The sequence below is a fragment of the Gymnoscopelus braueri genome (genome assembly GCF_963280865.1).
Source record: "Gymnoscopelus braueri genome assembly, chromosome: 19".
Lineage (NCBI taxonomy): Eukaryota > Metazoa > Chordata > Actinopteri > Myctophiformes > Myctophidae > Gymnoscopelus > Gymnoscopelus braueri.
This window is the reverse complement of record NC_137621.1, coordinates 10,034,201-10,178,379: the sequence shown is the minus strand read 5'-3', so window position 1 is coordinate 10,178,379 and position 144,179 is coordinate 10,034,201. Positions and strand designations below refer to the sequence as shown.

Sequence of the window (144,179 nt, the reverse complement as noted above, 5' to 3'; positions counted from 1 at the left end):
GCTCATTCTTTCATTCAGTTTGGGGCCAGGCACGTTGGCTGTTATGCTGTTGTAGCTCAGTCTGTGTCTAACTAACTATAAGCTAGTTAGTATGATATACCGTAACCTCACATGCAGCAACTTATTTTCGGTAGAGCAATGCCAATGTTAGATGCACGTGCACCTTTATTTTATTTCACCCGCTTGAACCAGCGCACATTTTCCCACATACACAATGAGGAAAGTCTCACACAGGCAGACACCAGAGAACGCACACTGCCTGCCCTGTCAACAGAGCGGCACCCCCAGGGTCCTAGCGCCCTTCGGATACAGCACACAAACACATAGGCAGGCAGACGCACAGATTTTTTTTATTATTATATGCATCTTCCCTTTACCGGGACAAGTGAAGTCCAAAACACAGGACATTTGAAGGATTTTATAAACCCCCCCCGGACAGGCCGGACAGCACCCCAAAAGAGGACATGTCCGGGTAAAAGAGGACGTATGGTCACCCTAGCATTAATGCGATCCTGGCGGCCAGGCGCGCTGTTTATTAGATCGCATTAATGCGATAATGGCGGCCAATGAGTTAATTTAATTTATTTATACGATGTAGCCTAAGGCAGAAATACAGTTATGATGGTCTACAAACCCAACCCGAAATGAAAGGATGCACAGAATGAATGTTTATCACATTCATTTAGGCTCCTTTGCGTCTTATAGCGCAGCTCAACTGCGGTAAGCTCAGGCTCACACACAGCCTGACCAAGGCTACAGCTGCTAGTTAGTCTACATATGTTTTATTAAGGAAGATTGACATGTCAACGTGTTTGGGTATAGTCTACATCTAGTGCGCACTGCTGTGCTGTCTCTTGAACGTAACGAGAACGCTCCTACAGCCATGGACATCCTCCTCCGACCCCCCGGCCGGGCGGTGGTACACAGTCACATACAGTAGACATATCGCTATAAATTGGCCAGTTTCAGGAAAGGCACTATGTACTCACGTTGGCTGTTATTGTTAACGTTCCATTTCCACCATTCTAATGGATTCCAGGGGTGTGTAAACATCTCTGAAGTACTGTAGCTCCATTTAGTTTCCTCGCAGTTATGTCCAAGTATCGTCCCCGTTTCGCAAAGTGCAACTTTTTCATCATCCACCTTTGTGCAATAATCCCGAACAGAGCTACAATATTGTGACAACTGACGGCTATAATCTAGTAGGCTACTGTAAGTTTATATCAATCATAGCCTCTCAAACCCAGATACATTGCTACGACGCGTAATGTGCGTCGCCTACCTACCCAAAATAACAGACATACAAGCTATCAACGCACCGTGTCATGGTGTGTCGACAGCTTACAGATCTGTTCTTTTGGGCAGCATAAACAATGAAGCGCGACGGAGTATACAACACGCATTTTGGAAACCAAATAAACCTGTAAGGTCTGTAACATTACATTATACGTGGTCAACAACATAGACATAACTTCCTTGTAGGCAGTGCTTCTCAACCTGAGGGTCGGGACCACAACGGAGCTCACAACGCCTCGCAACGCTTGCAGATCTGCTATTTTCACAATATTTATCTGTGGAACCGAGTCAAACTAAATGGGGGTCCCCAGTTCAAATATGGTTATTTTGGGGGGTCACGGCCTGAAAAGGTTGAGAACCATTGCTTGAACATGAACGTAGCGTTTACTTTACCGTGTTGAATATTCACCCAGCTGGGTTTAAGGAGAAGGCAGCGCAACATGAAAATCCGACCTTTCAAAAACGTGCTATCACAGATGATCCGATCATCTTATGAACGATTTAAGCATATGCCAAGATAACTGAAGTTATATAGCTGATGCTGAGCTAAACATATTTGTTTAATTTCGATGTTTTTGTATTTAAACTTTATGCCTCGCCTGCTGTTGTTGTGTTGTGCTGTTGTGCCTCGCCACGTTTGCACTGTAGAGAGCGCGCACCATTCCGTTGCGCAAGAGAAGGAAAGGACAACACGTTCAAGGTTCAGGGTTCAAGGTTGTACTTTATTGTTACATCTTGTGTACAGGTACATAAGAGTAAAACTTATTTTGGTTCGGCTTCCTTCAGACAATGCAGCAGCATAAGTAATAACAATAGAATAAAGAAAACGTAAAAAGATTTAAAGAAAGAGTGCAAAAAGAGAATGAAAAGAGCATCATCAAATCAATACAAATGTACATGTGCATAGAAATTAAGAAGAAAAAAAACTTGGTATGTTGTATACACCACCAGCATTTTTCTTCAGTAGCTGTCACCTAACTTTGTGTAAACAGCTTCACAGTATATTCTATATACCGTACATGTAGATAAATACAGTAGGTGCAGTTCAGGCATAGTGGTGCAAAAAAGGGATGGATGGTTGGGCGAGGGGGGGGGGCAGCTTAGCACTTCCCTTTGCCTTGGTTCGTTCTGGTTCTTGTCAGATCGTCCATGTACCTGATTGTACGTGGAAAGAAGCTTTTTTGCAGTCTATTGCTAGTAGCTTTGAGACTGCGTAGGCGTTTTCCATGCGGCAACATCTCGAACAGTCAGTGGTTGGGATGGCTTCGATCTTTGATGGGCATGTCATTCATTAATGCGTCCGGAAAAAAAAAACATAAAATAAAGATTGCCCACGAGTCTTTGAGCTCAAGTCCGAGTCAAGTCTCAAGTCTTTGAGGGGCGAGTCCGAGTCGAGTCTAGAGTCTCATTTGACTCGAGTACCCATCTCTGCCTTGTCCCTCCCTGCAGCTTCATAGACATCAGAGACTTCAGTCACATTCACTCAATTAATCACACTGCACTTTCATCCACTGCTGGCGCACACACGCGTGCGTCCGGACACACACACGCACACCCCCCCCCCCCCCACACACACACACACGCACACACACACACTGCCTCTTGTCTCGATCCAAATCTAGAGAGAGAACGTTAATCCATTTTAGTGATTCTAATTCCCCTGGATTGGAGCAAATTAAACTGCTCAGGATGCCGAATAAACGAGCCAGTGTTGTTGTTGTCAATGTTAAACACAACACTCACACTATCCATGAATTAGGTCAGTAGCAGCATGGAGTAGGGGTGTGTGTGTGTGTGCGTGTGCGTGTGCGTGTGCGTGCGTAATTCAGACCACTGACTTTTGTCTGCGACGTCCCAATGCTTAATTTATGTCGGTACAACAGTGTTGCATGTGGAAAATAGCAGATCTACAAGCAGATCAATGCATCACGGACGTGACTCGTTGTGAGCTTGTAGATCTTCTATTCTCGGTTGAAAAGCTTGAAAATATGAGCTGAAGATGTTGCTCGCCATGCAGTGGGTTGCGTTGCGTTAGTGAACTCACATCAGGTCAACATGCACCACGGCACTCTTATAAACTGTTTTATTTTAAAAAAAATTATCTCGTCTCTACAAAATTGGCCGACATGAATAATTCTTGTCTGTGGTTGCTATGGGAACTGTATGTGTTCTTTTTTTTGCAAGAATGTCACGTTAGGACCCCCACCGCTCGCACACACACACACACACACACACACACACACACACACACACACACACACACACACACACACGCACGCTACCCGTAATACGAAGGCCCCATGCTGTGGAGAATATCCAGGCTTATCGATGTGTTCTACAAAATGTCTAAATGTTGCTATAATATAAGAACCCAAAAATGATACATTCACGTGTGCCTGCTCTGTGGTGGGCAGTCGTCTTTGGAACAAAACGTTTTGAGATGGGGGTCTGCGGCCAAATACATTTTGGGGGTCCTTGACATGACAAGTTTTGATCATTTTTTCAGAAAACTGTTAGAATCACTTAATGGGTTAATCCCATAGCTCTGCGTTAACAAAGATGAGCCGACTATGATACTGGCAGAAATATTGCTGACATAACATCTGTGTAAAGGTGGTGGATCGGACAAGGTTCCCGCGGCGGTGCAGTGCAATAAACCTGGGTCAAATTTGTCTTTTGAAACGACCTGGAGAAAGGCCAAGCTCATAAAAGCCCCAATAAACCAGAAGGACCCGATACTTGAACTTGATGTAGAGCAGCTGATAGGAGTGGGAATAAAACTGTGCTTTTTACAATCCATGTCAGTCCAGCTTGTGTTTACATTGAGGGGAGATGTGGGCTGAACAGTTAAAGACGTGTGTTTAGAGTGTCCTAGACCACCAATTACAGATGTTTTAAACAATATTTTGTCAAAAAGTGCAACATTTTCTAATCAATTTGAAAAACTTTCAAATTTTCTATTTGAAAACATTCAACTTATACGTGTGTGTGTGTGTGTGTGTGTGTGTGTGTGTGTGTGTGTGTGTGTGTGTGTGTGTGTGTGTGTGTGTGTGCGCGCGCGTGTGCGCAAGAAGTTTCCCATCACCTTGTCTGACCATGTTTTGGATCTGAGCAGTGGTGTAAAGTACATTTACTCAAGTACTGTACTTACAAGTACAATTTTGAGATATTTTTACTTTACTGGAGTATTTCCAATTCTCAGTCCTTTTACTTCTACTACACTACAATTATTTGTAATTTTAGATTATTATAAATCTGGATCTGCGTGGTGGTGGGGGCGGGGTGCATTTGCCTGGGTGCCACTGTCATCATTTTATCCCAGAGTCAGTGCTAGAGCTCCAGTAACCTGCTTTCATCCTGCAGCAGATCATTAATGCATGGGACTCATTGTGCTGAAGGCAAACAGCATTAGGCTAATCTCCCTGTTTGCTGATGCACGGTATTGATGTCTCCTAACCCACTTACCGTGCTGACGGCTGAGTTCTATTCCAAACAGCAACGCAAATCAATTTAGGCTGAGGGACGGTGACTTAACCCATTGATACCTGGAACGCATCTGTGTCACTTTAGATTTCTTTAGGCTATTCAAAAATAGCAGATATACAAGCCGCGCTACGAGCTTGTAGATCTGCTATTTTTGAAAAATCGTGAAAAATATTTATTTTAATATTTTTTCCCGATTTTTTTTTGGGGGATTTTGAAAATGTTTAGAAGCGGCCTCAGGTCTTAATGGGTTAATGTGCCTCGTGTTTGCAACTCTGTCTATTGTTTTGAAATGTGGGGGGGGGATGTTTCTCTGCATTCTAATCAGGTTACTAACATCTGTTTTCTCGCGTTTGTCTCTTTTTATTCTCTAATCGTTCTCTTCTGCCTGTTGTCTTATCCCCATTTTAAAAAATGTTCCTGTTTGGTTTCTTTCCTTTGCGCTGTACTGGCTTCATTCTTTTCCATTTTGTTTACCTTTTCTCTATCTCTTCTCCCTTTCTTTTCTCCTTCCTTTCTTGTTTGTTTGGTTCTTCTCTCTCTCTCTCCTCAGTGTGATCAGGACCAGTGCATTCAGAGCACCAAATTCGTGATGCAGGCGGCCGCCACCCCGCTCCTCCAGCAGCAGAGCAGCGAGCCGGTCATCCTGACGACGACGACGCCCGACGACGACAACGCCGGCGGCGGCAGCGTCCTCCCCGGCCGTGCCTCCTCCCTGGTCCTGGGCGGACCCTGCGGCGCCCAGCTGCCCCTGGACGACGGCCAGCCCACGCCGCCCACCTCCACCACCAACCTGAGCGTCTGCCACGAGGCCGACGAAATGCCGCCCTGCGGCGTCATCCATGGCGTCCACCCCCTGCACGGCCACGCCCACCCCCTCCAGGAGCCTCCTCCTCCTCCTCCTCCGGGGGTCCTGCATCACTTCCTCACCCCGGAGGAGGCTCCGTCGCCTCCGGGCATGCTGCCCTGCGGCAGCCCCATGGGACACAGCAGCCACGCTGCCATGCAGGCGGGCTTCTACAGCCCGGCCAGTCAGGACTCACTACACGAAGACTCTGTGAGAGGACTGGTTAAACTCAGCTCCGTCTGACACCCCCCCCTCCCCCCCTCCTCCCCCCCTCAGTGAACACATCCGTCCTTCAGCCAAAAAGCTCCTGCACTCCCTATCGTCCTGCCCGTCGTCCCCTCAGGTGGGACATTGCCAGCCATCCTGGGTGGGACATTGCCTGTCCCCTCAGGTGGGACATTGCCGTCCCTCAACAAAGAGTTCAATTTTTCTCCGCCAAACGCATCACAGGACCTGACAGTTTAACCACACGAACCCCTAGCGTCCCTTATTCTGGGGGGAGGCGCAAAATTCAGCGAAAATAGACAACCTACAAGCTCACAACGCGATGCGTTGTGAGCTTGTAGGTCGTCTATTTTCACCGTAGACAGACATTTGGTGTCGAAATAAAAGGAGGGTGCCTTGGGGGGCTCATTTACGGTATATAGGGTTTAAGTGGTGAAAAAAATAAAAAATGAGGCCGTGTTTGTGAATCAGCTGCTATAAAGACGTTGGACTGAACGGAACACGACAGATGAAAGACGATGTTCGTTCGGTGTCTCCTGCCAAACCTTAAACCTTCCCAGTGGAACCAGGCTGGCCCGCTGCTCACTGAAGCACAACGCACTGCCTGGAAGCCATGATGATTGACCACACAGGAACACAGTCATCCTGGACCCGCCGTGATCTTTGTCTGCAAGGGTGACTGTTGTTGTTGTTCTTGTTTTACAAGGCGCTCAGCGGATACAAGAAGAGTGGGCACGACGGAAGAATGGGCGCCTTGATCTAAAATTGGCTATTTTGTCCAAAATGTTCAAAAGAACTCTAAAGTCATGTAAAGCATACATGATTTGAACATGCGTGGTACATCATTATCAGACCTCAATTGATCCTTCAACTTCTTGTCTATATGCCCAAAATGATTGGATAAATTTGGATATTTGTAGCAATTGTACTAAATATTAGGCCGTAATTAGCGAATGTTCAAGCATGTTCTAATCGTGTATACTTTACATGATTAGAACTTTTTTTATTTTCGGAACAATACAGGTTTTACATCAAGGTGCCCACGTTTCCTTCGTGCCCACTCGTCCTGTTACCCCCTCGGCCATGTACCACGAAAACATAACGACAAAGGAAATGTTTTGAAAGTAAATCCATGACTTTTTTTTTTTTTTTTTTTTCTCCGTTTATTCGTTTCCAGAAATCAGCTTTATTTTGTCATGAATCACAGGTCTGGCATGTATTATTTTTCTTATCAAGCTTTAGCCCAGCAACAACAACGGACTGTCTTATTTGCCTTATATGGACGTCGTCGATCGGCGGTCAAGCGGTACATTTTGTAACATTTTGGTTGGATGTTATGTCACACATATCGTCACTCTTTGTTCTTTTTTTCTAAGAGACTGTATTGTGCTTTATCATGACGTGGCCATTTTTGGGGGGGGGTTTCTCTGCCAAACTATTATGTTTCCTGTGGATATATTAATAAAATCACAACTTTTTATTGGGTACAGTTGAATCATTTTTTTTGCAGGTCAGGACGAGGCATGTAGGTCTGTCACAATTATTACATAATCGCTATTATTTGAGAAAATTGCAATTATTTTTTGCATAATCGTCATCATTGTTTCCATGTTGAGCAGGGATCATACATTTTGAAACATTTTCAAAAATAGTGGAAATAGCAGATCTACAAGCTCAACGCGACACGTTGCGAGCTTGTAAATTGGCTATTTCCACTATTTTGTAACAGATTTTGAGTATAAAATAATAAACATGTTAAATACATTATTGATTTTGATTATGTCAGTCATTTCTTTGTGGATTTAATGGATTTAATGTGGATTTGTCATATCTACCCCCGTGCAACTTTTGAAATGGGAAATGGGGGTTAAAAGGGGGGCGGGTGAACATGTGGACACCTCTGCTATACAATTACAATACCAGGGGTTCTCAAACTGCGTTTAATTTCAAGGTCCACTATAACTCTGAGTGTACAACCGGAACCAAATGGACCCTTGAGGGTGATACTTACATGATATTGACCATGATTCTGCTATGATATTGAAATGATACTTTTGTCACGGGCTATTCCTACCGGCTCGTTAAACACCATAGATAGGAGCTACCCTGACCTGAAATGTGTGTATGTGCGTGTGAGCCTGTGTGTAGATGGCAAACGAAAACAATATGGCACTGTTCCCCCCACGTCAACAACCCCTCAGATCCACTCACCTACTGGCTACGGCCAGCTCTGGTGTTGGCCCACACAGCCGGAGCGAGATGCTGGATCTTTCACTGTTCAGGTGCGGGGACAATAACCCGCGTTCTTTTTATGGTATTTTTCTGTTTTCTTCCTTTTTATCCCGTAGGGTTTTTGTGCTATTTATACTGTATTAGTCTCTGTACATCACCGACACGGGACATCACTACGGTGGGACCGTCAGTAACTTCTTCTCGTACGCGAAGCTCCACTCTTCTCAACTCATCCAGAAACTACAAGGCACAGTAGGACAGCGCTATCCATCCGTCGCTTATCTTCTAAATCCTTAGTTAAGATGTGGCCTCCGAGTGTACTGTGTACAGAATATTACTGACTCCCAAACCGCAACTCGTAGCAACCGAGCCGCCACGCTCTTCAAACACTTCCTCCTCCTGTCCCTGCGTGATGACGTTCACTTTTATAGCCGTACCTCCAGTGGCCGGCCGCCGCCGTTGTGACGTACAGAAACGGTGCCAAAACAATAAATGAAAATAAACAAAACATGTGTGCAGAATGTGAAAAGATATGTATGTATATGTGCCTACATTGCCTACTGCACAGTATCCTAACACTGACCATGATATTGAAATGATACTGACATGATACTGACCGTGACTAACGATGATACTGAGTCTGACCTTGTTGCAGCGAACACTGCTGGAGGGTTAAGGTTGTCTGTGGGTTTTATGAAGACCAAAGAAAAGTATTAAGAGTACTAACAATAGCAATGCGTTGTGAGCTTGTAGATCTGCCATTTTTGACAAGCACTGCGTCACCAAGACAAATTATAAATCAGGCTGCAGCAGTGGTGGACAGTAACAAAGTACATTTATTTCAAATATAGTGAAAATTGCAGATCTACAAGTTCACAAGACACAATGTGACAACGTGAGCTTGTAGATCTGCTATTTTCACTATTATTCATATTGGTTGAAAATGTTTTTTGGAAATATCTACATTTAAATACAGCAATGCATTGATATTACGAAGAAAATGCATTTTGTAATTACTTTTTACTTTTCAATACTTGAAATAGGGCATACGTAAGTGATCAATTCATAATATAATTGTTCCCTTCCTAGAAATGTAGTGGAGTCAAAAGTACAATATTTGTCTTGAAGTGTATGTCACCGTAGTGAAGTGGAAGTCATAAGTAAGTGAACCTTGCCGAGCCCTGAGGGCAATTCAATCTTTAAAGGTTCTATGACATTCATTTTCACTTTTTACATTTTTTATGTTTTTTGGGGGGTTTTGTGACCTCAATTACACCCCAAAAACCTGAACTTTGAACATTCAGTGGATTTTCTGTGGTCTGTTTTTTTTTAAATAATCAACAGCGACACCCGCAGGCAAAAAGTTACTTTTGACATTGCAGTTGAAAAGGCTTTAGAAATGTGAGAAAAACACCTGCAATGGCTCACTGGAGTGGATTTTTTAATACACGTTTGAAGGACCATGACAAAGACTTTAATGTGTTGTAAAACTGAATGTCATGAAACTTTTGATGCTGAATGCCAGATAGAGAGTCATTGGGTTTGATTTTTACAGCTGTTGGTATGACCCAACTGGGAATTGAACCTCAATCTTCAAGTCTCAGGGTAGACACTCTAACCTCTAGGCCACTGGTCTGTTTAATTAATAGACATGAGCTTCCAAAATGTACTAAAGTACAGTACTTATATACAGTATTATGTACAGTATTTAAAACTTAAAAATAATATTTATATATATTTATTCCAAATGTGTTAAAATTTCACACAATGTCAGGGTTAAGAATCGAACACATAACCTTCTGTTTGTCAGGCAGGCTCTTAATCCAGTGAACCACTGTGCCATGCCAAGGCGTAAAGGCCTAATAGAACATGACAGAAAAGCCAAAGGCTTGTTTCCATTGGGGTTCATTAACATTCAAACATCTAGACAAGCTACAAGCACAACAAACCATAGACAAAAGAATATGCTGTTATTGTCTCCGCCAGGCCGAAAGGCATGGCGAGAGAGTATGTTTTACTCCCTGTCCATCCGTCCGTCCGTGTGTGTGTGTCCGTCCTTCTGTCTGCGACCAGCTAATCTCCGCCACCGTTGGCCCGGTCGCTGTGAAACTGTGCACACACACTCCCTGGATACCACAGCAGAACATTTTTCAGATCAGCCCGTCATAGCGCCACCATGAGGCCGACTTTTGCAAAACACATTTTTTGTTATTACTCCTACAGATTTTGTCGAAAAAACATGCAAATCGGTACACAGTATCTCCATAGCCATGTGATCAACACGGATCTGTCCGATTTCCCATGTTCCATCCTCATTGGCTAAGGTTGGCTTCCAAAGTTTGCAGGATTGGTCCGTTTTGAACAAAATGCCTCAAATTATGAACGCAGCGTGCGATTTCCGTGAAAGTTTGCACGCACATTCCCACTAGGCCGTGGAAGAAATGCCCCCCTTTTCACATTGCCCTGTTATAGCGCCACCAGCAGGTCTACTTTAGCAAAACACATTTTTGCAACAAAATGCCTCAAATCATGAATGCATGCACATTCCCACTAGGCCGAGGAAGAAATGGCACCCTTTTCACATTGGCCTATTATAGCTCCACCAGGAGGCCACAATAACGTATACCTGACCTGGCGGAGACCTGTGCTCCGAGGAGCACTTTTTCTAGTTTTTTTTTTTTGTTGTTGTGTTGTTCGTCAAGAACGGTGGAGGACTGAAGACCTTGTCATAGTGAGGCAGCCGGTAGCTCAGTGAGTAGAGAAATTGTCTAAAGATCCAGAGGTTGTATGTGCAAACCCCGCCCAGAAGAACTAAACCGCCCGGAAAACAGTGAAGATTTGCCGGTTTCAGTGGTGCGGCGGTCTAGTCACAGGGCTAGAGGCAGGATACCTGGAAAGTTGATGCTTCGGCATCAGCACCTGGTTGAAATCCGGTATCAGGTACTGAAAAACAAATCCCATCGATGCGCAAGCAGTGGGCATGGGGGGGGCCGTGGTAACCAGACAATAAAGCGGAGGGGCTATAGAAAAAATATGTATGGGCAGCTGAAATATTACATAAAGATTGAGAGAGAGGGAAGAAGGGGGTGGGGACAGAGAAAGGAAAAGGTAAGGTTAGAGAATTTAGACGGAGAGTGATTTTTTTCCCTCTGGAGTTTTGGTCCTTAAACTTTCTGTTTATAAACCCTTGATTCATCATTTGAGCCATGGTTTGTACTCCTGACTCACATGCCATGCTAGCATGGAAGATGGAATTGAGAATGTAATAATTAACTAAGAATGTGATACTTAACCCACCTTTTAGAATTTAGATGGAGAGTGAAAAGGTTTTTTAGGAGTTTTGAACCTTTAACCAACGGTTCATAAATCACTGATTTATCTCACATTCTAGCTGGCATGGAAGATGCAGTAGAGAATGTATTACTTCACGCACCTTTGACAATTTAGACGGAGGGTGAATATTTTTCTTCTGGAGTTTTGGCCCTTAAACTTTCTGTTTATAAACCACTGATTTAACGTTTGAGCCACACTGGCATTGAAGATGCAACCGAGAATGTAATATTTAACCCGGGCCCCTTTTAGAATTTAGATAGAGTGATGATAATGTTCTTCATGAGGTTTGATCCCTGAACCTTTTATTTATAAAACCCTGAATAATACCTCGAGCCACACGAACATGGAAAACTCACGTAAGAATGCAATACTTAACCAACCTCTTCGATTTTAGATTGAGAGTGAAAAATTATATTAAGGAGTTTCAAACTCTAAACCTTCAGCTTATAAATCCCTGGTATATCTCCTGAACCACACTGATGGAAGATGCAACTCTATTTAATGACTATAAGAGATATGACAATAACGGATTTGTATTTTGATGACATTAAACATCCCTCTGTTTGCTCTCAATGAAAGAGTAAATCTGGGTGCAGAGAAAAATGTTCCAACAGATGTTTTTTAACAATAACTGTTGTGTTTTCTTGTTGTGTTCCTTGTTTTTTAGTTATACTTGGGGTTTTACAATACAGTTGTGTTTCTTTACATATTTTAGAAATCTATCTTCTTAGTTCTAGTTTTAATTTACACTTGTGTACCTTTTGTTTTGTAGTGATGTCTGAGTGTTTCCTGTTTGCTGCTACCTGTCTTGTCTCACCATGTCATTTGCAAATGTTGTTCACCTGTGTCTTGTTTAGCCCTAGCCAATCGTGTGTTGATTGTCCATAGATAAGCACCTGTGTCTCCAATGTGTTTCTGTTTGACCTTCACTGCCAGTCTGTTTGTTGTATGTAGTTGTCTGTGAGTATCTTAGTGTTTGATCTAGCCTCCTTTATTCGGTGTATGTACTGTAGGCTTTCTTCTTGTGCTTTTACAAGTGAAACTTGCAAGTGCCCTCCTAGTCCTTCTCGTGCTCCTTGTGTTCCCTGGTTTTTGTCATAATAAAAACAAGAAAACTCCTTGTATCTGAACTAGTCTGCCTTGGTCTTTCTGTCCTGCACTCCCTCCTGACTCGCATAGCGACAGCAGTCTTCATTACTTTTGGAGTCTCTCATTCTCCCCTCTCACATTTTGGCTTGTTTGTCTTTTGGTTTGCATCCATCATCCAACTCCTTACTTCTAAGACATTTTAATTTCAATGACCCCCATATCTCTGAGAGTGTGCAAATGGACCATTAGGGGTCCATTTGGTTCCATTTTGTACACTCTCGGGAGTTACAGAAATGTAAGGGGACATTCAGCATTCAGAACCCCCTCAAGAAACCATGAGGGTCCCCTGGACCCCACTTTGAAAACCACTGCTTTACACACATCCACTACAGATTCTGCAGACTAACTCACTCATAAACAATTAGTTAATTAGCCTTTGTCTTTATATTCATAATCAATTCTGTGTTTAAGTGTATTGCTCTTTTATTTTGTTTGAACTCTGAGCCAGGTTCACACTCTTGATTAAAACAGCTAGTTTTGGTCTTCTGAAATTGATAAATGACAATAACGAATATGTGTTTTGATAACATTAAACATCCCTCTGTTTGCTCTCCAACCATCTGTTGCATGTTTTTTTTTCCAACAGATGTTTTTTAACAATAACCTAAAACTCAAAAAAGTTGTGTCATAATGAACCCTGATCATCAGTGAATCTAGTAGATTCAGTCATTCTGTCAGGGGGAGAGGTGTTTGCTGTAGACTTTCAACTTTTGACCTGCCACCTCTCCCTTAAACTTCAAATATTACCTCGAGTTTCTAATTAGTGTGAAAAGCCTGGTGGCGCAAGAGAAAAGGAGAGGCCTCACAGGCGGAAGGTTGGGGGTTTGAATCTTGGTCCTGGTAAATCTCTATCTTTGCTCTTTTTAAGGCGAAAAGCGTGGAATCAGCCCGCCTCCCTCCTCACGCCCTCTTTTAGCTCTGGTAGGAGGGGGAGGAGCATGGGTAAAGCCCACCTCCAGTGGGAGGAGCTTATACATTTACATACTAAGCAAAACTATTTGTGTTGTATGACATTGACATTATTAGTATTATGGCTGACTTATTTGTTATTTTTTTGACCACTGTTTTATGTTTTTTTATTGAGGCACTTTGAAGTTTTGTATTGATTGTTGTTTTGGTTGTTTGAGATATTTTGTATTAGTTGTTGGAGTGGTCTTTTGTATTAGCGGAGCTTTGAACCCTGAACCTTTGGTTTATAAACCTCTGATTCATCTATTGAGCCACGCTGGCATAGAAGATGCAATTGGGAATGTAATACTTAACTCACCTTTTACAATTTAGATGGAAAGTGAAAAATGCTCTTTGGGAGTTTTGAACCCAGAACCTTTGGATTATAAACACCTGATTCATCTATTGAGCCACGCTGGCATAGGAGATGTAATCGGGAATGTAATAGTTAACTCACCTTTCACAATTTAGATGGAAAGTGAAAAATGCTCTTTGGGAGCTTTGTACCCAGAACCCTCAGGTTCGAAACCCCTGATTTATCATTTGAGCCATGCTAGCATGGAAAAAGCAATCGGAAATGTAATAGTTAACACACCTTTCACAATTTAGATGGAAAGTGAAAAATGCTCTTTGTAAGTTTTGAACCCAGATCCTTTGGATTATGAACCCCTGATTCATCTATTGAGCCACACTGACATAGGAGATGTGAACGGGAATGTAATACTTACCTCACTTTTCACAATTTAGATGGAAAGTGAAAAATGTTCTTCAGGAGTTTTGAACCCAGAATATTCAGATTATGAACCCCTGATTTATCATTTGAGCCATGGTTTGTACTCCAGACGCATGTGCCATGCTAGCATGCAACATGCAATTGAGAATGTAATGATTAACTGAGAATGTAATACTTCACCCACCTTTTAGAATTTAGATGGAGAGTGAAAAGTTTTTTTAGGAGTTTTGAACCTTTAACCAACGGTTCATAAATCACTGATTTATCTCACATCGTAGCTGGCATGGAAGATGCAGTAGAGAATGTATTACTTCACCCACCTTTGAGAATTTAGACGGAGGGTGAATATTTTTCTTCTGGAGTTTTGGCCCTTAAACTTTCTGTTTATAAACCACTGATTTAACGTTTGAGCCACACTGGCATTGAAGATGCAACCGAGAATGTAATATTTAACCCGGGCCCCTTTTAGAATTTAGATAGAGTGATGATAATGTTCTTCATGAGGTTTGATCCCTGAACCTTTTATTTATAAAACCCTGAATAATACCTCGAGCCACACGAACATGGAAAACTCACGTAAGAATGCAATACTTAACCAACCTCTTCGATTTTAGATTGAGAGTGAAAAATTATATTAAGGAGTTTCAAACTCTAAACCTTCAGCTTATAAATCCCTGGTATATCTCCTGAACCACACTGATGGAAGATGCAACTCTATTTAATGACTATAAGAGATATGACAATAACGGATTTGTATTTTGATGACATTAAACATCCCTCTGTTTGCTCTCAATGAAAGAGTAAATCTGGGTGCAGAGAAAAATGTTCCAACAGATGTTTTTTAACAATAACTGTTGTGTTTTCTTGTTGTGTTCCTTGTTTTTTAGTTATACTTGGGGTTTTACAATACAGTTGTGTTTCTTTACATATTTTAGAAATATATCTTCCTAGTTCTAGTTTTAATTTACACTTGTGTACCTTTTGTTTTGTAGTGATGTCTGAGTGTTTCCGGTTTGCTGCTACCTGTCTTGTCTCACCATGTCATTTGCAAATGTTGTTCACCTGTGTCTTGTTTAGCCCTAGCCAATCGTGTGTTGATTGTCCATAGATAAGCACCTGTGTCTCCAATGTGTTTCTGTTTGCCCTTCACTGCCAGTCTGTTTGTTGTATGTAGTTGTCTGTGAGTATAGCTTAGTGTTTGATCTAGTCTCCTTGATTCGGTGTATGTAGGCTTTCTTCTTGTGCTTTTACAAGTGAAACTTGCAAGTGCCCTCCTAGTCCTTCTCATGCTCCTTGTGTTCCCTGGTTTTTGTCATAATAAAAACAAGAAAACTCCTTGTATCTGAACTAGTCTGCCTTGGTCTTTCTGTCCTGCACTCCCTCCTGACTCGCATAGCGACAGCAGTCTTCATTACTTTTGGAGTCTCTCATTCTCCCCTCTCACATTTTGGCTTGTTTGTCTTTTGGTTTGCATCCATCATCCAACTCCTTACTTCTAAGACATTTTAATTTCAATGACCCCCATATCTCTGAGAGTGTGCAAATGGACCATTAGGGGTCCATTTGGTTCCATTTTGTACACTCTCGGGAGTTACAGAAATGTAAGGGGACATTCAGCATTCAGAACCCCCTCAAGAAACCATGAGGGTCCCCTGGACCCCACTTTGAAAACCACTGCTTTACACACATCCACTACAGATTCTGCAGACTAACTCACTCATAAACAATTAGTTAATTAGCCTTTGTCTTTATATTCATAATCAATTCTGTGTTTAAGTGTATTGCTCTTTTATTTTGTTTGAACTCTGAGCCAGGTTCACACTCTTGATTAAAACAGCTAGTTTTGGTCTTCTGAAATTGATAAATGACAATAACGAATATGTGTTTTGATAACATTAAACATCCCTCTGTTTGCTCTCCAACCATCTGTTGCATGTTTTTTTTTCCAACAGATGTTTTTTAACAATAACCTAAAACTCAAAAAAGTTGTGTCATAATGAACCCTGATCATCAGTGAATCTAGTAGATTCAGTCATTCTGTCAGGGGGAGAGGTGTTTGCTGTAGACTTTCAACTTTTGACCTGCCACCTCTCCCTTAAACTTCAAATATTACCTCGAGTTTCTAATTAGTGTGAAAAGCCTGGTGGCGCAAGAGAAAAGGAGAGGCCTCACAGGCGGAAGGTTGGGGGTTTGAATCTTGGTCCTGGTAAATCTCTATCTTTGCTCTTTTTAAGGCGAAAAGCGTGGAATCAGCCCGCCTCCCTCCTCACGCCCTCTTTTAGCTCCGGTAGGAGGGGGAGGAGCATGGGTAAAGCCCACCTCCAGTGGGAGGAGCTTATACATTTACATACTAAGCAAAACTATTTGTGTTGTATGACATTGACATTATTAGTATTATGGCTGACTTATTTGTTATTTTTTTGACCACTGTTTTATGTTTTTTTATTGAGGCACTTTGAAGTTTTGTATTGATTGTTGTTTTGGTTGTTTGAGATATTTTGTATTAGTTGTTGGAGTGGTCTTTTGTATTAGCGGAGCTTTGAACCCTGAACCTTTGGTTTATAAACCTCTGATTCATCTATTGAGCCACGCTGGCATAGAAGATGCAATTGGGAATGTAATACTTAACTCACCTTTTACAATTTAGATGGAAAGTGAAAAATGCTCTTTGGGAGTTTTGAACCCAGAACCTTTGGATTATAAACACCTGATTCATCTATTGAGCCACGCTGGCATAGGAGATGTAATCGGGAATGTAATAGTTAACTCACCTTTCACAATTTAGATGGAAAGTGAAAAATGCTCTTTGGGAGCTTTGTACCCAGAACCCTCAGGTTCGAAACCCCTGATTTATCATTTGAGCCATGCTAGCATGGAAAAAGCAATCGGAAATGTAATAGTTAACACACCTTTCACAATTTAGATGGAAAGTGAAAAATGCTCTTTGTAAGTTTTGAACCCAGATCCTTTGGATTATGAACCCCTGATTCATCTATTGAGCCACACTGACATAGGAGATGTGAACGGGAATGTAATACTTACCTCACTTTTCACAATTTAGATGGAAAGTGAAAAATGTTCTTCAGGAGTTTTGAACCCAGAATATTCAGATTATGAACCCCTGATTTATCATTTGAGCCATGGTTTGTACTCCAGACGCATGTGCCATGCTAGCATCCAACATGCAATTGAGAATGTAATGATTAACTGAGAATGTAATACTTCACCCACCTTTTAGAATTTAGATGGAGAGTGAAAAGTTTTTTTAGGAGTTTTGAACCTTTAACCAACGGTTCATAAATCACTGATTTATCTCACATCGTAGCTGGCATGGAAGATGCAGTAGAGAATGTATTACTTCACCCACCTTTGAGAATTTAGACGGAGGGTGAATATTTTTCTTCTGGAGTTTTGGCCCTTAAACTTTCTGTTTATAAACCACTGATTTAACGTTTGAGCCACACTGGCATTGAAGATGCAACCGAGAATGTAATATTTAACCCGGGCCCCTTTTAGAATTTAGATAGAGTGATGATAATGTTCTTCATGAGGTTTGATCCCTGAACCTTTTATTTATAAAACCCTGAATAATACCTCGAGCCACACGAACATGGAAAACTCACGTAAGAATGCAATACTTAACCAACCTCTTCGATTTTAGATTGAGAGTGAAAAATTATATTAAGGAGTTTCAAACTCTAAACCTTCAGCTTATAAATCCCTGGTATATCTCCTGAACCACACTGATGGAAGATGCAACTCTATTTAATGACTATAAGAGATATGACAATAACGGATTTGTATTTTGATGACATTAAACATCCCTCTGTTTGCTCTCAATGAAAGAGTAAATCTGGGTGCAGAGAAAAATGTTCCAACAGATGTTTTTTAACAATAACTGTTGTGTTTTCTTGTTGTGTTCCTTGTTTTTTAGTTATACTTGGGGTTTTACAATACAGTTGTGTTTCTTTACATATTTTAGAAATATATCTTCCTAGTTCTAGTTTTAATTTACACTTGTGTACCTTTTGTTTTGTAGTGATGTCTGAGTGTTTCCGGTTTGCTGCTACCTGTCTTGTCTCACCATGTCATTTGCAAATGTTGTTCACCTGTGTCTTGTTTAGCCCTAGCCAATCGTGTGTTGATTGTCCATAGATAAGCACCTGTGTCTCCAATGTGTTTCTGTTTGCCCTTCACTGCCAGTCTGTTTGTTGTATGTAGTTGTCTGTGAGTATAGCTTAGTGTTTGATCTAGTCTCCTTGATTCGGTGTATGTAGGCTTTCTTCTTGTGCTTTTACAAGTGAAACTTGCAAGTGCCCTCCTAGTCCTTCTCATGCTCCTTGTGTTCCCTGGTTTTTGTCATAATAAAAACAAGAAAACTCCTTGTATCTGAACTAGTCTGCCTTGGTCTTTCTGTCCTGCACTCCCTCCTGACTCGCATAGCGACAGCAGTCTTCATTACTTTTGGAGTCTCTCATTCTCCCCTCTCACATTTTGGCTTGTTTGTCTTTTGGTTTGCATCCATCATCCAACTCCTTACTTCTAAGACATTTTAATTTCAATGACCCCCATATCTCTGAGAGTGTGCAAATGGACCATTAGGGGTCCATTTGGTTCCATTTTGTACACTCTCGGGAGTTACAGAAATGTAAGGGGACATTCAGCATTCAGAACCCCCTCAAGAAACCATGAGGGTCCCCTGGACCCCACTTTGAAAACCACTGCTTTACACACATCCACTACAGATTCTGCAGACTAACTCACTCATAAACAATTAGTTAATTAGCCTTTGTCTTTATATTCATAATCAATTCTGTGTTTAAGTGTATTGCTCTTTTATTTTGTTTGAACTCTGAGCCAGGTTCACACTCTTGATTAAAACAGCTAGTTTTGGTCTTCTGAAATTGATAAATGACAATAACGAATATGTGTTTTGATAACATTAAACATCCCTCTGTTTGCTCTCCAACCATCTGTTGCATGTTTTTTTTTCCAACAGATGTTTTTTAACAATAACCTAAAACTCAAAAAAGTTGTGTCATAATGAACCCTGATCATCAGTGAATCTAGTAGATTCAGTCATTCTGTCAGGGGGAGAGGTGTTTGCTGTAGACTTTCAACTTTTGACCTGCCACCTCTCCCTTAAACTTCAAATATTACCTCGAGTTTCTAATTAGTGTGAAAAGCCTGGTGGCGCAAGAGAAAAGGAGAGGCCTCACAGGCGGAAGGTTGGGGGTTTGAATCTTGGTCCTGGTAAATCTCTATCTTTGCTCTTTTTAAGGCGAAAAGCGTGGAATCAGCCCGCCTCCCTCCTCACGCCCTCTTTTAGCTCTGGTAGGAGGGGGAGGAGCATGGGTAAAGCCCACCTCCAGTGGGAGGAGCTTATACATTTACATACTAAGCAAAACTATTTGTGTTGTATGACATTGACATTATTAGTATTATGGCTGACTTATTTGTTATTTTTTTGACCACTGTTTTATGTTTTTTTATTGAGGCACTTTGAAGTTTTGTATTGATTGTTGTTTTGGTTGTTTGAGATATTTTGTATTAGTTGTTGGAGTGGTCTTTTGTATTAGCGGAGCTTTGAACCCTGAACCTTTGGTTTATAAACCTCTGATTCATCTATTGAGCCACGCTGGCATAGAAGATGCAATTGGGAATGTAATACTTAACTCACCTTTTACAATTTAGATGGAAAGTGAAAAATGCTCTTTGGGAGTTTTGAACCCAGAACCTTTGGATTATAAACACCTGATTCATCTATTGAGCCACGCTGGCATAGGAGATGTAATCGGGAATGTAATAGTTAACTCACCTTTCACAATTTAGATGGAAAGTGAAAAATGCTCTTTGGGAGCTTTGTACCCAGAACCCTCAGGTTCGAAACCCCTGATTTATCATTTGAGCCATGCTAGCATGGAAAAAGCAATCGGAAATGTAATAGTTAACACACCTTTCACAATTTAGATGGAAAGTGAAAAATGCTCTTTGTAAGTTTTGAACCCAGATCCTTTGGATTATGAACCCCTGATTCATCTATTGAGCCACACTGACATAGGAGATGTGAACGGGAATGTAATACTTACCTCACTTTTCACAATTTAGATGGAAAGTGAAAAATGTTCTTCAGGAGTTTTGAACCCAGAATATTCAGATTATGAACCCCTGATTTATCATTTGAGCCATGGTTTGTACTCCAGACGCATGTGCCATGCTAGCATGCAACATGCAATTGAGAATGTAATGATTAACTGAGAATGTAATACTTCACCCACCTTTTAGAATTTAGATGGAGAGTGAAAAGTTTTTTTAGGAGTTTTGAACCTTTAACCAACGGTTCATAAATCACTGATTTATCTCACATCGTAGCTGGCATGGAAGATGCAGTAGAGAATGTATTACTTCACCCACCTTTGAGAATTTAGACGGAGGGTGAATATTTTTCTTCTGGAGTTTTGGCCCTTAAACTTTCTGTTTATAAACCACTGATTTAACGTTTGAGCCACACTGGCATTGAAGATGCAACCGAGAATGTAATATTTAACCCGGGCCCCTTTTAGAATTTAGATAGAGTGATGATAATGTTCTTCATGAGGTTTGATCCCTGAACCTTTTATTTATAAAACCCTGAATAATACCTCGAGCCACACGAACATGGAAAACTCACGTAAGAATGCAATACTTAACCAACCTCTTCGATTTTAGATTGAGAGTGAAAAATTATATTAAGGAGTTTCAAACTCTAAACCTTCAGCTTATAAATCCCTGGTATATCTCCTGAACCACACTGATGGAAGATGCAACTCTATTTAATGACTATAAGAGATATGACAATAACGGATTTGTATTTTGATGACATTAAACATCCCTCTGTTTGCTCTCAATGAAAGAGTAAATCTGGGTGCAGAGAAAAATGTTCCAACAGATGTTTTTTAACAATAACTGTTGTGTTTTCTTGTTGTGTTCCTTGTTTTTTAGTTATACTTGGGGTTTTACAATACAGTTGTGTTTCTTTACATATTTTAGAAATATATCTTCCTAGTTCTAGTTTTAATTTACACTTGTGTACCTTTTGTTTTGTAGTGATGTCTGAGTGTTTCCGGTTTGCTGCTACCTGTCTTGTCTCACCATGTCATTTGCAAATGTTGTTCACCTGTGTCTTGTTTAGCCCTAGCCAATCGTGTGTTGATTGTCCATAGATAAGCACCTGTGTCTCCAATGTGTTTCTGTTTGCCCTTCACTGCCAGTCTGTTTGTTGTATGTAGTTGTCTGTGAGTATAGCTTAGTGTTTGATCTAGTCTCCTTGATTCGGTGTATGTAGGCTTTCTTCTTGTGCTTTTACAAGTGAAACTTGCAAGTGCCCTCCTAGTCCTTCTCATGCTCCTTGTGTTCCCTGGTTTTTGTCATAATAAAAACAAGAAAACTCCTTGTATCTGAACTAGTCTGCCTTGGTCTTTCTGTCCTGCACTCCCTCCTGACTCGCATAGCGACAGCAGTCTTCATTACTTTTGGAGTCTCTCATTCTCCCCTCTCACATTTTGGCTTGTTTGTCTTTTGGTTTGCATCCATCATCCAACTCCTTACTTCTAAGACATTTTAATTTCAATGACCCCCATATCTCTGAGAGTGTGCAAATGGACCATTAGGGGTCCATTTGGTTCCATTTTGTACACTCTCGGGAGTTACAGAAATGTAAGGGGACATTCAGCATTCAGAACCCCCTCAAGAAACCATGAGGGTCCCCTGGACCCCACTTTGAAAACCACTGCTTTACACACATCCACTACAGATTCTGCAGACTAACTCACTCATAAACAATTAGTTAATTAGCCTTTGTCTTTATATTCATAATCAATTCTGTGTTTAAGTGTATTGCTCTTTTATTTTGTTTGAACTCTGAGCCAGGTTCACACTCTTGATTAAAACAGCTAGTTTTGGTCTTCTGAAATTGATAAATGACAATAACGAATATGTGTTTTGATAACATTAAACATCCCTCTGTTTGCTCTCCAACCATCTGTTGCATGTTTTTTTTTCCAACAGATGTTTTTTAACAATAACCTAAAACTCAAAAAAGTTGTGTCATAATGAACCCTGATCATCAGTGAATCTAGTAGATTCAGTCATTCTGTCAGGGGGAGAGGTGTTTGCTGTAGACTTTCAACTTTTGACCTGCCACCTCTCCCTTAAACTTCAAATATTACCTCGAGTTTCTAATTAGTGTGAAAAGCCTGGTGGCGCAAGAGAAAAGGAGAGGCCTCACAGGCGGAAGGTTGGGGGTTTGAATCTTGGTCCTGGTAAATCTCTATCTTTGCTCTTTTTAAGGCGAAAAGCGTGGAATCAGCCCGCCTCCCTCCTCACGCCCTCTTTTAGCTCCGGTAGGAGGGGGAGGAGCATGGGTAAAGCCCACCTCCAGTGGGAGGAGCTTATACATTTACATACTAAGCAAAACTATTTGTGTTGTATGACATTGACATTATTAGTATTATGGCTGACTTATTTGTTATTTTTTTGACCACTGTTTTATGTTTTTTTATTGAGGCACTTTGAAGTTTTGTATTGATTGTTGTTTTGGTTGTTTGAGATATTTTGTATTAGTTGTTGGAGTGGTCTTTTGTATTAGCGGAGCTTTGAACCCTGAACCTTTGGTTTATAAACCTCTGATTCATCTATTGAGCCACGCTGGCATAGAAGATGCAATTGGGAATGTAATACTTAACTCACCTTTTACAATTTAGATGGAAAGTGAAAAATGCTCTTTGGGAGTTTTGAACCCAGAACCTTTGGATTATAAACACCTGATTCATCTATTGAGCCACGCTGGCATAGGAGATGTAATCGGGAATGTAATAGTTAACTCACCTTTCACAATTTAGATGGAAAGTGAAAAATGCTCTTTGGGAGCTTTGTACCCAGAACCCTCAGGTTCGAAACCCCTGATTTATCATTTGAGCCATGCTAGCATGGAAAAAGCAATCGGAAATGTAATAGTTAACACACCTTTCACAATTTAGATGGAAAGTGAAAAATGCTCTTTGTAAGTTTTGAACCCAGATCCTTTGGATTATGAACCCCTGATTCATCTATTGAGCCACACTGACATAGGAGATGTGAACGGGAATGTAATACTTACCTCACTTTTCACAATTTAGATGGAAAGTGAAAAATGTTCTTCAGGAGTTTTGAACCCAGAATATTCAGATTATGAACCCCTGATTTATCATTTGAGCCATGGTTTGTACTCCAGACGCATGTGCCATGCTAGCATGCAACATGCAATTGAGAATGTAATGATTAACTGAGAATGTAATACTTCACCCACCTTTTAGAATTTAGATGGAGAGTGAAAAGTTTTTTTAGGAGTTTTGAACCTTTAACCAACGGTTCATAAATCACTGATTTATCTCACATCGTAGCTGGCATGGAAGATGCAGTAGAGAATGTATTACTTCACCCACCTTTGAGAATTTAGACGGAGGGTGAATATTTTTCTTCTGGAGTTTTGGCCCTTAAACTTTCTGTTTATAAACCACTGATTTAACGTTTGAGCCACACTGGCATTGAAGATGCAACCGAGAATGTAATATTTAACCCGGGCCCCTTTTAGAATTTAGATAGAGTGATGATAATGTTCTTCATGAGGTTTGATCCCTGAACCTTTTATTTATAAAACCCTGAATAATACCTCGAGCCACACGAACATGGAAAACTCACGTAAGAATGCAATACTTAACCAACCTCTTCGATTTTAGATTGAGAGTGAAAAATTATATTAAGGAGTTTCAAACTCTAAACCTTCAGCTTATAAATCCCTGGTATATCTCCTGAACCACACTGATGGAAGATGCAACTCTATTTAATGACTATAAGAGATATGACAATAACGGATTTGTATTTTGATGACATTAAACATCCCTCTGTTTGCTCTCAATGAAAGAGTAAATCTGGGTGCAGAGAAAAATGTTCCAACAGATGTTTTTTAACAATAACTGTTGTGTTTTCTTGTTGTGTTCCTTGTTTTTTAGTTATACTTGGGGTTTTACAATACAGTTGTGTTTCTTTACATATTTTAGAAATATATCTTCCTAGTTCTAGTTTTAATTTACACTTGTGTACCTTTTGTTTTGTAGTGATGTCTGAGTGTTTCCGGTTTGCTGCTACCTGTCTTGTCTCACCATGTCATTTGCAAATGTTGTTCACCTGTGTCTTGTTTAGCCCTAGCCAATCGTGTGTTGATTGTCCATAGATAAGCACCTGTGTCTCCAATGTGTTTCTGTTTGCCCTTCACTGCCAGTCTGTTTGTTGTATGTAGTTGTCTGTGAGTATAGCTTAGTGTTTGATCTAGTCTCCTTGATTCGGTGTATGTAGGCTTTCTTCTTGTGCTTTTACAAGTGAAACTTGCAAGTGCCCTCCTAGTCCTTCTCATGCTCCTTGTGTTCCCTGGTTTTTGTCATAATAAAAACAAGAAAACTCCTTGTATCTGAACTAGTCTGCCTTGGTCTTTCTGTCCTGCACTCCCTCCTGACTCGCATAGCGACAGCAGTCTTCATTACTTTTGGAGTCTCTCATTCTCCCCTCTCACATTTTGGCTTGTTTGTCTTTTGGTTTGCATCCATCATCCAACTCCTTACTTCTAAGACATTTTAATTTCAATGACCCCCATATCTCTGAGAGTGTGCAAATGGACCATTAGGGGTCCATTTGGTTCCATTTTGTACACTCTCGGGAGTTACAGAAATGTAAGGGGACATTCAGCATTCAGAACCCCCTCAAGAAACCATGAGGGTCCCCTGGACCCCACTTTGAAAACCACTGCTTTACACACATCCACTACAGATTCTGCAGACTAACTCACTCATAAACAATTAGTTAATTAGCCTTTGTCTTTATATTCATAATCAATTCTGTGTTTAAGTGTATTGCTCTTTTATTTTGTTTGAACTCTGAGCCAGGTTCACACTCTTGATTAAAACAGCTAGTTTTGGTCTTCTGAAATTGATAAATGACAATAACGAATATGTGTTTTGATAACATTAAACATCCCTCTGTTTGCTCTCCAACCATCTGTTGCATGTTTTTTTTTCCAACAGATGTTTTTTAACAATAACCTAAAACTCAAAAAAGTTGTGTCATAATGAACCCTGATCATCAGTGAATCTAGTAGATTCAGTCATTCTGTCAGGGGGAGAGGTGTTTGCTGTAGACTTTCAACTTTTGACCTGCCACCTCTCCCTTAAACTTCAAATATTACCTCGAGTTTCTAATTAGTGTGAAAAGCCTGGTGGCGCAAGAGAAAAGGAGAGGCCTCACAGGCGGAAGGTTGGGGGTTTGAATCTTGGTCCTGGTAAATCTCTATCTTTGCTCTTTTTAAGGCGAAAAGCGTGGAATCAGCCCGCCTCCCTCCTCACGCCCTCTTTTAGCTCCGGTAGGAGGGGGAGGAGCATGGGTAAAGCCCACCTCCAGTGGGAGGAGCTTATACATTTACATACTAAGCAAAACTATTTGTGTTGTATGACATTGACATTATTAGTATTATGGCTGACTTATTTGTTATTTTTTTGACCACTGTTTTATGTTTTTTTATTGAGGCACTTTGAAGTTTTGTATTGATTGTTGTTTTGGTTGTTTGAGATATTTTGTATTAGTTGTTGGAGTGGTCTTTTGTATTAGCGGAGCTTTGAACCCTGAACCTTTGGTTTATAAACCTCTGATTCATCTATTGAGCCACGCTGGCATAGAAGATGCAATTGGGAATGTAATACTTAACTCACCTTTTACAATTTAGATGGAAAGTGAAAAATGCTCTTTGGGAGTTTTGAACCCAGAACCTTTGGATTATAAACACCTGATTCATCTATTGAGCCACGCTGGCATAGGAGATGTAATCGGGAATGTAATAGTTAACTCACCTTTCACAATTTAGATGGAAAGTGAAAAATGCTCTTTGGGAGCTTTGTACCCAGAACCCTCAGGTTCGAAACCCCTGATTTATCATTTGAGCCATGCTAGCATGGAAAAAGCAATCGGAAATGTAATAGTTAACACACCTTTCACAATTTAGATGGAAAGTGAAAAATGCTCTTTGTAAGTTTTGAACCCAGATCCTTTGGATTATGAACCCCTGATTCATCTATTGAGCCACACTGACATAGGAGATGTGAACGGGAATGTAATACTTACCTCACTTTTCACAATTTAGATGGAAAGTGAAAAATGTTCTTCAGGAGTTTTGAACCCAGAATATTCAGATTATGAACCCCTGATTTATCATTTGAGCCATGGTTTGTACTCCAGACGCATGTGCCATGCTAGCATGCAACATGCAATTGAGAATGTAATGATTAACTGAGAATGTAATACTTCACCCACCTTTTAGAATTTAGATGGAGAGTGAAAAGTTTTTTTAGGAGTTTTGAACCTTTAACCAACGGTTCATAAATCACTGATTTATCTCACATCGTAGCTGGCATGGAAGATGCAGTAGAGAATGTATTACTTCACCCACCTTTGAGAATTTAGACGGAGGGTGAATATTTTTCTTCTGGAGTTTTGGCCCTTAAACTTTCTGTTTATAAACCACTGATTTAACGTTTGAGCCACACTGGCATTGAAGATGCAACCGAGAATGTAATATTTAACCCGGGCCCCTTTTAGAATTTAGATAGAGTGATGATAATGTTCTTCATGAGGTTTGATCCCTGAACCTTTTATTTATAAAACCCTGAATAATACCTCGAGCCACACGAACATGGAAAACTCACGTAAGAATGCAATACTTAACCAACCTCTTCGATTTTAGATTGAGAGTGAAAAATTATATTAAGGAGTTTCAAACTCTAAACCTTCAGCTTATAAATCCCTGGTATATCTCCTGAACCACACTGATGGAAGATGCAACTCTATTTAATGACTATAAGAGATATGACAATAACGGATTTGTATTTTGATGACATTAAACATCCCTCTGTTTGCTCTCAATGAAAGAGTAAATCTGGGTGCAGAGAAAAATGTTCCAACAGATGTTTTTTAACAATAACTGTTGTGTTTTCTTGTTGTGTTCCTTGTTTTTTAGTTATACTTGGGGTTTTACAATACAGTTGTGTTTCTTTACATATTTTAGAAATATATCTTCCTAGTTCTAGTTTTAATTTACACTTGTGTACCTTTTGTTTTGTAGTGATGTCTGAGTGTTTCCGGTTTGCTGCTACCTGTCTTGTCTCACCATGTCATTTGCAAATGTTGTTCACCTGTGTCTTGTTTAGCCCTAGCCAATCGTGTGTTGATTGTCCATAGATAAGCACCTGTGTCTCCAATGTGTTTCTGTTTGCCCTTCACTGCCAGTCTGTTTGTTGTATGTAGTTGTCTGTGAGTATAGCTTAGTGTTTGATCTAGTCTCCTTGATTCGGTGTATGTAGGCTTTCTTCTTGTGCTTTTACAAGTGAAACTTGCAAGTGCCCTCCTAGTCCTTCTCATGCTCCTTGTGTTCCCTGGTTTTTGTCATAATAAAAACAAGAAAACTCCTTGTATCTGAACTAGTCTGCCTTGGTCTTTCTGTCCTGCACTCCCTCCTGACTCGCATAGCGACAGCAGTCTTCATTACTTTTGGAGTCTCTCATTCTCCCCTCTCACATTTTGGCTTGTTTGTCTTTTGGTTTGCATCCATCATCCAACTCCTTACTTCTAAGACATTTTAATTTCAATGACCCCCATATCTCTGAGAGTGTGCAAATGGACCATTTGGTTCCATTTTGTACACTCTCGGGAGTTACAGAAATGTAAGGGGACATTCAGCATTCAGAACCCCCTCAAGAAACCATGAGGGTCCCCTGGACCCCACTTTGAAAACCACTGCTTTACACACATCCACTACAGATTCTGCAGACTAACTCACTCATAAACAATTAGTTAATTAGCCTTTGTCTTTATATTCATAATCAATTCTGTGTTTAAGTGTATTGCTCTTTTATTTTGTTTGAACTCTGAGCCAGGTTCACACTCTTGATTAAAACAGCTAGTTTTGGTCTTCTGAAATTGATAAATGACAATAACGAATATGTGTTTTGATAACATTAAACATCCCTCTGTTTGCTCTCCAACCATCTGTTGCATGTTTTTTTTTCCAACAGATGTTTTTTAACAATAACCTAAAACTCAAAAAAGTTGTGTCATAATGAACCCTGATCATCAGTGAATCTAGTAGATTCAGTCATTCTGTCAGGGGGAGAGGTGTTTGCTGTAGACTTTCAACTTTTGACCTGCCACCTCTCCCTTAAACTTCAAATATTACCTCGAGTTTCTAATTAGTGTGAAAAGCCTGGTGGCGCAAGAGAAAAGGAGAGGCCTCACAGGCGGAAGGTTGGGGGTTTGAATCTTGGTCCTGGTAAATCTCTATCTTTGCTCTTTTTAAGGCGAAAAGCGTGGAATCAGCCCGCCTCCCTCCTCACGCCCTCTTTTAGCTCCGGTAGGAGGGGGAGGAGCATGGGTAAAGCCCACCTCCAGTGGGAGGAGCTTATACATTTACATACTAAGCAAAACTATTTGTGTTGTATGACATTGACATTATTAGTATTATGGCTGACTTATTTGTTATTTTTTTGACCACTGTTTTATGTTTTTTTATTGAGGCACTTTGAAGTTTTGTATTGATTGTTGTTTTGGTTGTTTGAGATATTTTGTATTAGTTGTTGGAGTGGTCTTTTGTATTAGCGGAGCTTTGAACCCTGAACCTTTGGTTTATAAACCTCTGATTCATCTATTGAGCCACGCTGGCATAGAAGATGCAATTGGGAATGTAATACTTAACTCACCTTTTACAATTTAGATGGAAAGTAAAAAATGCTCTTTGGAAGTTTTGAACCCAGAACCTTTGGATTATAAACACCTGATTCATCTATTGAGCCACGCTGGCATAGGAGATGTAATCGGGAATGTAATAGTTAACTCACCTTTCACAATTTAGATGGAAAGTGAAAAATGCTCTTTGGGAGCTTTGTACCCAGAACCCTCAGGTTTGAAACCCCTGATTTATCATTTGAGCCATGCTAGCATAGAAAAAGCAATCGGAAATGTAATAGTTAACACACCTTTCACAATTTAGATGGAAAGTGAAAAATGCTCTTTGTAAGTTTTGAACCCAGATCCTTTGGATTATGAACCCCTGATTCATCTATTGAGCCACACTGACATAGGAGATGTGAACGGGAATGTAATACTTACCTCACTTTTCACAATTTAGATGGAAAGTGAAAAATGTTCTTCAGGAGTTTTGAACCCAGAATATTCAGATTATGAACCCCTGATTTATCATTTGAGCCATGGTTTGTACTCCTGACGCATGTGCCATGCTAGCATGCAACATGCAATTGAGAATGTAATGATTAACTGAGAATGTAATACTTCACCCACCTTTTAGAATTTAGATGGAGAGTGAAAAGTTTTTTTAGGAGTTTTGAACCTTTAACCAACAGTTCATAAATCACTGATTTATCTCACATCGTAGCTGGCATGGAAGATGCAGTAGAGAATGTATTACTTCACCCACCTTTGAGAATTTAGACGGAGGGTGAATATTTTTCTTCTGGAGTTTTGGCCCTTAAACTTTCTGTTTATAAACCACTGATTTAACGTTTGAGCCACACTGGCATTGAAGATGCAACCGAGAATGTAATATTTAACCCGGGCCCCTTTTAGAATTTAGATAGAGTGATGATAATGTTCTTCATGAGGTTTGATCCCTGAACCTTTTATTTATAAAACCCTGAATAATACCTCGAGCCACACGAACATGGAAAACTCACGTAAGAATGCAATACTTAACCAACCTCTTCGATTTTAGATTGAGAGTGAAAAATTATATTAAGGAGTTTCAAACTCTAAACCTTCAGCTTATAAATCCCTGGTATATCTCCTGAACCACACTGATGGAAGATGCAACTCTATTTAATGACTATAAGAGATATGACAATAACGGATTTGTATTTTGATGACATTAAACATCCCTCTGTTTGCTCTCAATGAAAGAGTAAATCTGGGTGCAGAGAAAAATGTTCCAACAGATGTTTTTTAACAATAACTGTTGTGTTTTCTTGTTGTGTTCCTTGTTTTTTAGTTATACTTGGGGTTTTACAATACAGTTGTGTTTCTTTACATATTTTAGAAATATATCTTCCTAGTTCTAGTTTTAATTTACACTTGTGTACCTTTTGTTTTGTAGTGATGTCTGAGTGTTTCCGGTTTGCTGCTACCTGTCTTGTCTCACCATGTCATTTGCAAATGTTGTTCACCTGTGTCTTGTTTAGCCCTAGCCAATCGTGTGTTGATTGTCCATAGATAAGCACCTGTGTCTCCAATGTGTTTCTGTTTGCCCTTCACTGCCAGTCTGTTTGTTGTATGTAGTTGTCTGTGAGTATAGCTTAGTGTTTGATCTAGTCTCCTTGATTCGGTGTATGTAGGCTTTCTTCTTGTGCTTTTACAAGTGAAACTTGCAAGTGCCCTCCTAGTCCTTCTCATGCTCCTTGTGTTCCCTGGTTTTTGTCATAATAAAAACAAGAAAACTCCTTGTATCTGAACTAGTCTGCCTTGGTCTTTCTGTCCTGCACTCCCTCCTGACTCGCATAGCGACAGCAGTCTTCATTACTTTTGGAGTCTCTCATTCTCCCCTCTCACATTTTGGCTTGTTTGTCTTTTGGTTTGCATCCATCATCCAACTCCTTACTTCTAAGACATTTTAATTTCAATGACCCCCATATCTCTGAGAGTGTGCAAATGGACCATTTGGTTCCATTTTGTACACTCTCGGGAGTTACAGAAATGTAAGGGGACATTCAGCATTCAGAACCCCCTCAAGAAACCATGAGGGTCCCCTGGACCCCACTTTGAAAACCACTGCTTTACACACATCCACTACAGATTCTGCAGACTAACTCACTCATAAACAATTAGTTAATTAGCCTTTGTCTTTATATTCATAATCAATTCTGTGTTTAAGTGTATTGCTCTTTTATTTTGTTTGAACTCTGAGCCAGGTTCACACTCTTGATTAAAACAGCTAGTTTTGGTCTTCTGAAATTGATAAATGACAATAACGAATATGTGTTTTGATAACATTAAACATCCCTCTGTTTGCTCTCCAACCATCTGTTGCATGTTTTTTTTTCCAACAGATGTTTTTTAACAATAACCTAAAACTCAAAAAAGTTGTGTCATAATGAACCCTGATCATCAGTGAATCTAGTAGATTCAGTCATTCTGTCAGGGGGAGAGGTGTTTGCTGTAGACTTTCAACTTTTGACCTGCCACCTCTCCCTTAAACTTCAAATATTACCTCGAGTTTCTAATTAGTGTGAAAAGCCTGGTGGCGCAAGAGAAAAGGAGAGGCCTCACAGGCGGAAGGTTGGGGGTTTGAATCTTGGTCCTGGTAAATCTCTATCTTTGCTCTTTTTAAGGCGAAAAGCGTGGAATCAGCCCGCCTCCCTCCTCACGCCCTCTTTTAGCTCCGGTAGGAGGGGGAGGAGCATGGGTAAAGCCCACCTCCAGTGGGAGGAGCTTATACATTTACATACTAAGCAAAACTATTTGTGTTGTATGACATTGACATTATTAGTATTATGGCTGACTTATTTGTTATTTTTTTTACCACTGTTTTATGTTTTTTTATTGAGGCACTTTGAAGTTTTGTATTGATTGTTGTTTTGGTTGTTTGAGATATTTTGTATTAGTTGTTGGAGTGGTCTTTTGTATTAGCGGAGCTTTGAACCCTGAACCTTTGGTTTATAAACCTCTGATTCATCTATTGAGCCACGCTGGCATAGAAGATGCAATTGGGAATGTAATACTTAACTCACCTTTTACAATTTAGATGGAAAGTGAAAAATGCTCTTTGGGAGTTTTGAACCCAGAACCTTTGGATTATAAACACCTGATTCATCTATTGAGCCACGCTGGCATAGGAGATGTAATCGGGAATGTAATAGTTAACTCACCTTTCACAATTTAGATGGAAAGTGAAAAATGCTCTTTGGGAGCTTTGTACCCAGAACCCTCAGGTTCGAAACCCCTGATTTATCATTTGAGCCATGCTAGCATGGAAAAAGCAATCGGAAATGTAATAGTTAACACACCTTTCACAATTTAGATGGAAAGTGAAAAATGCTCTTTGTAAGTTTTGAACCCAGATCCTTTGGATTATGAACCCCTGATTCATCTATTGAGCCACACTGACATAGGAGATGTGAACGGGAATGTAATACTTACCTCACTTTTCACAATTTAGATGGAAAGTGAAAAATGTTCTTCAGGAGTTTTGAACCCAGAATATTCAGATTATGAACCCCTGATTTATCATTTGAGCCATGGTTTGTACTCCAGACGCATGTGCCATGCTAGCATGCAACATGCAATTGAGAATGTAATGATTAACTGAGAATGTAATACTTCACCCACCTTTTAGAATTTAGATGGAGAGTGAAAAGTTTTTTTAGGAGTTTTGAACCTTTAACCAACGGTTCATAAATCACTGATTTATCTCACATCGTAGCTGGCATGGAAGATGCAGTAGAGAATGTATTACTTCACCCACCTTTGAGAATTTAGACGGAGGGTGAATATTTTTCTTCTGGAGTTTTGGCCCTTAAACTTTCTGTTTATAAACCACTGATTTAACGTTTGAGCCACACTGGCATTGAAGATGCAACCGAGAATGTAATATTTAACCCGGGCCCCTTTTAGAATTTAGATAGAGTGATGATAATGTTCTTCATGAGGTTTGATCCCTGAACCTTTTATTTATAAAACCCTGAATAATACCTCGAGCCACACGAACATGGAAAACTCACGTAAGAATGCAATACTTAACCAACCTCTTCGATTTTAGATTGAGAGTGAAAAATTATATTAAGGAGTTTCAAACTCTAAACCTTCAGCTTATAAATCCCTGGTATATCTCCTGAACCACACTGATGGAAGATGCAACTCTATTTAATGACTATAAGAGATATGACAATAACGGATTTGTATTTTGATGACATTAAACATCCCTCTGTTTGCTCTCAATGAAAGAGTAAATCTGGGTGCAGAGAAAAATGTTCCAACAGATGTTTTTTAACAATAACTGTTGTGTTTTCTTGTTGTGTTCCTTGTTTTTTAGTTATACTTGGGGTTTTACAATACAGTTGTGTTTCTTTACATATTTTAGAAATATATCTTCCTAGTTCTAGTTTTAATTTACACTTGTGTACCTTTTGTTTTGTAGTGATGTCTGAGTGTTTCCGGTTTGCTGCTACCTGTCTTGTCTCACCATGTCATTTGCAAATGTTGTTCACCTGTGTCTTGTTTAGCCCTAGCCAATCGTGTGTTGATTGTCCATAGATAAGCACCTGTGTCTCCAATGTGTTTCTGTTTGCCCTTCACTGCCAGTCTGTTTGTTGTATGTAGTTGTCTGTGAGTATAGCTTAGTGTTTGATCTAGTCTCCTTGATTCGGTGTATGTAGGCTTTCTTCTTGTGCTTTTACAAGTGAAACTTGCAAGTGCCCTCCTAGTCCTTCTCATGCTCCTTGTGTTCCCTGGTTTTTGTCATAATAAAAACAAGAAAACTCCTTGTATCTGAACTAGTCTGCCTTGGTCTTTCTGTCCTGCACTCCCTCCTGACTCGCATAGCGACAGCAGTCTTCATTACTTTTGGAGTCTCTCATTCTCCCCTCTCACATTTTGGCTTGTTTGTCTTTTGGTTTGCATCCATCATCCAACTCCTTACTTCTAAGACATTTTAATTTCAATGACCCCCATATCTCTGAGAGTGTGCAAATGGACCATTTGGTTCCATTTTGTACACTCTCGGGAGTTACAGAAATGTAAGGGGACATTCAGCATTCAGAACCCCCTCAAGAAACCATGAGGGTCCCCTGGACCCCACTTTGAAAACCACTGCTTTACACACATCCACTACAGATTCTGCAGACTAACTCACTCATAAACAATTAGTTAATTAGCCTTTGTCTTTATATTCATAATCAATTCTGTGTTTAAGTGTATTGCTCTTTTATTTTGTTTGAACTCTGAGCCAGGTTCACACTCTTGATTAAAACAGCTAGTTTTGGTCTTCTGAAATTGATAAATGACAATAACGAATATGTGTTTTGATAACATTAAACATCCCTCTGTTTGCTCTCCAACCATCTGTTGCATGTTTTTTTTTCCAACAGATGTTTTTTAACAATAACCTAAAACTCAAAAAAGTTGTGTCATAATGAACCCTGATCATCAGTGAATCTAGTAGATTCAGTCATTCTGTCAGGGGGAGAGGTGTTTGCTGTAGACTTTCAACTTTTGACCTGCCACCTCTCCCTTAAACTTCAAATATTACCTCGAGTTTCTAATTAGTGTGAAAAGCCTGGTGGCGCAAGAGAAAAGGAGAGGCCTCACAGGCGGAAGGTTGGGGGTTTGAATCTTGGTCCTGGTAAATCTCTATCTTTGCTCTTTTTAAGGCGAAAAGCGTGGAATCAGCCCGCCTCCCTCCTCACGCCCTCTTTTAGCTCCGGTAGGAGGGGGAGGAGCATGGGTAAAGCCCACCTCCAGTGGGAGGAGCTTATACATTTACATACTAAGCAAAACTATTTGTGTTGTATGACATTGACATTATTAGTATTATGGCTGACTTATTTGTTATTTTTTTGACCACTGTTTTATGTTTTTTTATTGAGGCACTTTGAAGTTTTGTATTGATTGTTGTTTTGGTTGTTTGAGATATTTTGTATTAGTTGTTGGAGTGGTCTTTTGTATTAGCGGAGCTTTGAACCCTGAACCTTTGGTTTATAAACCTCTGATTCATCTATTGAGCCACGCTGGCATAGAAGATGCAATTGGGAATGTAATACTTAACTCACCTTTTACAATTTAGATGGAAAGTGAAAAATGCTCTTTGGGAGTTTTGAACCCAGAACCTTTGGATTATAAACACCTGATTCATCTATTGAGCCACGCTGGCATAGGAGATGTAATCGGGAATGTAATAGTTAACTCACCTTTCACAATTTAGATGGAAAGTGAAAAATGCTCTTTGGGAGCTTTGTACCCAGAACCCTCAGGTTCGAAACCCCTGATTTATCATTTGAGCCATGCTAGCATGGAAAAAGCAATCGGAAATGTAATAGTTAACACACCTTTCACAATTTAGATGGAAAGTGAAAAATGCTCTTTGTAAGTTTTGAACCCAGATCCTTTGGATTATGAACCCCTGATTCATCTATTGAGCCACACTGACATAGGAGATGTGAACGGGAATGTAATACTTACCTCACTTTTCACAATTTAGATGGAAAGTGAAAAATGTTCTTCAGGAGTTTTGAACCCAGAATATTCAGATTATGAACCCCTGATTTATCATTTGAGCCATGGTTTGTACTCCAGACGCATGTGCCATGCTAGCATGCAACATGCAATTGAGAATGTAATGATTAACTGAGAATGTAATACTTCACCCACCTTTTAGAATTTAGATGGAGAGTGAAAAGTTTTTTTAGGAGTTTTGAACCTTTAACCAACGGTTCATAAATCACTGATTTATCTCACATCGTAGCTGGCATGGAAGATGCAGTAGAGAATGTATTACTTCACCCACCTTTGAGAATTTAGACGGAGGGTGAATATTTTTCTTCTGGAGTTTTGGCCCTTAAACTTTCTGTTTATAAACCACTGATTTAACGTTTGAGCCACACTGGCATTGAAGATGCAACCGAGAATGTAATATTTAACCCGGGCCCCTTTTAGAATTTAGATAGAGTGATGATAATGTTCTTCATGAGGTTTGATCCCTGAACCTTTTATTTATAAAACCCTGAATAATACCTCGAGCCACACGAACATGGAAAACTCACGTAAGAATGCAATACTTAACCAACCTCTTCGATTTTAGATTGAGAGTGAAAAATTATATTAAGGAGTTTCAAACTCTAAACCTTCAGCTTATAAATCCCTGGTATATCTCCTGAACCACACTGATGGAAGATGCAACTCTATTTAATGACTATAAGAGATATGACAATAACGGATTTGTATTTTGATGACATTAAACATCCCTCTGTTTGCTCTCAATGAAAGAGTAAATCTGGGTGCAGAGAAAAATGTTCCAACAGATGTTTTTTAACAATAACTGTTGTGTTTTCTTGTTGTGTTCCTTGTTTTTTAGTTATACTTGGGGTTTTACAATACAGTTGTGTTTCTTTACATATTTTAGAAATATATCTTCCTAGTTCTAGTTTTAATTTACACTTGTGTACCTTTTGTTTTGTAGTGATGTCTGAGTGTTTCCGGTTTGCTGCTACCTGTCTTGTCTCACCATGTCATTTGCAAATGTTGTTCACCTGTGTCTTGTTTAGCCCTAGCCAATCGTGTGTTGATTGTCCATAGATAAGCACCTGTGTCTCCAATGTGTTTCTGTTTGCCCTTCACTGCCAGTCTGTTTGTTGTATGTAGTTGTCTGTGAGTATAGCTTAGTGTTTGATCTAGTCTCCTTGATTCGGTGTATGTAGGCTTTCTTCTTGTGCTTTTACAAGTGAAACTTGCAAGTGCCCTCCTAGTCCTTCTCATGCTCCTTGTGTTCCCTGGTTTTTGTCATAATAAAAACAAGAAAACTCCTTGTATCTGAACTAGTCTGCCTTGGTCTTTCTGTCCTGCACTCCCTCCTGACTCGCATAGCGACAGCAGTCTTCATTACTTTTGGAGTCTCTCATTCTCCCCTCTCACATTTTGGCTTGTTTGTCTTTTGGTTTGCATCCATCATCCAACTCCTTACTTCTAAGACATTTTAATTTCAATGACCCCCATATCTCTGAGAGTGTGCAAATGGACCATTAGGGGTCCATTTGGTTCCATTTTGTACACTCTCGGGAGTTACAGAAATGTAAGGGGACATTCAGCATTCAGAACCCCCTCAAGAAACCATGAGGGTCCCCTGGACCCCACTTTGAAAACCACTGCTTTACACACATCCACTACAGATTCTGCAGACTAACTCACTCATAAACAATTAGTTAATTAGCCTTTGTCTTTATATTCATAATCAATTCTGTGTTTAAGTGTATTGCTCTTTTATTTTGTTTGAACTCTGAGCCAGGTTCACACTCTTGATTAAAACAGCTAGTTTTGGTCTTCTGAAATTGATAAATGACAATAACGAATATGTGTTTTGATAACATTAAACATCCCTCTGTTTGCTCTCCAACCATCTGTTGCATGTTTTTTTTTCCAACAGATGTTTTTTAACAATAACCTAAAACTCAAAAAAGTTGTGTCATAATGAACCCTGATCATCAGTGAATCTAGTAGATTCAGTCATTCTGTCAGGGGGAGAGGTGTTTGCTGTAGACTTTCAACTTTTGACCTGCCACCTCTCCCTTAAACTTCAAATATTACCTCGAGTTTCTAATTAGTGTGAAAAGCCTGGTGGCGCAAGAGAAAAGGAGAGGCCTCACAGGCGGAAGGTTGGGGGTTTGAATCTTGGTCCTGGTAAATCTCTATCTTTGCTCTTTTTAAGGCGAAAAGCGTGGAATCAGCCCGCCTCCCTCCTCACGCCCTCTTTTAGCTCCGGTAGGAGGGGGAGGAGCATGGGTAAAGCCCACCTCCAGTGGGAGGAGCTTATACATTTACATACTAAGCAAAACTATTTGTGTTGTATGACATTGACATTATTAGTATTATGGCTGACTTATTTGTTATTTTTTTTACCACTGTTTTATGTTTTTTTATTGAGGCACTTTGAAGTTTTGTATTGATTGTTGTTTTGGTTGTTTGAGATATTTTGTATTAGTTGTTGGAGTGGTCTTTTGTATTAGCGGAGCTTTGAACCCTGAACCTTTGGTTTATAAACCTCTGATTCATCTATTGAGCCACGCTGGCATAGAAGATGCAATTGGGAATGTAATACTTAACTCACCTTTTACAATTTAGATGGAAAGTGAAAAATGCTCTTTGGGAGTTTTGAACCCAGAACCTTTGGATTATAAACACCTGATTCATCTATTGAGCCACGCTGGCATAGGAGATGTAATCGGGAATGTAATAGTTAACTCACCTTTCACAATTTAGATGGAAAGTGAAAAATGCTCTTTGGGAGCTTTGTACCCAGAACCCTCAGGTTCGAAACCCCTGATTTATCATTTGAGCCATGCTAGCATGGAAAAAGCAATCGGAAATGTAATAGTTAACACACCTTTCACAATTTAGATGGAAAGTGAAAAATGCTCTTTGTAAGTTTTGAACCCAGATCCTTTGGATTATGAACCCCTGATTCATCTATTGAGCCACACTGACATAGGAGATGTGAACGGGAATGTAATACTTACCTCACTTTTCACAATTTAGATGGAAAGTGAAAAATGTTCTTCAGGAGTTTTGAACCCAGAATATTCAGATTATGAACCCCTGATTTATCATTTGAGCCATGGTTTGTACTCCAGACGCATGTGCCATGCTAGCATGCAACATGCAATTGAGAATGTAATGATTAACTGAGAATGTAATACTTCACCCACCTTTTAGAATTTAGATGGAGAGTGAAAAGTTTTTTTAGGAGTTTTGAACCTTTAACCAACGGTTCATAAATCACTGATTTATCTCACATCGTAGCTGGCATGGAAGATGCAGTAGAGAATGTATTACTTCACCCACCTTTGAGAATTTAGACGGAGGGTGAATATTTTTCTTCTGGAGTTTTGGCCCTTAAACTTTCTGTTTATAAACCACTGATTTAACGTTTGAGCCACACTGGCATTGAAGATGCAACCGAGAATGTAATATTTAACCCGGGCCCCTTTTAGAATTTAGATAGAGTGATGATAATGTTCTTCATGAGGTTTGATCCCTGAACCTTTTATTTATAAAACCCTGAATAATACCTCGAGCCACACGAACATGGAAAACTCACGTAAGAATGCAATACTTAACCAACCTCTTCGATTTTAGATTGAGAGTGAAAAATTATATTAAGGAGTTTCAAACTCTAAACCTTCAGCTTATAAATCCCTGGTATATCTCCTGAACCACACTGATGGAAGATGCAACTCTATTTAATGACTATAAGAGATATGACAATAACGGATTTGTATTTTGATGACATTAAACATCCCTCTGTTTGCTCTCAATGAAAGAGTAAATCTGGGTGCAGAGAAAAATGTTCCAACAGATGTTTTTTAACAATAACTGTTGTGTTTTCTTGTTGTGTTCCTTGTTTTTTAGTTATACTTGGGGTTTTACAATACAGTTGTGTTTCTTTACATATTTTAGAAATATATCTTCCTAGTTCTAGTTTTAATTTACACTTGTGTACCTTTTGTTTTGTAGTGATGTCTGAGTGTTTCCGGTTTGCTGCTACCTGTCTTGTCTCACCATGTCATTTGCAAATGTTGTTCACCTGTGTCTTGTTTAGCCCTAGCCAATCGTGTGTTGATTGTCCATAGATAAGCACCTGTGTCTCCAATGTGTTTCTGTTTGCCCTTCACTGCCAGTCTGTTTGTTGTATGTAGTTGTCTGTGAGTATAGCTTAGTGTTTGATCTAGTCTCCTTGATTCGGTGTATGTAGGCTTTCTTCTTGTGCTTTTACAAGTGAAACTTGCAAGTGCCCTCCTAGTCCTTCTCATGCTCCTTGTGTTCCCTGGTTTTTGTCATAATAAAAACAAGAAAACTCCTTGTATCTGAACTAGTCTGCCTTGGTCTTTCTGTCCTGCACTCCCTCCTGACTCGCATAGCGACAGCAGTCTTCATTACTTTTGGAGTCTCTCATTCTCCCCTCTCACATTTTGGCTTGTTTGTCTTTTGGTTTGCATCCATCATCCAACTCCTTACTTCTAAGACATTTTAATTTCAATGACCCCCATATCTCTGAGAGTGTGCAAATGGACCATTTGGTTCCATTTTGTACACTCTCGGGAGTTACAGAAATGTAAGGGGACATTCAGCATTCAGAACCCCCTCAAGAAACCATGAGGGTCCCCTGGACCCCACTTTGAAAACCACTGCTTTACACACATCCACTACAGATTCTGCAGACTAACTCACTCATAAACAATTAGTTAATTAGCCTTTGTCTTTATATTCATAATCAATTCTGTGTTTAAGTGTATTGCTCTTTTATTTTGTTTGAACTCTGAGCCAGGTTCACACTCTTGATTAAAACAGCTAGTTTTGGTCTTCTGAAATTGATAAATGACAATAACGAATATGTGTTTTGATAACATTAAACATCCCTCTGTTTGCTCTCCAACCATCTGTTGCATGTTTTTTTTTCCAACAGATGTTTTTTAACAATAACCTAAAACTCAAAAAAGTTGTGTCATAATGAACCCTGATCATCAGTGAATCTAGTAGATTCAGTCATTCTGTCAGGGGGAGAGGTGTTTGCTGTAGACTTTCAACTTTTGACCTGCCACCTCTCCCTTAAACTTCAAATATTACCTCGAGTTTCTAATTAGTGTGAAAAGCCTGGTGGCGCAAGAGAAAAGGAGAGGCCTCACAGGCGGAAGGTTGGGGGTTTGAATCTTGGTCCTGGTAAATCTCTATCTTTGCTCTTTTTAAGGCGAAAAGCGTGGAATCAGCCCGCCTCCCTCCTCACGCCCTCTTTTAGCTCCGGTAGGAGGGGGAGGAGCATGGGTAAAGCCCACCTCCAGTGGGAGGAGCTTATACATTTACATACTAAGCAAAACTATTTGTGTTGTATGACATTGACATTATTAGTATTATGGCTGACTTATTTGTTATTTTTTTGACCACTGTTTTATGTTTTTTTATTGAGGCACTTTGAAGTTTTGTATTGATTGTTGTTTTGGTTGTTTGAGATATTTTGTATTAGTTGTTGGAGTGGTCTTTTGTATTAGCGGAGCTTTGAACCCTGAACCTTTGGTTTATAAACCTCTGATTCATCTATTGAGCCACGCTGGCATAGAAGATGCAATTGGGAATGTAATACTTAACTCACCTTTTACAATTTAGATGGAAAGTAAAAAATGCTCTTTGGAAGTTTTGAACCCAGAACCTTTGGATTATAAACACCTGATTCATCTATTGAGCCACGCTGGCATAGGAGATGTAATCGGGAATGTAATAGTTAACTCACCTTTCACAATTTAGATGGAAAGTGAAAAATGCTCTTTGGGAGCTTTGTACCCAGAACCCTCAGGTTTGAAACCCCTGATTTATCATTTGAGCCATGCTAGCATAGAAAAAGCAATCGGAAATGTAATAGTTAACACACCTTTCACAATTTAGATGGAAAGTGAAAAATGCTCTTTGTAAGTTTTGAACCCAGATCCTTTGGATTATGAACCCCTGATTCATCTATTGAGCCACACTGACATAGGAGATGTGAACGGGAATGTAATACTTACCTCACTTTTCACAATTTAGATGGAAAGTGAAAAATGTTCTTCAGGAGTTTTGAACCCAGAATATTCAGATTATGAACCCCTGATTTATCATTTGAGCCATGGTTTGTACTCCTGACGCATGTGCCATGCTAGCATGCAACATGCAATTGAGAATGTAATGATTAACTGAGAATGTAATACTTCACCCACCTTTTAGAATTTAGATGGAGAGTGAAAAGTTTTTTTAGGAGTTTTGAACCTTTAACCAACAGTTCATAAATCACTGATTTATCTCACATCGTAGCTGGCATGGAAGATGCAGTAGAGAATGTATTACTTCACCCACCTTTGAGAATTTAGACGGAGGGTGAATATTTTTCTTCTGGAGTTTTGGCCCTTAAACTTTCTGTTTATAAACCACTGATTTAACGTTTGAGCCACACTGGCATTGAAGATGCAACCGAGAATGTAATATTTAACCCGGGCCCCTTTTAGAATTTAGATAGAGTGATGATAATGTTCTTCATGAGGTTTGATCCCTGAACCTTTTATTTATAAAACCCTGAATAATACCTCGAGCCACACGAACATGGAAAACTCACGTAAGAATGCAATACTTAACCAACCTCTTCGATTTTAGATTGAGAGTGAAAAATTATATTAAGGAGTTTCAAACTCTAAACCTTCAGCTTATAAATCCCTGGTATATCTCCTGAACCACACTGATGGAAGATGCAACTCTATTTAATGACTATAAGAGATATGACAATAACGGATTTGTATTTTGATGACATTAAACATCCCTCTGTTTGCTCTCAATGAAAGAGTAAATCTGGGTGCAGAGAAAAATGTTCCAACAGATGTTTTTTAACAATAACTGTTGTGTTTTCTTGTTGTGTTCCTTGTTTTTTAGTTATACTTGGGGTTTTACAATACAGTTGTGTTTCTTTACATATTTTAGAAATATATCTTCCTAGTTCTAGTTTTAATTTACACTTGTGTACCTTTTGTTTTGTAGTGATGTCTGAGTGTTTCCGGTTTGCTGCTACCTGTCTTGTCTCACCATGTCATTTGCAAATGTTGTTCACCTGTGTCTTGTTTAGCCCTAGCCAATCGTGTGTTGATTGTCCATAGATAAGCACCTGTGTCTCCAATGTGTTTCTGTTTGCCCTTCACTGCCAGTCTGTTTGTTGTATGTAGTTGTCTGTGAGTATAGCTTAGTGTTTGATCTAGTCTCCTTGATTCGGTGTATGTAGGCTTTCTTCTTGTGCTTTTACAAGTGAAACTTGCAAGTGCCCTCCTAGTCCTTCTCATGCTCCTTGTGTTCCCTGGTTTTTGTCATAATAAAAACAAGAAAACTCCTTGTATCTGAACTAGTCTGCCTTGGTCTTTCTGTCCTGCACTCCCTCCTGACTCGCATAGCGACAGCAGTCTTCATTACTTTTGGAGTCTCTCATTCTCCCCTCTCACATTTTGGCTTGTTTGTCTTTTGGTTTGCATCCATCATCCAACTCCTTACTTCTAAGACATTTTAATTTCAATGACCCCCATATCTCTGAGAGTGTGCAAATGGACCATTTGGTTCCATTTTGTACACTCTCGGGAGTTACAGAAATGTAAGGGGACATTCAGCATTCAGAACCCCCTCAAGAAACCATGAGGGTCCCCTGGACCCCACTTTGAAAACCACTGCTTTACACACATCCACTACAGATTCTGCAGACTAACTCACTCATAAACAATTAGTTAATTAGCCTTTGTCTTTATATTCATAATCAATTCTGTGTTTAAGTGTATTGCTCTTTTATTTTGTTTGAACTCTGAGCCAGGTTCACACTCTTGATTAAAACAGCTAGTTTTGGTCTTCTGAAATTGATAAATGACAATAACGAATATGTGTTTTGATAACATTAAACATCCCTCTGTTTGCTCTCCAACCATCTGTTGCATGTTTTTTTTTCCAACAGATGTTTTTTAACAATAACCTAAAACTCAAAAAAGTTGTGTCATAATGAACCCTGATCATCAGTGAATCTAGTAGATTCAGTCATTCTGTCAGGGGGAGAGGTGTTTGCTGTAGACTTTCAACTTTTGACCTGCCACCTCTCCCTTAAACTTCAAATATTACCTCGAGTTTCTAATTAGTGTGAAAAGCCTGGTGGCGCAAGAGAAAAGGAGAGGCCTCACAGGCGGAAGGTTGGGGGTTTGAATCTTGGTCCTGGTAAATCTCTATCTTTGCTCTTTTTAAGGCGAAAAGCGTGGAATCAGCCCGCCTCCCTCCTCACGCCCTCTTTTAGCTCCGGTAGGAGGAGGAGCATGGGTAAAGCCCACCTCCAGTGGGAGGAGCTTATACATTTACATACTAAGCAAAACTATTTGTGTTGTATGACATTGACATTATTAGTATTATGGCTGACTTATTTGTTATTTTTTTGACCACTGTTTTATGATTGAGGCACTTTGAAGTTTTGTATTGATTGTTGTTTTGGTTGTTTGAGATATTTTGTATTAGTTGTTGGAGTGGTCTTTTGTATTAGCGGAGCTTTGAACCCTGAACCTTTGGTTTATAAACCTCTGATTCATCTATTGAGCCACGCTGGCATAGAAGATGCAATTGGGAATGTAATACTTAACTCACCTTTTACAATTTAGATGGAAAGTAAAAAATGCTCTTTGGAAGTTTTGAACCCAGAACCTTTGGATTATAAACACCTGATTCATCTATTGAGCCACGCTGGCATAGGAGATGTAATCGGGAATGTAATAGTTAACTCACCTTTCACAATTTAGATGGAAAGTGAAAAATGCTCTTTGGGAGCTTTGTACCCAGAACCCTCAGGTTTGAAACCCCTGATTTATCATTTGAGCCATGCTAGCATAGAAAAAGCAATCGGAAATGTAATAGTTAACACACCTTTCACAATTTAGATGGAAAGTGAAAAATGCTCTTTGTAAGTTTTGAACCCAGATCCTTTGGATTATGAACCCCTGATTCATCTATTGAGCCACACTGACATAGGAGATGTGAACGGGAATGTAATACTTACCTCACTTTTCACAATTTAGATGGAAAGTGAAAAATGTTCTTCAGGAGTTTTGAACCCAGAATATTCAGATTATGAACCCCTGATTTATCATTTGAGCCATGGTTTGTACTCCTGACGCATGTGCCATGCTAGCATGCAACATGCAATTGAGAATGTAATGATTAACTGAGAATGTAATACTTCACCCACCTTTTAGAATTTAGATGGAGAGTGAAAAGTTTTTTTAGGAGTTTTGAACCTTTAACCAACAGTTCATAAATCACTGATTTATCTCACATCGTAGCTGGCATGGAAGATGCAGTAGAGAATGTATTACTTCACCCACCTTTGAGAATTTAGACGGAGGGTGAATATTTTTCTTCTGGAGTTTTGGCCCTTAAACTTTCTGTTTATAAACCACTGATTTAACGTTTGAGCCACACTGGCATTGAAGATGCAACCGAGAATGTAATATTTAACCCGGGCCCCTTTTAGAATTTAGATAGAGTGATGATAATGTTCTTCATGAGGTTTGATCCCTGAACCTTTTATTTATAAAACCCTGAATAATACCTCGAGCCACACGAACATGGAAAACTCACGTAAGAATGCAATACTTAACCAACCTCTTCGATTTTAGATTGAGAGTGAAAAATTATATTAAGGAGTTTCAAACTCTAAACCTTCAGCTTATAAATCCCTGGTATATCTCCTGAACCACACTGATGGAAGATGCAACTCTATTTAATGACTATAAGAGATATGACAATAACGGATTTGTATTTTGATGACATTAAACATCCCTCTGTTTGCTCTCAATGAAAGAGTAAATCTGGGTGCAGAGAAAAATGTTCCAACAGATGTTTTTTAACAATAACTGTTGTGTTTTCTTGTTGTGTTCCTTGTTTTTTAGTTATACTTGGGGTTTTACAATACAGTTGTGTTTCTTTACATATTTTAGAAATATATCTTCCTAGTTCTAGTTTTAATTTACACTTGTGTACCTTTTGTTTTGTAGTGATGTCTGAGTGTTTCCGGTTTGCTGCTACCTGTCTTGTCTCACCATGTCATTTGCAAATGTTGTTCACCTGTGTCTTGTTTAGCCCTAGCCAATCGTGTGTTGATTGTCCATAGATAAGCACCTGTGTCTCCAATGTGTTTCTGTTTGCCCTTCACTGCCAGTCTGTTTGTTGTATGTAGTTGTCTGTGAGTATAGCTTAGTGTTTGATCTAGTCTCCTTGATTCGGTGTATGTAGGCTTTCTTCTTGTGCTTTTACAAGTGAAACTTGCAAGTGCCCTCCTAGTCCTTCTCATGCTCCTTGTGTTCCCTGGTTTTTGTCATAATAAAAACAAGAAAACTCCTTGTATCTGAACTAGTCTGCCTTGGTCTTTCTGTCCTGCACTCCCTCCTGACTCGCATAGCGACAGCAGTCTTCATTACTTTTGGAGTCTCTCATTCTCCCCTCTCACATTTTGGCTTGTTTGTCTTTTGGTTTGCATCCATCATCCAACTCCTTACTTCTAAGACATTTTAATTTCAATGACCCCCATATCTCTGAGAGTGTGCAAATGGACCATTAGGGGTCCATTTGGTTCCATTTTGTACACTCTCGGGAGTTACAGAAATGTAAGGGGACATTCAGCATTCAGAACCCCCTCAAGAAACCATGAGGGTCCCCTGGACCCCACTTTGAAAACCACTGCTTTACACACATCCACTACAGATTCTGCAGACTAACTCACTCATAAACAATTAGTTAATTAGCCTTTGTCTTTATATTCATAATCAATTCTGTGTTTAAGTGTATTGCTCTTTTATTTTGTTTGAACTCTGAGCCAGGTTCACACTCTTGATTAAAACAGCTAGTTTTGGTCTTCTGAAATTGATAAATGACAATAACGAATATGTGTTTTGATAACATTAAACATCCCTCTGTTTGCTCTCCAACCATCTGTTGCATGTTTTTTTTTCCAACAGATGTTTTTTAACAATAACCTAAAACTCAAAAAAGTTGTGTCATAATGAACCCTGATCATCAGTGAATCTAGTAGATTCAGTCATTCTGTCAGGGGGAGAGGTGTTTGCTGTAGACTTTCAACTTTTGACCTGCCACCTCTCCCTTAAACTTCAAATATTACCTCGAGTTTCTAATTAGTGTGAAAAGCCTGGTGGCGCAAGAGAAAAGGAGAGGCCTCACAGGCGGAAGGTTGGGGGTTTGAATCTTGGTCCTGGTAAATCTCTATCTTTGCTCTTTTTAAGGCGAAAAGCGTGGAATCAGCCCGCCTCCCTCCTCACGCCCTCTTTTAGCTCCGGTAGGAGGGGGAGGAGCATGGGTAAAGCCCACCTCCAGTGGGAGGAGCTTATACATTTACATACTAAGCAAAACTATTTGTGTTGTATGACATTGACATTATTAGTATTATGGCTGACTTATTTGTTATTTTTTTGACCACTGTTTTATGATTGAGGCACTTTGAAGTTTTGTATTGATTGTTGTTTTGGTTGTTTGAGATATTTTGTATTAGTTGTTGGAGTGGTCTTTTGTATTAGCGGAGCTTTGAACCCTGAACCTTTGGTTTATAAACCTCTGATTCATCTATTGAGCCACGCTGGCATAGAAGATGCAATTGGGAATGTAATACTTAACTCACCTTTTACAATTTAGATGGAAAGTAAAAAATGCTCTTTGGAAGTTTTGAACCCAGAACCTTTGGATTATAAACACCTGATTCATCTATTGAGCCACGCTGGCATAGGAGATGTAATCGGGAATGTAATAGTTAACTCACCTTTCACAATTTAGATGGAAAGTGAAAAATGCTCTTTGGGAGCTTTGTACCCAGAACCCTCAGGTTTGAAACCCCTGATTTATCATTTGAGCCATGCTAGCATAGAAAAAGCAATCGGAAATGTAATAGTTAACACACCTTTCACAATTTAGATGGAAAGTGAAAAATGCTCTTTGTAAGTTTTGAACCCAGATCCTTTGGATTATGAACCCCTGATTCATCTATTGAGCCACACTGACATAGGAGATGTGAACGGGAATGTAATACTTACCTCACTTTTCACAATTTAGATGGAAAGTGAAAAATGTTCTTCAGGAGTTTTGAACCCAGAATATTCAGATTATGAACCCCTGATTTATCATTTGAGCCATGGTTTGTACTCCTGACGCATGTGCCATGCTAGCATGCAACATGCAATTGAGAATGTAATGATTAACTGAGAATGTAATACTTCACCCACCTTTTAGAATTTAGATGGAGAGTGAAAAGTTTTTTTAGGAGTTTTGAACCTTTAACCAACAGTTCATAAATCACTGATTTATCTCACATCGTAGCTGGCATGGAAGATGCAGTAGAGAATGTATTACTTCACCCACCTTTGAGAATTTAGACGGAGGGTGAATATTTTTCTTCTGGAGTTTTGGCCCTTAAACTTTCTGTTTATAAACCACTGATTTAACGTTTGAGCCACACTGGCATTGAAGATGCAACCGAGAATGTAATATTTAACCCGGGCCCCTTTTAGAATTTAGATAGAGTGATGATAATGTTCTTCATGAGGTTTGATCCCTGAACCTTTTATTTATAAAACCCTGAATAATACCTCGAGCCACACGAACATGGAAAACTCACGTAAGAATGCAATACTTAACCAACCTCTTCGATTTTAGATTGAGAGTGAAAAATTATATTAAGGAGTTTCAAACTCTAAACCTTCAGCTTATAAATCCCTGGTATATCTCCTGAACCACACTGATGGAAGATGCAACTCTATTTAATGACTATAAGAGATATGACAATAACGGATTTGTATTTTGATGACATTAAACATCCCTCTGTTTGCTCTCAATGAAAGAGTAAATCTGGGTGCAGAGAAAAATGTTCCAACAGATGTTTTTTAACAATAACTGTTGTGTTTTCTTGTTGTGTTCCTTGTTTTTTAGTTATACTTGGGGTTTTACAATACAGTTGTGTTTCTTTACATATTTTAGAAATATATCTTCCTAGTTCTAGTTTTAATTTACACTTGTGTACCTTTTGTTTTGTAGTGATGTCTGAGTGTTTCCGGTTTGCTGCTACCTGTCTTGTCTCACCATGTCATTTGCAAATGTTGTTCACCTGTGTCTTGTTTAGCCCTAGCCAATCGTGTGTTGATTGTCCATAGATAAGCACCTGTGTCTCCAATGTGTTTCTGTTTGCCCTTCACTGCCAGTCTGTTTGTTGTATGTAGTTGTCTGTGAGTATAGCTTAGTGTTTGATCTAGTCTCCTTGATTCGGTGTATGTAGGCTTTCTTCTTGTGCTTTTACAAGTGAAACTTGCAAGTGCCCTCCTAGTCCTTCTCATGCTCCTTGTGTTCCCTGGTTTTTGTCATAATAAAAACAAGAAAACTCCTTGTATCTGAACTAGTCTGCCTTGGTCTTTCTGTCCTGCACTCCCTCCTGACTCGCATAGCGACAGCAGTCTTCATTACTTTTGGAGTCTCTCATTCTCCCCTCTCACATTTTGGCTTGTTTGTCTTTTGGTTTGCATCCATCATCCAACTCCTTACTTCTAAGACATTTTAATTTCAATGACCCCCATATCTCTGAGAGTGTGCAAATGGACCATTAGGGGTCCATTTGGTTCCATTTTGTACACTCTCGGGAGTTACAGAAATGTAAGGGGACATTCAGCATTCAGAACCCCCTCAAGAAACCATGAGGGTCCCCTGGACCCCACTTTGAAAACCACTGCTTTACACACATCCACTACAGATTCTGCAGACTAACTCACTCATAAACAATTAGTTAATTAGCCTTTGTCTTTATATTCATAATCAATTCTGTGTTTAAGTGTATTGCTCTTTTATTTTGTTTGAACTCTGAGCCAGGTTCACACTCTTGATTAAAACAGCTAGTTTTGGTCTTCTGAAATTGATAAATGACAATAACGAATATGTGTTTTGATAACATTAAACATCCCTCTGTTTGCTCTCCAACCATCTGTTGCATGTTTTTTTTTCCAACAGATGTTTTTTAACAATAACCTAAAACTCAAAAAAGTTGTGTCATAATGAACCCTGATCATCAGTGAATCTAGTAGATTCAGTCATTCTGTCAGGGGGAGAGGTGTTTGCTGTAGACTTTCAACTTTTGACCTGCCACCTCTCCCTTAAACTTCAAATATTACCTCGAGTTTCTAATTAGTGTGAAAAGCCTGGTGGCGCAAGAGAAAAGGAGAGGCCTCACAGGCGGAAGGTTGGGGGTTTGAATCTTGGTCCTGGTAAATCTCTATCTTTGCTCTTTTTAAGGCGAAAAGCGTGGAATCAGCCCGCCTCCCTCCTCACGCCCTCTTTTAGCTCCGGTAGGAGGGGGAGGAGCATGGGTAAAGCCCACCTCCAGTGGGAGGAGCTTATACATTTACATACTAAGCAAAACTATTTGTGTTGTATGACATTGACATTATTAGTATTATGGCTGACTTATTTGTTATTTTTTTGACCACTGTTTTATGATTGAGGCACTTTGAAGTTTTGTATTGATTGTTGTTTTGGTTGTTTGAGATATTTTGTATTAGTTGTTGGAGTGGTCTTTTGTATTAGCGGAGCTTTGAACCCTGAACCTTTGGTTTATAAACCTCTGATTCATCTATTGAGCCACGCTGGCATAGAAGATGCAATTGGGAATGTAATACTTAACTCACCTTTTACAATTTAGATGGAAAGTAAAAAATGCTCTTTGGAAGTTTTGAACCCAGAACCTTTGGATTATAAACACCTGATTCATCTATTGAGCCACGCTGGCATAGGAGATGTAATCGGGAATGTAATAGTTAACTCACCTTTCACAATTTAGATGGAAAGTGAAAAATGCTCTTTGGGAGCTTTGTACCCAGAACCCTCAGGTTCGAAACCCCTGATTTATCATTTGAGCCATGCTAGCATAGAAAAAGCAATCGGAAATGTAATAGTTAACACACCTTTCACAATTTAGATGGAAAGTGAAAAATGCTCTTTGTAAGTTTTGAACCCAGATCCTTTGGATTATGAACCCCTGATTCATCTATTGAGCCACACTGACATAGGAGATGTGAACGGGAATGTAATACTTACCTCACTTTTCACAATTTAGATGGAAAGTGAAAAATGTTCTTCAGGAGTTTTGAACCCAGAATATTCAGATTATGAACCCCTGATTTATCATTTGAGCCATGGTTTGTACTCCTGACGCATGTGCCATGCTAGCATGCAACATGCAATTGAGAATGTAATGATTAACTGAGAATGTAATACTTCACCCACCTTTTAGAATTTAGATGGAGAGTGAAAAGTTTTTTTAGGAGTTTTGAACCTTTAACCAACGGTTCATAAATCACTGATTTATCTCACATCGTAGCTGGCATGGAAGATGCAGTAGAGAATGTATTACTTCACCCACCTTTGAGAATTTAGACGGAGGGTGAATATTTTTCTTCTGGAGTTTTGGCCCTTAAACTTTCTGTTTATAAACCACTGATTTAACGTTTGAGCCACACTGGCATTGAAGATGCAACCGAGAATGTAATATTTAACCCGGGCCCCTTTTAGAATTTAGATAGAGTGATGATAATGTTCTTCATGAGGTTTGATCCCTGAACCTTTTATTTATAAAACCCTGAATAATACCTCGAGCCACACGAACATGGAAAACTCACGTAAGAATGCAATACTTAACCAACCTCTTCGATTTTAGATTGAGAGTGAAAAATTATATTAAGGAGTTTCAAACTCTAAACCTTCAGCTTATAAATCCCTGGTATATCTCCTGAACCACACTGATGGAAGATGCAACTCTATTTAATGACTATAAGAGATATGACAATAACGGATTTGTATTTTGATGACATTAAACATCCCTCTGTTTGCTCTCAATGAAAGAGTAAATCTGGGTGCAGAGAAAAATGTTCCAACAGATGTTTTTTAACAATAACTGTTGTGTTTTCTTGTTGTGTTCCTTGTTTTTTAGTTATACTTGGGGTTTTACAATACAGTTGTGTTTCTTTACATATTTTAGAAATATATCTTCCTAGTTCTAGTTTTAATTTACACTTGTGTACCTTTTGTTTTGTAGTGATGTCTGAGTGTTTCCGGTTTGCTGCTACCTGTCTTGTCTCACCATGTCATTTGCAAATGTTGTTCACCTGTGTCTTGTTTAGCCCTAGCCAATCGTGTGTTGATTGTCCATAGATAAGCACCTGTGTCTCCAATGTGTTTCTGTTTGCCCTTCACTGCCAGTCTGTTTGTTGTATGTAGTTGTCTGTGAGTATAGCTTAGTGTTTGATCTAGTCTCCTTGATTCGGTGTATGTAGGCTTTCTTCTTGTGCTTTTACAAGTGAAACTTGCAAGTGCCCTCCTAGTCCTTCTCATGCTCCTTGTGTTCCCTGGTTTTTGTCATAATAAAAACAAGAAAACTCCTTGTATCTGAACTAGTCTGCCTTGGTCTTTCTGTCCTGCACTCCCTCCTGACTCGCATAGCGACAGCAGTCTTCATTACTTTTGGAGTCTCTCATTCTCCCCTCTCACATTTTGGCTTGTTTGTCTTTTGGTTTGCATCCATCATCCAACTCCTTACTTCTAAGACATTTTAATTTCAATGACCCCCATATCTCTGAGAGTGTGCAAATGGACCATTAGGGGTCCATTTGGTTCCATTTTGTACACTCTCGGGAGTTACAGAAATGTAAGGGGACATTCAGCATTCAGAACCCCCTCAAGAAACCATGAGGGTCCCCTGGACCCCACTTTGAAAACCACTGCTTTACACACATCCACTACAGATTCTGCAGACTAACTCACTCATAAACAATTAGTTAATTAGCCTTTGTCTTTATATTCATAATCAATTCTGTGTTTAAGTGTATTGCTCTTTTATTTTGTTTGAACTCTGAGCCAGGTTCACACTCTTGATTAAAACAGCTAGTTTTGGTCTTCTGAAATTGATAAATGACAATAACGAATATGTGTTTTGATAACATTAAACATCCCTCTGTTTGCTCTCCAACCATCTGTTGCATGTTTTTTTTTCCAACAGATGTTTTTTAACAATAACCTAAAACTCAAAAAAGTTGTGTCATAATGAACCCTGATCATCAGTGAATCTAGTAGATTCAGTCATTCTGTCAGGGGGAGAGGTGTTTGCTGTAGACTTTCAACTTTTGACCTGCCACCTCTCCCTTAAACTTCAAATATTACCTCAAGTTTCTAATTAGTGTGAAAAGCCTGGTGGCGCAAGAGAAAAGGAGAGGCCTCACAGGCGGAAGGTTGGGGGTTTGAATCTTGGTCCTGGTAAATCTCTATCTTTGCTCTTTTTAAGGCGAAAAGCGTGGAATCAGCCCGCCTCCCTCCTCACGCCCTCTTTTAGCTCCGGTAGGAGGGGGAGGAGCATGGGTAAAGCCCACCTCCAGTGGGAGGAGCTTATACATTTACATACTAAGCAAAACTATTTGTGTTGTATGACATTGACATTATTAGTATTATGGCTGACTTATTTGTTATTTTTTTGACCACTGTTTTATGTTTTTTTATTGAGGCACTTTGAAGTTTTGTATTGATTGTTGTTTTGGTTGTTTGAGATATTTTGTATTAGTTGTTGGAGTGGTCTTTTGTATTAGCGGAGCTTTGAACCCTGAACCTTTGGTTTATAAACCTCTGATTCATCTATTGAGCCACGCTGGCATAGAAGATGCAATTGGGAATGTAATACTTAACTCACCTTTTACAATTTAGATGGAAAGTAAAAAATGCTCTTTGGAAGTTTTGAACCCAGAACCTTTGGATTATAAACACCTGACTCATCTATTGAGCCACGCTGGCATAGGAGATGTAATCGGGAATGTAATAGTTAACTCACCTTTCACAATTTAGATGGAAAGTGAAAAATGCTCTTTGGGAGCTTTGTACCCAGAACCCTCAGGTTCGAAACCCCTGATTTATCATTTGAGCCATGCTAGCATAGAAAAAGCAATCGGAAATGTAATAGTTAACACACCTTTCACAATTTAGATGGAAAGTGAAAAATGCTCTTTGTAAGTTTTGAACCCAGATCCTTTGGATTATGAACCCCTGATTCATCTATTGAGCCACACTGACATAGGAGATGTGAACGGGAATGTAATACTTACCTCACTTTTCACAATTTAGATGGAAAGTGAAAAATGTTCTTCAGGAGTTTTGAACCCAGAATATTCAGATTATGAACCCCTGATTTATCATTTGAGCCATGGTTTGTACTCCTGACGCATGTGCCATGCTAGCATGCAACATGCAATTGAGAATGTAATGATTAACTGAGAATGTAATACTTCACCCACCTTTTAGAATTTAGATGGAGAGTGAAAAGTTTTTTTAGGAGTTTTGAACCTTTAACCAACGGTTCATAAATCACTGATTTATCTCACATCGTAGCTGGCATGGAAGATGCAGTAGAGAATGTATTACTTCACCCACCTTTGAGAATTTAGACGGAGGGTGAATATTTTTCTTCTGGAGTTTTGGCCCTTAAACTTTCTGTTTATAAACCACTGATTTAACGTTTGAGCCACACTGGCATTGAAGATGCAACCGAGAATGTAATATTTAACCCGGGCCCCTTTTAGAATTTAGATAGAGTGATGATAATGTTCTTCATGAGGTTTGATCCCTGAACCTTTTATTTATAAAACCCTGAATAATACCTCGAGCCACACGAACATGGAACACTCACGTAAGAATGCAATACTTAACCAACCTCTTCGATTTTAGATTGAGAGTGAAAAATTATATTAAGGAGTTTCAAACTCTAAACCTTCAGCTTATAAATCCCTGGTATATCTCCTGAACCACACTGATGGAAGATGCAACTCTATTTAATGACTATAAGAGATATGACAATAACGGATTTGTATTTTGATGACATTAAACATCCCTCTGTTTGCTCTCAATGAAAGAGTAAATCTGGGTGCAGAGAAAAATGTTCCAACAGATGTTTTTTAACAATAACTGTTGTGTTTTCTTGTTGTGTTCCTTGTTTTTTAGTTATACTTGGGGTTTTACAATACAGTTGTGTTTCTTTACATATTTTAGAAATATATCTTCCTAGTTCTAGTTTTAATTTACACTTGTGTACCTTTTGTTTTGTAGTGATGTCTGAGTGTTTCCGGTTTGCTGCTACCTGTCTTGTCTCACCATGTCATTTGCAAATGTTGTTCACCTGTGTCTTGTTTAGCCCTAGCCAATCGTGTGTTGATTGTCCATAGATAAGCACCTGTGTCTCCAATGTGTTTCTGTTTGCCCTTCACTGCCAGTCTGTTTGTTGTATGTAGTTGTCTGTGAGTATAGCTTAGTGTTTGATCTAGTCTCCTTGATTCGGTGTATGTAGGCTTTCTTCTTGTGCTTTTACAAGTGAAACTTGCAAGTGCCCTCCTAGTCCTTCTCATGCTCCTTGTGTTCCCTGGTTTTTGTCATAATAAAAACAAGAAAACTCCTTGTATCTGAACTAGTCTGCCTTGGTCTTTCTGTCCTGCACTCCCTCCTGACTCGCATAGCGACAGCAGTCTTCATTACTTTTGGAGTCTCTCATTCTCCCCTCTCACATTTTGGCTTGTTTGTCTTTTGGTTTGCATCCATCATCCAACTCCTTACTTCTAAGACATTTTAATTTCAATGACCCCCATATCTCTGAGAGTGTGCAAATGGACCATTAGGGGTCCATTTGGTTCCATTTTGTACACTCTCGGGAGTTACAGAAATGTAAGGGGACATTCAGCATTCAGAACCCCCTCAAGAAACCATGAGGGTCCCCTGGACCCCACTTTGAAAACCACTGCTTTACACACATCCACTACAGATTCTGCAGACTAACTCACTCATAAACAATTAGTTAATTAGCCTTTGTCTTTATATTCATAATCAATTCTGTGTTTAAGTGTATTGCTCTTTTATTTTGTTTGAACTCTGAGCCAGGTTCACACTCTTGATTAAAACAGCTAGTTTTGGTCTTCTGAAATTGATAAATGACAATAACGAATATGTGTTTTGATAACATTAAACATCCCTCTGTTTGCTCTCCAACCATCTGTTGCATGTTTTTTTTTCCAACAGATGTTTTTTAACAATAACCTAAAACTCAAAAAAGTTGTGTCATAATGAACCCTGATCATCAGTGAATCTAGTAGATTCAGTCATTCTGTCAGGGGGAGAGGTGTTTGCTGTAGACTTTCAACTTTTGACCTGCCACCTCTCCCTTAAACTTCAAATATTACCTCAAGTTTCTAATTAGTGTGAAAAGCCTGGTGGCGCAAGAGAAAAGGAGAGGCCTCACAGGCGGAAGGTTGGGGGTTTGAATCTTGGTCCTGGTAAATCTCTATCTTTGCTCTTTTTAAGGCGAAAAGCGTGGAATCAGCCCGCCTCCCTCCTCACGCCCTCTTTTAGCTCCGGTAGGAGGGGGAGGAGCATGGGTAAAGCCCACCTCCAGTGGGAGGAGCTTATACATTTACATACTAAGCAAAACTATTTGTGTTGTATGACATTGACATTATTAGTATTATGGCTGACTTATTTGTTATTTTTTTGACCACTGTTTTATGTTTTTTTATTGAGGCACTTTGAAGTTTTGTATTGATTGTTGTTTTGGTTGTTTGAGATATTTTGTATTAGTTGTTGGAGTGGTCTTTTGTATTAGCGGAGCTTTGAACCCTGAACCTTTGGTTTATAAACCTCTGATTCATCTATTGAGCCACGCTGGCATAGAAGATGCAATTGGGAATGTAATACTTAACTCACCTTTTACAATTTAGATGGAAAGTAAAAAATGCTCTTTGGAAGTTTTGAACCCAGAACCTTTGGATTATAAACACCTGACTCATCTATTGAGCCACGCTGGCATAGGAGATGTAATCGGGAATGTAATAGTTAACTCACCTTTCACAATTTAGATGGAAAGTGAAAAATGCTCTTTGGGAGCTTTGTACCCAGAACCCTCAGGTTCGAAACCGCTGATTTATCATTTGAGCCATGCTAGCATAGAAAAAGCAATCGGAAATGTAATAGTTAACACACCTTTCACAATTTAGATGGAAAGTGAAAAATGCTCTTTGTAAGTTTTGAACCCAGATCCTTTGGATTATGAACCCCTGATTCATCTATTGAGCCACACTGACATAGGAGATGTGAACGGGAATGTAATACTTACCTCACTTTTCACAATTTAGATGGAAAGTGAAAAATGTTCTTCAGGAGTTTTGAACCCAGAATATTCAGATTATGAACCCCTGATTTATCATTTGAGCCATGGTTTGTACTCCTGACGCATGTGCCATGCTAGCATGCAACATGCAATTGAGAATGTAATGATTAACTGAGAATGTAATACTTCACCCACCTTTTAGAATTTAGATGGAGAGTGAAAAGTTTTTTTAGGAGTTTTGAACCTTTAACCAACAGTTCATAAATCACTGATTTATCTCACATCGTAGCTGGCATGGAAGATGCAGTAGAGAATGTATTACTTCACCCACCTTTGAGAATTTAGACGGAGGGTGAATATTTTTCTTCTGGAGTTTTGGCCCTTAAACTTTCTGTTTATAAACCACTGATTTAACGTTTGAGCCACACTGGCATTGAAGATGCAACCGAGAATGTAATATTTAACCCGGGCCCCTTTTAGAATTTAGATAGAGTGATGATAATGTTCTTCATGAGGTTTGATCCCTGAACCTTTTATTTATAAAACCCTGAATAATACCTCGAGCCACACGAACATGGAAAACTCACGTAAGAATGCAATACTTAACCAACCTCTTCGATTTTAGATTGAGAGTGAAAAATTATATTAAGGAGTTTCAAACTCTAAACCTTCAGCTTATAAATCCCTGGTATATCTCCTGAACCACACTGATGGAAGATGCAACTCTATTTAATGACTATAAGAGATATGACAATAACGGATTTGTATTTTGATGACATTAAACATCCCTCTGTTTGCTCTCAATGAAAGAGTAAATCTGGGTGCAGAGAAAAATGTTCCAACAGATGTTTTTTAACAATAACTGTTGTGTTTTCTTGTTGTGTTCCTTGTTTTTTAGTTATACTTGGGGTTTTACAATACAGTTGTGTTTCTTTACATATTTTAGAAATATATCTTCCTAGTTCTAGTTTTAATTTACACTTGTGTACCTTTTGTTTTGTAGTGATGTCTGAGTGTTTCCGGTTTGCTGCTACCTGTCTTGTCTCACCATGTCATTTGCAAATGTTGTTCACCTGTGTCTTGTTTAGCCCTAGCCAATCGTGTGTTGATTGTCCATAGATAAGCACCTGTGTCTCCAATGTGTTTCTGTTTGCCCTTCACTGCCAGTCTGTTTGTTGTATGTAGTTGTCTGTGAGTATAGCTTAGTGTTTGATCTAGTCTCCTTGATTCGGTGTATGTAGGCTTTCTTCTTGTGCTTTTACAAGTGAAACTTGCAAGTGCCCTCCTAGTCCTTCTCATGCTCCTTGTGTTCCCTGGTTTTTGTCATAATAAAAACAAGAAAACTCCTTGTATCTGAACTAGTCTGCCTTGGTCTTTCTGTCCTGCACTCCCTCCTGACTCGCATAGCGACAGCAGTCTTCATTACTTTTGGAGTCTCTCATTCTCCCCTCTCACATTTTGGCTTGTTTGTCTTTTGGTTTGCATCCATCATCCAACTCCTTACTTCTAAGACATTTTAATTTCAATGACCCCCATATCTCTGAGAGTGTGCAAATGGACCATTAGGGGTCCATTTGGTTCCATTTTGTACACTCTCGGGAGTTACAGAAATGTAAGGGGACATTCAGCATTCAGAACCCCCTCAAGAAACCATGAGGGTCCCCTGGACCCCACTTTGAAAACCACTGCTTTACACACATCCACTACAGATTCTGCAGACTAACTCACTCATAAACAATTAGTTAATTAGCCTTTGTCTTTATATTCATAATCAATTCTGTGTTTAAGTGTATTGCTCTTTTATTTTGTTTGAACTCTGAGCCAGGTTCACACTCTTGATTAAAACAGCTAGTTTTGGTCTTCTGAAATTGATAAATGACAATAACGAATATGTGTTTTGATAACATTAAACATCCCTCTGTTTGCTCTCCAACCATCTGTTGCATGTTTTTTTTTCCAACAGATGTTTTTTAACAATAACCTAAAACTCAAAAAAGTTGTGTCATAATGAACCCTGATCATCAGTGAATCTAGTAGATTCAGTCATTCTGTCAGGGGGAGAGGTGTTTGCTGTAGACTTTCAACTTTTGACCTGCCACCTCTCCCTTAAACTTCAAATATTACCTCAAGTTTCTAATTAGTGTGAAAAGCCTGGTGGCGCAAGAGAAAAGGAGAGGCCTCACAGGCGGAAGGTTGGGGGTTTGAATCTTGGTCCTGGTAAATCTCTATCTTTGCTCTTTTTAAGGCGAAAAGCGTGGAATCAGCCCGCCTCCCTCCTCACGCCCTCTTTTAGCTCCGGTAGGAGGGGGAGGAGCATGGGTAAAGCCCACCTCCAGTGGGAGGAGCTTATACATTTACATACTAAGCAAAACTATTTGTGTTGTATGACATTGACATTATTAGTATTATGGCTGACTTATTTGTTATTTTTTTGACCACTGTTTTATGTTTTTTTATTGAGGCACTTTGAAGTTTTGTATTGATTGTTGTTTTGGTTGTTTGAGATATTTTGTATTAGTTGTTGGAGTGGTCTTTTGTATTAGCGGAGCTTTGAACCCTGAACCTTTGGTTTATAAACCTCTGATTCATCTATTGAGCCACGCTGGCATAGAAGATGCAATTGGGAATGTAATACTTAACTCACCTTTTACAATTTAGATGGAAAGTAAAAAATGCTCTTTGGAAGTTTTGAACCCAGAACCTTTGGATTATAAACACCTGACTCATCTATTGAGCCACGCTGGCATAGGAGATGTAATCGGGAATGTAATAGTTAACTCACCTTTCACAATTTAGATGGAAAGTGAAAAATGCTCTTTGGGAGCTTTGTACCCAGAACCCTCAGGTTCGAAACCCCTGATTTATCATTTGAGCCATGCTAGCATAGAAAAAGCAATCGGAAATGTAATAGTTAACACACCTTTCACAATTTAGATGGAAAGTGAAAAATGCTCTTTGTAAGTTTTGAACCCAGATCCTTTGGATTATGAACCCCTGATTCATCTATTGAGCCACACTGACATAGGAGATGTGAACGGGAATGTAATACTTACCTCACTTTTCACAATTTAGATGGAAAGTGAAAAATGTTCTTCAGGAGTTTTGAACCCAGAATATTCAGATTATGAACCCCTGATTTATCATTTGAGCCATGGTTTGTACTCCTGACGCATGTGCCATGCTAGCATGCAACATGCAATTGAGAATGTAATGATTAACTGAGAATGTAATACTTCACCCACCTTTTAGAATTTAGATGGAGAGTGAAAAGTTTTTTTAGGAGTTTTGAACCTTTAACCAACGGTTCATAAATCACTGATTTATCTCACATCGTAGCTGGCATGGAAGATGCAGTAGAGAATGTATTACTTCACCCACCTTTGAGAATTTAGACGGAGGGTGAATATTTTTCTTCTGGAGTTTTGGCCCTTAAACTTTCTGTTTATAAACCACTGATTTAACGTTTGAGCCACACTGGCATTGAAGATGCAACCGAGAATGTAATATTTAACCCGGGCCCCTTTTAGAATTTAGATAGAGTGATGATAATGTTCTTCATGAGGTTTGATCCCTGAACCTTTTATTTATAAAACCCTGAATAATACCTCGAGCCACACGAACATGGAAAACTCACGTAAGAATGCAATACTTAACCAACCTCTTCGATTTTAGATTGAGAGTGAAAAATTATATTAAGGAGTTTCAAACTCTAAACCTTCAGCTTATAAATCCCTGGTATATCTCCTGAACCACACTGATGGAAGATGCAACTCTATTTAATGACTATAAGAGATATGACAATAACGGATTTGTATTTTGATGACATTAAACATCCCTCTGTTTGCTCTCAATGAAAGAGTAAATCTGGGTGCAGAGAAAAATGTTCCAACAGATGTTTTTTAACAATAACTGTTGTGTTTTCTTGTTGTGTTCCTTGTTTTTTAGTTATACTTGGGGTTTTACAATACAGTTGTGTTTCTTTACATATTTTAGAAATATATCTTCCTAGTTCTAGTTTTAATTTACACTTGTGTACCTTTTGTTTTGTAGTGATGTCTGAGTGTTTCCGGTTTGCTGCTACCTGTCTTGTCTCACCATGTCATTTGCAAATGTTGTTCACCTGTGTCTTGTTTAGCCCTAGCCAATCGTGTGTTGATTGTCCATAGATAAGCACCTGTGTCTCCAATGTGTTTCTGTTTGCCCTTCACTGCCAGTCTGTTTGTTGTATGTAGTTGTCTGTGAGTATAGCTTAGTGTTTGATCTAGTCTCCTTGATTCGGTGTATGTAGGCTTTCTTCTTGTGCTTTTACAAGTGAAACTTGCAAGTGCCCTCCTAGTCCTTCTCATGCTCCTTGTGTTCCCTGGTTTTTGTCATAATAAAAACAAGAAAACTCCTTGTATCTGAACTAGTCTGCCTTGGTCTTTCTGTCCTGCACTCCCTCCTGACTCGCATAGCGACAGCAGTCTTCATTACTTTTGGAGTCTCTCATTCTCCCCTCTCACATTTTGGCTTGTTTGTCTTTTGGTTTGCATCCATCATCCAACTCCTTACTTCTAAGACATTTTAATTTCAATGACCCCCATATCTCTGAGAGTGTGCAAATGGACCATTAGGGGTCCATTTGGTTCCATTTTGTACACTCTCGGGAGTTACAGAAATGTAAGGGGACATTCAGCATTCAGAACCCCCTCAAGAAACCATGAGGGTCCCCTGGACCCCACTTTGAAAACCACTGCTTTACACACATCCACTACAGATTCTGCAGACTAACTCACTCATAAACAATTAGTTAATTAGCCTTTGTCTTTATATTCATAATCAATTCTGTGTTTAAGTGTATTGCTCTTTTATTTTGTTTGAACTCTGAGCCAGGTTCACACTCTTGATTAAAACAGCTAGTTTTGGTCTTCTGAAATTGATAAATGACAATAACGAATATGTGTTTTGATAACATTAAACATCCCTCTGTTTGCTCTCCAACCATCTGTTGCATGTTTTTTTTTCCAACAGATGTTTTTTAACAATAACCTAAAACTCAAAAAAGTTGTGTCATAATGAACCCTGATCATCAGTGAATCTAGTAGATTCAGTCATTCTGTCAGGGGGAGAGGTGTTTGCTGTAGACTTTCAACTTTTGACCTGCCACCTCTCCCTTAAACTTCAAATATTACCTCAAGTTTCTAATTAGTGTGAAAAGCCTGGTGGCGCAAGAGAAAAGGAGAGGCCTCACAGGCGGAAGGTTGGGGGTTTGAATCTTGGTCCTGGTAAATCTCTATCTTTGCTCTTTTTAAGGCGAAAAGCGTGGAATCAGCCCGCCTCCCTCCTCACGCCCTCTTTTAGCTCCGGTAGGAGGGGGAGGAGCATGGGTAAAGCCCACCTCCAGTGGGAGGAGCTTATACATTTACATACTAAGCAAAACTATTTGTGTTGTATGACATTGACATTATTAGTATTATGGCTGACTTATTTGTTATTTTTTTGACCACTGTTTTATGTTTTTTTATTGAGGCACTTTGAAGTTTTGTATTGATTGTTGTTTTGGTTGTTTGAGATATTTTGTATTAGTTGTTGGAGTGGTCTTTTGTATTAGCGGAGCTTTGAACCCTGAACCTTTGGTTTATAAACCTCTGATTCATCTATTGAGCCACGCTGGCATAGAAGATGCAATTGGGAATGTAATACTTAACTCACCTTTTACAATTTAGATGGAAAGTAAAAAATGCTCTTTGGAAGTTTTGAACCCAGAACCTTTGGATTATAAACACCTGACTCATCTATTGAGCCACGCTGGCATAGGAGATGTAATCGGGAATGTAATAGTTAACTCACCTTTCACAATTTAGATGGAAAGTGAAAAATGCTCTTTGGGAGCTTTGTACCCAGAACCCTCAGGTTCGAAACCGCTGATTTATCATTTGAGCCATGCTAGCATAGAAAAAGCAATCGGAAATGTAATAGTTAACACACCTTTCACAATTTAGATGGAAAGTGAAAAATGCTCTTTGTAAGTTTTGAACCCAGATCCTTTGGATTATGAACCCCTGATTCATCTATTGAGCCACACTGACATAGGAGATGTGAACGGGAATGTAATACTTACCTCACTTTTCACAATTTAGATGGAAAGTGAAAAATGTTCTTCAGGAGTTTTGAACCCAGAATATTCAGATTATGAACCCCTGATTTATCATTTGAGCCATGGTTTGTACTCCTGACGCATGTGCCATGCTAGCATGCAACATGCAATTGAGAATGTAATGATTAACTGAGAATGTAATACTTCACCCACCTTTTAGAATTTAGATGGAGAGTGAAAAGTTTTTTTAGGAGTTTTGAACCTTTAACCAACAGTTCATAAATCACTGATTTATCTCACATCGTAGCTGGCATGGAAGATGCAGTAGAGAATGTATTACTTCACCCACCTTTGAGAATTTAGACGGAGGGTGAATATTTTTCTTCTGGAGTTTTGGCCCTTAAACTTTCTGTTTATAAACCACTGATTTAACGTTTGAGCCACACTGGCATTGAAGATGCAACCGAGAATGTAATATTTAACCCGGGCCCCTTTTAGAATTTAGATAGAGTGATGATAATGTTCTTCATGAGGTTTGATCCCTGAACCTTTTATTTATAAAACCCTGAATAATACCTCGAGCCACACGAACATGGAAAACTCACGTAAGAATGCAATACTTAACCAACCTCTTCGATTTTAGATTGAGAGTGAAAAATTATATTAAGGAGTTTCAAACTCTAAACCTTCAGCTTATAAATCCCTGGTATATCTCCTGAACCACACTGATGGAAGATGCAACTCTATTTAATGACTATAAGAGATATGACAATAACGGATTTGTATTTTGATGACATTAAACATCCCTCTGTTTGCTCTCAATGAAAGAGTAAATCTGGGTGCAGAGAAAAATGTTCCAACAGATGTTTTTTAACAATAACTGTTGTGTTTTCTTGTTGTGTTCCTTGTTTTTTAGTTATACTTGGGGTTTTACAATACAGTTGTGTTTCTTTACATATTTTAGAAATATATCTTCCTAGTTCTAGTTTTAATTTACACTTGTGTACCTTTTGTTTTGTAGTGATGTCTGAGTGTTTCCGGTTTGCTGCTACCTGTCTTGTCTCACCATGTCATTTGCAAATGTTGTTCACCTGTGTCTTGTTTAGCCCTAGCCAATCGTGTGTTGATTGTCCATAGATAAGCACCTGTGTCTCCAATGTGTTTCTGTTTGCCCTTCACTGCCAGTCTGTTTGTTGTATGTAGTTGTCTGTGAGTATAGCTTAGTGTTTGATCTAGTCTCCTTGATTCGGTGTATGTAGGCTTTCTTCTTGTGCTTTTACAAGTGAAACTTGCAAGTGCCCTCCTAGTCCTTCTCATGCTCCTTGTGTTCCCTGGTTTTTGTCATAATAAAAACAAGAAAACTCCTTGTATCTGAACTAGTCTGCCTTGGTCTTTCTGTCCTGCACTCCCTCCTGACTCGCATAGCGACAGCAGTCTTCATTACTTTTGGAGTCTCTCATTCTCCCCTCTCACATTTTGGCTTGTTTGTCTTTTGGTTTGCATCCATCATCCAACTCCTTACTTCTAAGACATTTTAATTTCAATGACCCCCATATCTCTGAGAGTGTGCAAATGGACCATTAGGGGTCCATTTGGTTCCATTTTGTACACTCTCGGGAGTTACAGAAATGTAAGGGGACATTCAGCATTCAGAACCCCCTCAAGAAACCATGAGGGTCCCCTGGACCCCACTTTGAAAACCACTGCTTTACACACATCCACTACAGATTCTGCAGACTAACTCACTCATAAACAATTAGTTAATTAGCCTTTGTCTTTATATTCATAATCAATTCTGTGTTTAAGTGTATTGCTCTTTTATTTTGTTTGAACTCTGAGCCAGGTTCACACTCTTGATTAAAACAGCTAGTTTTGGTCTTCTGAAATTGATAAATGACAATAACGAATATGTGTTTTGATAACATTAAACATCCCTCTGTTTGCTCTCCAACCATCTGTTGCATGTTTTTTTTTCCAACAGATGTTTTTTAACAATAACCTAAAACTCAAAAAAGTTGTGTCATAATGAACCCTGATCATCAGTGAATCTAGTAGATTCAGTCATTCTGTCAGGGGGAGAGGTGTTTGCTGTAGACTTTCAACTTTTGACCTGCCACCTCTCCCTTAAACTTCAAATATTACCTCGAGTTTCTAATTAGTGTGAAAAGCCTGGTGGCGCAAGAGAAAAGGAGAGGCCTCACAGGCGGAAGGTTGGGGGTTTGAATCTTGGTCCTGGTAAATCTCTATCTTTGCTCTTTTTAAGGCGAAAAGCGTGGAATCAGCCCGCCTCCCTCCTCACGCCCTCTTTTAGCTCCGGTAGGAGGGGGAGGAGCATGGGTAAAGCCCACCTCCAGTGGGAGGAGCTTATACATTTACATACTAAGCAAAACTATTTGTGTTGTATGACATTGACATTATTAGTATTATGGCTGACTTATTTGTTATTTTTTTGACCACTGTTTTATGTTTTTTTATTGAGGCACTTTGAAGTTTTGTATTGATTGTTGTTTTGGTTGTTTGAGATATTTTGTATTAGTTGTTGGAGTGGTCTTTTGTATTAGCGGAGCTTTGAACCCTGAACCTTTGGTTTATAAACCTCTGATTAATCTATTGAGCCACGCTGGCATAGAAGATGCAATTGGGAATGTAATACTTAACTCACCTTTTACAATTTAGATGGAAAGTAAAAAATGCTCTTTGGAAGTTTTGAACCCAGAACCTTTGGATTATAAACACCTGATTCATCTATTGAGCCACGCTGGCATAGGAGATGTAATCGGGAATGTAATAGTTAACTCACCTTTCACAATTTAGATGGAAAGTGAAAAATGCTCTTTGGGAGCTTTGTACCCAGAACCCTCAGGTTCGAAACCCCTGATTTATCATTTGAGCCATGCTAGCATAGAAAAAGCAATCGGAAATGTAATAGTTAACACACCTTTCACAATTTAGATGGAAAGTGAAAAATGCTCTTTGTAAGTTTTGAACCCAGATCCTTTGGATTATGAACCCCTGATTCATCTATTGAGCCACACTGACATACAGTAGGAGATGTGAACGGGAATGTAATACTTACCTCACTTTTCACAATTTAGATGGAAAGTGAAAAATGTTCTTCAGGAGTTTTGAACCCAGAATATTCAGATTATGAACCCCTGATTTATCATTTGAGCCATGGTTTGTACTCCTGACGCATGTGCCATGCTAGCATGCAACATGCAATTGAGAATGTAATGATTAACTGAGAATGTAATACTTCACCCACCTTTTAGAATTTAGATGGAGAGTGAAAAGTTTTTTTAGGAGTTTTGAACCTTTAACCAACGGTTCATAAATCACTGATTTATCTCACATCGTAGCTGGCATGGAAGATGCAGTAGAGAATGTATTACTTCACCCACCTTTGAGAATTTAGACGGAGGGTGAATATTTTTCTTCTGGAGTTTTGGCCCTTAAACTTTCTGTTTATAAACCACTGATTTAACGTTTGAGCCACACTGGCATTGAAGATGCAACCGAGAATGTAATATTTAACCCGGGCCCCTTTTAGAATTTAGATAGAGTGATGATAATGTTCTTCATGAGGTTTGATCCCTGAACCTTTTATTTATAAAACCCTGAATAATACCTCGAGCCACACGAACATGGAAAACTCACGTAAGAATGCAATACTTAACCAACCTCTTCGATTTTAGATTGAGAGTGAAAAATTATATTAAGGCGTTTCAAACTCTGAACCTTCAGCTTATAAATCCCTGGTATATCTCCTGAACCACACTGATGGAAGATGCAACTCTATTTAATGACTATAAGAGATATGACAATAACGGATTTGTATTTTGATGACATTAAACATCCCTCTGTTTGCTCTCAATGAAAGAGTAAATCTGGGTGCAGAGAAAAATGTTCCAACAGATGTTTTTTAACAATAACTGTTGTGTTTTCTTGTTGTGTTCCTTGTTTTTTAGTTATACTTGGGGTTTTACAATACAGTTGTGTTTCTTTACATATTTTAGAAATATATCTTCCTAGTTCTAGTTTTAATTTACACTTGTGTACCTTTTGTTTTGTAGTGATGTCTGAGTGTTTCCGGTTTGCTGCTACCTGTCTTGTCTCACCATGTCATTTGCAAATGTTGTTCACCTGTGTCTTGTTTAGCCCTAGCCAATCGTGTGTTGATTGTCCATAGATAAGCACCTGTGTCTCCAATGTGTTTCTGTTTGCCCTTCACTGCCAGTCTGTTTGTTGTATGTAGTTGTCTGTGAGTATAGCTTAGTGTTTGATCTAGTCTCCTTGATTCGGTGTATGTAGGCTTTCTTCTTGTGCTTTTACAAGTGAAACTTTTTAAGACGAAAAGTGTGCGATCAGCCCGCCTCCCTCCTCACGCCCTCTTTTAGCTCCGGTAGGAGGGGGAGGAGCATGGGTAAAGCCCGCCGCCAGTGGGAGGAGCTTAATACATTTACATACTAAACAAAGCAATTTGTGTTGTATGTCATTGACATTATTAGTATTGTAGCTGACTTATTTGTTATTTTTTTGACCACTGTTGTATGTTTTTTTATTGAGGCACTTTGAAGTTTTGTATTGATTGTTGTTTTGGTTGTTTGAGATATTTTGTATTAGTTGTTGGAGTGGTCTTTTGTATTAGTGGAGCTTTGAACCCTGAACCTTTGGTTTATAAACCTCTGATTCATCTATTGAGCCACGCTGGCATAGAAGATGCAATTGGGAATGTAATACTTAACTCACCTTTTACAATTTAGATGGAAAGTAAAAAATGCTCTTTGGGAGTTTTGAACCCAGAACCTTTGGATTATAAACACCTGATTCATCTATTGAGCCACGCTGGCATAGGAGATGTAATCGGGAATGTAATAGTTAACTCACCTTTCACAATTTAGATGGAAAGTGAAAAATGCTCTTTGGGAGCTTTGAACCCAGAACCCTCGCATCTGAAACCCCTGAGTTAACATATGAGCCATGCTAGCATGGAAGAAGCAATCAGGAATGTAATAGTTAACTCACCTTTCACGATTTAGATGGAAAGTGAAAAATGCTCTTTGAGAGCTTTGAACCCAGAATCCTTAGATTTGAAACCCCTGAGTAATCATTTGAGCCATGCTAGCATGGAAGAAATGATCGGGAATGTAATAGTTAAGACAGCTTTCACAATTTAGATGGAAAGTGAAAAATGCTCTTTGTAAGCTTTGATCAAAGATCCTTCTGATTATGAACCCCTGATTTATCTATTGAGCCACACTGACATAGCAGTTGCGAACGGGAATGTAATAGTTAACTCACTTTTCACAATTTAGATGGAAAGTGAATAATGTTCTTCGGGAGTTTTGAACCCAGAATATTCAGATTATGAACCCCTGATTTATCATTTGAGCCATGGTTTGTACTCCTGACTCATGTGTCATGCTAGCATGCAACAAGCAATTGAGAATGTAATGATTAACTGAGAATGTAATACTTCACCCACCTTTGAGAATTTATACGGAGAGTGTTTTTTTTCCTTCTGGAGTTTTGGTCCTTAAACTTTCGGTTCATAAATCACTTATTTATCTCACATTCTAGCTGGCATGGAAGATGCAGTAGAGAATGTATTACTTCACCCACCTTTGAGAATTTAGACGGAGGGTGAATTTTTTTCTTCTGGAGTTTTGGCCCTTAAACTTTCTGTTTATAAACCACTGATTTAACGTTTGAGCCACACTGGCATTGAAGATGCAACCGAGAATGTAATATTTAACCCCCCTTTTAGAATAGAGCCCAGACAGACAGACAGACAGGATGGTGTGTCTTGCCTATTTCAGTTGGTGAGTCTTGGTCTTTTTTGTAGATCTGCTACTTTTGCTATTTTAGAATTTTTATGCTGAAAATTAACAGTTTTGGCCATAATGAGGTTTTCGCCTGACAGACAATATGTTTATATTGTACTTGCAAAATTGCTGCTACAGTATACGAAAACGTATTGTTACTGCACTGTTTCTTATTTTTATTTTCATTTGTAATAAAATTTCACTGACATCACAAGGTATTCTTCATTTTGCATATGGTCCAGTATATTATTAATTCATATCAGTCACTGTATTCCAATGGGGCAAGGCAGCCTACCGTAAATCTTAAACAAAATATATAAAACATAACCCTAACCCTCAACAGTGGGATAAAATCAATATCGTAACATCTTATGCAAGAGCCATGCTTTCGAATGTAAACAAACTGCTAGTGCAGTCTGGATCTGTCATGACCGTCAACCTGGTGTTTGCGCTTTCTCCATTTTTGACATATAGTCGGGGATCCAGTCACCGAAAATTTGAGAGGACCTGTGATGTCATGCTATACTTTTTTTCCCTGTTTTTTCTATTAATTTGGTCATTAAGGTCCACAGAATGAGAGGCCTGCTCTGCCGGAAACATCGCGAAAAAAAGTTGTGGCCATTTTTGTATAATGAAGCCTTAATTTTTTGACCGTGTGATGTGAATTAGGTTTATTTTCTTAAAGTCCTCAAAAGGTTGTGTAGGCTGTCAATAAATGATTCCCAGATACACAGAACACATATGTGAACAACACCAAGTCCAAAAATACACTCACAAAGCCTTTCCAAATGATTTATAGCCATTTTTGTTACCAAAAAAGCACCAGTTTTTTGCATTTCCCCCAATACTTTCAGCTTTACTTCAATAGTAATCAACTTTACCATGGGTTATGACATCAGCCAATGTCTCATTCTTTTCATCAATCTTTATAGTCATTCCACTTTTTTTTTAATTAAAATCAACCCTAAATTAAAGGAACTGTGGTGACTTTATTACCCTTATGGATAATAACCGATCATATCTCTTGACCATAGACCTTAGACTATCTCTTGACCGGCGATAATGACCGACCCAGCCCTTATCCTTATCCCGAAGTTACGGATCTGACTTGCCGACTTCCCTTACCCGCCTTGTTCTAACATGCCAGAGGCTGTTCACCTTGGAGACCTGCTGCGGATATGGGTACGGCCTGGCGCGAGATTTACACCTTCTGGCCCGGATTTTCAAGGGCCGGCGAGAGCTCACCGGACGTCGCCGGAACCACGACGCTTTCCAGGGCGCGGGCCCCTCTCTCTGGACGAACCCATTCCAGGGCGCCCTGCCCTTCACAAAGAAAAGAGAACTCTTCCCGGGGCTGCCGCCGGCTTCTCCGGGGTCGTTTGCGTTACCGCACTGGGCGCCTCGCGGCGCCTGTCTCCGCCTTCCAGGTTCGGGGATCTGAACCCGACTCCCTTTCGATCGGCCGGGGGCGACGGAGACCATCGCCCCAACCCTTCCGAACGGCGTTCGCCTATCCCTTAGGACTGACTGACCCATGTTCAACTGCTGTTCACATGGAACCCTTCTCCACTTCGGCCTTCAAAGTTCTCGTTTGAATATTTGCTACTACCAAGATCTAGAGCTTGTCTGGCTGACATCTCGGAGTGGATGTCGACAAACCACCTGAAGCTTAACCTGGACAAGACCGAGCTGATGTTCCTCCCGGGGAAGGGCTGTCCGCACCGAGACATGGCCATCACCATTGATAATGCTGTGGTGACCTCAACTCGGACTGCGAAGAATCTGGGTGTGACCCTGGACGATCAACTGACGTTCTCGGCAAACATCGCATCAGTGACAAGGTCCTGCAGATTCCTCCTCTACAACATCAGGAGGATTCGCCCCTTCCTCACGGAGAAGGCAGCCCAGGTGCTCATCCAGGCTCTCGTCATCTCCCGCCTGGACTACTGCAACTCCCTCCTTGCTGGTGCTCCGGCATCTGCCATCAGACCTCTGGAGCTTGTTCAGAAAGCTGCGGCTCGTCTGGTGTTCAACCGCCCCAAGTTCTCCCACACAACCATCCTTCTCCGTTCTCTACACTGGCTCCCCGTAGCGGCTCGCATCCAGTTCAAAACCCTGGTGCTAGCCTATAGGGCAGTGAAAGGAACAGCTCCTTCTTACCTCCGGGCTATGGTCGATGCCTACACCCCTGCCCGACCACTTCGGTCTGCCACCTCGGGGCGACTGATTGCCTCGTCACTCAAGGGTCCTTCTGGCCGATCCACACGGTCACGACTCTTTTCTGTTCTGGCCCCACAGTGGTGGAATGAACTTCCCACTGATGTTAGGACAGCAGAGTCACTGCCCATATTTCGCCGCAGACTGAAAACCCACCTCTTCAGGAAACACTACCCTTCCTCTCAGCCTGACCTACTTGTTGTTAACTAGTTGTACGAACGCTTGTTTTCTATTGCTGTATTGTTTATTGGATCTTGTTTAGTCGATACACTTATTTGTTTTAGCTCATGCTCATTTGATTTAGCTATTATGTCTCATCTGTTTAAGGAAATAGGTAGCTGATATATTGCACTTTTACCTTAGCGCTAGGTATACTCTTGGTTGCTTGTTTTTGCAGAAAATGCACTAAAGACTTCTGGTGATTAGTAGTTTTCGTTCCCTACCTATGTTGAATACACTTATTGTAAGTCGCTTTGGATAAAAGCGTCTGCTAAATGACTGTAATGTAATGTAATGTAATGTCATGCCGGTATTTAGCCTTATATGGAGTTTACCACCAGCTTTGGGCTGCATTTGCAAACAACCCGACTCCGAGGAGACGTTGCCCCGGGGCGACGGGGGCCGCTACCGGCCTCACACCGTCCACGGGCTGAGCCTCTATCAGAAGGACTCAGGCCCCCGATCGACACCCGGGCGACAGCCGTCTCCTGTACGCCACATTTCCCGCGCCCACCGCGGGCGGGGATTCGGCGCTGGGCTCTTCCCTCTTCGCTCGCCGCTACTGGGGGAATCCTTGTTAGTTTCTTTTCCTCCGCTTAGTAATATGCTTAAATTCAGCGGGTCGTCTCGTCTGATCTGAGGTCGTAAAGCAACGGGTTGCTGGTGGCGGCTCCCCCCGTGAGGGAGGAGGCTCGCCGAAACGCGGTGAGAAGACCGCCAGCCTCCCCAGGAACCGCACACTACGCGGTGGGTCGGCCGGAGTGCGCCGGGCGCCAGCAGGCTGCTAGAGACACAAGGTCCACAGGCAGCCGCACGGCGAGGGGGGAGAGACCAGAGACGATGAACGCCGTACGCCCGCCGGGCCCAGGATAACACGTAAAGCCAACACAAGGCCCACAGGCCCGCCGCCCCCCACAGAGAGAGAGCGACGGGGCATGACCTGAGGTGACGATTGCGGGATTTTGCGATGGCCGCGAACGGCCACCACAACCATGCCTGGGCTTCGGCTAGGCGCACGGACGCCCGTGCGAGTTTGACAAGGCCTTTGGGCCCGAAGCCGGAGGGGAAGGCGGCTCACGACACGGGCGATACCTAGCCCCTCGCGAGGAGGAGCCAGGCGCACCGCGCCACCGCCGACACCCGCCCGCGGCGAGGGTTTTCGTGCCTCCAGACCCCCGCGCGAGGGTGCCAGACAGAACGGTAATGATCCTTCCGCAGGTTCACCTACGGAAACCTTGTTACGACTTTTACTTCCTCTAGATAGTCAAGTTCGGGCGTCTTCCGAGCGCTCCGCCGGGGCCGTGACCGACTCCGGCGGGGCCCGTCCGAGGACCTCACTAAGCCATCCGATCGGTAGTAGCGACGGGCGGTGTGTACAAAGGGCAGGGACTTAATCAACGCGAGCTGGTGACTCACGCTTACTGGGAATTCCTCGTTCATGGGGAATAATTTCAATCCCCAATCCCCATCACGAGCGGCCACGATTATTAGCACAGGTGCAATCAATTTCAGTGCAGAACAAGGAGAGAAGAGGAGACAGCTAGAGGCCAGAAACAGCTTAAAATGTGTATTGCCTTTAGTTTTTTTTAAACTAAAGTTATCAAAATATTTGCTGATATATATTTGAAAAGAATAAGTCATTGACTGATGTCATGACCCATGGCAAACGTTTCTTTTGTGGGGGTACAGGTGTTTTCAAGAAGAATAAAAGGTTCTGGGAATTTTGAGCATAAGGGTAATAAAGTCACCACAGTTCCTTTAATTTAGGGTTGATTTTAATACATTTTTTTGTGGAATGACTATAAAGATTGATGAAAAGAATGAGACATTGGCTGATGTCATAACCCATGGCAAAGTTGATTACTATTGAAGTAAAGATGAAAGTATTGGGGAAAATGCAAAAAACGGGTGCATTTTTGGTACCAAAAATGTCTATAAATCATTTGGAAAGGCTTTGTGAGTGTATTTTTGGACTTGGTGTTGTTCACATATGTGTTCTGTGTATCTGGAAATCATTTATTGACAGCCTACACAACCTACTGAGCACTTTAAGAAAAGAAACCTATTTTTTTACAATAGGCGAAAATGGGCAAACAAATAAAGGCTTCATTATACAAAAATGGCCATAACTTTTTTTCGCGATGTTTCCGGCAGAGCAGGCCTCTCATTCTGTGGACCGTAATGACCAAATTAATAGAAAAAACACAAAAAAAAAGTATAGCATGACATCACAGGTTCAACCCATTTTCAAGAGCTTTTGGGCCTGTGGATCCCCGACTAATAAACTTTCGGAAGTTTTTGACTCTGGCGAGGGTGGGAGTTAAACCTGTAGCCTTCTACTTGCCATGCGGCTGCGCTATCCATTGAGCTATGGCTGCCCCTCTAAAGAATACAGTGGTTCTCAAACATTTTCATCTGAAGGACCCGCAAATTGATATGAATTTGGCCACCTGCTGCCTACTAGAACACAGTCTTTCTTCTGCTTTGATTAACAACAAACGATACAAATAAAGAAAAACATTTAAGAGAATACCTTTCTATCTAAATAAGAATAAAAGAAAAAGAGGTTGCGCATCAACAATGGGTTTTCTCAGTGGAGTGCTAGACCCAAAGTCCAGGATACATATCAAAAGAAGGAATTTTAAAAATTCCAAAAGGGTAGCACATCCAAAAAATTCAATTACGTGGAGGACAAAGTACTCACATTTCCACTTTTTTTATTGGCACACCAATGAAATGAACGCTTACGCGTTTCGGCTATGAGCCTTCCTCAGAGCATTCATATCACAGATTCAACTCACTTTATACAAAAGGTCAGAGTTCACCTACAGCTGAAATCTCAAGTCAATCACCAAGGTCCAATCACTTGTATGCAAGAACACAGGCAATTACAGGTAATTTGAGGCATATATCATAAAGTAACAAAATAACACATCCAATGAACAGTGCAGGGGCATCATAGTGTTGAGTGTGTATATCCACTGCATTTCTCTCTGGGCCAGTTTCTTTAGAACATCACCTCCTCTGATAGGCATCACAATTTTCTCAATCCCACAGAATTTTAATGAAGAGGGTATCTTTCTACCGTTTGTTGCGCTGTTGCTTGTCTAGAATTCTCTAGATGTTTGAATGTTTATGAGCCACAATGGAAACAAGCCTCTGGCTTTTGTGTCAATACCCATTTGGCACACAGTAAGTATGGTGGCTCACAGGGTTAAGAGCCTGCCTGGAAACCAGGAGGGTACAGGTTTTTGTAAACCCGGCCCCTTCAAGGTGTCCTCAACATCTTGACAAAATGTCTTTCAAGTTTTAAACACAAATCTTTCTTATGGGGGCCCCTGGCACTACATTTCAGACTGGGCTCTGCTGCCAAATTCGTATGAATTTGCTGGTCCTTGACATTAAGATGTCTGAGAACTACTATGATGCTTAGAGTGGCAGTCATAGCTCAATGGATAGAGTGACTACATGGTGAGCATAAGGTCACAGGTTCAAGTCCTGCCTCTGAAAATTTGTCACACATCACCAAGATACATATCTGCTCCTCTGTGGGCAGATATCAGCTGGGAACAGTTGAAAACTGCAGTCTTCCTATGGGATCAAATAGATTTAATTGTTACTGCCGCTCTAGGCAGTTGCCTACTGTAGGTCGCCCGTATGGACGCACCACGCGCTAACCGGCCAGATGTTTTTTAAAGTGACAGTAACCACCGCAACAGTGGGACATGGCCTTTAGACATTGTAAGATACAGTAGTGTTCTTACAGACAGACACACAGAGCTTGTGAACAACACATTTTCTGTTATGAATGAGATAACCCTATCAGAGCTTTCTGTCCCTCTGTCTTACATGGTGATCATTTGACAGACAGGCAGAGTGGGGAGGCAATCACAGCACATAGACAACAGGTGTGGGAGGTGAAACGGTGACCTTCTGCTTACAGATGGCCTCTCTACTAGTACTACTCACTAAACTATGACCAGCCTGCAGCCTTTCGCTGAATAAAGTTTAAATAGCTTTCATATTCCCATTAATAATGGCAATGAAAATACTGTTAAAACAGCCAAATGGACGGGCTCTTCTGAGGACCTCTATAACATGAGATGGTTCTTCAACAAGCAGAGGACTTTTGCAACAGCTAGATATGCTGTATACAGCTATACCTGTCATCTATGGCGCTTACCTGTCATCTATGGTGCTTCCTATGGCGCTTACCTGTCATCTATGGTGCTTCCTATGGCGCTTACCTGTCATCTATGGTGCTTCCTATGGTGCTTACCTGTCATCTATGGTGCTTCCTATGGTGCTTCCTGTCATCTATGGTGCTTCCTATGGCGCTTACCTGTCATCTATGGTGCTTCCTATGGTGCTTACCTGACATCTATGGTGCTTACTATGGTGCTGATCTGACATAAACAACCATTCATATTTCCAAATGCTCATATAATACTCCAACGATGACGATATTATGGTTAATATCAGGTTGCCCTATATTGCTCCTGTTTCACACAAATGTGTGTGGGGACGAATTCATTGGCATAAAGACTAAATTGGGGAGAAAAGGGGGTCAAAGGCAACAAAAATAATAATAATAATAATAATAATAATAATAAAGAAATAAGCTTTCAGGCTTTATTGTGTTATATATATTTTTGTGTATTTGTATTTAATTAAAATGTTTCATATGACAAAATACAAAGTAGGGCTTAATGGAAAAAAAATACACAAAAGGATGAAATATGGAGATATAAGGTTGTCATTTTATACTGTGGATGCGTTTGTCTGTTCAAATGTTATCCCCTTGTGACACCTTGTGGTGTAACAGAATAATTTCTTCTGAAAGTGCAATATCTGCCATTAGATTTTATTTGGATTTAAAATGACGTCTTATCCATTCAAAAGGAAATTATTTTGGCATTCCTATCCGATTCTCTATCAAAACCGTGAGACCCAGTGTGAGACCCAAGAAGAGTAAATGCAATTATGTTTATTTAAAATGAAATTATTTATAATACAGTAAATTCTTCGTTATACATATAATTTACAACAGACAGATTGGCATTGCAATATACAAGTCTTCAAATTAAATATTAATTATTGATTAGAGCAGGCCACATGGAATGCACCACTGAGGAGAATGAGAGCTGTAACATTATAAAAAAAACTAAAAAAAAACAAAAGGACAGACACTTCACTGCTATAATTTGCATAAAATTGCAAAACATTACATTGTTTCATTGACACACACATTTGAAATGATCCTGTGGTGCACTGTGCTTCAAATTAGGCTTCATTTATATTGTGTTGTACGGAAATAACCAATCCTACACGCCCACAACGCGTCGCAAGCTTGTAGATCAGCAATTTTTTGGCTGGCGACGCCGTCATACAACAAAGTATACATCGGGTTTTGATTGCACAAAGCGATGACATGTCCCAGCTGCTGAATGGATTCATGTTCCTGAGAGATGTGATCTTGACAACATAATTAACCTGAAATCAACAGTTATGTTGGCTTCTAATAATGAAAAGCAAGTCTTTGCACACCTACAAAGGTGACAGGTGCTTAGGAGAAGACCAGACGAGGGCCCTACATAGTGAAAGAATGCAAGAATGGTGCTGACAAATGCGTGAATAAACGTTTAATGGGAATATAACAACAGTAATCTGAAGGACTTTTTTTCTTGCATTTGAAGACGGTGCGCAGGAGTTTTTGCTTTCAGCTTCTATTAAGTTAAAACGTCATGTATAAAAACTTGTAAATGACTGCGATCATCATAATTTACAAAATAATATTTGTTTTCCACCTTGAAAATATAAAATGCACTACTGCTTGTTTAGAAACGATGACAGGAAGTGTCTAGAAGTGACTTTTCATACAGTATATAGTTGTAGAATGAACTGGTTGCGCGTAAACTCGCTCCAACGCGAGGGCGTTGAAGGGCAGCCCTTCAAATGCACATGGTTGCGTTTGATATTTCATTTGGTGACATTTTGTGCCATTTGAAATTAAACCAATACTACTATACATATTAATTTGTACATATTATGTCCGTTTTCTTTGCACAGTGCACTAAAGTATACGGGGCTTATTATTACAGTAAAAGTGCTCTAGAGATAGTCTAAGAGATAAACCAAGGCAAACGTAGCTTTGTTTTAGCTGTAAACAGTCATGGTTCAAATACAGGGGCTCCTGGCCTGTAAAACCAAACATCTTTCTCATGCACCAAAATTTCCATCCGGGACGGGGGGATAGCCTAGCCTTAGATGTCATCATCTCAGGTCACCAAAAAATGCTATGCTAGCTTGACACCATGGACCGAGGACTAGCTACTTCAAGGCCGGAAAGCAAGCCTGGCAATGCCGACAATCAGCATGGGGGGCTTTGCTTTACTCATGTATTCACTGTCTGGGGGTCACCGTAGCTAGCTTAGCATCAATGGCCAGAGCATGAACGACGTGCTAGCCTAGCCTAGCACCCGTAACCTGCTGCATTCCATCATCGTAGCCTTTAGATTAGCCGTGTCAACAATACAACCCTAGCCTCGGTCACCACAGCTTGATGTCACTCAGCTCCACATCTCCCATGACCTCCAGCTGGTCAATGCTGCCGAGGTCCTGGACGCGATGTCGGAACTCAAACAGGTGGCAGCCGTTCACCGCCAGCTTGAACTGGTGGGGCTGGCAGAGGATGAGAACCTGGAGGAGAACACAGCGGTTAGCTACAATTTTGAGTTAACCGGTTGAGAAGGGCACTCAAATTACAGGAGACGTGACGTCACGTGACGTGACCTTCATTGGCTCCCAGTCAAACATCGAATTGACTTCAAGATACTCATCACCACCTACAAAGCCCTCAACAACCAGGCCCCCCACTACATCTCTGTACTCATCAAACGCCATGCCCCCTCCCGCTCCCTCAGGTCGGGTGATGACAACATCCTGGACACCCTCTGGACAAATAAACGAACCTGGGGTGACAGGGCCTTCTCTGCGGCTGCCCCCAAACTGTGGAACTCACTCCCAGCTCACATCAGAGCTGCTCCCACCCTCACCATGTTTAAAACCACACTCAAAACCCACCTTTTCAGAATCGCATTCCCTACATAAAACCCCAACCCCTGCCCCTCCTTTTTATCGTACTTTTCTTTTATAGATTTTAATCCTTTTTAACAATTCTAATAAAGTTGTTATTTTTCTGCTATGTAAAGCGACTTTGAGTATTTAGAAAAGCGCTATATAAATCGTATGTATTATTATTGTCTCCGCCGGAGGTGGAGAGTATGTTTTCGCTTCGTCCCGCCGTGTGTTAGCATGGCCCCTAGCCAAGCTAACATTGGTCAAGCTCCACGTGACACGTGTCAATATGTTGACACCAATGCCTTTGATTGGCTAGAGGGACGCATGACGAAATAAAATCCTATAAATAGGTGTGTCACTTCAAAAGGCCATTTATGTCCTTTGAAGTGAGGTAAGACAGGATCAATCAGTCTTGATTGGAACAGTACCTTCAGTACCTTCCAGTCTGTGTGTCCCTCTGAGAACACCTAACATTGGTCAAGCAAAGGCGCAGAAGGCCAAAGCTAAGAAAGCATACTCATCTACAACAGTAACACAGAAGAGGACTATAGAGTTGAATTGATCCCACAACAAGGCCGAAGTCTTAATACTGTAACAATTGGCCACCTTGATCAAATACATTATGTAGCACTAGAGAAAACTGACATAGATCAAACACACCAATCAACTGCTGAAACTGTTCAGGACAATGAAGATGAAGAAGACAGACAAGCATTTGAACAAACCAGTCAATTACGACGACTCCCATATGACACATTGCTTCAAGAAGAACATTTTTTAGATGCAGACACTACATATTCAGACGCCCCTGCAGAACACCAAAAACCACGCGCATTCTACCAAGACGACCCGTTCTACCAAGACGACCCGTGCTATTAAAATAGCACAGGTCTGCTGGCGGAGACTTGTGCTCCGAGGAGCACATTTTCTAGTTATTATTATTATTATTATTATTATTATAGGAGCTTATGGTAATTTCTAGATACAAAAGGATACATGTTTGTATGTCAGAAACTGAACAATGTGGACTATTTGCATTTTATTTTTTATTTTTCTTTCTATTATTTTATTGTGTTGTGTTGTATAATTGTGATATGGATCTCCCTGGGTTTGAAATAAAGATTGAATTGAATTGAATTGATACGTAGTGTTGTCTTAATATATGTACAGTGGTTCCCAAACTTTTCCATGGCAAGGAGGTAGCTATAGCTTCTGGCTGCGGCCCCCTATGTGAAATGGCTTTGAGAAAATGGGAATAATAATAAAATAAATAAATAAAAATAAAAAGTAACTTCATTCTAGAATATCAAATCATCGGCCTCATCACCTCAAAGTATTCCCCCGGTGAGAAGGGGAAGAAGGGGACCTCCCTCTCCTCGCGGCCCCACGCCTCACTCAGGTAGGAGTTCCGGATGAACGTCCCAGACTTCATGCGGGGGTTCAGCTGCAGAGCGATGTTCTCCGTCCTGCTGGTGCGTAGGTTCACTGTGAAGCTGAAGGTAACCATACAGTAGTTCAGTATGATCACTGTGAAGTTCAGTAGTTCAAAAACATAGAATGTGGAGATAAGTTCTGCCCAACAGCAACGATAAACATAATTCCTTACAAGGTATGAACACCGTTATAAACGATAACTGATTGAATTGACAGTAGATAGTAGTGATTGATTGAGTCCAGGGGAGATGTGCTTGGTTACAGTAAGAAAGTAATAGACAAAAACATGTAGTAATCCTGGTCGCTATACCGCCTCCCCCATGACAGCCGGGGCGCCTGATGGAGGGGAAGGGAACTGGTTGGAATAACGTGTTCCTTCCACGCACTACGTCCTACCGGGGAAACTCCCCCCTGTCAGGTGACAAGAAGGTCAGTTGGCTCTCATGCATTGAAGGAGGCATGAGCTCGGCCCTGGGCTCCCTAGGCTGGTGGGGGGAGTGTAGTGCCCAGGATCACTTAGAAAATTGGCACCGGGTGAAAAAAGGGTTACAAAATCGCGGGATAAAACATTTAAAGAAAGAAAAAAAAAAGTAATAGCCAGATGTGCTTGGTTACCTGTGGGGGTACATGCTGACCTGTCCCTTGATGGTGATGTGCTGTCCTGGACGCAAGCCTTTCAGTATGCTGCCTTTGTAAGGAAGACTCTAGGATGTTAGAGAATAGATATTTAATAATAATAAACTTTATTTGTATAGCACCTTTCATGACATGAAATGCAGCTCAAAGTGCTTTACAGAGCAAGAATACAATTACAGCAAATTTAACAATAAAGCAAAAAAAGAAAAGCATAAAACATTAAAATAATAGCAAACGGCAAAACAGTGAGGACATGAATAACAACAAAAGCAAGAGTGAAGAAATAGGTCTTGAGCTGTGCTTTAAAGCTATCCACATGGGGTACAGGGAATTAAAATGCCTTAGTTTTGCACAAAACAACATTAAATAGCAAAAATGGCAGTAATAGACAAGCCATACAAAGGCTGCCTTTGTAAAGAAGACTCTAGGATGTTAGAGAATAGATATTTATTAGACAAGCCTTTGCCTATGTAAGTATGCTACCTATGCCTATGTATTAAATAGGGCAAAAGTGGTTAATGTATGTTTTATAATATAATAATTGATCATTTCAAAGTAACCAGTAACTAAGTTTTCAAATGATTGTAGTGGAGTAAAAGTACAATATTTGCCTCTGAGATGTGGTGGAGTAGAAGTAAAAGTACTGAAAAGGGGAAATACGTCAGTAAAGTAAAAATACCTAAACATTTTACTTAAGTACAGTACTTGAGTACATGTACTTAGTTACTTTACACCACTGGTTTTAATGTGTGTGAGTGTGAACCGGGGCTTTCCTGAAAATGTGTTCTCAGTGAACCTGGCCTGGGTAAATAAAGGTCAAATAAAAGCAAAATGGCATGTTGCTAGATCTTTGCCATGATGTAACTCCAGATATTGGTGATATATCTTCAATAGTTGCTCCGTTGATTAGAAATGCATTCCTCATTGACTTACATTGCACACAGAAACAGATCTTAAAGTCTCTCTTTTAGCCCATAAACAAATGCAAATAAAGCAAATTGTGCCAATATGTAACATAAAAATAAACTGACCCAGCATTTAAAAAACAAGAATAAAAAAAAGATCCAGATATTCTTTGCAATTACAAATATTAAAATCAACAATGGGGTTTACATTCTTATTATTTTCTAAATGCAGTGTCTAGCTCTGTAATGTTATACTGTACATTATCAGAATGTGACTTGTTCTAATTTGTTTGCTCTAAAAAGAGTGACTTTTTCACTGTGTAATGTAAGTCAACGAGAAGACTTTTTGAAACACCAATTGCTAATCAATGGAGCAACTATTGAACTATTGTGTAACACACAACCCAAACCTCTACCAAAGTGTCAGATATTTTTGTGTGTGCAACCACACAAGATAATGTTGTACAAATTAAAAGCAGATTATGTAGATGACGCAAAAGGAATAACTCACCATGTCACCCGATTCCGAATATATTGCCTACGGGTTGGGGAGGGAAAGAAAGACAAAGTTAGAAAATGTTAAATAAATGTGGGATTATAATAACAAAACCAGTCTAAATGCTATAAATCTAACCAAAGAAAACATGAAACAAAGCCTTACTGAGTTTGGGATGTAGCCAACAGCGTGAACCACGACTTTGCCAGAAATAGAAAACGTGTTGACTCTTTCCAATGGGACTCTGTGCCTGTATTCCAACAGGTGAGTGCCGTTCACCGCCACCTAGTGGTGAAGACAATGATGCCCATGTTACTAACCTCATTACTGTGTTCACTTCTTAAAGCCTGATTTATATCTTAGTTGAACACTAGCGTTGCCTGCCCTAAATAGCAGATATACAAGCTCACAAGCGACGCCGGCAAGCAACTAAGTATACGTAAATCAGGCTTTTTGTTGTCGAGTGGAAACCTTATTGTGTCCAAAACCATTACTTTTTAGGAAATATTAAAAAGATGACATGTGTTCCAATGGATCCAATGTAGTTAATTAGTCATGAGCTCTTGTTAATACTTTTCATTGGCTATAAATATTTATAAAACCCACAGACACACTTTACGTAACATTTTTTTAATGAATACATTTAATTTTTGTCCAATCTGTATGGTAGGGTATGTTAATACAATATAACTTATACAATTGGGGTGGTTGTATTTTGACTCCCTGCTCTTCTATTGAGACATTTAGATCGTGGCAAAGGTCATGTCTCACCTAGACACAGGATCTGATGGTCAAGATTGAATTTATCCCCTGAGCAAGCAGGCAGCAGGCTCTATTAGCTCAATGGTAAAAATGTCAGTGTTTGCCCAGGAAGAAGGTAGTGGGCCTTTAACCACTTTCAACCTGGTCTCCCAATCGTGGGTTATTACAGGCAAATTCTTTCGCAACTTCCTAGAAAATGGCAGATCTACAAGCTCACAACCCCATCGCAATGTGACGCGTTGTGAGCTTGGAAATCGGCTATTTACGCTACATTTGCGTGATACTGTCACACGACTTACTGTAGGTTTAAACATCAAAAGATGAAATTTGGGGATGCAAGGTTTCCGCTTGACAGCAATGATGACATTGAGAGTGTGCGTGTGAGTGTGCGTGTGCGTGTGCGCGTGTGTGTGTGCGCGCGGCCGCTCGCGTGTGTATGGGGCGGCCATAGCTGAGTGGTTAGTGAGCCCGCCTAGGGAGCCAGAGGCCCTGGTTGCCCCAGGTATGATTCCAGGCCACGCCAGCATACATGTCGATGAAATTAAATTCGTCCCTGAGCAAGACTCTTAACCCCTAATTGCTCACAGGCCCTCATTGGAAACAAGCCCGCAAGGACTTTCATGAACGTCCTGTTAAAAGGAATTATCCTTATCCTTTATGCGTGCGCACGTGTGTTTTATGTCTGTATGTGCGTGTGTTCTGCAAGGGTTCCCAAACTTTTCAGGCCGTCACCCCCCAAGATAATCATATTTGAACTGGGGACCCCCCCACCCTGACAAGCACTTGGAATTGTAGGCATTACATTTACTTTGACTCTGTTCCACAGATAAATATTGTGAAAATAGCTGAACTACAAGCTCACAACGCCTCGCGATGCAAGGTGTTGTGAGGTTGTAGGTCACCTATTTTCACAATGTTTGCCTCTTTTTAGGTAATATTTGACAATGTGGCCAAAGTTAACCATTTTTTACAGTATAGTTTGTTGGTTACCTTTGACGTAGTGATGGTATTATTAGTTTATTGCTTTCATTTTAGAGGTATCAAAAAGGCCTTAAAAGTCCTTAAATTGTCACTTTAGTGCAAATACCCTGTATACACTTATACTGGATGTTTGTATACCCCCCCCCCCACCCCCAAATCATCTGGTGACCCCCCTGGGGGGTCCCAAACCCACAGTTTGGGACCCATCTATACTCTACCCAGTAGAACGAGGGTAATGCTACTTCCAAAAGCCTTTTTACCAGCATGCAATGCAGGTCTACAAAGAGACTCAGCACTAGTCATTTCTCGACATATTCTCGACATGTTTTCGATCATTGGCTGTCCTTTAAGCCAATGGGGATACGTTCCCATACTCTGAACGGGCGGTGTCGTCCTCCCAAGCTATGGTACTAGACACGCCTCTCGCCTCTGAGGCTACTATACACGCCTGCCGTCGGTTCAAATCGCTGTGACACAGAGTAATATATAGGACAAAATCTAAGTAAAGTACTTGAGTAAATGTACTTAGTTACTTTACACCTCTCCATACGCGCTTGCGTAGCGTCCGTTCTGCATGCTGGTATATACATGACTGAGTCATGTCTTGTTTATCTCCAACAGGACCGGGGGTGTGCCTACCTTGAAGACGTCTTTGTGCACCAGGATGATGGTCTCGAAGGGCGCTCCCCGTTTGTAAGGCAGCTGGTGGAGGGTCTCCTCGCCGCCCCAGTTTTCGCCCCGCAGGGAGTTGCACACCACGCACGGCGAGGCCCCGAAGCGCGGGTTGAAGTGCAGGCCGATGTCGGAGCGGGGCTTGGTACTGCAGCCACTCGACAGGTCTATCTGGAACCTGTAAGGAGGAGACAAAGCTCACCGATTTGGAAACGGTAAAAGCTGCGATTCCAAAAACACTAAGATTGCATATCAATATCACGACTAGATATTGTTTGGGATTTGGGATTGTTATTGTAATATTGTTGTATAGGTCAGTGGTTTTCAACCTTTTTTGTGTCAAGGACCCCCAAATTGACACATATTAGCCCAGGGACCCCCATTTGAAAAGATATGCCAGGGACTCAACCATTTTGATTTCTTGGGGATCCCATCTACACTGTATCATCATCAGTGTTCATTTAACTCTGAGAGTGTACAAATAAATGGACCCGTTAGGGTCCATTTGGTTCCATTTGTACACTCTCAGAGTTACAGACACACAAGGGTCAATTTGGTTCCTAACTACTATTTTGTCTGGGGACCCCTTAGAACCCCCTCAAGGACCACTGGTGGTCCCCGGACCACTGTTTGAGAACCACTGGTATAGGTGATGGATTATTTAATCAGCCAGAGTCAAACAAAATAGACTCAAGAGCCGGGTGTGACGACACACCTGTTGTACATGAGATAAGAGATGCACGCAGGACGAAGGGAAGGAACCATCACATATCTGCGCCAGATACAGTATAACGCATGCTGAGAGGTGTTAGATGTGCGACATGTTATCTTGGAGGTTTGTGGTGGGCAGTGCCTGTTTTCTGGTGACTGGTTTGTTTGACGTGCATTAGAGCGGTTGGCTCACTGAAACTACAAGCGCAATGCTTGCCGAGTTAGCATCGTTCCCGGTTAGCCTCGTTTCCCATGAGCCCCTTTCTCATCTCAAAAGAGAAAAGCCTGCGGACGACCTAAGGAAAAAGCGTGTCTATGGGGCAGTGCTTCCGTCTTATGTACTTCCCCCGGAAGCTGCCTTTTTTCCACCAATCACAACACAGGTTTCATGCACGGGAAATGTAAAACAGATCTGCAAAGCATCAACGTAACTTCCTAGGGCGGTACTTACGCCCCTTCCGGTTAGACACTCTCAGTAGCAGGTCTCGCCCAGCGTCTCGCCCCGGCACCCCACGGCACTTACGTCCTCAAAGTTTGCCAATGTTGAACACAATGCATCAAACGCGCAACGTGCCAAAATGACGCAACCGGGCTAGTGGAGATTTACTGTCAAAGTGGGAATATAATTTCAGAGAGTTTAGTTTATTTACACCGGAATTTCCTTTCTGGATAAAAGTCTGTCTGTCTGTCTGTCTGTCGATCGATCTATCTTTGCATCTATATGTCAATTATAAGTAACTTAGGTTTTGTCAGCATTGCGTTCACACCCACACCCACACACACACACCTCTTACCTGTCAGCATCGGGGAGAACAGTGCCCTGAATGAGGACGATCTCTCCAGGCTCCAACCCTCCTGGAATGCTTCCAGTGTATGGAACCACCTGAGGAGACATGATTTATTGACCATATAAACATATGATCAATGAATGGAATATATACGGTACTGTCACTGTGTACCTACAATATATACATCCATGACTACATGGTTTACTTACTTTATATGATCAATGGTACAAAATAAAATAAAATAAAAACTACAGTATGATGCTTTATCTCGTTAAAACCGGGAAATAGCATGTGTCAATTTAGATTTTCACGTTGGCCATTCAAAAATAGCAGATCTACAAGCTCACAGCGCGTCACGAAAAGCTTGTACATGTATTTTTGAACATTTGGCATTTGTAGAATCGGCCTCAGGTCTTAATGGGTCAATTACCATAAATACTATTGTGATCAATGGAATATACTGTACCTACTACAATACATGATGCTTTACCTTCATAAACACTATTATGATCAATGGAATACACCTACAGTAGGCTAATATGCTCCTTTTATTATCCATAAACACTATTGTGGAAGCCATTCAGTATTTTTCACATTTATGTATTGTCTTTATTTATTTGATTTGTTTTGTAGAATTAGTTTGATTACAACAGTATTATTTCAGTACATTTTGTGTTCCAGCTAAAATGCTTTTATTTTGAAGGTATTGGGCAAATTGGGGTGCACAGGTGAATTTACTTAACTGTCATCAGTCAGACACAGAGTCAGATTGGCACCGGAAAGTGCACACGTTTTTACCAGCTTCAGGGTCAGACTTTTTTTTACCATCTTTTTGCTTGTATTGTCCATCTGGAGAGCTGAACAAATGGCACAAAAATTCACTGCCTGACAGAACAATGGACTCATTCCTGATCTGCGTAAGATTCGCTATACCCGGTGCCTCAGTGGCCTTTTGGAGTTTTATTGTTGTTGACGAATAGCCACTACAACTATTATGATCAATGGAATACACCTACAGTAGTCTATATGTTCCTTTATTTACCATAAACACTATTATGATCAATGAAATATACCTACTGTAGGTTAATATGCTCCTTTATGTACCATAATAAACACTATGATCAATACAATATACCTACTGTAGGCTAATATGCTCCTTTATGTACCATAATAAACACTATTATGATCAATAAAATATACCTACTGTAGGTTAATATGCTCCTTTATGTACCATAATAAACACTATTATGATCAATGAAATATACCTACTGTAGGCTAATAATATGCTCCTTTCTGTACCATAATAAACACTATTATGATCAATGACATACCTACTGTAGGCTAATATGCTCATTTATGTACCATAATAAACACTATTATGATCAATGAAATATATCTACTGTAGGCTAATATGCTCCTTTATTTACCATAAACACTATTTGATCAATGTAATATACCTACAGTAGGCTAATAATAAGCTTCCTCTATCCTTTATTTACCATAATATACAGTTAAAGTACATGGTGCTTTAACGTATCATCATAAACACTATTATGAATCGTCTCATGATGTAATTCCATATCACATTATTTAGAAGGGATAAAGGCTGCGTGTTGCAGAAATATTGGACCACGTTGTCAACAGAACAGTGCGTGTGACACACACGCACATATATAGTGCACATATACAATCTGATTGTGTTCATGGTAACGCGCACCAGAGGAACGTTATTAACGTAACAGATATAAAAGCTGAACTTGGAAGATGAAATGATTCAAAGAGCATCTTCATTCTCACCGGGTTGAGGACGGTGTGTCTCGCATTGGCCACAGACATCATGATGGGCCTGATGATGATCCCTGTTGTGCTCCTGACTGTAAAACAAAGACAGCCACGCCTTCGTGCCCTATTATTAATATGATGATGAATGTTATTACTGTTGTAAACTAAAAAACGGCTCTATTTGATTCCTCTCTCTCCGTTAAGGTGGGACTCGGATTGCCGAGCATCTTCTCTCCGTCGGCCCTCTGTCTGTCTGTCTGTCTGTCTGTCGCGTTGATGTCTGTGTCCGTGCGACATCTAGCGGTGGTTGTTGCCCATAAGAGCACCTGTTAGTTGGTTTCGTATTTCAGTGGTTTTCAACCAGTGGTCCGGGGACCACCAGTGGTCCCAACCAGTGGTGGAAAAAGTACAAAAAAATCTTTACTTAAGTAAAAGTACCAATACTGCAATATAGAAATACTCTGTTACAAGTAAAAGTCCAGAATTAAAAATGTACTTGAGTAAAAGTACAAAAGTATTGGCATCAAAATGTACTTAAAGTACTAAAAGTAAAAGTACTGAAATATTTGAAAATAGCAGATCTACAAGCTCTCAACGCTTCGCGATGCGACGCGTTGTGAGCTTGTAGATCTGCTATTTTCAAATAAGGTATACAATAGGGGTAAAGTGGTTAATGTATGTTTCATAATATAATAATAAGTAACTAAAGTTTTCAAATAATTGTAGTGGAGTAAAAGTACAATATTTGCCTCTGAGATGTAGTGGAGTAGAAGTGAAAGTATTGGAAATTGGAAATACTCAAGTAAAATATTACTGTTGAGGTACAAATACCTCAACATTGTACAATACTTAAGTAAATGTACTTAGATACTTTCCACCACTGGTCCCAACATTAATACAATATGTATTTGTCCACGGATACCAGATTGAAGAGGGAAGAATTATGATAAAGAAATGACAACAGACTGAAGAGATAAGTTGAGGACCTAAATGTGTTACAGGATGTGTCAGTAGTTTTTCATGTCAGTATAGTCAGTGTGGTTGAAACAGACAACTCATTTCAAATGTAAATTGTTGCGTTGTTATGCGTTCTCTATTTATGTTTTGGATATTTGACCACCGACAAGCTGATTTTAAATTACAGTACAATGTAAGACTCTTTTACTCTGAACATTTCTTTCACACGTCGGGTCATTAAGGCAACAAAAAGTTAAAACCAGTGTTGTAAACTTTAATAATTACATTTGACACAAACTTTGAGCACCTTCTGGCTGTCTGCTAGATACATCGTCATTCAGTCCCCTTTGGTCAACTGCTGTTGAAATTGAACCTAAAAATGTACAATTGATTGTTTATCGTTTTACTTGAAAACTTGCATTACGTTCAGAAGAACTACTAGAACTCTTAGGGCCCCAAAAAACATGAACATAATGTTGCGTGAATTCACAAGTAGTATAGGCTACAAGGCTTGCAGACAGTGCAGTCTATTGTAGTCCAGCGTCCTATTTTTAGTGTCGGACATTGATTCGTTTAATGTTCCTCAACAGAACAACACAGACAGAACGTTCAACCAGGCTGCATCACAGCCATGATGAAGAAGCTTGACTTTGCATCTTAAATGGTTCCACTTGGGGGCGAAATTGAACTGCAGAAAGTATCTCTCTCTGGGACGTTACTGTAAAAAGTTGGGACTTCTACAACATTGGTTCTCAAGCCATTTAACCCATTAAGACCTGAAGTGATTCTTAATTAATTTTTTCTAAATCCTAACAGTTTTTTGAAGATTTTTCAAAAATAGCAGATCTACAAGCTCATAGCGCGGCACCGAGTGCCGCGCTATGAGCTTGTATATCTGCTATTTTTGAATAGCCAAAGAAATCCTAAGTGACACAGATGCGATCCAGGTCAAGGACCTCCATAACTCAAGAGTGTAGAAATGTACACTTTCAGAGTTACTGACCTGCAAGGGTCCATTTGGAACCCCCGATAAGGAACCCCGACAGTCCCTGGATCCCAAATTGAGAACCACTGTTCTACAATAATACATTACCACCATCAGGTGGAGAGAGAAACTACCGTCGGTTTTCATCCAACAGCAGTGACATAACATGACATGATATCGGAGCAGAGAAACAATACAACAAAGTACAAAACAGCAGGAACTCAGTACTGTTGCTACAGTAGTTGGATGGTGTCATATTACTCATGAATCTTTTAAAAAACACAGTAAGTCGTTTCTGCCGTTTGTCTCCGTGGAACACAACGTCCCATTACCGTAGTAACATTATATCCATCAGTAGTCTCAAAACAAAAAAAGGTGACAAAAAAAACTTCCATGGACCTGTTTCAACCAATAAATAGACATACAGTAACAGTACATACATATAAATGTTCATACGTGATTCTGTAACAGTCTCTCTCTTTCTCTCTCTCTCTCTCTCTCTCTATTTCACACATACACACACAGTCAACTCAGAGTGAAAACATGGATGAATTGTGTTCATTTAAGACTAGAAGATTGATTGCTGTTAAGATATTGTACCATTGTGTTCTAATGCTATGCTGTAGTGTTATGGTGTTACAGTGTTTAAGTGTTGTAGGGTTGTTGTGGTAGTGTTAGTGTTGTGTATACAGGTTCAACAGACTAAACCCTGGTGTGTAATGGTGCTTTTCCAGTGCAAAGGACCGACTCGACTCGCTCTTCCACTCAATGTAGTTGGTCATCATTATAGCGATGTCCAACCCTTTGTATAGATGATTGCTTAATAATCCTTAAAATAAAGTTAATGTTTATGCTAATACCAGAAATTATCTGCAGTCTAACAACAAAAAAATTTGGCAAGAAATAGGCCAATATTTATCAATATTGATTAATTTCACAATGAACCACTTAAGCCCCTAAATACTTCGTCATATGACAAATAGCGGGGAAATAGCAGATCTAAAAGCTCAGAACTGGATACAGCAATTGAATGAAAGCACCCCCCCCCCCCCAATTCTGCCAAGTAAATTCAACCCCAAGGGAGAGGAAATAAAATGCAAGTAGATTAAAGTTGAGCTGGTTCTATGCAAAGGAAAAGCGCCATAAAGTCACTCCAAGCACTTTGATGAATGATGACGGATGGTTATGGTTAGCCGGTAGAGTAAGACTAATGATTATTTTAATTTGATGATAAATTGGCATCATTTTGGAAAGAAAATGTTGAGATTGTTTTCAAAGTGCAAGCGGTTGTCTATAAGCTCACTGTCGACCAACACCCAGTCATGTGAATGACCTGTTAACTTATCAATACATCCATCAATAATAATCACCTTGCTGATGCTGAACCAATACCCAACTCATAATAAATAATATGTAAACCCCAAAACCCTAATAAAACACCCAGTATTGCTAGTAATCCTCTGACTTTAATTGCTGACAATTGTTGTTGAAAAAACAACAACATTCTTTAAGACACGTGCCCGACACAAATCCAAGTGTTAACTGACGAGCTCAGTCTAATCCTCATTTCTGTCTTACAGAGACTGTCTGTCTGTCTGTCTGAGAGACAGACAGACAGACAGACAGACAGTGATTCATAAAGTGTGAGCAGAAAACAGTTCCTGCTGTTTGTCTGTGTAAACATCAGGTAACAGTAAACAGTGCTGCTCTCTGGGACCTGCTCATAATGTCTTCTACCATGCAACACTACACCAGGGCTTTTCTGGGACCTGGAACACAATAAAACCAGGGGTTCTCTGGGACCTGGAACACAATAAAACCAGGGCTTCTCAAACGTTTCCATCTTAAGGACACCCAAACAGCGGTAGACTCCATCTGGCTGCAGCCCCCCCGCCCAAGCCAAATGGCTTTTATTTATTAAATATTTTTTATTTATTTATTTAACCAAAATAGCGTAAATAGCTGATCTACAAGCTCACACAACACTCTCTGCTATTTTCGCTATTTAAATTGTTTTCGTATTTTTGAAAATGTTAGAAAATGTTTGATAACTTTGCCCAAAAATAGGGGCCACCAGGTTGAACGTGGTTCAACTGGTACAATGATTAAATAAAGGAATTGAATTTTTAATATTTTACAGTATATTATAATTCTTTATTTTTTCCTCTCCTTTCCAATAATCTCCCATAGTGCCTATACGGTTTTCAAAGCGCCTCCCGGCTCCGCCACTTTGAAAACCTGTGCAATAAAACACTCTGTCTCGATGTCAAATGAGACGACTGAACAGAAGGCGAGTTTCACGAGAGTTCCTCAGAGCGATCTGGACTCTTCTCTGAATGTCTTCATTGTCACTCAACTGGGGAGAGGAGGGGTGTGTGTGTGTGTGTGTGTGTGTGTGTGTGTGTGTGTGTGTGTGTGTGGGGCATGCCATGCATGCATGCATGTGCATGTAGGTGAGGGTTGATGTTCTAATGAACAAAAACCTGACCAGTTTCACTGTATAAAAAAAAAACGTGTGTTCACGCTTTGATCCACAAGTTTGTAGTTAAGACTGGGAAACAACTTCATAAAAAAACTTAAGACTCCTAAAAAAAAAAACGCGTCCTCTACAAAAGAAACGCAGCGTTCCTTCATTTTGGAAATATCATTGAATGACGCAATCATGCTTTTAATTAAAAAAAATAAAATAAAAAGTAAAATCCGTTAAGACGATTATTGTTCCCGGGCAAAACGAGGTGCACCGAAACCCCAAGGAAATAAAATGGCTTTGAGATCCTTCGTCTATGAGGAGGAAGAGGAGGAGGTGGTCTAGGACAGTTAATCCTCAACCTTTTTTTCATCTCGAGGACCCCCAGTTTGATATGCATGAATCCACGGACCCCCATTTGAGACAGTTTTTTTAAATCTCAACACGGTAAAAATCCTCAGTGTTCATTTAACTCAGAGAGTGTGCAAATGGAACCAAATGGACCCTTACGGGTCCATTTGGTTCCATTTGCTCACTCTCAGATTTTACAGACCCGTATAGGGGTCCATTCGGACCCCTTGGTGGTCCCGGACCCCCCCAAAAGAAACATGGGTCTAGGAGTACTTGTGCTCCAGTCGTTTCTCCACGGCCTGCACCAGGAGAACGGAGTAGCGCTCCAGGAGAGCCAGAGTCCCCTCCTCTTCCTCGCCTCCTCCTCCTCCTCCTCCTCCTCCTCCTCCTCCTCCTCCTGCCACCCCCGGCTCCTCCCCCCCGATGCCGCTACCCACAATGCACGGCGGCGAAGGCGGCGAGCCGGAGCGTCCTGCCGTCGTCGCGATGGCGGCCAATCCGGTGAGAGCAGGGAGGGCGTTGAGCTCCGCCCTGACGGCCAGGAAGGCGTCCGATAGGAGCTTGGACATCTCCATCTGCTCGGGGGAGGAGTTGGCGGCAGGCACGCTGGTCACCTGGAGACACACACAGAGTTTTTGTTCCTATACTTGTGAGGACATCGACAATTTATGATGACGATTTTCTGAATGCATTTTTTTTTTTTAGGCCATTTAAACCCAAAAAATAGCAGATCTACAAGCTCGCAACGAGTTGTGAGCTTGTATTTTAGTTGCTATCTTTAGCGCGCAACACCGGCATGCAACTCAACCTAACCTCTAAATGTCTAATGGTAACCCCAACCTGAGTCTTTTCCTTATTTTTGTAAGCCTTTACAAGCCTTAACAAGAAAACATCCATTTCTCTGTGAGGACCTGGAAAATGGTGCCCATAATGTCAGTTTCTCAAATTATACTATGCTAGTGGCGACATTTTGCCCTCACAAGTAACACACACACACACACACACACACACACACTCATGTGCACATGCGTGTACAAATGCGTGCTTGCATTTATATCTCAATTTGTAATAAAAAATAAAGTGAGTAATGTGTCGCATCTCCTCTCACCTTCCTGTAGACGTCTGCTGCCTTCTGAACACATGTCTGCAATTCACTGACCACTGATCTACACAACTCTACACTCACACACTGACCTGGAGAGAGAGACACACAGAGACAGACAGACAGACAGACAGACAGACAGACAGACAGACAGACAGACAGAGTGTTTATAATCAAACGTTTCTGTTTCCATTCAGGTTTTCTAATGCGATGCATCATAATTGTAACATATGTTAGCATTTTCGCACGAGGGCGGCTACACACTGTAAAGACGAGTCTCACCCTGCAGCTCCTGCGTCAAGGGAGCCTCTGTCTGGGCCTGCTCACGCAGCTCCGCCGTAGGCCCTATGTGCTCTGGTACGGAGCTCTGAGCTGGGGCCTCCTGGGAGCCTTGAAGCTGGGGGGCACTTACTTGGGGAGGGTGTGAAGAGGAGGGGGAGGAGCGAGGAGAGGAGGGGGAGGGGGGAGGAGAGGAAGGGGAGGGGGGCGGAGAGGAGGTCTTGGAAAAGGAGGGGCAGAGAGTGAGCGAGGGTTTATCGGGGAGGGGCTTGCTAATCAGCTTGGACTGCAGGAGACCCTTGGAGGGCGTGGCCGCAGGGTTACCGTGGTTACCGGCCGAGGAGGAGGAGGAGGAGATGAGGGGCAGGACTATGGTGGCGTGGGGGGGCGTGGCCAGAGAGGCGTTGGAGGGAACCACCGCCACGGGGGTATTGGCCCCTCCCCCACCCGGTTTGTTACCACAGAGATGAGCAGGAGACGCCGTCGGCGGGGCTCCGCCCACCCTGGCCGGCGTCGATAACGTCACCGCCGCCGCCGCCGCCACCGCCGCCTGGCTCTCCGACGAACTCCCAGAATCCTCGGAGGGGGAGTGCTCGTTGAGTCCGTCGCCGATGGAAACGGAGCGACACATCTTGGCCATGGAGGAGGTGGTGGGAGACATGTAGGAGGAGCGCTTACGGGGCGTGCTGTTACCGTGGTTACCAGAGGAGGAGGAGGAGGGGTTGGGGCTGTGGAGGGGGGAGTAGGAGGCGGGGGGAAGGGAGGAGGGGGAGAGGGCCCGTCTGGGCGTGGAGGGGAGGGTGGTGGGGCGCTGGGGGAGGGGGAGGGGGAGGGGGGACGCGTCCTTGGAGGGACGGCATACCGACTGGGAGGCATCTACAGAGAGACAATAATACATGAATCATTATATTACATATAATAATAATATACAGTATTATGTCTTCTATATGAAGTTCAAGTTGTACAAGTTGTGTTTGTCTGTGTGCCCGGACTCCAAATATGGACATGCCCAACGTCAGCACAAATAAGAGAGATCAGCGAGAGGGAGAGACCGTTTCACAAACGCAATAACCCAGAATGTTCTGAAATGCGATCTGAAACTTGAATAAATGGCCATATAGACCACCGAAGTCCTGACGTCATTCGTTCATCCCCAGGTTTGCGGAAGTCATTTCTCTATGGAGAATAACATTGGGTCATCTTAGAATCGTCTCATATAAGAATTGTGGTCCAAATATAAACAAACTGTCCCGGCGATATTGTCAGGGAGGAGGTTCTGTATCGTTTATGATAGTCAGTCACTTATATTTGATACAGTCTGTTTCTGGCGAAAATTTTACTAATTCGGCGGAAGTAACATTAGCGTTTTCTCACCGTCAGTTGATGCTTCATATCCATAAGAGTCAACCCGCCGGGGTCATTTGTTTATTTTTGGAACACAGTTCTTATTTGACGCGATATTAAATACGTCTATGGGATTCAGAATGGGGGTGGAAAACTGCGAACCAGGTAGACAAACAAAGGATGTGTAAATGACATCAGACTTCGGTGGTCTATTAGGGGTATTTTACACTAGGCCCGAATTCTTCAGGTGTTTGGTGGTATTTTACACTGGGCCCACCTATACTTCAGGTGTTGGGGATATTTACAATTTACAATTTAGGCATTTAGCAGACGCTCTTAATCCAGAGCGACTTACAGTAAGCAAGGAAAAGATAATACATCAAATGCATAGGAACAGTAATCTAATAATAAAGTAATACATAAGTAAACCAATAATCTAATAATAACTAATACTAAGAACCTATCATCAGCCTGTACATTGAAACTATACACACTATAGGATGCCAGGTCAACAATGACCTGTCATCTGTCTACATAACATGATATCTACATTTTAGCCTTTGCATAATCCTGCAAGGTCGTCAAGGCTAGGACAAGTGCTATGGGCTAACGGTGGAGTCTGAAGAGGTGAGTCTTTAGATTACGGGAGAAGATTGGGAGTGAGTCGTCTGCAGTTCTAATTGCAATGGGGAGTTCATTCCACAGTTTGGGAGCGTTGTCCCGGATGTTTTAGGGAAGGTTCTGACAGCTTCCCTGTGTTAGCTGATCTGAGAGAGCCGGAGGGGTTGTAGGGTTGGATCAGGCTTGAGGATATGGGGGTGCCATACCTTTGCTTGCTTTGTAGGCCAACGTCAGAGTTTGGTACTCTGTGCGGGCAGTAACTGGGAGCCAATGGAGGGAGCGGAGAAGGGGGGAGACATGTGAACATTTTTGGCTGGTTGAAGACCAAGCGTGCTGCGGCATTCTGGATATTTTACACTGGGCCAACCTATACTTCAAGTGTCGTGACGGTTATGTGCTCTCATGGGGAAATTAAGCTCTTGGTCCAAAGAATAAATAAATGTTCCACCAAAAGGAATGCTTTATTGATTGATGTGTTGTCAGCACAATAACCCTGTATCTATCTATCTATCTATCTACAGTATATACTATAATTGACCACATCTGTGTTTGTGTGTGTGTGTGTGTGTGTGTGTGTGTGTGTGTGTGTGTGTGTGTGTGTGTGTGTGTGTGTGTGTGTGTGTGTCACTGTCGTCTGACAGAGCAGTCTCATATGACCCGAGGTAAATAATAATAATAATAATAATAATAATAATAACATAAAGTGCCAGGGTTCTTACCCATCTCAGACAGCAGGCTGTGGACTGACTGGGCCTTGCGGAGCCCTGAGGAGGTGCCGGTTCTCACCACAGGTCCCAGAACCGCCGTCTGGGTCTTCCTCCTGGTCGGGGTGAGGCGCTGGGCCAGGGGAGGCGCAGAGAAGGAGGAGGAGGAGGGGGAGGAGACCTTCTCTGGACCAGGAGAACCAGCCAGCATCTCCTGTTGCTGCTGCTGCTTGGAGGAGACACTGCAGTCCTTAGAGACCTTGGTGTGGTTCTCTCCTGGATCCAGTTGAACCTGGTCCTGGTGGGTGCTGCTCTGCGTTTGGTCCTGGAAGTAGGCCTGTGACAATTATTACATATTAAATCATCTAATCACAAATTATTTGAGATAATCGCAATTATTTTGCATAATCGCCATTAACTCATTCACCGCCAAGGACGAGATTTGACATGGGGTGCGGGGCGCTGCTCCGCAGCCTGTGAATGATCCAAGCACCACCGAAGAAGAGTACACCAAGAAATCATGTGATCACATCAAGAAAAAGCTAGGCACCTTTTCATGTTTTTTTTTCTTATAATTTTTATCCCACGATTTTGTAACCCATATTTTTTCACCCAGTGCCAATTGCCTATGTAATCCTGGGCGCTACTCTCCCTCTGCCAGCCTAGGGAGAGCCCAAGCTGAAGCTCATGCCTCCTTCAATGCATGAGGAGCAAGCAGGCCGCTTCTTATCACCCGACAGGGGGGGAGGTTCCCTGGTTAGACGTAGCGCGTGGAAGAATCAGAATCAGAATCAGAATCAGAAGACTTTATTGCCATGACATGTGAACATGTTAGGAATTTGATTTGGTACAGCGGAGCACAGTTTACAACAGACAGAAACAACACTCCCCAACACCACAGCTATCTTGGGCGGGTTGCCCGTTCCCTCATTGCGACCGCCTTCGTGAGCAGCTGAGGGTTGGAAGGAACACGTTATTCCAACCAGTTCCTTTCCCCTCCATCAGGCGCCCTGGCTGACCAGGGGGAGGCAGTATAGTGACCAGGATTACTGCATGTTTTTGTGAGGGTATTAACTACCCAAGGAGACACGGGGAGAACATGCAAACTCCACACAGAAAGGCCCTTTCACCAACCCCACCTAAGGTATGGGCACTGATGACGCGGAGGAGAGAACACACCCCCAGCGCCCACAGCGTCCCCGGCGGGAATTGAACCCAGGACCTTCTAGCTGTGAGGCGACAGCGCTGCCGACTGCGCCACCGTGCCCCTGGCACCTTTCATGTTAAAGAATTTATATTATATATATATATATATATTTTCAAACGGCCACAGCTCTGGAATGGAGAATCGCGACTGGACATTCCCCCCCCCTCTACTACGACACCCCCCTGCGTGTAATGAGCCGATCTACGTGAGGAAGGAGGCCACAGAGAATATTCCATGATTTTTCAAAGGTACAGTAAAATCGCATTTAATTAATTCCTGGCAGTCAAAGAGTTAATCGCTTCCATGTTGAAAAATGTTCATACATTAACATTTTCAAAGAATAGTGGAAATAGCAGACCTACAAGCTCACAACGCGTTGTGTAGATCGGCTATTTCCACAAGTAATGTTTTTTTTTAAGTATAAAGTTACTAAATATGTCATTTCTTTGTATATTTAGGTAATTTGTCATATCTACCCCTGTGTAACTTCAAAGCCTAAACGCCAAAACAGAAAAGTGATTTTTATGTTCCAGTGTTCAACGTCAAAAACACAATGAAATCGTTAATCGCAATTATTTGTGTGACTATTTAATCGTCATGTAAAATGTCATAATCGTGAGACAGCCCTACCTGGAAGGAACTTGGACCCTGCTGGACCCGAGTCTGGGTTTGGTCATGGACCTGATGAGTCTGGTCCGATTGGTTGGACTTCTCCTGGGGGTTCTTCTGAGGCAGAGAATCCTGATCCAGATTTGGACCCTGGTGGTTCTGGGTCCCTGGTCCCTGCTGCTGGAGGACTGGGTCCTGGAGCTGATCCTCGGTCCAGGACTGAGTCTTCTCCTGAGTCCCGGTCTGGTTCTGACACTGGTCCTGGATGTGTGATGATGACCACGTCTCCTGAGATGAGACACAGATTCACCACTTAAACCTTCTGTTCTCTGGAACGGACCTGAGTTACAACTGTACTTGGACAGCTTTTTTCCCCCCTCCACACAAAATCTCTTCACCAAAAATAGCCGATCTACAAGCTCACGATGCATCATGTTGCGTCACGTTGTGAGCTTGTAGATTGGCTATCTTTGGCTAACATTTTGGCTAACATAGAATATGGATGCTGGGGTTCAAGGGGTTAAGGTAAACATGAGGTAAGTAAAAAATAATCTTCAGATGATCTAAGTAATCTCTATGGTCAGATCATCAGGTAGTGTTGATCAATATGTGCTGGACTACACTGATTAGTTACAATGTAACAGTAGAGCCTCTAATCTAATAAAATCATTTCACCACTTTCAAACTTTGTCCCTATTTTCCCCATTCGTCATAATGACGAAGTATACAGGACAACCCAGGATGCCCTCCGTTAGTCTCTCTCTCTCTCTCTCTCTCTCTCTCTCTCTCTCTCTCTCTCTCTCTCTCTCTCTCTCTCTCTCTCTCTCTCTCTCTCTCTCTCTCTCTCTCTCTCTCTCTCTCTCTCTCTCTCTCTCTCTCTCTCTCTCTCTCTGGTCTGATGTCACACACAACATGATCCGTTGTTTAACAATGCCGATTTATGGTCATGTCAGGGATCCCCAGGGAATAGATGTAGAGGTAGAGAGAACAACCTGCTGCTGAGCCTTACTGTCTGTTAATAGAACATACATCATAGGTTCTGACCTCTCTGACGCACTGTGGAGCCGTCCTCTCCTGGTCCTGGTTCTGGTCCATCAGTGGTCGCACCTCAGACACCAGTGGTCTGACCTTCATCTCCCCTCCTCCTCCTCCTCCTCCTCTGCTGCTGAATGGAAACACAGACCTGAGAGGATGAGGAGAGGAGAAGAGAGAGGAGAGGAGAGGAGAGGAGAGGAGAGGAGAGGAGAGGAGAGGAGAGGGAAGGACAAGAGAGGAGAGGAGAGATAAGAGAAGGACAAGAGAGCAGTTTTTACTTTTTCTACTTTTCTCCCAATTTAGTCATCATGCCAAATCCTCCTTATACTGTAGTTCTTGTCACTGCTGCAGATCCCTAGCCTTGTATGTTGTATAATTGTCTCCGCCGTAGGTGGAGAGTATGTTTTCGCTTCATCCCGCCGTGTGTGAGCATGGCCCCTAGCCAAGCTAACATTGGTCAAGCTCCACGTGACACATGTCAATATGTTGACACCAATGCCTTTGATGGCTAGAGGGACGCATGACGAAATAAAATCCTATAAATAGGTGTGTCACTTCAAAAAAACCATTTTCTGAAGTGAGGTAAGACAGGATCAATCAGTCTTGATTGGAACAGTACCTTCCAGTCCAAATCACCCGTCCGTGCGTGTGTGTGTCCCTCTGAGAACACCTAACATTGGTCAAGCAAAGGCGCAGAAGGCCAAAGCTAAGAAAGCATACTCATCTACAACAGTTTGGTCAAGGTGGCCAATTGTTACAGTATTAAGACTTCGGCCTTGTTGTGGGATCAATTCAACTCTATAGTCCTCTTCTGTGTTACTGTTGTAGATGAGTATGCTTTCTTAGCTTTGGCCTTCTGCGCCTTTGCTTGACCAATGTTAGGTGTTCTCAGAGGGACACACACACGCACGGACGGTACTGTTCCAATGAAGACTGATTGATCCTGTCTTACCTCACTTCAAAAGACATAAATGGCCTTTTGAAGTGACACACCTATTTATAGGATTTTATTTCGTCATGCGTCCCAATTGGCCACCTTGATCAAATACATTATGTAGCACTAGAGAAAACTGACATAGATCAAACACACCAATCAACTGCTGAAACTGTTCAAGACAATGAAGATGAAGAAGACAGACAAGCATTTGAACAAACCAGTCAATTACGACGACTCCCATATGACACATTGCTTCAAGAAGAACATTCTTTAGATGCAGACACTACATAGTCAGTCGCCCCTGCAGAACACCAAAAACCACGCGCATTCTACCAAGACGACCCGTTCTACCAAGACGACCCGTGCTATTAAAATAGCACGGGTCTGCTGGCGGAGACTTGTGCTCCGAGGAGCACATTTTCTAGTTTAAGTTGATATCGGTATCACAACAAACTAATAGTAATAACAATCTTTGTTAAAATAATTTTTTAACATTAACATCTGATTTGAATTGTTGTTTATTTACCTGTTTGTTCCCTGAGAGAGAAACCTGGAAGAGATGCTGACGCTCTCACTGGAATTCTGGCCTGTCACACACACACACACACACACACACACACACACACACACACACACACAGATATATAAAATTAATTGGGAATCGTTTTGAATTGAGAATCAATTTTGAATTTGAGTGTGAGTGTGAGTGTGAGTGTGAGTGTGTGTGTGTGTGTGTGTGTGTGTGTGTGTGTGTGTGTGTGTGTGTGTGTTACCTGAGGTGTTGACGTCGTTCAGGGTGACAAAGTGTTTTTTGAGGAAGACTTCCTGATCTGGAGTCTGAGGTACTTCAGTCTTCATCACCTCAACATCATCATCCTCATCCAGCTCAGACGAGTTCTCCTCTGACACACAGCACACACATGTTAGGAACAGCAGTGATTCACAAAGTAGGGTCCGGGGACCCCCAGGGGTCCTTGAAGGGGTACCAGGGGGTCTCCAGCAAAATGTGTTAAATGATATTTTATACTTCGGCTACTCAAAAATAGCCAATCTATAAGCTTCACAACACATCGCATTGTGAGCTTGTTGATCTGCTATTTTGGAAAAATGTAACACACATCTTCTCCTATGGGGGTCCCTGGCACAAGACATTTTCTTCACTTTGGGGGTCCTTTACGAGAAAATGTTTGAGAACCATTGATATACAGTATGTGTGTGTGAGAAGCATGATGTCATATATCTCTGCTGTCGGGCAGAAACCAACCATGTCCAAAATATAAATTTTTCAGTAAATGAAAAAAAATGTTTTTAATAACGACATCAAAGTTAGTATGGTGACTTTATACATTGTCAGATACTTGTATGTGTCCTTATATTATCATCAATTTACCCAAATCCAGCTCAAGTGGAATTTTTGACCATTAATGTGGAGATAATTTTGTCCATCATCAATGACGAAGTCAGATGGAAAAAAAAACCTAAATTGGAGTTGGTGGATTTGAACGACAGTTTGAGGATCCAATGGAGTTAGGAGGTTTAGTCAGAAGCGTTTCTAATACTTTTCATTGATTCAATATTTGTAAAACCCACATACAGACGTAAAGGGTGTTCAATAGCACTGACTTTTTCAAGAAAATAAAACAGTTGGAAAACAGAGATAGTTAGTTCCTGCCTGACAGCGATATACACTGTCTGTCTGTCTGTCTGTCTGTCTGTCTGTCTGTCTCACCCTCTCCAGTAGGTCTGTCTGGACTGGACAGATGGCTGACAGATCCGTATCCCAGAGAACAGGTGCTGTCTGGACTGTGTTTGTCCTTCACACCGCCTGACCCACCACGTGACTCCTGGACCTGGTACTCACTACGCACACACACAAATTAACAAACGCATGTGTTTACAGTAAACTGTGGAACACGTATGACATCATCACATACTGTCCTATAAGCACTTCCTGTGTGTTGTATGGTCAGATGTTTGCTACCACTTTGAGTAGGTACTGGAGCTGTACTTTGATTTTGGTTGTAAGTACACACACACACACACACACACACACACACACACACACACACACACACACACACACACACACACACACACACACACACACACACACACACACACACACACACACACACACACACACACACACACACACACACACACACACACACACACACACACACACACACACACACCTGCCGGCGAGGCTGGTCTGGTCATCCCAGTTGTCAGGGTAGAGGATGGGGTCAGGGTTAGGGGTCAACAGGATGTAGTCTGGACGAGGACTGATTCTGTCCTCCTCTTCCTCTGTCTGGGGGGGGAAGAGAGAGAGAGAGAGAGAGAGAGGGAGAGGGAGAGAGAGGGAGAGAGAGCGAGAGATCAAAACACATCTACCGACCTACCTACGGGCTATAATTTTGGGCCTAACCCTAACCCACTTTGCTGCAAGGACTCACTCCACCCTTCTCCAGTCTGGAAAATACCAAACGTCACCAAGCATCACCCGCCTGACACCCTGTTGACTGATCTTCATACCTGATCACCCAAAATAGGACCCTCTGTCTGTCTGTCTGTCTGTCTGTCTGTCTGTGTATGTATGTCTGTGTATGTATGTCTGTGTGTGTATGTCTGTCTGTCTGTCTGTCTGTCTGTGTATGTATGTATGTGTGTGTATGTCTGTCTGTCTGTGTATGTCTGTGTGTGTGTGTGTCTGTCTGTCTGTGTATGTATGTGTGTGTATGTATTGGATAATTCCTTTTAACAGGACGTTCATGAAAGTCCTTGCGGGCTTGTTTCCAATGAGGGCCTGTGAGCAATTAGGGGTTAAGAGTCTTGCTCAGGGACACATTTCATTTCATCGACACATATGCTGCGTGGCCTGGAATCGTACCTGGGGCAACCAGGGCCTCTGGCTCCCTAGGCGGGCTCACTAACCACTCAGCTATGGCCGCGTATGTCTGTGTATGTATGTGTGTGTATGTATGTCTGTGTATGTATGTGTGTGTATTAGGGATGGGAAGATATGAAATTTTTATGTCACGATTATTGTGACCAAAATGATTGCGATTTACAATATTATCACGATAATGTAAATAATTATGCTTAAAAATCTTAAAATGCCACTTTTGTTAACCAGTTGAACCCCAGCATCCATAGTCTAGGGTGGAACATTTGGCAAAAATAGCAGATCTACAAGCAACGCGTTGCGAGCTTGTAGATCGGCTTTTGAGATTGTATTTGATTTTTGATTTTTTTTAATCTCTAGGCCATCAATCTACACCGTCAAAAACAAAAATCTGAACTGTGTTAGTTTAACTCTGACAGTGTACAAATTGAAGCAAATGGTTCCATTTGTACACTGTCAGAGTTACAGGCATGTAAAGGTCCATTTGGTTCCTAACAATCAATCTTGTGACTGCACTGAAACTGAAATTATAACACTAATATCACTAATTATAATAGTATGAACTTTTTTGTGGTATTTTTAAAAAGGTTTTCAGAGTACTTGACCACTTCTGTTCGCTCAACACTACATATTTTTGCCCATTTTTTTTTACAAGAGCTTGTAGATCAGCTAGTTTTGCTGAATGTTCACCCCAGCATAGGGACGCTAGGGTTCATGTGGTTTTAAAAAAAAAACACACACAACCAAGCCATTTACACAAGGCAATAATATAATGCACTGGGGGCAAGTACAGTAAGGTCAGTCAGGGGGATGCTACCATTTACCCTCCTGAAGTCTGTGAATAAAAGAAGCCTATGCTACTGTATATCAGCATACTCATAGAAGCATAGACATATCTAACCCGAAGTATTACGGTTTAACCCATTAACACATTGATTGCCTAGATCGAATTAATTCGTTTTTCAAATCCATCGCTTGCGTGCCGCAATTCTGAAGAACGAGTTAATTCGTTCTTTGGAATTTTCATTGTGTTAATCTGTGATCGCGCTGTTCTGTTTATTTTTCATCATAGGTTTCGTTTTCCACTTACTTCACACACACACCGGGATCCGGTTTCATGACGCAGATTCCGTTTCCGGTTCTCTTTTTTTTTTCCCGGTCATTTTCGGCCAGAATAGGGAAAAACACATTTTTTCGCACAGTATAAAAAACTAACGGAGAGCTCCACTTCTATTTTATTTAGTCCGGGTGACGAACAGTCTTCGTCGTCGTGTATCACATCGTACTTAAGGCCGATCAGCGATTGTCGAAAACGTCACATCCGGTTATGACGTATTGACTTACCAAAGCATCTGTCATTTTAACCAATTTAACCATTATCTTATACTTTGGCTATTTATTTTAGAGAAATTGTGAAAATGGGAATATGTGTATTTTTAAAGCAAACATTTGTAACTCAAATCTTTGCTTCTGGGGATTCTACAAAATGTCTTCTAATTCCTAACAGTTTTCTGAAAAAAAACGTATGCTGCTATAATCAGTGGTTCTCAAACGTTTTCATGTCAAGGACCCCCAAAATGATATTTATTTGGCAGCGGACCCCAATCTAAGAATATGTTTGAGTTAAAAATGTTCACTTTAAAAAAAAAAAAAAAAAAAAAAAAAAACCAGTACGATTGAAGACAGAGCGCTCGTTTTTAGGCACGGGGCTCCTTCGGGGCGAGGCGGGGCTTTTCGAGACAGGGTTTATTAGCGAGGCTCGCGAGGAGGAGAAGGAGGACGCGGCGCTGCGAGGCGGGGGTTTATTACGCGAGGCTCGCGAGGAAGAGGAGCCTCCTCCTCCTCCTCGCGTAATAAACCGTCCTCCTTCTCTCCTTCTCCTCCTCCTCCGAGGAGGAGAAGGAGAACGCGGAGAGGCGGGGCTTTGATGCGCCGACGCAGACCTGTCTTTTGTTGTTCCCCCCCACATAGCAACCAGGACACTACGCTAGGGGAACCATAATATCTATGAGGGGAACGCTGAACACGCGTTCACACGCACACGCTTGTCCATGACGGAGGCGCGCCGTCTAGTAGAGCTTGAGGCCGAGGAAGCGCGCCCTCGCGCCTCCAGGCGCGAGTGCCCGCGCTGACCGGCCGATGCTCTACTAGACGACTCAGCGCCGTTTGAGTTGTAAACCGATAGGGACAGAATAGTTCTTTTCATGGATCACTGTGTGTGTGTGTGTGTGTGTGTGTGTGTGTGTGTGTGTGTGTGTGTGTCAGGGAGAAAGTAAAACAAAAGCCAGAACACAATAAAAGTATCTAAACAGTCCTGCTTTCAATAAACCAAAAAAAGCATGAGCGCGTGCGCGTGTGTGTGTGCGCTTTTGTGTGTGTGTGTGTGTGTGTGTGTGTGTGTGTGTGTGTGTGGCCATATATGTTTGCGCACAAGCCTGGCTTGTGGCTCCCTCTAGTGCTGGGTGGGTGGTAAAAACGAGTGCGCTTTCTTCAATCGTACTGGTTCTCCAATCATACTGTAACATATACGTGCACCTACTGTACTAGAGGTTTAATGTATACGTGCACCTACTGTACTAGAGGTTTAATGTATATGTGCACCTACTGTACTAGAGGTTTAATGTATACGTGCACCTACTGTACTAGAGGTTTAATGTATACGTGCACCTACTGTACTAGAGGTTTAATGTATATGTGCACCTACTGTACTAGAGGTTTAATGTATACGTGCACCTACTGTACTAGAGGTTTAATGTATATGTGCACCTACTGTACTAGAGGTTTAATGTATATGTGCACCTACTGTACTAGAGGTTTAATGTATACGTGCACCTACTGTACTAGAGGTTTAATGTATACGTGCACCTACTGTACTAGAGGTTTAATGTATACGTGCACCTACTGTACTAGAGGTTTGGGCCACAGAGGAGACGAGCAGGGAGAGAGGGGGATGACAAGAAGGAGAGAGAGAGAGGGGGGCGGGGGGTGAAGATGAAGATTAGACATTCTAGACAGGAACTGACCATGTCCTTGTGTGTGACTCTTAACAGCTGCTGCGTAGAAGCTCTTCCCGAGCATTGAGCCTCAAACTCCAGTCCACACAAACACACCGTTTCCAAGGTGTCGTTGCCTTTCTCTACATCTCTGCATGTCTGTCTGTGTTCTATCTTTTGTCTTTATCTCGATGTGCCCAAATATGGATGACTGATGTCATAGTACTGGTGACCATAGTACTGACAAAACACATCTTATTATTAGCACATTTCAGATTATAGATTTTGCTAAAAATGGCCATTCACTCTGAGTAACGTCATATAATGATTTCATCAAGGAATGACATCACACTATCGTCATCACATTCAGCATAATTGTCCTTTTAAACGTTTTTTATTCTATTTCCAAACACAACACCATTCAGCAACTGTTACCAACACATTGCCCCGACTTCTAACCTCTTCTGTAAATTAGTTGCACTGATTCACAGTGGTGCTGGTGTGTGAAATGCTTCACTGGACGATACATCGGAAAGGAGGACCTAGGCTTTCCTGGCCGGCTGCTGTCATAGTCGGACACAAGCTGTACTCTTTTGGAAGTTACCCTAACAGTCATTATATTGATGTCCACATCTTCAACACACTGTCTTTACGCTGGAGGACGTTGACCACAGTGAAAACTGGAGGAGGAGAACATCACCTTGAGGTTCCCTGCGTGCGTGCGGGCCATACAGCTGTTCTGGTAGAAGATATTGTCTACATCTGGGGGGGACATACTAACTGTAACGTGCTTTATTCATTTGATGTTGACAACCACAGATGGTCCAAACCCAATATTGCCGGAACTGTTCCAGAGGGGAGGAGCTACCACTCAGCCTGTGTCTTGAGGAAGGTCATGTATATTTATGGAGGAAACACCCAGCTGACTAATGACATCCACAAGTTGGACACCATCACAATGGTCTGGTCTTTAATTAACACCAGAGGCACTTCAGCACCCGTTTCACCATATGACTCTGCCACCATCATCGGGACAAAGATGTTTATATTTGGGGGCTGTGGCTCGGGGCGCTTATACTACAACATCAGAGTGTTTGACACAGAGACCAACTGCTGGCTGAGCACACGTGCACCTTCTGCACGGCTTCGTCCAAAAAGACGCCATGGTCATTCTGCCTTTGCCTACAATGGAGAGCTGTACATATTTGGTGGAAACAACAACTCGGGCCAGACCCTAAATGATCTGTGGAAATTCAATCCACAGACCTTCTCATGGAAGAAGGTTGAGCCCAAAGGGAAATACCCAAAGGGAAATACCTTATGGATGCGTCATTGCATGGTGGGAGATCATATCATCCTCTTTGGAGGATACAACACACCTGATGACCTGTATATCTTAGATTTAAGTCCTAGTCTGAAGATGTTATGCAAGCTATCAGTTATTCAGTACGGTGTGGAGCAGTCTGAACTACCACATGACATCAGGTGGGAACTGGCAGCCATGACTACCGACAATAAAAAGCCCTATAAAAAGAGGAACAAACTGAAGCATATCAGAGAAAGATGATGAAGAGGAAGATGATGGCCCTCAGGAGAAAATGCAGATGAAGAGGAAACATAAAAACATAATGTGGTTCACAGTGACATGTGTAGACCAAGGACCAGTGGAGATTATATCCAGAGCTAAGTGGCTGATGTGCTGGAACTGTTACCTCCACGACCCTCTGGATAAGTGGATGAAGATGGATGGCTGGATGGATGGATGGATGGGTGGATGGATGGATTCACCAAATTAAGACTAAAGAGAGGGGCGTGTCTGATAAAATGAATATCAAATATCTAAATACTGAATCAAGCAACTGTCCGGGGTGCTCCCAAAAGCCTGATCATGTTCGCGATAATTACAGTACCCCGCGATACAGTTATCGTGGACGCTTTTTATCGCGATATACGATAATATCGTATATCGTCCCATGCCTAGTGTGTATGTATGTCTGTGTATGTCTGTCTGTCTGTCTGTGTCTGTATGTCTGTCTGTCTGTGTCTGTATGTCTGTGTATGTCTGTCTGTGTCTGTCTGTCTGTGTATGTCTCACCCATGCAGGTGGAATCTGCAGACTGACGGTACTCCCCAGCTCTGGATGCGTCCTGTGAAGCCCCACCCCTTCTACAGGGCTCCGCCTCCTTGGGCTGCAGGCTGTGTTTCTGACCTCTGAGGGGTGGTCCTTCACCTAGAGTGGGAGGGGACAAAAAATAAAACATTCATACTAGAGCCAAGAATAACAGAGAGAGAAAAGGAAGAGAAAGAAGAGAGAGACAGAGACAGACACAAACACACACAGACAACCAGCGTAAGAACTGTACGGTAGTGTGTGCTATGGGTATAGAGGTGTGGGGGTGTGCTGTACAGGTGTGTAGGGCGTACAAACACAGGAAATAATGTGTATATATATATATATTTAAAAAACAAATCAGTGCAAATGGTTCTGATACCCCTTTCGATACCCCTTAACACATTCCATGCCAGAGTTTAATATCATAATGTACTCACCAGTGCCAGCGATTTATTGTTGTTTTTTTGTTTTTTTCACCTCGCCACAGACCTCGCTAAATACCTTATGATCGCGCGTTAACCTGTTTGTAGACACACAGGGTAGCTGTGTGAGTGGCCCAGAGAAGAAACTTTCAATCGGCGACATTCCATTTTGCAGTCGTCGCAGTTTCTATTAACTCATTGAGTGCCATTAACGTGTTTTTTTTTTTTTAGAACCCAAGATATCATTATCTGAAGATTTGCAGCTTCATCCACTCCTTGTTTAACTTATAACTGAAAAAGGCTGTATCTCGCTTCCTAAGCACTTTTACTTTGAAAAAAAATAAAAAAAATAAATCGTACTGGCCAGAAATAGCCAGAAATAATTCGGGCACTCAATGAGTTAAACAGCGTTCAGCGCGGAGAAAAACAACACCGAGATAATGGCGGATTAGCGGAAGCTTTAGAGCGGCGGCGGATGGGAACGAAAATCTTCGATTGACATTCATTTCCGTTTCCGGTGTGCTACAATGAAATGTGTCACTGCGAGAGAGGCCTACAATGAAATGTGTCACTGCGAGAGAGGCCTACAATGAAATGTGTCACTGCGAGAGAGGCCTACAATGAAATGTGTCACTGCGAGAGAGGCCTACAAGGAAATGTGTCACTGCGAGAGAGGCCTACAATGAAATGTGTCACTGCGAGAGAGGCCTACAATGAAATGTGTCACTGCGAGAGAGGCCTACAATGAAATGTGTCACTGCGAGAGAGGCCTACAATGAAATGTGTCACTGCGAGAGAGGCCTACAATGAAATGTGTCACTGCGAGAGAGGCCTACAATGAAATGTGTCACTGCGAGAGAGGCCTACAATGAAATGTGTCACTGCGAGAGAGGCCTACAATGAAATGTGTCACTGCGAGAGAGGCCTACAATGAAATGTGTCACTGCGAGAGAGGCCTACAATGAAATGTGTCACTGCGAGGGAGGCCTACAATGAAATGTGTCACTGCGGAAAAAAGAAAAAAAAATACCACTTCGCGTAGATCTACGCGACTGGCACGCTGCGCTGTTATCTAGGTTCGCGTAGAACTACGCGATTGGCACGCAATGTGTTAAGGTTTCGATACAGAGTAACATTGATGCTTTCATTTCGATGTCAAGCCAATTCCAGGAGCCAGGTAAAGGTTAGGTGATTTCGGCATCTAGTACGGATGCCTCCCGAGCGTCTCCTTAGGGAGGTGTTGGTGCACGTCCCACTGGGAGGAGATCCCCTGGCAGACCAAGGACCAGATGGGGGGATTATAACATCTCCACACTGGCCTTGGAACGCTCGGGAAAGAGGAAAGTCTGGAGCTCTCTGCTGAAACTGTTGCCCCCGCGACCCGACTACGGATAAGCGGTTGAAGATAGATGGATGGATGGATGAATACCAAGCCCTACCGGTGTGTGCGGTGGCTCCAGAGGTGTGGGGGTGTGCTGGCAGTAGGACTCCAGCTGACGCAGGTCCAGCATGGACTTGACCATCAGGGACCCGTCGGACCCCTCGCTGTCCGTCCTCCTGGACCAGCGCCGACGAGGCGTCCGCGACACCTCCTGATTGAAAAAAACCCAAACAAACACCATTTAACTACTTGAACCATCTAGACCAGTGGTTGTCAAACAGTGGGTCGGGACCCATGTTTAGATCACGCACACCTTTTTATGGGTCGCAAGTAAATATCCCCTTTTTATCGTTTCCTACATTTAAAAAAATTATATGTATATACATATATTTCAATTTTGTTATAATTTTTCATCAATTAAAAACAATTCCAACATTTCTCAAAAGTATTTAATTAATACAATTTTAAAATCAAAATCATTCTATAAATCAAAAAAACTAAAATAGCAGATTTACGCAACTCTGCGTGAAGTGATGCGTTGTGAGCTTGTAGATCTGCTATTTTCACTAGTTTGGGTCCCAGACAAACGTCTAATTTCTCTTTTGGGTTCTTGAGCTATAAAGTTCGAGAACCGCTGCTCTAGACCAGTTGTTCTCAAACTTTTTCATGTCAAGGACCACCAAATTGACACATATTTAGGTCGACATTTCGGTCGTTAGATCTTCATCAGGACAGGACAAACAATGAAACGTCGACCTTTAGAAACGTCGAATAAAGAGCAACATTTTTCCAAGTTCCAGACAGACCTCTTTCTTTGGTTTGATTATCAGAGATCCCCTTTTGATTATTAGTTAATAAAACATATAATCATATTAATTTCAAACCTTTCTGTCGTTTCTGCAGTGAGAGATGAGGTTGTTGTGTTGCTCATCGGATGTGTCTGGAACACATGAGAACACAAATATTATTATCATTATAATGAATACACATCTAAAATCATACATACAGTACATGACACCGTAACCTGCACGGTAACCCACCAGTCTCCTCCCCCACACTTCCTCCTGAGACCATAAAAGGAGATATGAGCTCCTCCCCTTCCTCCTCTTCCTCCACCTCCTTGTCGCTGTCGGAGGACATGGTGACGATGGGAGGAGAGCTGTGCACGACGCGCGCGCACACAGACACACACACACACACACACACACACACATGCATGCACACACACACACAATAGGAAAAAAAGAACACTTGATAAAACAGGATGTGGTCACAAAGTTTGCAATATCTTCTCTGTCAGGTGGATGATTGATTGATTGAATATTTTATTAGGCAAAAAATGTAAAACAGCACAGTTACATTTAAAATACTTTGTCTAACAGGTCCGTTCATAAAAGTCCTTGCGGACTTGTTTCCAATGAAGGCCTTGGTATTCAATTCATAGACATATACAGTGGCACCACAGTTCAAATATCATTAAAAAAAAAAAAAACAGCAAAAAAATAACACTATGTACAACAAAAACAAAAAAAAATAAGGGGAAAAAAATATGTACAAGAACAGGGGGTCTGCTGTCTAACGGGAAAATGGTACTACCTCCTCTTTTGGCCTCCTGAAAGGTGATTTTTTAAGGCTCTTTTAAATGAGCCCAGCGAACTGCATTTTTTGAGGGATGGAGTTAGACTATTCCAATCCTGGGTGGCAGTGCTGTAGAAGGAGAATTTGCCCATGTTTGTTTTATGGGTGGGTGGTACCAAATTGTTGTTAACGCTCCCTCTGGTATTGTGACTGTGGGTGTCGCTAACCTTTTGGAGGTATTTACTCAGATATGCGGGAATAGGGGGCATATCGGGCAAATTTGCATTTACAATTTTGAAGGCCAGTCCCATTTTTAGTTGTTTAACCCTGTCTTCCACCCTGAGCCAGCCTAGGCTGGCAAAATGGGTGGGAGAAAGGTGGGTCATGGGCCCCAATCCGAGGAGTAGCCGAATCAGTTTGTTTTGGGAGGTTTGAAGCTTAGTTTTCAGTGACACTGAGGTGTTGGAGTACCAGGAGGTGCAAGCATGGTCAAAAAGTGGTTGAATCAGGGCCCCAGAGAGGGTCCTGAGGGCCTGAGGGTTGACAAAAGAGGAAACTCTGCCCATAAATTTGGTTCTCTGGTTTACTCTTTTGACCACCTTTGTAGCCATGCTTCCACCTGTCAGGTATTTGTCAAGAACACAACCCAAACAGGTAATCTCTTCTTTGCTAGAGATAATTGTGTCATCGACTTTGACCTTGAAATAATTTACATCCATCTGTCTGAGGGAATGTTTGGTCCCAAAGAGAATGGATTCAGTTTTCCCAAGGTGTAGTGACAGTTTGTTATCGGTAAGCCAAGTACGGATTTTTGAGAGTTCGGAGCTGAGCGCCTCCTCAACTTGCAACTTGTCCTCTCCCGAGATCAGGAGTGCCGAGTCATCAGCGAACAGGAACAATTTGCAGTTACAGGCAGCATTCATGTCGTTAATGTATAGAAGAAACAGTAACAGCCCTAGAATGCTGCCCTGAGGAACCCCACAGCTCACCGGGAGGGATGAGGACATGGTTCCGTTGATGTCAACCACTTGTTCTCTTCCCTCCAGGTAAGATCTCATCCAGTTTAGTGATGTGCAGTCAAAACCAATCGCCCTCAGCTTATCAAAAAAAACTCATATGTCCAAAACTGTTACTTTTCAGGATCCAAATTGAAAAATACCAAAAACTAGAAGATCTACAAGCTCAAGCTGTACGTGCTCACCTGACTTGAGGTTTGTGAGGCGGTGTCTTGTGTTTGAGTTCAGACAGTCTCTGTCTCATGTTGATGGTCAACTCTGGACTCAACCTCCAAATGAAGATACAACTACGCGCACACGCACACACACACACACACAAAAATGTCAAAATTTCACTTTTAGATTATGTCCATAAACAGACACCAACTACAGTACACACATTAAAACACAGTGTTAAGTGTGACAAATACCATCAATTACTATTGCATTCCCTCACAGAGAATCCAAAAAGAATACTTGATGAATTGAAGAAAACAGGGGCCCAAAAATATGTATGTTCAAGCTTCAAGGTGTGAGTACTTTATAGAACATATGTACACACACACACACGAAGGCAGTACCTGTCTCCAGACACTGTGAGGAGGTGTTTACAGTCGTTGGTGAACTTCATCCCGGTCACAACCTCTGAAATAAGAGGGACAGAAAGGGACAGAAAGGTACACACACACACACACACACACACACACACACACACACACACACACACACACACACACACACACACACACACACACACACACACACACACACACACACACACACACACACACACCATTGTTAAGTTGTACACTGATGCTGCTATGGAACCAAACATAATATTGAGTCTCACAGTAAACTGGGAAGCCAAGGCCTTGTGTCAATAACTGCGTTTGATAATGTGGTTTTTGCCCAAAGACCAAACCAAAACAAAATATATTTCATAGAGGAAAAACATGAGTGAAATGTTTGAGAAATATTGTAATAGTTCTTCTCCTTTGTAAAGACTAGAGCTGAGGCTTTCCTTCAAATATACTATCGCTTCCCACAGCCCGTTTCTCCTGGGGGCTGAAGTGCAAGATGGTCAGTATAGCAGTGAGGGTCTGCTGAGGTCAGGAAGACAGACAGACAGACAGACAGACAGACAGACAGACAGACAGACGTGGCGTTTACCTGAGTGGCCATACATGGTAGCCACACATTCTCCTGTATAGAAGTCAAAGATGCTGATGTTTTTATCTGAACAGCTGGTGGCCACGTAGAGTCCAGAGGGGTCTGTCTGCACCTGGAAACAAACACACAATTTATATTATATCAGAATAAAATCAAACGTATACATTCAACATTTATACATATGTAACAGACCAGTGGTTCTCAAAGTGGGGTCCAGGTACCTGCAGGGTTGGGGCTTCCGAATGGAACCTTACAGGTCTGTAACTCTGAGAGTGTACAGATGGAACCAAATGAACCCTTATGGGTCCATTTGGTTCCATCTGTACACTCTCAGAGTTATGGGGAAGCACTGATATAGGCTGTTGTTCCTGTGTTCATACTGACCTTTATGAGAGTACCATCTTCTCCCAGAGAGCCTTTATACAACTTCTTCTGTTTACCAGTGCTGACATTGAAGAGCCTGCAGGACACAGCACACAACATCAACATTATCATTTCAGTTATACTATGGAAGATTTTCAATTCAAAGAAAAAATAAATATACTGTATACAGTACATAATTCTTCATTGGCATAACCTACAGTACCTACTATGACCAATTGATCTGAACTAGCACACGGGCATGGACAATTGGCATATGAAGACAGTCATGAAGCCAATTTCTGCACTTGCACGATCGGCCTATCTGTTATGGTTCTCTATATTAAGTCAGCAGGGAGCTCTTGCCAGTTTCTTTAGAATGAAGCTACAAGCTAACTCAGAGCAAATCCAACTCAGACAACTACCAATGCAATCAGGGTTTCATATCAGAACACTGATATGAAGAGTAGAGCTGAACACATTCCAGAATGTGTTGCACACAGTACACTTTCACACACGTACACTTTAATTCTTTAACAAGCAGTCTGCATGTGAGATCTTAAAAATCAACTGACACACTTTTACTTTCAATTGATTTTAATTCATGCTTCATGTGTGTGTGTATGTGTGTGTGTATATATATATATGTTTTTTTCCTTGTATATTTGTCCAAAGAATCTGAAAATAACTGAACTGAACTGAACATTTCGGTACAGCATCGGTAGGGCATCAGATAAGGGGCAACTTCAGATATTTACATAGTCACGGCACACTCAGGAACAGGTAGGACCCACGTGCAGGAAAACACACAAACAGATACTTTACTGAAAAACATAGACCAAACGTACACCTCACAAATACAACAGAAGTTAATCCTTCACAGAAGACAAAAATACAGACAACTCAGGAGGCAGGTAGAGAAAACAGGAGAATTCTCATACAGCCCAATAAAAACCTGAGAACTCAATACACGTAAATAGTCTCAGCTGGGTTACCCAGGTGGCACCAATCTGGACGGGGGTAAGGACAGGGACACACTGGACAAGGGCAGGACAAACTGGGCAAGTGGGCATTAGCAGTGGCTATGAGGTCATGACATACATACTAGTCCGTATCTAGACAACAATATCAGAAATGACTTAAAATGAGAGAAGTTCTCCATAACTGCAGAAAAAAAGCAGCTGTCCAGGTATGACAGTTGTACATACTGTATTTAGCCATCTATTTATCCTTCTCTGTAATGGTTCTCTGTATTCACACACACACACACAAACACACACACACACAGTATGTGTGTTTGTAACCTCACATCAGCAACTAGCCCCAAACCTCTCACTCCGTGTAACAGACCCGTAGTGGTGTTTTTGGAGACTTTTATTTTTGAAGATTTCCTGCCCAAATGTTCTTTGAGATTTATTTTGAAGGGCTTCCTGCCTACAGGAACTCTTCAGCCTCAGATTGTGCACTGATTAATCTAATGAAGTTCACCTGGTGCTGATGCTCAGTATGGGGCTGAAGGTGCCTGGCAGGCTAGCAGCAAACTATAAAAGGGGCTCTGTAGTAGAAGAGCATCAAGGACTGCACAGAAAATGTTTGTCTAATGGACCTGGAAGGATGGTCAAGGAAGGACGGACTAAAGGACCTGGAAGGATGGTCAAGGAAGGACGGACTAAAGGACCTGGAAGGATGGTCAAGGAAGGACGGACTAATATAAAGGACATTGTGAGTTTACTTGATCATTTACTGCCCATCTACAATGCAGGGTTTGGTTGAAATATGGTTTTAATGGCTTTTGTATTTTCAGTTGGAACATGATCAACATGCCACATGCGAAATGAGCACCTAACTGGAAGGGGAACAAGGTGACTGTCTTTTTATTGTTTGTTAAACTTGGTGTATTGTTCACGGTCGATTTCTGATCTTATTGTTATTGTCATGTATTTTTCTAATGTGTAAGCTATTGTATAAGTGATGTAGCTATGGGAAATGTATTATGGTGCTATTTGATGTATTGATTGATTTGATTGATTTATGTTGTGTATTTTATGCTTCCCTAACAGTTTCTACGTTGAGTACTGAAATAAAATGATCAAAACTCATCAGTCAAGTCTCCACCCTCTGTCCAGCTGGGTCGCTACACTCCGCTATACAGCTCCGAGATGAGGTTCCACTGGGATGTCTACCGGAATCGGTGGAACACCGGCAAAGGGTCCGTGGATTACCTTTTTCGCCACATCGTATCCAAAAACTAATGGTAGTCCCCAAATTCTACAGGTGTTTGAGGATGTTCCGGAACCCTAACTTTTTAGACTGGGCAAAACAACCGCTTAAATCGCTTATTTAGTCAGCCTGTGGCCATGTTTTCCCATTGTAGCCGAACCGGGAGCAGTACTGGCACCTGACGTAGGGGGTTCTTCCGGGTTGACTACCATTAGTTTTTCTCCCAAAAATATATTAAATGTTCCTAAATTATTGTTGTCTAAAATACTTTAGACACATTGGCCCCAAAAGGGTTAAATGAGGATTTTGAAGATCTGTAGTTTCCCTCTTCTCCACTCACTGGCTTAACACAGTTTTTCTTCCCACTGTTTGTTTTAAGAACAAGGTATTTTCCTTATAGGAGGGCCGGGGCATCTTCCTCTCTATCTCCTCGGCTTTCATGCTCAGTGTTCTTATCCACCAACGCACATTTTTCCACACACACAATAATGTACCCGCCCACCTGAGGAAATCTCACAAAAGCACACACACGAACACTGTGCGTGCCCTGAAAACTGAGCGGCACCCCCAGGGTCCTAGCGCCCTTCTCATACAGCACACAAACACATAGGCAGGCAGACGCACAGAAAAAAACATAAAGTATTTTATATGCATCTTCCCTTTACGCGGGACAAGTGTACCGCATTTTGGTCAAAATACGGGACGGTTGGCAACCGTGTGTGTGTGTGTGTGTGTGTGTGTGTGTGTGTGTGTGTGTGTGTGTGTGTGTGTGTGTGTGTGTGTGTGTGTGTGTGTGTGTGTGTGTGTGTGTGTGTGTGTGTGTGTGTGTGTGTGTGTGTGTGTGTGTGTGTGTGTGTGTGTGTGTGTGTGTGTGTGTGTGTGTGTGTGTGTGTGGTGACTTGGCCAGGAGCTAACAGGGAGAGAGGCAGAGAAAAAAGTACCGTGAGAGAGAGAACTGGTCTAAAGAGAAGTGCTTTTGAATGTATATCCTTCTGTTTACTTAAATTACGTGAAGTTAATTTATAGTCAGTAAACCTCCATAGTGTTCTTGATATTACAAGAGTCGCCCGCTTCATTTTATTTTTCTTCTTATCCAAGTTTCCTAGGACATTGTGGGCATCGATTCCTGTTGATTTGATCAGGTAACAGGGATCAAATCAACAGTAAGTGATGCCCACAACGCCCTAGGAAACTTGTGGATAGAATGGTTCCACCCTGATTAATGTTGATCTAGGATTTGAGCGTTAATCAAAAAATCGGGTGACTTGAGTTAAATTACATAAATGTATTGTAAACATACTATTAACAAGTTGAAGAGTGAGTGAAATAATTATATAAATAATAAAATAAAAATGTACTGTGTTAAAATGTATTTGTAGCTACAGTATTTTAACACTTAACAATTGCAAACAGAAAACACTCAACTACAATTGTTATTTTTAAATGTATATTTATTTTTGAACAAAATGTAAAAAAGGAACATCATGTTCAGATTTTATGTGGAAGGCATCTGGCTTATCTTCAAACAAAACAATTGTTTTATAATTGATGCATTATTTTAAACAAAATGGCAAAAACAAATCACATGTGTATATTATTCTATATTCTACAAATCACATGTGTATATTATTCTATATTCTAAGTCATTATTTAACTTCCAAAAGGTTCATTAATTCAACAACTATTCATTAATTAACGGAGTATAAAGATAGTTGCATACATAAATACAAATAACATGAAAAATGTACTGCTCAACTCCAGGCCACTGCAAATACGACATAAGAGATGTATAGAGCAGTACAAATCATTATTAAATATTTGAAGGGCAGTAAAAATCATTATTAAGATTAAAAGAGCAGTAAAAATCATTAACCATCTATAAATATACATAATTTATACACAAAAAGCAAATGGCAGTTAATGTGGGGAGTTATTAATCACTCACATTAATCAGCCAATATGAAGGCATCATAAAACCAACCATTACTTAGAATATCAGAAAATCTGCAGTTTAAACAAACAGTAAAGGCTGCTGTATTCCTCAACTTGCTGTCACTCACCATATCATAGACAAAAAATATTTGTACGCACAATAATCATGTGAACAGCTTTTTGTAAAGCACCTATGCATTAGGGCATTTAATGATGTGAACCTGAAGATTCTCCAGTGGTCTCTTGAATCAGGATGCCGTAGGGTCGAATTGCACCTTCGACAATCTCTCTCTCCTGCTGAGAAGAGAGCCCTGCTGCCACAGGAACCAGCCAGTAGTCAACGTCATCACATATCTTTCTCTTTAGTGGGTTTATCCGGTTCTGCATGATGACTCGGTATGTTTTGCCGTTCTTGGATGTGAAATTGACGGAGTAACTATTGGCATAGCAGAGATGCGGTGTAGAATAAACACCTCGTCCGTACACAGCCCTGCTTCCTGCCTTATAGTGAGACTGGATGATACCTTTGGCTCCGTCTATGCTAGTGCCGTGATAGGAGACAGCCCATTCTCCAGGAGCAGAGTCATCCCTCCAGCCGTATGGACCCAGCCAGGTGTTGCCATCTGGGTACTTGTCCAAAACCTTCAGGGCCATTCGGTACCAGCCACTGGGCCGCATGTAGGATTCCCCGCCTCTTGAGCACGGAGTCGACTCAGGGGAGAAATTAGTGAAATCCCAATCATACGGTGGATCAAAAAACTCGTCCATGTCCACAAAAAACTCTCTCTTAACTGCATCGTAAGGACGACTATACGTGTTAAGTATGTCTAGCAAAGACCTGGTGATGCCCAACACACCACCAAAGATGCCCAAATGACTTAACAAAGCTGGTGTTGACACATTGTTGTTGACACAAGTTAACACATTGTGACCAAGGACGGTACCAGTGACGAAATCCGAAGGAGTAATGGTGGTCTTCGTAGAAGTAAATGTGTCCCGAGGTTTAACATCAGCTCCCAGAATGGCAGACAGAGCCTCAAATCGGACCTCTTGATCAACCATGGCTAGAATATTCAAGCACTTTGATGTATATTCTGGTCGAAAGAGTGGCTGTATTAGTCCCCTGGTGAAAGGTTCAAGAAGGGAAGTCCAGTCGAAGGATTTCAGTTAGGTTGCCCAGTCATTACATACAAACACACTAATTATACTGTCCCAAATCTGGCTCACATGGGAGGGTCAAAGAGTTAAGTCCCGCCCTTACTCCCTTTGTCAGCCAATCTCAACACAATACATGATACTGGGGAGTCGTGGCTCGAGTCCCCGCCCACAGCCTGGTATAACATTAGCATTGTCCTTACAGTGTAACAAACTTGTCTTATTTCCAATTATCAAGCTTTACTTTTGCACAAAACCTTGTTTAGTAATCCTTGTTCAACATCTCTTAAGCTTTATATTAAGACCACACACATTATACATTCACCTTGTATGAGTGATTTAGACAGAAAGAGATGATTAAATAGCTTGACCTTATTCCTTAGATTCAAGAAGAGAAGTTACGTACAGTTAGCTGGTTTCTCCTCCAACCACTTTTCACCAAGGTTCACTCTTGTGTATTTACTACAAAATAAGCATTCAGTGTGAAATCAGAATATTTACAAGACTTCAGAGATCTTCTGGAGAGAGAACAGCTGCATTCACCTTAGCCCTCTCCCTTGCATAAAGACAATAGTACTGTAATCAGCTCGAACCAAAACAAAAGAATGCTCTGTTGGACTCCAGCCAGCTTCAAACATTCTGTATACAATACGACAATAGGTCTCTTTCCTGTAGGTAAACACACGTTTCTTTGGTTAATCAAATCAAGAGGTGTCTCTGTACTTTCACGGACCCCCACTTATGTATTCCATTTTCTCACCACACCTAGGCTTCTAACACAATGGCCAGAACTTTAGGGAATGCAAATTGATCGCATCTCAGCTCAGCCTTCATGAACAACTGGAGAAAACCCCCGACCAACATCTAAATTCATCAGGGTGTCTTTACTTCAAGCAAGTTCTGCTGTCTTATTATATCCTTACTTATATTCAAATACCACGCTTATGTTTGACAAGTATACATCAACTTCTTTACTGTGTGTGGATCTTCAAGTGCAGTCACTGTGTGGCTGTACTGTAACGTATTGTATCTGTGAGTGTTGAGAGAGACACTTTTACTTTCAATTCATAGCCTTTGTTTGTTTAATAACTCATCCTGTAAATGGTTAATCCCGGATGCTATACACTCACTGAAAACTCAAGAGGCAAATACAGAAAGCAGAAAATGTTTTCCAGCACACAGGACTATGCTCCAAACGATAAAAGGTTTATTACTATCATGTGTGACATTTTGAGCCTAGTGGCTCTTCCTCAGTCACTTAAGGAGCTAAACACACCTATACTAGTCTGTGCTAGGTCAGCTGACCAGTGACCCAGCTGGCTACAACGATACCAATAATGACAAGATGAAAAGTGCAACACCATGCCCATCATAGTTGGGTTATCTTTGTTTCATAATTTGGTCCGTAAAAAGAACAGCAATGGAAAATAAAAATAAACGTGTCTATTTTTGATTTGTTGAACAAAAATAGATGAGGCGGTGAAGGGTTATATATGATATACAGAGATAGTCACAATGTACATGTAACTACTACCATAAAGTACATACATTCAATGGACCCACAGAACCTTTAAAATCAATATAAAAACATTCAAATTGTATGCTGCTATTCTAAAGAGATGGTAACAGAGATAAATCAAAATAAATACACTACAGTCATACTGGAATAAGCAATAACAATAGGACCCACAAACTGAACAAAGCAGTGAATGAATAGTACAGCATGAATGACCAAACTATGTAAGCACATAAGGCAAGAGGGAAACTACAGATCGCAAGTCAAAATCCTCATTTAACCCTTTTGGGGCCAATGTGTAGTATATAAGTAGTAATAAGTATTTTAGACAACAATTATAAGAACATTTAATATATATATTAATTTTAAAATTGCCATACAAAACATAGCGTAACATTAAAAAAATAAAAGAGAAGCATTAATTGTGTGTTTTTCCACTGTTTGAGAATCAAACAGAAATATAGTGGTAAAATTATATGCACACATAGGAACCTACACCAGTAGTTTAGACACTATTGAGTGATAAATGTAAAAACTTAAGAAAGTGGGTTAAAAATTATTAGTTTTATTGCAGTATCATGTGTAACATTGATACAGTTGTACCACATTTTTATCTCTCCCTAAGCAGGAGGCAAATAGTGAAACCAGGAAAACTCTCATACAGCCCAATAAAAACCTGAGAACTCAATACACGTAAACAGCTCAGCTGGGTTACCCAGGTGGCACAAATATGGACGGGGCAAGGACAGGGACACACTGGACATGGGCAGGACAAACTGGGCATTGGCAGTGGCTATGAGGTCATGACATCCATACTAGTCCATATGTAGACAACAATATCAGAAATGACTTAAAATGAGAAAAGTCCTCCATAACTGCAGATGAAGCAGCTGTCCAGGAATAATATGAAGACAAGATCATGACATCATGAGTGGAGGAAGTTTCTAGTTGTACACACTGTTTTTACTGAAATCGGTACAATATATTCAGGGTCCGGCAATAAGGGATGCCTGAATGCCCGGGGTAAGTATAAACAACAACAAAACAATAGACCTGCCATACCTGGAATTTTGTTTATGATAGGCTCAGGCTTATTTGAATTTCCAGCATTTTAAATTATTTGCTGTTCTGCCCTTAACTCATTCAGTGCCTGACTTATTTCTGTCAGTTTGGCTCTGAGTGCCAGAGCCAAAATTCATTGTAAAAAAAAAAGTGCTTAGGAGCCTAGATACAGCCTTTTTCAGTAAGAAGTTAAAGGAGAATGTTGGACTAAAGTTTTATTACCTTTTCTATGATATGATATCTTAGGATGAATGGTACAGTAGAAAAATGTCATAACTCCACCCCTGGTCTGCCACAGCTTAAAAGGTGCGCGGATAGGCCTTAGGTTAGATCACATATTTTAATAGCTTTTTTCTTTTTTCTTTTGGTGAGATCTGATGTTCATAGTGACAGAACACTATGCAACCAAAAAAAACCTAAGTCTCACTAGATGAGACTGAAATCTCGAGATTTCAATCTCGTCTAGCGAGACTTCTGTTCTGAACTTCAGATCTCACAAAAAAAAAGAAAAAAAAAAAGCTATTAAAATATGTGATCTAACCTAAGGCCTATTTAAGGCACCTTTTAAGCTGTGGCGGACCAGGGGTGGAGTTATGACATTTTTCTACTGTACCATTCATCCTAAGATATCATAACATCATAGAAAAGGTAATAAAACTTTAGTCCAAAATTCTCCTTTAAACAAGAAGTGAATGGAGCAGAACATTTTCAAATCATGATATCTTGGGTTCTGATTTTTTTTTTCCAAAAATAAAAAAATAAAATAAAAATGGCACTGAATGAGTTAACAGTCACCACTAATGGCCTATCTGTAATGGTTCTCTGTATTCAGTCACGCCAACTACCATGACGTTTAATAGTCCACCCTGGAGTGTGATTCCAGTGGGTTTTCCTTTTCCCATCAAGGTTTTTCCCCCTTATCTGACTGAGGGCAAGGGTCACATTTCTGTCTAGAAATTATCTCTAATATTCAGGATCCTATTATTTATGTGCTTTGTTCCGCCATAATGCATGTCTTGTAACGGAGAGACACACACAGACAGTGTGTGTGTGTGTGTGTGTGTGTGTGTGTGTGTGTGTGTGTGTGTGTGTGTGTGTGTGTGTGTGTGTGTGTGTGTGTGTGTGTGTGTGTGTGTGTGTGTGTGTGTGTGTGTGTGTGTGTGTAATACCGGTGATGAACAACAATGAAACAATTTAGTCTGCACACTGGAATATGCTCCAAACGATTAAAGGTTTATTACCATGACTTGTAACATTTCAAGCCTAATGGCTCTTCCTCAGTCACTTGAGGACAACTAGACACACCTACTGTACATATACAATTGATTTTATTTGGTGATATCACATAAAAAGAGCACAATAACACTTTCCGAGGTACAGTCATAGTATCACCTAGGATAAAAACACAATAAAGCCTGTTTCCATTGTGGGCCTCTTCACAAAAAACACTAAACAATATAAAAAACTAGAAAAAGGGCTCCCCAGAGCACAGGTCTAAACCAGGCCAGGCAGATTATTGTGGGCTAGCAATGTTTGTCATTGTAGAGGTGAGTGGAATCTGTAGAAGTCCTAGCGGAAAAATTAACAAGTTGAAGAAGAACGAGTGAAAAAATTATATAAATAATTAAAAGAAAAATATACTGTGTTAAACTTATTTTGTAGCTACAGTATTTCAACACTTACAAACGATTACAACATAAAACACTCAACTACAATTGTTCTTTTGAAAAGTATTTATTTTGAAAAAAAAAAAAAAGGAACATGTTTAGATTTTATGTGGAAGGCATCTGGCTTATTTTCAAACAAAATAATTGTTTTAGAATTGATGCATTAATTTTGAACAAAATGCCAAAAACAAATCACATGTATATTATTTTATATTCTAAGTCATTATTTAACTTCCAAAAAGACTTCAACAACAATCAACAACTATTCTTACATTTTTATCCCACGATTTTGTAACCCATTTTTTCACCTTTCATATTTATTTTATGTGGAACGCATCTGGCTTATTTTCAAACAAAATCATTGTTTTTATGCATTAATTTTTTACAAAATGGCAAAACAAATCACATATTATTTTATATTCTAAGTCATTATTTAACTTTCAAAAAGGCTTATTAAATCAACAACTATTAAATAATTAACCGAGTATAAAGATAGTTACATAACGCAGTAAATACAAATTACATGAAAAATGTACTGCTAACTCCAGGCCAATGCAAATACGACATAAAAGACTTAAAGACTAATAACCATTATTAACCATCTATAAATATACATACATACATCATTTATACACAAAAAGTAATTGGCAGTTAACCTGGGAAGTTTAGATCCACAGTAATCAGTAGTTATTAATCATTTACTGTTATTAATCAGCCAATATGAATAAATCATAAAACCAACCTATTACTTAAAGAATATCAGAGAATCTGCAGTTTAAACAAACAGTATAGGCTGCTGTATTCCTCAACTTGCTGTCACTCTCTGTAAAACTGATAATCGGCTGGTTGTTTAGAACCGGACTCAAGAGCCACTGTGAGGCCTAGCTGGGTTGTACGGCCAGCTAGTCGTCCTGATACTCTAGAGAGAGTTCAGATGATCTTCGAGCGTCGCTGAGGACACTGTTGTCAGTTGAGCTGATCCTGCTTGGATCGATGCTGGCTACTCTGGAAGGGTTAGGGCTGAGTCTAGTGCCGATGAGGAGAGTGGCTCCTCTCAGCCATGACATCCAGCGTGTTTTATCCTTCTGTGGGTAACCTCTGACATCACTGTGGTGATGTCAGATAGTGTCAGACATCTCCTCATATGGAGCTGCCTGGAGTTTCTGGGAAGGGTTCACTGATGTCAGACCCCGTATCTATGACACGTCTTGGGTCTCTATGACGACCTCGTAGGTCGATCGTCTCCATTTATGGGGATCTCCATATATAGGCCAATGCTGGCAAGTATGCCGTGAACGTTCGCAACACTCTCCATATCATAGACGAAACATTATTTAGCAGAATAATCATGTGAACAGCTTTTTCTAAAGCATCTATGCATTAGGGCATTTATTCCAGTACAAAGTACAAAGGACCCCAATGGAAACAAGCCATAGGCTTTCTTGGGTTTTAAATCCTCTTAGCTGACCTGTTATTGAAATGTACATTCATTTGCTTTTTTTTTTGCAAACAATCAATCATCATCAATGTCATCATCCATCTTTTCCCATGAAGCTTCTTCAGTGGTCTCTTGGATCAGGATGCCGTAGGGTCGAATGGAATCTTTCACAATCTCTATCTGCTGCTGAGAAGAGAGATCTTCTGCTACAGGAACTAGCCAGTAGTCCCCGTCCTCGTCCCTAAACACCACCTTTCTCTTTAGTGGGTATGGTATATCCAGGACTAAAGTATCATTTCAAGCATATTTCTATGATTTTCCATTTAATTGGTAAAACAAGGTTTGTATTTAGGACTGAGTTTGACCTTTGGTCAAATAATGTAAGCCAGAGAGAGATTTCACCCAACTTAGTGTGGGCTCAGCTGTAATGCAATCAGTTCAGAGTTCCTGGCCTTTGTAGAGCACAACAGTCGTTTTGATAAACCTTTTGTTTCATGGTTCAGAGGCATTGACACCCTCTGTCTTGTTTTGATTATCAGAAGAAGTCTTTTGTATTCATTTAAACTAATCAGAGTAATCATTGTTCCTTCCTGGGTCAATCAGCTACAGACAGGATATGTGTAGTGAATGGTTGGAAGCCAGGTCAAGATGACAGTAAAATATATACACTTTTATTATTCTTCAGTCTTAGGTCTGCAGTGTGTAGTTAAAATGATTAAAGTCTTGACAACTATGACTTGTGTTGTTAACAAAGAGAAATGTCATTTAAGGAAAATATTCAGTCTTAAAGTAACTGCAACTTTGTTGATTCATTGTATTTCTAACTGCTGTTTGCAATTGTGAATGTATAATGTGTGTGGACTTAATTTGAAGTTAATAAGATGTTAAACAAAGATTTCATAATATGAGCTTGTGTAAAAGTATAGTTTTATAGATAAGGGTTAAAGTAAATTGTCACATGTTTAAAACTAGGCGGATGCTAATTCCTTGTGATGACTGAGAGAGGCTGGCCAAGAAGCCTTTTGTTTCTAAAAGCTTGTTTGTGAGTGGTCAAGACGGAGGACAGAGAGGAGGTCCTATTTCAAATGTCTGTCTGTATAAAGTATGATGTTTGGTGATTTGAGTTACACTCTGTGATTGGCAATGCAGATGTCAACGTCTATGGAAATAAATACATTTCTGTGGACAAACCCTCTTTCAAACTGGATCCTTGTTCTTCTTGCACTTAGGGAATAGTTAGGGAATAGTGATTTTCCTGTCTGATCATGGCCAATATACGACATGGGTTTATCCGGTTCTGCATGATGACTTGGTATGTTTTGCCGTTCTTGGATTTGAACTTGATGGCGTACGGCTCGGCCTCTGTGAGACACGGTGTAGAATAAACACCTTGTCCGTACTCAGCCCTGCTTCCTGCCTTATAGTGAGACTGGATGATACCTTTGGCTCCGTCTATGCTAGTGCCGTGATAGGAGACGGGCCATTCTCCAGGCACAGAGTGATCCCTCCAGCCGTTTGGACCCAGCCAGGTGTTGCCATCTGGGTACTTGTCCAAAACTTTCAGGGCCATTCGGTACCAGCCCCCGGGTCGGTTGTAGGATTCCCCGCCTCTTACACACTCAGTCGACCCAGGGGATAAAGCAATGAAATCATAATCATACTGTGGATCAAAAAACATGTCCATGTCCACAAAAAACTCTCTCTTAACTGCATCAGTGTAAGCTAGGCCTACAGCTGGCGTTGACGCAGTTAACACATTGTGACCAAGGATGGTGCCGATGACTAAATCCAAAGGAGTAATGACGTTCTTCGTAGATAAAACACGTTGTAGATAGCTGCAGACAACAATTGTAGACAGAGGTAGAGGTTTAACATCAGCTCGCATAAGGGCGGACAGAGACTCAAATCGGACCTCTTGATCAACCATGGCTAGAAGAATTCAAACACTCCTTTACTGTGTGTAGATCTTCAAGTACAGTCACTGGCCCTCATTTATCAACGCGGTGCATTCCAAATAATGGGCGTACGGTGAGATCACCGCACCTTTCGGCATTTATCAATATATCCTGACGTGGGCTTCATCCTACCATAAGCTGAAATCTCACGTCTGGTCGAGACCAGTTGTTGACGTTGGCTGCACCCGTTTATTCCATTGTAGACCTGCGGAGCAGCATTGTCTGACTGTCATCTGGACACATAATCCACTCATAAATGTATATCTCACTAATAAATAATCCCTGTGAAAATATAACATTTTATAAAGTAATTTAAACAAACTGCTTTAACAGTCATTCAGTTGCATTGGCTATTTTAAAATTGCAAGCTCAAAAACGGGTCGCATCGCGACGCATTGTGAGCTTGTAGATCTGCTATTTTCAAAATATACAGCGCTTCTGCGAGCGCATTTTCGGGACTCCCGACGATCTTTTCATGGACAGTGAGGTGTACAAACGTCCAGTAGCTTGTCCTATGTTATGGAGTTATGTCATAGAGAGTTTTGAAGACTACAACCTGGCTGGGTTAAGGATATAAACCCGACGCTCCAATCTCTTATTAACGTGGTGGTACGGAATGACTGCCGCCCGTCCGAGTCTCACGGGGAATATCCTACATGACTGCTTGTGCACTGCTCGGTATGGGTTAAATAAATTAATATACAAATGTATTCCATTCATGGCGATGTGATTGGTATCATAATATGTCATTCATGTAGGCTACAAGCCTACGTGACAAAGATTGTACTGCTACGGTACGGATTACATGAAAAACACAGCTGGGCGGGCGTGTGTGTGTGTGTGTGTGTGTGTGTGTGTGTGAGAGAGAGAGAGAGGGGCGTGTGCGTGTGCGTGTGTGGCGAGGCGAACGGGGGAAACTCTTTCTTATTGGCTTTTCATGATGATGTCTTTGGTCGTATTCTGGTTCTTCAATCTTCATGTCGTAAAATCGGGGCGTTTTGAGAATATTTAAGGGCGTGTTATTTAAATGACGCTCGTTTTCAGACGTGAGATTTATCAAAGCTCCGACCTGATGTACGCCAGGATTGGCTGTGTAGGATTCGTTGATAAATGTGACTTCGACGTTGGTGTACGGCCGAATATATGGAAAAATATAAGCCGGTTTATACGCTCCGTTGATAAATGAGGGCCAGTGTGTGGCTGTACTGTAACGTATTGTATCTGTGAGTGTTGAGCGAGACACTTTTACTTTCAATTCATAGCCTTTAGTTGTTTAATAACTCATTCTGTAAATGGTTAATCCCGGATGCTAAAACATCCGGGACAACGCTCCACACGTCCCAGACTCTTCTCCCTTCTAACTATGGAATGAACTCCCCATTGCAGTTAGAACTGCAGACTCACTCCCAATCTTCCGCCGTAATCTGAAGATTCACCTCTTCAGACTCCACCTCAGCTCGTAGCACTTGCCATAGCCTCGACGACCTAACAGGCTAATGCAAAGGCTAAAATGTACCTTAGATAGCATGTTATGTATAGACCGATGCCAGTGTGTATAGTTTCAATGTATAGATTCTTTTTTGCATATTCTACTGCTAGACTGATGATAGGTTCTTGGTTTACTTATGATCCAAGATTACTATTTCTATTTCTATGCATTCAATGTATTATCTTGTGTTGTCCTTGCTTACAGTAAGGGCAGGTACACACTGCAGGACCTTTAAGTGGTCGGGGGGTCATCTGATCGTTAAGCATTACACACTGCAGGAGTTTATTTCTTGAAATCGGCTGTCATATATCGTTGTGGTTTTCACACTATAGATTGATCCCCGACCAGGGATTACACACTGTAGGATAGTTCACTAGGATGCTATCTCCAGAGTCAGACCCAATACATACATTTGTGTTTATTCCAATTCATTTTAATCGACGTATCCCGTGATATGCCCCTCGATCTCCCTCTCTCTCTCTCTCTCTCTCTCTCACTCTCTCGCACGTCAAGTGCGCAGAAGCAGTCAGTGACAGAGTTGCCATGTCCGCTTATTATAAGCGACTTTGGGATTGTTTTTCTGTAAAGTTGCTTGAAAGTGTAGTTGCTTTTTTGGCCTTGTTTCCTAATGTTGTTTGAACCAGTTGTTCTAAAAAATGTTCATGGCAAGGACCCCCAAATTAATATTTGTCAACCAGTAGCTTGTCCTATGTTATGGAGTTATGTCATAGAGAGTTTTGAAGACTACAACCTGGCTGGGTTAAGGATATAAACCCGACGCTCCAATCTCTTATTAACGTGGTGGTACGGAATGACTGCCGCCCGTCCGAGTCTCACGGGGAATATCCTACATGACTGCTTGTGCACTGCTCGGTATGGGTTAAATAAATTAATATACAAATGTATTCCATTCATGGCGATGTGATTGGTATCATAATATGTCATTCATGTAGGCTACAAGCCTACGTGACAAAGATTGTACTGCTACGGTACGGATTACATGAAAAACACAGCTGGGCGGGCGTGTGTGTGTGTGTGTGTGTGTGTGTGTGTGTGAGAGAGAGAGAGAGGGGCGTGTGCGTGTGCGTGTGTGGCGAGGCGAACGGGGGAAACTCTTTCTTATTGGCTTTTCATGATGATGTCTTTGGTCGTATTCTGGTTCTTCAATCTTCATGTCGTAAAATCGGGGCGTTTTGAGAATATTTAAGGGCGTGTTATTTAAATGACGCTCGTTTTCAGACGTGAGATTTATCAAAGCTCCGACCTGATGTACGCCAGGATTGGCTGTGTAGGATTCGTTGATAAATGTGACTTCGACGTTGGTGTACGGCCGAATATATGGAAAAATATAAGCCGGTTTATACGCTCCGTTGATAAATGAGGGCCAGTGTGTGGCTGTACTGTAACGTATTGTATCTGTGAGTGTTGAGCGAGACACTTTTACTTTCAATTCATAGCCTTTAGTTGTTTAATAACTCATTCTGTAAATGGTTAATCCCGGATGCTAAAACATCCGGGACAACGCTCCACACGTCCCAGACTCTTCTCCCTTCTAACTATGGAATGAACTCCCCATTGCAGTTAGAACTGCAGACTCACTCCCAATCTTCCGCCGTAATCTGAAGATTCACCTCTTCAGACTCCACCTCAGCTCGTAGCACTTGCCATAGCCTCGACGACCTAACAGGCTAATGCAAAGGCTAAAATGTACCTTAGATAGCATGTTATGTATAGACCGATGCCAGTGTGTATAGTTTCAATGTATAGATTCTTTTTTGCATATTCTACTGCTAGACTGATGATAGGTTCTTGGTTTACTTATGATCCAAGATTACTATTTCTATTTCTATGCATTCAATGTATTATCTTGTGTTGTCCTTGCTTACAGTAAGGGCAGGTACACACTGCAGGACCTTTAAGTGGTCGGGGGGTCATCTGATCGTTAAGCATTACACACTGCAGGAGTTTATTTCTTGAAATCGGCTGTCATATATCGTTGTGGTTTTCACACTATAGATTGATCCCCGACCAGGGATTACACACTGTAGGATAGTTCACTAGGATGCTATCTCCAGAGTCAGACCCAATACATACATTTGTGTTTATTCCAATTCATTTTAATCGACGTATCCCGTGATATGCCCCTCGATCTCCCTCTCTCTCTCTCTCTCTCTCTCTCACTCTCTCGCACGTCAAGTGCGCAGAAGCAGTCAGTGACAGAGTTGCCATGTCCGCTTATTATAAGCGACTTTGGGATTGTTTTTCTGTAAAGTTGCTTGAAAGTGTAGTTGCTTTTTTGGCCTTGTTTCCTAATGTTGTTTGAACCAGTTGTTCTAAAAAATGTTCATGGCAAGGACCCCCAAATTAATATTTCCACCCGACAGCGACAATATAGCCTATACATCACACATGGGCAACATATGGCCCGGGGTCCGGACCCGGCCCTTTGACCATCTCAATCCGGCCCGCCAAGTCATAAAGAATGTAAAAAGACCCCCCCAAAACATCTAAATTTTAAAAGGTTGCGGTATCTTTAAAAATAGCCTATCTACAACGTGAGCTTGTAGATCGTCTATTTTCAAGTATCCAATGTATTTGTATATAGGCTTCATGCATAGTCGCTTGTTGGGCTTGTTTTCAGAAACCTGGTTGCTTATTTCTCTCGCAAAATCTGGCAACACTCACAGACAAACACATTGTCACACACACACACACACACACACACACACACACACACACACACACACACACACACACAACTTAACACAGGACTGGACAGTAACTATGCGGGGCATCTGTTTGTTGTGGTCAGGTCCACCGACCTTCCATAGCCACGGTGGCTGTAATGTGCTCTCATTGGCTGTGGCGCTGATCTCCTCGCAGACCCCTTTCATACTGTATGATACTGTGAGATGTCTAGTCGGCGACATAGCTGAATATCTAACAGGGTAGTTATCTGAAAACGGTCGGAAAGCCGTCGCAGAGCGGATAATCGCGGCTAGATCGTGTCGCAGAGCCTTTCACACACAGCGAGCATTATCTCGCCGATCAAAGGCCGATCTGCGTCAGATCGGGAGGTTTTGTCGGCGAGCGCCAAAAAAGGTCGCCGACAGCATTATCGGACCAAATATCCTGCAGTCTGTACCTGCCTTTAGTTGCTCTGGATTAAGAGTGTCTGCTAAATGCCTAAATTGTAAATTGTTAATGGTAGGGCATCAGATAAGAGGAAATTTCAGATATTTACATCGTCACGACACCCTCAGTAACAGGTAGTACCCACATGCAGGAAAACACATGAATAAAAAACTTGAGGTAAAACAGACACTTTACTGAAAAACGTAGACCAAAGGTGCACCTCATAATGAAAATACAACAGAAGTACTCCTTCACAGAGGGCATACAAAATACTGAAAACTCAGGAGGAATAAATATCAGGCACTTAACTTACAGTAGAAAAACTCTCATACAGCCCAATAAATACCTGAGGACTCAAATGTAAACAGTCTCAGAACCAATCTGGACGGGGGCAAGGACAGGGACACACTGGGCATTGGCAGAGGCCATGATCATGGCCTCTGATATATACTAGAACTAGTCCATATCTCCATCCATGCATCCATTTCCAACCGCTTATCCGGAGTCGGTTGCGGGGGAAACAGTTTCAGCAGAGAGCTCCAGATTTCCTTTTCCAGAGCAACATTAGCCACTTACTCCTGGGGAATCCCAAGGCGTTCCAAGGCCAGTGTGGAAATATAATTCCCCCATCTGGTCCTTGGACTGCCAGGGGGTCACCTCCCAGTGGGACATGCACCAAGCACCTCCCTAGGGAGACGCTTGGGAGGCATCCATACTAAATGCCCGAACCATCTAAACTGGCTCCTCTCCAAGTGAAGGAGCAGCGGCTCTACTCCTGGTCCCTAGCAGATAACTGAACTTCTCACCCTATCTCTAATGGAGAGGCCAGCCACCAGTCTGAGAAAACTCATTTTGGGCGCTAAAAAATGATCTCAAAATATTGAATGAAAAGGAAAAACACTGGTTAAACCAAATATGTGAACACTAATTTGGGAATGTTATTACTTTTGTATTAGTTTAGAGTTTTTTGCATGTACTTATTGTATTTGGAGTATTTTTTACTATAGATATGTGTATAGAAAGGCCTGCAGCAAATGTAATAATGACTCATAATCAGGCCTGGAATTTCGTCATTTGAGGGGCTTGGCCTTTGGTATTGTAATTTTTTTGAGGGAACCAAGGCCAAATGCCAGGGCAAGGCGGCCATCAAATAAAACAAAGATTTTTAAGTCCACGGAAATAATGAATTTAACTTGAAGGTTATGGAAGATTACATTTTAGTACAAGAATAGAATAACTATCAACAAAATATAACCCATTTATTTCCCAAAATAATGTATTGGCAAATTATCAATAAAAGTCAAATTGGTCTCAATATTTGTCATGGTTAACACTGGACTTCACTGACTGAAGTAGGGGTCACATGGATCACATGGGCATTCACAGATTAGAGATTTTATGTACTTTCCCCAAAAGTTATTTTCATAAAAATGTGATTGAATTTGCACTATCAATATTTAAAATATGGTATTTCTTATTTATTAATAATTATAGCTTTGAGCTATTTTCACCATTTTAAATAATTTCTAAATAATTATTTTAAAAAAATGTTTTGGACATACAAGGTTTCCACCCGACAGCGACAATATAGCCTATACATCACACATGGGCAACATATGGCCCGGGGTCCGGACCCGGCCCTTTGACCATCTCAATCCGGCCCGCCAAGTCATAAAGAATGTAAAAAGACCCCCCCAAAACATCTAAATTTTAAAAGGTTGCGGTATGTTAATAGTTTTGAGACAAATTAATTTAACTCGACTCCAATATAATTAATTAATTATATATATATATATATTCTTTCTTTCTTTTTTTCTTTACGAAGAGAACATGGATGTTGTTTGAAATAGATCGGTGAGGTGAGGTCACAGCTTGTCTCTACTTTTGAATAATATTGATAGCCTAAACATTGAATTTGTTTGCAGTTATTAATTTATATTGCTTGCTGGATATTAAGACTCATAATTTGGGGATTTTGCTGTATTTTGTCGGGTTTTGTACTGTGATTTGATGTGCACACATGCGCTGCCACTGACAATCAATGAGACAGACCGCTTATGCAGTTCACTTGTTCTACTAGGTCATACATGGCCAACTGGCGGCCCGGGGCCCACATGCGGCCCCCACCTTCACTTAATGCGGCCCACAGGTTCATATCGGAACACTGATATATTATTGATTTCAGCAGTTACAATTCCAAACATGCAAACATTTTAACGCTTTAATGACTACTACAGTCTATATTAGTAGCTTAATGACTAGTATTACAATTCTATTGTATTTTTTATGTCCAATATATTTGTATTTAAGTTCATAAAGTTAACATAAGTATAACTAAATACATTTGAAATTAAATAAAAATGTTACTTTTCAGGATCCCAATTCAAAAGTAGCAAAGAATAGCAGATCTACAAGCTCGATCGGCTATTTTTGCTACTTTTGTGTGACATAGAATGGCCCGACAGTATATGCAATGTGGCCATCTGGAGTGAGTGTGGAAATATAGTGGCCTTCTCCATCATCAAAGTTGCCCACCCCTGTACTAGGTAGTTCCTAGAGTAGTGCTGGTAAGACTCACTCACGCTCTCTCTCACTCTCTCACTCACATACATATGATGGAATAGGCTCCAAAAAATCCAACCTACCACTGGTAATAATGTGCAGCGTTTCACTAGATGTTGTCCAATAAGACTTTAGAATCAACAGACAACTGGTGGTGTCTACCGTATTGACCGGAAGATAGCCGAGGAGAAACGAGCTGGGGCAGTGAAGGCGGGGGGCATCAAAGCCACTGTGGCCGTAGGGCATGTCATTTTTTGAAGGGCACACGGCCAGAGAGAGGGGCAAAGAGGGCCATGGCCGTCGTGGCTGCCGTGAAATTCCTGCTCTGCTCATGATGTAATAACGGTTCATAATGTAATAATCTAAAGGTAATAAAAGCTCATAATGTAATAATCAGCTCATAATGTACTGCAATAAAATTATGAGTGCATAACGTAATAACAGATATTTTCATAATGTAATAATGTGTTACATTGAGAACCTTATGTAGCCACTCATAATATAATAACAGTTCATTATGTAATAACAGCTCATATTGTTAAGAAAAGTGTTACATCGTAATAATCAGTATCACTATCATGTCAGTATCATGGTCAGTATCATGGTGACTATGGGAAAAAATGTAGTCGACACACTGGACTATGCTCCAAACGATCAAAGGTTTATTACTATGATGTGTGACGTTTCGAGCCTCGTGGCTCTTCCTCAGTCACTTAAGGACAGCTAGACACACCTATACTAGTCTGTGCTAGGTCAGCTGACCAGTGACCCAGCTGGCTACAACGATACCAATAATGACAAGATGAAAAGTGCAACACCATGCCCATCATGAATATGATATACAGAGATAGTCACAATGTACATGTAACTACTACCATAAAGTACATACATTCAATGGACCCACAGAACCTTTAAAATCAATATAAAAACATCCTGGCGGGTCTTTGCGTAACCCGTTTGCAAAATAGATATATGCAGCTGACCCAGCAGAGCAAATATTAAGGGCAACTACGCAACGATCCCAAGTCAAAATCCTCATTTAACCCTTTTGGGGCCAATGTGTCTAAAGTGTAAATCCAAAAGGCTTCTTGTTTGAGGAGCCCCCAGTATAATATGTAATATAATATTGAGTTATTTGTATGCTCCTAGGGATTATGTTACTAAACATTGTATTCTCACCAGCCTGTAACAAGCTTGAACTTTTAGCTCATAACATGGCACAATTGGTAGGCTATTCTATATGGCTGGATGTTTAGCTGTAAAAAATAACCTTGGCATTAGGCTACTTGTTACTGTCAAAGCTTATTCCGTTTAGTGATAGTAGATGTGTTTTTCTTGTGGTAAGGTCCAGGTACGATTCACCATGGTCAGAGGTGGATACCTGCGCAAGGAAGTTTTTAAGTGCCATAGGGGGTGCGCTCTTCCTAGTCGCACTATCTTCACCACGATGAGGTAAACCCGGTGGCGTGGGTGACCCATGACGACCAGTCCCCCATCATGGCTGCAGGAGGCTGCCGGGTCCTTGTTTTTTTAAGGCCCGCCTATTGCGCACCGCCAGCATTGTTGTGGTATTATGTCTATCACAAACATAAAACCTACTATTCTCTTATAGTTGAGTGAGTTGACTTTGTCAACTTTTAATGTTACTGAAATAACATCACACAAATTGAACATTGCTTTTGACATAGGCCTACTACTGTATACGTTTACTATTCTTACAGCAAGTCTACTCTTGCTGAATATTGGTATTGGCATATTGACCATTGGTAAGCTAATTTGATGACAAAATAAGACAATCATGTTTTCATACTGTAATACCATAGTATAGCATTGTTTTAAGAGTCCTGTTGTGACTCTTGTATTGAGTGAAACATTTTGTTGACAAGATTTGATGGTATGTTGTATGTAGGGAATAGAAAAGCACTGGACTGGATATAGAACCTTTCTGTGACTGTATATGGAATAATGATTTTCGGTGATTACTTAACCAATGTGGAAAGGAATAATGCTGTAACTGTTGAATTCATATGGATTGCTCCTGTGACATACTGTACAGTAGAAGTGAGTGTTGTAGTGACCACTACTGTAGGCCTACAGAGTGTGGTACAGTATATGTTTGTATTTTTTACAAGAAACATCAGACAAACTCAGACAAAATTGACTATTGTTATGGTTTGAAGCACTGTCAGGTTGTCACATGTGTGCACAGGCAAGGCATGTGTATGAGTGTGGACGGCAGGCGTGTTCATGTGTGTTCATGTAGCCTAGTATTTGGGTAGGGTGGCCTGGAAGGGTGTATGACTCCCGGCCTGAATTACAGGGCCAGTCTGGACCTGGGTGTGTCTGACTGTCCTCAAGTGACTGAGAAAGAGCCACTAGGCTCGAAACGTCACACGTCATGGTAATAAACCTTTGATCGTTTGGAGCATAGTCCAGTGTGCAGACACATTTTTTTCATTGTTGTTCACCTCTGCCCAGCACCTATAGTATTAATTTAGTTGGATGTGCATGCTCTTCTACCTGTTGACTGACATGATACTGACATGATAATGAAATGATACTGACATGATACTGACATGATACCGACATGATACTGACATGATACTGACCAAGTTACTGACATGATACTGACCCGTGTTACTGTCATGATACTGACATGATACTGACCATGACACTGACCATGAAAATTACGTTGATACTGACATGATACTGAACATGCTACTGACATGATACTGACCATGACACCAACATGATACTGACATGATACTGACCATGACACCAACATGATACTGACATGATACCAACATGATACTGACCATGATAATGGTATGATACTGACCGTGTTACTGACATGATTCTGAAATGATACCGACATGATACTGACCATGATACTGACATGATACTGTAACACTTTTCTCAACCATATGAACCGTTATTACATTATGAGTGCAAATTAGCTTTGGCTATGCAACGGTTTCAGGTTTTTACACACACAGAGTTCTGACCTGAGGCTGCGGTCCTGACAGCCAATGGCAGCGTACTTCCTGGTTGCATCAACGTCCATGTCGTACAGGGTGGTCTTCCTCACCACGTGCTGAGTCCTCCTGAACTCCAGACCCTCTTCCGTCTAGAAACCACAGAAGAAGAAGAAGATGGACAGGTCAAAACATCTGGGTAGAAGAAGACCACTTCAAACATGTGAGCGAAGCATTGTGAGCTTGTAGATCAACTATTTTAACTATGTTGGCTTGACACTCTTGTATGATGAACCGCACAGGGCCCACAATGCTCTGATCCCCAGGTCCCTGGTTCGATTCCCAGCCAGCCCAACCTGCTTGCTGAATATCATTCCCTTTCTCTCTCAACTGTCATTATCAAAATTAAGGCAAACAAAATAACTGGGGGGGAAAAACAATAATACAAATAAAAACATGTATTAAATATTGTCGCCGTTGGGTAGAAACCTTGTATGTTACTTTTCAGGAAATGGAAAGAAGAATGTTCAGAAATAGTGAAAACAGCCAATCTACAAGCTACATTATCACAATATAGACCTATTTAACAATTCATTTAACTAAAGAAATATATCTACTGCTCTGCTAAAACAGAACGCCTGCCTGTGGGGCAGTACCATTTGTCAGCCAGTAGGTGTCCCACCGACACCAGGGTGTAACATGTCTCAATGGAAGAATAGGGAGACTCCAACCACTCCAAAAATCAACTATTTTGTTCAACATATTTGAAAAATGTTGAACTATTTAGAATATATTGTTTTACACAAATCTTCTCTTCTGGGGGTCCCTGTCACGGTTAAGCTCCAAAATCACATTAATCACACAAACCCACTCTGCAATTATTTTCAATTTTGTGGAGGAGAGGAGACCAGTGTCCTAGCCTGGCGTAGCTAGACTAGAGTGCAATTTTTTTTTGCACTCGCAGATTCGTCTGGTCCCAGGCTACCAGTGTCCCTGTTCAAACCTAGAGGAGAGGAGAGGAGAGGAGACCAGTGTCCCTGTTCAAACCTAGAGGAGAGGAGAGGAGAGGACCAGTGTCCTTGTTCAAACCTCCAGGGACAAGAGGCTCAGTAACTGGGACACACTGGGAACTGTGTTTAACCAGGAGGAGACGAGCTCAAAACATAACTACACTCACTAAATAAGAAAAAGAGGTTGCGCATCAACAATGTTTTTTTTCAGTGGAGTGCTAGACCCAAAATCCAGTATACACATCAAAAGTAGGAATTTAAAAAAATCCCATAAAGGTAGCACATCCAAAATTTTAAATAAATGGAGGACAAAGTACTCACATTTCCATTTTGTATTGACACACACCAATAAACGAACGTTTACGCGTTTCCTACACAACGCTTACACGTTAACTACACTTACTAACTTTGTATCGTCTCTGTCGGGTGGAAACCTCATGTGTCTAAAAACTGTTACTTTTCAGGATTGAAATTCTAAAATAGCAAAAGTAGCAGATCAACGAGCTTGTGGATCTGCTACTTTTTGATGCTTATGTGTGACGCTGTAGTATGATCAAGTAGAGCGTTAATTTACCAAGAAAAAACACACAAAGTTAAAATGTGGACATAAGAGGTTTATGACCGACAGCAACGACATTAAACAGTTTGAGCATTTCCCAAAGGGAAGGGGAGAGGAGGTGGTGAGAGGAGGAGGTGAGAGGAGGAGAGGAGGTGTAATCAATACCTTCTGAGCGGTGCGGAAGTAGATGCTTTTATCGGCTCTACAGCTGATCATGATTGACATTGACATTGACATGATGACTCATCATGATTTGTGTGCATGGGGATCTCATCTTAAACAAGCTCAGTGCTTAATGAGTCTTCCAGTTTAGTAGACCTTGTATTGTGAATTTGTACTTCCATGTACTGTTATTCTCATGTCTTACTAAATAAAGTACATCAATCAATCAATCAATGAATGATCAGCCTGAGCTTCCCCTCATTGGCTGACAAGACAGGAAGGAGAAAACACACAACCATCGTTATCAACACTGACTTTGAGTTTTTTTCTCAGAAGTTCAGGAACCCAGAAGTAAGCGTTAAAGCTGCAATCAATACCTTTCATTTAGTTCATTAAATGCTATTTTGTAATTCATTTGTATGGTAAACAGAGCATGTGGGCGGAGCGGAGCTGGAGCTCTTCTGCCGCACAAGAGGCCGCAATGTCGGACATTACCCGACGCTTGCATCATACGCTCTAACCTTTGATTGCCTTTCAATAAAACCATATTTGATAGACATAAGTATCACCAACTGATTATAGAGAATGTGAAATTATTGTTATCTTTATTACCTGTGCAATGGATTAATGAAATCCAGCGAATTTGTGCTCCGCGAATGGCATCGCAGAGCACAAATCATTGCGTCTTATATAATCACAATTGACAAGGAATTGACACACCCACTTCTGCTGATAATAGGAATATTAGAATCACAGAGATTTCTTGAGAATTAGGAGTGAGGGATATACAATAATAAATAAATACAGTGAGCTCGTAAATCTCACGGTATCAATACTGTGGCTATTTTATTTATTTTTTTAAGATATTGTTTGGGGTTTTTTCTGCCTTTATTGATAGGATAGTAGGCTGACAGGAAATGGGGAGAGAGATGGGGGGGATGACATACAGCAAAGGTCGTCGGGATCGGGAGTCGAACCAGCGACACGCTGTCAAACTGTATTACCAGCATATATGGTATGCGCCTGGACCGCTAGGCCAGCAGACGACCCAATACTGTAGCTATTTATACCGTGGTAATAACATAATACGTATACCGTTACATGCCTATCACCAACCAATCAAAGGATACGGTTTGAAATACAAGTGGCGGGTTTTGTCTGAACCACTCACTTTGCGAGTCCCTCTCTCTCTCTCTCGAACCTGGAATTAAATCCCACAGGATTTAATGCCGTTTTATTAAAAAAAGACAACGCCTATGTAAAAACTTGGATTTGGACTGGCCTAAGTACAGTACTTAAGTAAATGTACTTAGTTACTTTCCACCACTGGTCCCAACATTAATACAATATGTATTTGTCCACGGATACCAGATTGAAGTATTGAATTATGATAACGAAATGACAACAGACTGAAGAGATAAGTTGAGGACCTAAATGTGTTGCAGGAATGTCAGTAGTTTTTCATGTCAGTATAGTCAGTGTGGTTGAAACAGACAACTCATTTCAAATGTAAATTGTTGCGTTGCTATGCGTTCTCTATTAATGTTTTGGTTATTTGACCACTGACAAGCTGATTTTAAATCACAGTACAATGTAAGACTCTTTTACTCTGAACATTTCTTTCACACGTCGGGTCAATTAAGGCAACAACAAGTTAAAACCAGTGTTGTAAACTTTAATAATTACATTTGACACAAACTTTGAGCACCTTCTGGCTGTCTGCTAGATACATCGTCATTCAGTCCCCTTTGGTCAACTGCTGTTGAAATTGAACCTAAAAATGTACAATTGATTGTTTATCGTTTTACTTGAAAACTTGCATTACGTTCAGAAGAACTACTAGAACTCTTAGGGCCCCAAAAAACATGAACATAATGTTGCGTGAATTCAAAAGTAGTATAGGCTACAAGGCTTGCAGACAGTGCAGTCTAATGTAGTCCAGCGTCCTATTTTTAGTGTCAGACATTGATTCGTTTAACTGACAGAACGTTCAACCAGGCTGCATCACAGCCATGATGAAGAAGCTTGACTTTGCATCTTAAATGGTTCCACTTGGGGGCGAAATTGAACTGCAGAAAGTATCTCTCTCTGGGATGTTACTGTAAAAGGTTGGGACTTCTACAACATTGGTTCTCAAGCCATTTAACCCATTAAGACCTGAAGTGATTCTTCATTTATTTTTTCTAAATCCCAACAGTTTTTTGAAAAAAATCTAAAAGATTTCTTTTGAAGAATTTTCAAAACTAGCAGATCTACAAGCAAAAACAAAATAGCAGATATACAAGCTCATAGCGCTGCACCGAGTGCCGCACTATGAGCTTGTATATCTGCTATTTTTGAATAGCCAAAGAAATCTTAGGTGACACAGATGCGTTCCAGGTCAAGGACCTCCATAACTCAAGAGTGTAGAAATGTACACTTTCAGAGTTACTGACCTGCACGGGTCCATTTGGAACCCCCCGATAAGGAACCCCGACAGTCCCTGGATCCCAAATTGAGAACCACTGTTCTACAATAATACATTACCACCATCAGGTGGAGAGAGAAACTACTGTCGGTTTTCATCCAACAGCGGTGACATAACATGACATGATATCGGAGCAGAGAAACAATACAACAAAGTACAAAACAGCAGGAACTCAGTACTGTTGCTACAGTAGTTGGATGGTATCATATTACTCATGAATCTTTTAAAAAACACAGTAAGTCGTTTCTGCTGTTTGTCTCTGTGGAACACAATGTCCCATAACCGTAGTAACATTATATCCATCAGTAGTCTCAAAACAAAAAAAAGGTGACAAAAAAACTTCCATGGACCTGTTTCAACCAATAAATAGACATACAGTAACAGTACATACATATAAATGTTCATACGTGATTCTGTAACAGTCTCTCTCTTTCTCTCTCTCTCTCTCTCTCTATTTCACACATACACACACACACAGTCAACTCAGAGTGAAAACATGGATGAATTGTGTTCATTTAAGACTAGAGGATTGATTGCTGTTAAAATATTGTACCATTGTGTTCTAAAGCTATGCTGTAGTGTTATGGTGTTGTGTTATAGTGTTACAGTGTTGTAGGGTTGTTGTGGTAGTGTTAGTGTTGTGTATACAGGTTCAACAGACTAAACCCTGGTGTGTAATGGTGCTTTTCCAGTGCAAAGAACCGACTCGACTCGCTCTTCCACTCAATGTAGTTGGTCATCATTATAGCGATGTCCAACCCTTTGTATAGATGATTGCTTAATAATCCTTAAAATAAAGTTAATGTTTATGCCAATACCGGAAATTATCTGCAGTCTAACAACAACAAAAAATTTGGCAAGAAATAGACCAATATTTATCAATATTGATGAATTTCACAATGAACCACTTAAGCCCCTAAATACTTCGTCATATGACAAATAGCGGGGAAATAGCAGATCTAAAAGCTCAGAACTGGATACAGCAATTGAATGAAAGCACCCCCCCCCCCAATTCTGCCAAGTAAATTCAACCCCAAGGGAGAGGAAATAAAATGCAAGTAGATTAAAGTTGAGCTGGTTCTATGCAAAGGAAAAGCGCCATAAAGTCACTCCAAGCACTTTGATGAATGATGACGGATGGTTATGGTTAGCTGGTAGAGTAAGACTAATATGATTATTTTAATTTGATAATAAATTGGCATCATTTTAGAAAGAAAATGTTGAGGTTGTTTTCAAAGTGCAAGCGGTTGTCTATAAGCTCACTGTCGACCAACACCCAGTCATGTGAATGACCTGTTAACTTATCAATACATCCATCAATAATAATCACCTTGCTGATGCTGAACCAATACCCAACTCATAATAAATAATATGTAAACCCCAAAACCCTAATAAAACACCCAGTATTGCTAGTAATCCTCTGACTTTAATTGCTGACAATTGTTGTTGAAAAAACAACAACATTCTTTAAGACACGTGCCCGACACAAATCCAAGTGTTAACTGGAAGATAGCCGAGGAGAAACGAGCTGGGGCAGTGAAGGCGGGGGGCATCAAAGCCACTGTGGCCGTAGGGCATGTCATTTTTTGAAGGGCACACGGCCAGAGAGAGGGGCAAAGAGGGCCATGGCCGTCGTGGCTGCCGTGAAATTCCTGCTCTGCTCATGATGTAATAACGGTTCATAATGTAATAATCTAAAGGTAATAAAAGCTCATAATGTAATAATCAGCTCATAATGTACTGCAATAAAATTATGAGTGCATAACGTAATAACAGATATTTTCATAATGTAATAATGTGTTACATTGAGAACCTTATGTAGCCACTCATAATATAATAACAGTTCATTATGTAATAACAGCTCATATTGTTAAGAAAAGTGTTACATCGTAATAATCAGTATCACTATCATGTCAGTATCATGGTCAGTATCATGGTGACTATGGGAAAAAATGTAGTCGACACACTGGACTATGCTCCAAACGATCAAAGGTTTATTACTATGATGTGTGACGTTTCGAGCCTCGTGGCTCTTCCTCAGTCACTTAAGGACAGCTAGACACACCTATACTAGTCTGTGCTAGGTCAGCTGACCAGTGACCCAGCTGGCTACAACGATACCAATAATGACAAGATGAAAAGTGCAACACCATGCCCATCATGAATATGATATACAGAGATAGTCACAATGTACATGTAACTACTACCATAAAGTACATACATTCAATGGACCCACAGAACCTTTAAAATCAATATAAAAACATCCTGGCGGGTCTTTGCGTAACCCGTTTGCAAAATAGATATATGCAGCTGACCCAGCAGAGCAAATATTAAGGGCAACTACGCAACGATCCCAAGTCAAAATCCTCATTTAACCCTTTTGGGGCCAATGTGTCTAAAGTGTAAATCCAAAAGGCTTCTTGTTTGAGGAGCCCCCAGTATAATATGTAATATAATATTGAGTTATTTGTATGCTCCTAGGGATTATGTTACTAAACATTGTATTCTCACCAGCCTGTAACAAGCTTGAACTTTTAGCTCATAACATGGCACAATTGGTAGGCTATTCTATATGGCTGGATGTTTAGCTGTAAAAAATAACCTTGGCATTAGGCTACTTGTTACTGTCAAAGCTTATTCCGTTTAGTGATAGTAGATGTGTTTTTCTTGTGGTAAGGTCCAGGTACGATTCACCATGGTCAGAGGTGGATACCTGCGCAAGGAAGTTTTTAAGTGCCATAGGGGGTGCGCTCTTCCTAGTCGCACTATCTTCACCACGATGAGGTAAACCCGGTGGCGTGGGTGACCCATGACGACCAGTCCCCCATCATGGCTGCAGGAGGCTGCCGGGTCCTTGTTTTTTTAAGGCCCGCCTATTGCGCACCGCCAGCATTGTTGTGGTATTATGTCTATCACAAACATAAAACCTACTATTCTCTTATAGTTGAGTGAGTTGACTTTG

The 144,179-nt window shown here is 40.9% G+C and overlaps 3 protein-coding genes across 7 annotated transcripts in view; 1 reads left to right on the top strand and 2 right to left on the bottom strand.

Annotated features, from left to right (window-relative positions):
• Positions 1-7,335, top strand: part of LOC308074915 (palmitoyltransferase ZDHHC14-like) — a 109,396-nt gene extending 102,061 nt beyond the window's left edge. For all 5 annotated transcript variants that reach the window (XM_080414445.1, XM_080414447.1, XM_080414443.1 and 2 more), the window contains exon 10: positions 5,333-7,335. In XM_080414445.1, the coding sequence (XP_080270571.1) occupies positions 5,333-5,869 (537 nt within the window). In that variant the 3' untranslated portion in view covers positions 5,870-7,335. The remainder of the gene's footprint in view (positions 1-5,332) is intronic.
• A 69,606-nt stretch (positions 7,336-76,941) lies between these two features.
• On the bottom strand, positions 76,942-87,452 carry lgals8b (galectin 8b; the record flags this gene model as incomplete). Its single annotated transcript, XM_080414449.1, has 8 exons — positions 76,942-77,850; positions 79,559-79,724; positions 80,281-80,369; positions 81,718-81,744; positions 81,868-81,987; positions 84,085-84,295; positions 85,623-85,711; positions 87,414-87,452. 8 exons carry the CDS (start codon positions 87,450-87,452, stop codon positions 77,701-77,703), a joined length of 891 nt encoding a protein of 296 aa, XP_080270575.1. The 3' UTR covers positions 76,942-77,700.
• Positions 87,453-92,421: 4,969 nt separating this feature from the next.
• Positions 92,422-138,804, bottom strand: LOC308074651 (uncharacterized protein; the record flags this gene model as incomplete). The annotated part of the gene is made up of 20 exons (XM_080414158.1): positions 92,422-92,772; positions 93,267-93,352; positions 93,543-94,415; positions 96,224-96,545; positions 98,046-98,312; positions 99,069-99,207; positions 100,523-100,583; positions 100,770-100,898; positions 101,726-101,856; positions 102,192-102,307; positions 107,990-108,124; positions 109,869-110,021; positions 110,695-110,750; positions 110,851-110,969; positions 112,590-112,691; positions 112,965-113,028; positions 113,554-113,665; positions 113,938-114,013; positions 137,050-137,171; positions 138,754-138,804. The coding sequence occupies 20 exons, from the start codon at positions 138,802-138,804 to the stop codon at positions 92,422-92,424; spliced, it is 3,465 nt and encodes a 1,154-aa protein (XP_080270284.1).
• Between the last annotated feature and the right edge of the window lie 5,375 nt (positions 138,805-144,179).